Genomic DNA, 144,179 nt, shown 5'->3' with positions numbered 1-144,179 from the left:
TTCCAGTGTAATCTATAAATATCACATATGTACAATATAGAGACACCTGGGATAGATATAGAGGAGCTTTATGTTCCAGTGTAATCTATAAATATGTCACATGTACAATAAAGAGACACCTGGGATAGATATGGAGGAGCTTTATGTTCCAGTGTAATCTATAAATATGACACATGTACAATACAGACACCTGGGATAGATATGGAGGAGCTTTATGTTCCAGTGTAATCTATAAATATGTCATATGTACAATAAAGAGACACCTGGGACAGATATGGAGGAGCTTTATGTTCCAGTGTAATCTATAAATATGACACATGTACAATACAGATACCTGGGATAGATATGGAGGAGCTTTATGTTCCAGTGTAATCTATACATGTCACATGTACAATACAGAGACACCTGGGATAGATATGGAGGAACTTTATGTTCCAGTGTAATCTATAAATATGACATATGTACAATACAGACACCTGGGATAGATATCGAGGAGCTTTATGTTCCAGTGTAATCTATAAACATGACACATGTAGAATAAAGAGACACCTGGGATAGATATGGAGGATCTTTATGTTCCAGTGTAATCTATACATGTCACATATACAATAAAGAGACACCTGGGATAGATATGGTGGAGCTTTATGTTCCAGTGTAATCTATAAATATGACACAAGTAGATTAGAGAGACACCTGGGATAGATATGGAGGAGCTTTATGTTCCAGTGTAATCTTAAAATATGACACATGTACAATAAACAGACACCTGGGATAGATATGGAGGAGCTTTATGTTCCAGTGTAATCTATAAATATGACACATGTACAATAAAGAGACACCTAGGATAAATATGGAGGAGCTTTATGTTCCAGTGTAATCTATAAATATGTCACATGTACAATAAACAGACACCTGGGATAGATATGGAGGAGCTTTATGTTCCAGTGTAATCTATAAATATGACACATGTACAATAAAGAGAAGCCTGGGATAGATATGGAGGAGCATTATGTTCCAGTGTAATCTATAAATATGTCACATGTACAATACAGAGACACCTGGGATAGATATGGAGGAGCTTTATGTTCCAGTGTAATCTATAAATATGACACATGTACAATAAAGAGACACCTAGGATAGATATGGAGGAGCTTTATGTTCCAGTGTAATCTGTAAATATGTCACATGTACAATAAACAGACACCTGGGATAGATATGGAGGAGCTTTATGTTCCAGTGTAATCTGTAAATATGACACATGTACAATACAGTGACACCTGGGATAGATATGGAGGAGCTTTATGTTCCAGTGTAATCTATAAATATGACACATGTAGAATAGAGAGACACCTGGGATAGATATGGAGGAGCTTTATGTTCCAGTGTAATCTATAAATATGACACATGTACAATAAAGAGACACCTGGGATAGATATGGTGGAGCTTTATGATCCAGTGTAATCTATAAATATGACACATGTACAATAAAGAGACACCTGGGATAGATATGGAGGAGCTTTATGTTCCAGTGTAATCTATAAATATAACACATGTACAATAAAGAGACACCTGGGATAGATATGGAGGAGCTTTATGTTCCAGTGTAATCTATAAATATGACACATGTACAATAAAGAGACACCTGGGATAGATATGGAGGAGCTTTATGTTCCAGTGTAATCTATAAATATGACACATGTACAATACAGAGACACCTGGGATAGATATGGAGGAGCTTTATGTTCCAGTGTAATCTATAAATATAACACATGTACAATAAAGAGACACCTGGGATAGATATGGAGGAGCTTTATGTTCCAGTGTAATCTATAAATATGACACATGTACAATACAGGGACACCTGGGATAGATATGGAGGAGCTTTATGTTTCAGAGTAATCTATAAATATGACACATGAACAATAGAGACACCTGGGACAGATATGGAGGAGCTTTATGTTCCAGTGTAATCTATACATATGACACATGTACAATACAGAGACACCTGGGATAGATATGGAGGAGCTTTATGTTCCAGTGTAATCTATAAATATGACACATGTACAATAAAGAGACACCTGGGATAGATATGGAGGAGCATTATGTTCCAGTGTAATCTATAAATATGACACATGTACAATAAAGAGACACCTGGGATAGATATGGAGGAGCTTTATGTTCCAGTGTAATCTATAAATATGACACATGTACAATAAAGAGACACCTAGGATAGATATGGAGGAGCTTTATGTTCCAGTGTAATCTATAAATATGTCACATGTACAATAAACAGACACCTGGGATAGATATGGAGGAGCTTTATGTTCCAGTGTAATCTATAAATATGACACATGTACAATAAAGAGAAGCCTGGGATAGATATGGAGGAGCTTTATGTTCCAGTGTAATCTATAAATATGTCACATGTACAATACAGAGACACCTGGGATAGATATGGAGGAGCTTTATGTTCCAGTGTAATCTATAAATATGACACATGTACAATAAAGAGACACCTAGGATAGATATGGAGGAGCTTTATGTTCCAGTGTAATCTGTAAATATGTCACATGTACAATAAACAGACACCTGGGATAGATATGGAGGAGCTTTATGTTCCAGTGTAATCTGTAAATATGACACATGTACAATACAGAGACACCTGGGTTAGATATGGAGGAGCTTTATGTTCCAGTGTAATCTATAAATATGACACATGTACAATAAAGAGAAGCCTGGGATAGATATGGAGGAGCTTTATGTTCCAGTATAATCTATAAATATGTCACATGTACAATACAGAGACACCTGGGATAGATATGGAGGAGCTTTATGTTCCAGTGTAATCTATAAATATCACACATGTACAATAAAGAGACACCTGGGATATGGAGGAGCTTTATGTTCCAGTGTAATCTATAAATATGTCACATGTACAATACAGAGACACCTGGGATAGATAGAGGAGCTTTATGTTCCAGTGTAATTTATAAATATGACACATGTACAATAAAGAGACACCTGGGATGGATATGGAGGAGCTTTATGTTCCAGTGTAATCTATAAATATGACACATATACAATAAAGAGACACCTGGGATAGATATAGAGGAGCTTTATGTTCCAGTGTAATCTATAAACATGACACATGTACAATACAGAGACACCTGGGATAGATATGGAGGAGCTTTATGTTCCAGTGTAATCTATAAATATGACACATGTACAATAAAGAGACACCTGGGATAGATATGGAGGAGCTTTATGTTCCAGTGTAATCTATAAATATGACACATGTACAATAAAGAGACACCTGGGATAGATATGGAGGAGCTTTATGTTCCAGTGTAATCAATAAATATGACACATGTACAATAAAGAGACACCTGGGATAGATATGGAGGAGCTTTATGTTCCAGTGTAATCTATAAATATGACACATGTACAATAAAGAGACATCTGGGATAGATATGGAGGAGCTTTATGTTCCAGTGTAATCTATAAATATGTGATATGTACAATAGACACCTGGGATAGATATGGAGGAGCTTTATGTTCCAGTGTAATCTGTAAATATGTCACATGTACAATAAACAGACACCTGGGATAGATATGGAGGAGCTTTATGTTCCAGTGTAATCTATAAATATGACACATGTACAATAAAGAGAAGCCTGGGATAGATATGGACGAGCTTTATGTTCCAGTGTAATCTATAAATATGTCACATGTACAATACAGAGACACCTGGGATATATATGGAGGAGCTTTATGTACCAGTGTAATCTATAAATATGTCACATGTACAATACAGAGACACCTGGGATAGATATGGAGGAGCTTTATGTTCCAGTGTAATCTATAAATATCACACATGTACAATAAAGAGACACCTGGGATATGGAGGAGCTTTATGTTCCAGTGTAATCTATAAATATGTCACATGTACAATACAGAGACACCTGGGATAGATATGGAGGAGCTTCATGTTCCAGTGTAATCTATAAAAATGACACATGTACAATAAAGAGACACCTGGGATAGGTATGGAGGAGCTTTATGTTCCAGTGTAATCTATAAATATCACATATGTACAATATAGAGACACCTGGGATAGATATAGAGGAGCTTTATGTTCCAGTGTAATCTATAAATATGTCACATGTACAATAAAGAGACACCTGGGATAGATATGGAGGAGCTTTATGTTCCAGTGTAATCTATAAATATGACACATGTACAATACAGACACCTGGGATAGATATGGAGGAGCTTTATGTTCCAGTGTAATCTATAAATATGTCATATGTACAATAAAGAGACACCTGGGACAGATATGGAGGAGCTTTATGTTCGAGTGTAATCTATAAATATGACACATGTACAATACAGATACCTGGGATAGATATGGAGGAGCTTTATGTTCCAGTGTAATCTAATACATGTCACATGTACAATACAGAGACACCTGGGATAGATATGGAGGAGCTTTATGTTCCAGTGTAATCTATAAATATGACATATGTACAATACAGACACCTGGTATAGATATGGAGGAGCTTTATGTTCCAGTGTAATCTATAAATATGACACATGTACAATAAAGAGATACCTGGGATAGATATGGAGGATCTTTATGTTCCAGTGTAATCTATACATGTCACATATACAATAAAGAGACACCTGGGATAGATATGGTGGAGCTTTATGTTCCAGTGTAATCTATAAATATGACACAAGTAGATTAGAGAGACACCTGGGATAGATATGGAGGAGCTTTATGTTCCAGTGTAATCTATAAATATGACACATGTACAATAAACAGACACCTGGGATAGATATGGAGGAGCTTTATGTTCCAGTGTAATCTATAAATATGACACATGTACAATAAAGAGACACCTAGGATAGATATGGAGGAGCTTTATGTTCCAGTGTAATCTATAAATATGTCACATGTACAATAAACAGACACCTGGGATAGATATGGAGGAGCTTTATGTTCCAGTGTAATCTATAAATATGACACATGTACAATAAAGAGAAGCCTGGGATAGATATGGAGGAGCATTATGTTCCAGTGTAATCTATAAATATGTCACATGTACAATACAGAGACACCTGGGATAGATATGGAGGAGCTTTATGTTCCAGTGTAATCTATAAATATGACACATGTACAATAAAGAGACACCTAGGAAAGATATGGAGGAGCTTTATGTTCCAGTGTAATCTGTAAATATGTCACATGTTCAATAAACAGACACCTGGGATAGATATGGAGGAGCTTTATGTTCCAGTGTAATCTGTAAATATGACACATGTACAATACAGTGACACCTGGGATAGATATGGAGGAGCTTTATGTTCCAGTGTAATCTATAAATATGACACATGTAGAATAGAGAGACACCTGGGATAGATATGGAGGAGCTTTATGTTCCAGTGTAATCTATAAATATGACACATGTACAATAAAGAGACACCTGGGATAGATATGGTGGAGCTTTATGATCCAGTGTAATCTATAAATATGACACATGTACAATAAAGAGACACCTGGGATAGATATGGAGGAGCTTTATGTTCCAGTGTAATCTATAAATATAACACATGTACAATAAAGAGACACCTGGGATAGATATGGAGGAGCTTTATGTTCCAGTGTAATCTATAAATATGACACATGTACAATAAAGAGACACCTGGGATAGATATGGAGGAGCTTTATGTTCCAGTGTAATCTATAAATATGACACATGTACAATACAGAGACACCTGGGATAGATATGGAGGAGCTTTATGTTCCAGTGTAATCTATAAATATAACACATGTACAATAAAGAGACACCTGGGATAGATATGGAGGAGCTTTATGTTCCAGTGTAATCTATAAATATGACACATGTACAATACAGGGACACCTGGGATAGATATGGAGGAGCTTTATGTTTCAGAGTAATCTATAAATATGACACATGAACAATAGAGACACCTGGGACAGATATGGAGGAGCTTTATGTTCCAGTGTAATCTATACATATGACACATGTACAATACAGAGACACCTGGGATAGATATGGAGGAGCTTTATGTTCCAGTGTAATCTATAAATATGACACATGTACAATAAAGAGACACCTGGGATAGATATGGAGGAGCATTATGTTCCAGTGTAATCTATAAATATGACACATGTACAATAAAGAGACACCTGGGATAGATATGGAGGAGCTTTATGTTCCAGTGTAATCTATAAATATGACACATGTACAATAAAGAGTCACCTAGGATAGATATGGAGGAGCTTTATGTTCCAGTGTAATCTATAAATATGTCACATGTACAATAAACAGACACCTGGGATAGATATGGAGGAGCTTTATGTTCCAGTGTAATCTATAAATATGACACATGTACAAAAAAGAGAAGCCTGGGATAGATATGGAGGAGCTTTATGTTCCAGTGTAATCTATAAATATGTCACATGTACAATACAGAGACACCTGTGATAGATATGGAGGAGCTTTATGTTCCAGTGTAATCTATAAATATGACACATGTACAATAAAGAGACACCTAGGATAGATATGGAGGAGCTTTATGTTCCAGTGTAATCTGTAAATATGTCACATGTACAATAAACAGACACCTGGGATAGATATGGAAGAGCTTTATGTTCCAGTGTAATCTGTAAATATGACACATGTACAATACAGAGACACCTGGGATAGATATGGAGGAGCTTTATGTTCCAGTGTAATCTATAAATATGACACATGTACAATAAAGAGACACCTAGGATAGATATGGAGGAGCTTTATGTTCCAGTGTAATCTGTAAATATGTCACATGTACAATAAACAGACACCTGGGATAGATATGGAAGAGCTTTATGTTCCAGTGTAATCTGTAAATATGACACATGTACAATACAGAGACACCTGGGATAGATATGGAGGAGCTTTATGTTCCAGTGTAATCTATAAATATGACACATGTACAATAAAGAGAAGCCTGGGATAGATATGGAGGAGCTTTATGTTCCAGTGTAATCTATAAATATGTCACATGTACAATACAGAGACACCTGGGATAGATATGGAGGAGCTTTATGTTCCAGTGTAATCTATAAATATCACACATGTACAATAAAGAGACACCTGGGATATGGAGGAGCTTTATGTTCCAGTGTAATCTATAAATATGTCACATGTACAATACAGACACACCTGGGATAGATATAGAGGAGCTTTATGTTCCAGTGTAATTTATAAATATGACACATGTACAATAAAGAGACACCTGGGATGGATATGGAGGAGCTTTATGTTCCAGTGTAATCTATAAATATGACACATATACAATAAAGAGACACCTGGGATAGATATAGAGGAGCTTTATGTTCCAGTGTAATCTATAAACATGACACATGTACAATACAGAGACACCTGGGATAGATATGGAGGAGCTTTATGTTCCAGTGTAATCTATAAATATGACACATGTACAATAAAGAGACACCTGGGATAGATATGGAGGAGCTTTATGTTCCAGTGTAATCTATAAATATGACACATGTACAATAAAGAGACACCTGGGATAGATATGGAGGAGCTTTATGTTCCAGTGTAATCTATAAATATGACACATGTACAATAAAGAGACATCTGGGATAGATATGGAGGAGCTTTATGTTCCAGTGTAATCTATAAATATGTGATATGTACAATAGACACCTGGGATAGATATGGAGGAGCTTTATGTTCCAGTGTAATCTGTAAATATGTCACATGTACAATAAACAGACACCTGGGATAGATATGGAGGAGCTTTATGTTCCAGTGTAATCTATAAATATGACACATGTACAATAAAGAGAAGCCTGGGATAGATATGGACGAGCTTTATGTTCCAGTGTAATCTATAAATATGTCACATGTACAATACAGAGACACCTGGGATATATATGGAGGAGCTTTATGTACCAGTGTAATCTATAAATATGTCACATGTACAATACAGAGACACCTGGGATAGATATGGAGGAGCTTTATGTTTCAGTGTAATCTATAAATATCACACTTGTACAATAAAGAGACACCTGGGATATGGAGGAGCTTTATGTTCCAGTGTAATCTATAAATATGTCACATGTACAATACAGAGACACCTGGGATAGATATGGAGGAGCTTCATGTTCCAGTGTAATCTATAAAAATGACACATGTACAATAAAGAGACACCTGGGATAGGTATGGAGGAGCTTTATGTTCCAGTGTAATCTATAAATATCACATATGTACAATATAGAGACACCTGGGATAGATATAGAGGAGCTTTATGTTCCAGTGTAATCTATAAATATGACACATGTACAATAAAGAGACACCTGGCATAGATATGGAGGAGCTTTATGTTCCAGTGTAATCTATAAATATGACACATGTACAATACAGACACCTGGGATAGATATGGAGGAGCTTTATGTTCCAGTGTAATCTATAAATATGTCATATGTACAATAAAGAGACACCTGGGACAGATATGGAGGAGCTTTATGTTCCAGTGTAATCTATAAATATGACACATGTACAATACAGATACCTGGGATAGATATGGAGGATCTTTATGTTCCAGTGTAATCTATACATGTCACATGTACAATACAGAGACACCTGGGATAGATATGGAGGAGCTTTATGCTCCAGTGTAATCTATAAATATGACATATGTACAATACAGACACCTGGGATAGATATGGAGGAGCTTTATGTTCCAGTGTAATCTATAAATATGACACATGTACAATAAAGAGACACCTGGGATAGATATGGAGGATCTTTATGTTCCAGTGTAATCTATACATGTCACATATACAATAAAGAGACACCTGGGATAGATATGGTGGAGCTTTATGTTCCGGTGTAATCTATAAATATGACACAAGTAGAATAGAGAGACACCTGGGATAGATATGGAGGAGCTTTATGTTCCAGTGTAATCTATAAATATGACACAAGTAGAATAGAGAGACACCTGGGATAGATATGGAGGAGCTTTATGTTCCAGTGTAATCTATAAATATGACACATGTACAATAAACAGACACCTGGGATAGATATGGAGGAGCTTTATGTTCCAGTGTAATCTATAAATATGACACATGTACAATAAAGAGACACCTAGGATAGATATGGAGGAGCTTTATGTTCCAGTGTAATCTATAAATATGTCACATGTACAATAAACAGACACATGGGATAGATATGGAGGAGCTTTATGTTCAAGTGTAATCTATAAATATGACACATGTACAATAAAGAGAAGCCTGGGATAGATATGGAGGAGCATTATGTTCCAGTGTAATCTATAAATATGTCACATGTACAATACAGAGACACCTGGGATAGATATGGAGGAGCTTTATGTTCCAGTGTAATCTATAAATATGACACATGTACAATAAAGAGACACCTAGGATAGATATGGAGGAGCTTTATGTTCCAGTGTAATCTGTAAATATGTCACATGTACAATAAACAGACACCTGGGATAGATATGGAGGAGCTTTATGTTCCAGTGTAATCTGTAAATATGACACATGTACAATACAGAGACACCTGGGATAGATATGGAGGAGCTTTATGTTCCAGTGTAATCTATAAATATGACATGTACAATAAAGAGAAGCCTGGGATAGATATGGAGGAGCTTTATGTTCCAGTGTAATCTATAAATATGACACATGTACAATAAAGAGACACCTGGGATATGGAGGAGCTTTATGTTCCAGTGTAATCTATAAATATGTCACATGTACAATACAGAGACACCTGGGATAGATATGGAGGAGCTTCATGTTCCAGTGTAATCTATAAAAATGACACATGTACAATAAAGAGACACCTGGGATAGGTATGGAGGAGCTTTATGTTCCAGTGTAATCTATAAATATGACACATGTACAATAAAGAGACACCTAGGATAGATATGGAGGAGCTTTATGTTCCAGTGTAATCTATAAATATGTCACATGTACAATACAGTGACACCTGGGATAGATATGGAGGAGCTTTATGTTCCAGTGTAATCTATAAATATCACACATGTACAATAAAGAGACACCTGGGATATTTAGGAGCTTTATGTTCCAGTGTAATCTATAAATATGACACATGTACAATAAAGAGACACCTGGGATAGATATGGAGGAGCTTTATGTTCCAGTGTAATCTATAAATATGACACATGTACAATAAAGAGACACCTGGGATAGATATGGAGGATCTTTATGCTCCAGTGTAATCTATAAATATGACACATGTACAATAAAGTGACACCTGGGATAGATATGGAGGAGCTTTATGTTCCAGTGTAATCTATAAATATGACACATGTACAATACAGAGACACCTGGGATAGATATGGAGGAGCTTTATGTTCCAGAGTAATTTATAAATATGACACATGTAGAATAGAGAGACACCTGGGATAGATATGGAGGAGCTTTATGTTCCAGTGTAATCTATAAATATGACACATGTACAATAAAGAGACACCTGGGATAGATATGGAGGAGCTTTATGTTCCAGTGTAATCTATAAATATGACACATGTACAATACAGAGACACCTGGGATAGATATGGAGGAGCTTTATGTTCCAGTGTAATCTATAAATATGACACATGTACAATAAAGAGACACCCAGGATAGATATGGAGGAGCTTTATGTTCCAGTGTAATCTATAAATATGTCACATGTACAATAAACAGACACCTGGGATAGATATGGAGGAGCTTTATGTTCCAGTGTAATCTATAAATATGACAAATGTACAATAAAGAGAAGCCTGGGATAGATATGGAGGAGCTTTATGTTCCAGTTTAATCTATAAATATGTCACATGTACAATACAGAGACACCTGGGATAGATATGGAGGAGCTTTATGTTCCAGTGCAATCTATAAATATGACACATGTACAATAAAGAGACACCTAGGATAGATATGGAGGAGCTTTATGTTCCAGTGTAATCTGTAAATATGTCACATGTACAATAAACAGACACCTGGGATAGATATGGAGGAGCTTTATGTTCCAGTGTAATCTGTAAATATGACACATATACAATACAGAGACACCTGGGATAGATATGGAGGAGCTTTATGTTCCAGTGTAATCTATAAATATGACACATGTACAATAAAGAGAAGCCTGGGATAGATATGGAGGAGCTTTATGTTCCAGTGTAATCTATAAATATGTCACATGTACAATACAGAGACACCTGGGATAGATATGGAGGAGCTTAATGTACCAGTGTAATCTATAAATATGTCACATGTCCAATACAGAGACACCTGGGATAGATATGGAGGAGCTTTATGTTCCAGTGTAATCTATAAATATCACACATGTACAATAAAGAGACACCTGGGATATGGAGGAGCTTTATGTTCCAGTGTAATCTATAAATATGTCACATGTACAATAAACAGACACCTGGGATAGATATGGAGGAGCTTTATGTTCCAGTGTAATCTATAAATATGACACATGTACAATAAAGAGAAGCCTGGGATAGATATGGAGGAGCTTTATGTTCCAGTGTAATCTATAAATATGTCACATGTACAATACAGAGACACCTGGGATAGATATGGAGGAGCTTTATGTTCCAGTGTAATCTATAAATATGACACATGTACAATAAAGAGACACCTAGGATAGATATGGAGGAGCTTTATGTTCCAGTGTAATCTGTAAATATGTCACATGTACAATAAACAGACACCTGGGATAGATATGGAGGAGCTTTATGTTCCAGTGTAATCTGTAAATATGACACATGTACAATACAGAGACACCTGGGATAGATATGGAGGAGCTTTATGTTCCAGTGTAATCTATAAATATGACACATGTACAATAAAGAGAAGCCTGGGATAGATATGGAGGAGATTTATGTTCCAGTGTAATCTATAAATATGTCACATGTACAATACAGAGACACCTGGGAAAGATATGGAGGAGCTTAATGTACCAGTGTAATCTATAATTATGTCACATGTCCAATACAGAGACACCTGGGATAGATATGGAGGAGCTTTATGTTCCAGTGTAATCTATAAATATCACACATGTACAATAAAGAGACACCTGGGATATGGAGGAGCTTTATGTTCCAGTGTAATCTATAAATATGTCACATGTACAATACAGAGACACCTGGGATAGATATAGAGGAGCTTTATGTTCCAGTGTAATTTATAAATATGACACATGTACAATAAAGAGATACCTGGGATGGATATGGAGGAGCTTTATGTTCCAGTGTAATCTATAAATATGACACATATACAATAAAGAGACACCTGGGATAAATATAGAGGAGCTTTATGTTCCAGTGTAATCTATAAATATGACACATGTACAATACAGAGACACCTGGGATAGATATAGAGGAGCTTTATGTTCCAGTGTAATTTATAAATATGACACATGTACAATAAAGAGATACCTGGGATGGATATGGAGGAGCTTTATGTTCCAGTGTAATCTATAAATATGACACATATACAATAAAGAGACACCTGGGATAGATATAGAGGAGCTTTATGTTCCAGTGTAATCTATAAATATGACACATGTACAATAAAGAGACACCTGGGATAGATATGGAGGAGCTTTATGTTCCAGTGTAATCTATAAATATGACACATGTACAATAAAGAGACACCTGGGATAGATATGGAGGAGCTTTATGTTCCAGTGTAATCTATAAATATGACACATGTACAATAAAGAGACACCTGGGATAGATATGGAGGAGCTTTATGTTCCAGTGTAATCTATAAATATGACACATGTACAATAAAGAGACACCTGGGATAGATATGGAGGAGCTTTATGTTCCAGTGTAATCTATAAATATGACACATGTACAATAAAGAGACATCTGGGACAGATATGGAGGAGCTTTATGTTCCAGTGTAATCTATAAATGTGACACATGTACAATAGAGAGACACCTGGGATAGATATGGAGGAGCTTTATGTTCCAGTGTAATCTATAAATATGACACATGTACAATAAAGAGACACCTGGGATAGATATGGAGGAGCTTTATGTTCCAGTGTAATCTATAAATATGACACATGTACAATAATGAGACACCTGGGATAGATATGGAGGAGCTTTATGTTCCAGTGTAATCTATAAATATGACACATGTACAATACAGACACCTGGGATAGATATGGAGGAGCTTTATGTTCCAGTGTAATCTATAAATATGTCATATGTACAATAAAGAGACACCTGGGACAGATATGGAGGAGCGTTCCAGTGTAATCTATAAATATGACACATGTACAATACAGATACCTGGGATAGATATGGAGGAGCTTTATGTTCCACTGTAATCTATACATGTCACATGTACAATACAGAGACACCTGGGATAGATATAGAGGAGCTTTATGTTCCAGTGTAATCTATAAATATGACATATGTACAATACAGACACCTGGGATAGATATGGAGGAGCTTTATGTTCCAGTGTAATCTATAAATATGACACATGTACAATAAAGAGACACCTGGGATAGATATGGAGGATCTTTATGTTCCAGTGTAATCTATACATGTCACATATACAATAAAGAGACACCTGGGATAGATATGGTGGAGCTTTATGTTCCAGTGTAATCTATAAATATGACACAAGTAGAATAGAGAGACACCTGGGATAGATATGGAGGAGCTTTATGTTCCAGTGTAATCTATAAATATGACACATGTACAATAAACAGACACCTGGGATAGATATGGAGGAGCTTTATGTTCCAGTGTAATCTATAAATATGACACATGTACAATAAAGAGACACCTAGGATAGATATGGAGGAGCTTTATGTTCCAGTGTAATCTATAAATATGACACAAGTAGAATAGAGAGACACCTGGGATAGATATGGAGGAGCTTTATGTTCCAGTGTAATCTATAAATATGACACATGTACAATAAACAGACACCTGGGATAGATATGGAGGAGCTTTATGTTCCAGTGTAATCTATAAATATGTCACATGTACAATAAACAGACACATGGGATAGATATGGAGGAGCTTTATGTTCCAGTGTAATCTATAAATATGACACATGTACAATAAAGAGAAGCCTGGGATAGATATGGAGGAGCATTATGTTCCAGTGTAATCTATAAATATGTCACATGTACAATACAGAGACACCTGGGATAGATATGGAGGAGCTTTATGTTCCAGTGTAATCTATAAATATGACACATGTACAATAAAGAGACACCTAGGATAGATATGGAGGAGCTTTATGTTCCAGTGTAATCTGTAAATATGTCACATGTACAATAAACAGACACCTGGGATAGATATGGAGGAGCTTTATGTTCCAGTGTAATCTGTAAATATGACACATGTACAATACAGAGACACCTGGGATAGATATGGAGGAGCTTTATGTTCCAGTGTAATCTATAAATATGACATGTACAATAAAGAGAAGCCTGGGATAGATATGGAGGAGCTTTATGTTCCAGTGTAATCTATAAATATCACACATGTACAATAAAGAGACACCTGGGATATGGAGGAGCTTTATGTTCCAGTGTAATCTATAAATATGTCACATGTACAATACAGAGACACCTGGGATATGGAGGAGCTTCATGTTCCAGTGTAATCTATAAAAATGACACATGTACAATAAAGAGACACCTGGGATAGGTATGGAGGAGCTTTATGTTCCAGTGTAATCTATAAATATGACACATGTACAATAAAGAGACACCTAGGATAGATATGGAGGAGCTTTATGTTCCAGTGTAATCTATAAATATGTCACATGTACAATACAGTGACACCTGGGATAGATATGGAGGATCTTTATGCTCCAGTGTAATCTATAAATATCACAAATGTACAATAAAGAGACACCTGGGATATTTAGGAGCTTTATGTTCCAGTGTAATCTATAAATATGACACATGTACAATAAAGAGACACCTGGGATAGATATGGAGGAGCTTTATGTTCCAGTGTAATCTATAAATATGACACATGTACAATAAAGAGACACCTGGGATAGATATGGAGGATCTTTATGCTCCAGTGTAATCTATAAATATGACACATGTACAATAAAGTGACACCTGGGATAGATATGGAGGAGCTTTATGTTCCAGTGTAATCTATAAATATGACACATGTACAATACAGAGACACCTGGGATAGATATGGAGGAGCTTTATGTTCCAGTGTAATTTATAAATATGACACATGTAGAATAGAGAGACACCTGGGATAGATATGGAGGAGCTTTATGTTCCAGTGTAATCTATAAATATGACACATGTACAATAAAGAGACACCTGGGATAGATATGGAGGAGCTGTATGTTCCAGTGTAATCTATAAATATGACACATGTACAATACAGAGACACCTGGGATAGATATGGAGGAGCTTTATGTTCCAGTGTAATCTATAAATATGACACATGTACAATAAAGAGACACCTAGGATAGATATGGAGGAGCTTTATGTTCTAGTGTAATCTATAAATATGTCACATGTACAATAAACAGACACCTGGGATAGATATGGAGGAGCTTTATGTTCCAGTGTAATCTATAAATATGACACATGTACAATAAAGAGAAGCCTGGGATAGATATGGAGGAGCTTTATGTTCCAGCGTAATCTATAAATATGTCACATGTACAATACAGAGACACCTGGGATAGATATGGAGGAGCTTTATGTTCCAGTGTAATCTATAAATATGACACATGTACAATAAAGAGACACCTAGGATAGATATGGAGGAGCTTTATGTTCCAGTGTAATCTGTAAATATGTCACATGTACAATAAACAGACACCTGGGATAGATATGGAGGAGCTTTATGTTCCAGTGTAATCTGTAAATATGACACATGTACAATACAGAGACATCTGGGATAGATATGGAGGAGCTTTATGTTCCAGTGTAATCTATAAATATGACACATGTACAATAAAGAGAAGCCTGGGATAGATATGGAGGAGCTTTATGTTCCAGTGTAATCTATAAATATGTCACATGTACAATACAGAGACACCTGGGATAGATATGGAGGATCTTAATGTACCAGTGTAATCTATAAATATGTCACATGTCCAATACAGAGACACCTGGGATACATATGGAGGAGCTTTATGTTCCAGTGTAATCTATAAATATCACACATGTACAATAAAGAGACACCTGGGATATGGAGGAGCTTTATGTTCCAGTGTAATCTATAAATATGTCACATGTACAATAAACAGACACCTGGGATAGATATGGAGGAGCTTTATGTTCCAGTGTAATCTATAAATATGACACATGTACAATAAAGAGAAGCCTGGGATAGATATGGAGGAGCTTTATGTTCCAGTGTAATCTATAAATATGTCACATGTACAATACAGAGACACCTGGGATAGATATGGAGGAGCTTCATGTTCCAGTGTAATCTATAAAAATGACACATGTACAATAAAGAGACACCTGGGATAGGTATGGAGGAGCTTTATGTTCCAGTGTAATCTATAAATATGACACATGTACAATAAAGAGACACCTAGGATAGATATGGAGGAGCTTTATGTTCCAGTGTAATCTATAAATATGTCACATGTACAATACAGTGACACCTGGGATAGATATGGAGGAGCTTTATGTTCCAGTGTAATCTATAAATATCACACATGTACAATAAAGAGACACCTGGGATATTTAGGAGCTTTATGTTCCAGTGTAATCTATAAATATGACACATGTACAATAAAGAGACACCTGGGATAGATATGGAGGAGCTTTATGTTCCAGTGTAATCTATAAATATGACACATGTACAATAAAGAGACACCTGGGATAGATATGGAGGATCTTTATGCTCCAGTGTAATCTATAAATATGACACATGTACAATAAAGTGACACCTGGGATAGATATGGAGGAGCTTTATGTTCCAGTGTAATCTATAAATATGACACATGTACAATACAGAGACACCTGGGATAGATATGGAGGAGCTTTATGTTCCAGAGTAATTTATAAATATGACACATGTAGAATAGAGAGACACCTGGGATAGATATGGAGGAGCTTTATGTTCCAGTGTAATCTATAAATATGACACATGTACAATAAAGAGACACCTGGGATAGATATGGAGGAGCTTTATGTTCCAGTGTAATCTATAAATATGACACATGTACAATACAGACACCTGGGATAGATATGGAGGAGCTTTATGTTCCAGTGTAATCTATAAATATGACACATGTACAATAAAGAGACACCCAGGATAGATATGGAGGAGCTTTATGTTCCAGTGTAATCTATAAATATGTCACATGTACAATAAACAGACACCTGGGATAGATATGGAGGAGCTTTATGTTCCAGTGTAATCTATAAATATGACACATGTACAATAATGAGAAGCCTGGGATAGATATGGAGGAGCTTTATGTTCCAGTGTAATCTATAAATATGTCACATGTACAATACAGAGACACCTGGGATAGATATGGAGGAGCTTTATGTTCCAGTGTAATCTATAAATATGACACATGTACAATAAAGAGACACCTAGGATAGATATGGAGGAGCTTTATGTTCCAGTGTAATCTGTAAATATGTCACATGTACAATAAACAGACACCTGGGATAGATATGGAGGAGCTTTATGTTCCAGTGTAATCTGTAAATATGACACATATACAATACAGAGACACCTGGGATAGATATGCAGGAGCTTTATGTTCCAGTGTAATCTATAAATATGACACATGTACAATAAAGAGAAGCCTGGGATAGATATGGAGGAGCTTTATGTTCCAGTGTAATCTATAAATATGTCACATGTACAATACAGAGACACCTGGGATAGATATGGAGGAGCTTTATGTACCAGTGTAATCTATAAATATGTCACATGTCCAATACAGAGACACCTGGGATAGATATGGAGGAGCTTTATGTTCCAGTGTAATCTATAAATATCACACATGTACAATAAAGAGACACCTGGGATATGGAGGAGCTTTATGTTCCAGTATAATCTATAAATATGTCACATGTACAATAAACAGACACCTGGGATAGATATGGAGGAGCTTTATGTTCCAGTGTAATCTATAAATATGACACATGTACAATAAAGAGAAGCCTGGGATAGATATGGAGGAGCTTTATGTTCCAGTGTAATCTATAAATATGTCACATGTACAATACAGAGACACCTGGGATAGATATGGAGGAGCTTTATGTTCCAGTGTAATCTATAAATATGACACATGTACAATAAAGAGACACCTAGGATAGATATGGAGGAGCTTTATGTTCCAGTGTAATCTGTAAATATGTCACATGTACAATAAACAGACACCTGGGATAGATATGGAGGAGCTTTATGTTCCAGTGTAATCTGTAAATATGACACATGTACAATACAGAGACACCTGGGATAGATATGGAGGAGCTTTATGTTCCAGTGTAATCTATAAATATGACACATGTACAATAAAGAGAAGCCTGGGATAGATATGGAGGAGCTTTATGTTCCAGTGTAATCTATAAATATGTCACAGGTACAATACAGAGACACCTGGGAAAGATATGGAGGAGCTTAATGTACCAGTGTAATCTATAAATATGTCACATGTCCAATACAGAGACACCTGGGATAGATATGGAGGAGCTTTATGTTCCAGTGTAATCTATAAATATCACACATGTACAATAAAGAGACACCTGGGATATGGAGGAGCTTTATGTTCCAGTGTAATCTATAAATATGTCACATGTACAATACAGAGACACCTGGGATAGATATAGAGGAGCTTTATGTTCCAGTGTAATTTATAAATATGACACATGTACAATAAAGAGATACCTGGGATGGATATGGAGGAGCTTTATGTTCCAGTGTAATCTATAAATATGACACATATACAATAAAGAGACACCTGGGATAGATATAGAGGAGCTTTATGTTCCAGTGTAATCTATAAATATGACACATGTACAATACAGAGACACCTGGGATAGATATAGAGGAGCTTTATGTTCCAGTGTAATTTATAAATATGACACATGTACAATAAAGAGATACCTGGGATGGATATGGAGGAGCTTTATGTTCCAGTGTAATCTATAAATATGACACATATACAATAAAGAGACACCTGGGATAGATATAGAGGAGCTTTATGTTCCAGTGTAATCTATAAATATGACACATGTACAATAAAGAGACACCTGGGATAGATATGGAGGAGCTTTATGTTCCAGTGTAATCTATAAATATGACACATGTACAATAAAGAGACACCTGGGATAGATATGGAGGAGCTTTATGTTCCAGTGTAATCTATAAATATGACACATGTACAATAAAGAGACACCTGGGATAGATATGGAGGAGCTTTATGTTCCAGTGTAATCTATAAATATGACACATGTACAATAAAGAGACACCTGGGATAGATATGGAGGAGCTTTATGTTCCAGTGTAATCTATAAATATGACACATGTACAATAAAGAGACATCTGGGACAGATATGGAGGAGCTTTATGTTCCAGTGTAATCTATAAATGTGACACATGTACAATAGAGAGACACCTGGGATAGATATGGAGGAGCTTTATGTTCCAGTGTAATCTATAAATATGACACATGTACAATAAAGAGACACCTGGGATAGATATGGAGGAGCTTTATGTTCCAGTGTAATCTATAAATATGACACATGTACAATAGAGACACCTGGGATAGATATGGAGGAGCTTTATGTTCCAGTGTAATCTATAAATATGACACATGTACAATACAGACACCTGGGATAGATATGGAGGAGCTTTATGTTCCAGTGTAATCTATAAATATGTCATATGTACAATAAAGAGACACCTGGGACAGATATGGAGGAGCGTTCCAGTGTAATCTATAAATATGACACATGTACAATACAGATACCTGGGATAGATATGGAGGAGCTTTATGTTCCAGTGTAATCTATACATGTCACATGTACAATACAGAGACACCTGGGATAGATATAGAGGAGCTTTATGTTCCAGTGTAATCTATAAATATGACATATGTACAATACAGACACCTGGGATAGATATGGAGGAGCTTTATGTTCCAGTGTAATCTATAAATATGACACAGGTACAATAAAGAGACACCTGGGATAGATATGGAGGATCTTTATGTTCCAGTGTAATCTATACATGTCACATATACAATAAAGAGACACCTGGGATAGATATGGTGGAGCTTTATGTTCCAGTGTAATCTATAAATATGACACAAGTAGAATAGAGAGACACCTGGGATAGATATGGAGGAGCTTTATGTTCCAGTGTAATCTATAAATATGACACATGTACAATAAACAGACACCTGGGATAGATATGGAGGAGCTTTATGTTCCAGTGTAATCTATAAATATGACACATGTACAATAAAGAGACACCTAGGATAGATATGGAGGAGCTTTATGTTCCAGTGTAATCTATAAATATGACACAAGTAGAATAGAGAGACACCTGGGATAGATATGGAGGAGCTTTATGTTCCAGTGTAATCTATAAATATGACACATGTACAATAAACAGACACCTGGGATAGATATGGAGGAGCTTTATGTTCCAGTGTAATCTATAAATATGTCACATGTACAATAAACAGACACCTGGGATAGATATGGAGGAGCTTTATGTTCCAGTGTAATCTATAAATATGACACATGTACAATAAAGAGAAGCCTGGGATAGATATGGAGGAGCATTATGTTCCAGTGTAATCTATAAATATGTCACATGTACAATACAGAGACACCTGGGATAGATATGGAGGAGCTTTATGTTCCAGTGTAATCTATAAATATGACACATGTACAATAAAGAGACACCTAGGATAGATATGGAGGAGCTTTATGTTCCAGTGTAATCTGTAAATATGTCACATGTACAATAAACAGACACCTGGGATAGATATGGAGGAGCTTTATGTTCCAGTGTAATCTGTAAATATGACACATGTACAATACAGAGACACCTGGGATAGATATGGAGGAGCTTTATGTTCCAGTGTAATCTATAAATATGACATGTACAATAAAGAGAAGCCTGGGATAGATATGGAGGAGCTTTATGTTCCAGTGTAATCTATAAATATGACACATGTACAATAAAGAGACATCTGGGACAGATATGGAGGAGCTTTATGTTCCAGTGTAATCTATAAATGTGACACATGTACAATAGAGAGACACCTGGGATAGATATGGAGGAGCTTTATGTTCCAGTGTAATCTATAAATATGACACATGTACAATAAAGAGACACCTGGGATAGATATGGAGGAGCTTTATGTTCCAGTGTAATCTATAAATATGACACATGTACAATAAAGAGACACCTGGGATAGATATGGAGGAGCTTTATGTTCCAGTGTAATCTATAAATATGACACATGTACAATACAGACACCTGGGATAGATATGGAGGAGCTTTATGTTCCAGTGTAATCTATAAATATGTCATATGTACAATAAAGAGACACCTGGGACAGATATGGAGGAGCGTTCCAGTGTAATCTATAAATATGACACATGTACAATACAGATACCTGGGATAGATATGGAGGAGCTTTATGTTCCAGTGTAATCTATACATGTCACATGTACAATACAGAGACACCTGGGATAGATATAGAGGAGCTTTATGTTCCAGTGTAATCTATAAATATGACATATGTACAATACAGACACCTGGGATAGATATGGAGGAGCTTTATGTTCCAGTGTAATCTATAAATATGACACATGTACAATAAAGAGACACCTGGGATAGATATGGAGGATCTTTATGTTCCAGTGTAATCTATACATGTCACATATACAATAAAGAGACACCTGGGATAGATATGGTGGAGCTTTATGTTCCAGTGTAATCTATAAATATGACACAAGTAGAATAGAGAGACACCTGGGATAGATATGGAGGAGCTTTATGTTCCAGTGTAATCTATAAATATGACACATGTACAATAAACAGACACCTGGGATAGATATGGAGGAGCTTTATGTTCCAGTGTAATCTATAAATATGACACATGTACAATAAAGAGACACCTAGGATAGATATGGAGGAGCTTTATGTTCCAGTGTAATCTATAAATATGACACAAGTAGAATAGAGAGACACCTGGGATAGATATGGAGGAGCTTTATGTTCCAGTGTAATCTATAAATATGACACATGTACAATAAACAGACACCTGGGATAGATATGGAGGAGCTTTATGTTCCAGTGTAATCTATAAATATGTCACATGTACAATAAACAGACACCTGGGATAGATATGGAGGAGCTTTATGTTCCAGTGTAATTATAAATATGACACATGTACAATAAAGAGAAGCCTGGGATAGATATGGAGGAGCATTATGTTCCAGTGTAATCTATAAATATGTCACATGTACAATACAGAGACACCTGGGATAGATATGGAGGAGCTTTATGTTCCAGTGTAATCTATAAATATGACACATGTACAATAAAGAGACACCTAGGATAGATATGGAGGAGCTTTATGTTCCAGTGTAATCTGTAAATATGTCACATGTACAATAAACAGACACCTGGGATAGATATGGAGGAGCTTTATGTTCCAGTGTAATCTGTAAATATGACACATGTACAATACAGAGACACCTGGGATAGATATGGAGGAGCTTTATGTTCCAGTGTAATCTATAAATATGACATGTACAATAAAGAGAAGCCTGGGATAGATATGGAGGAGCTTTATGTTCCAGTGTAATCTATAAATATGACACATGTACAATAAAGAGACATCTGGGACAGATATGGAGGAGCTTTATGTTCCAGTGTAATCTATAAATGTGACACATGTACAATAGAGAGACACCTGGGATAGATATGGAGGAGCTTTATGTTCCAGTGTAATCTATAAATATGACACATGTACAATAAAGAGACACCTGGGATAGATATGGAGGAGCTTTATGTTCCAGTGTAATCTATAAATATGACACATGTACAATAAAGAGACACCTGGGATAGATATGGAGGAGCTTTATGTTCCAGTGTAATCTATAAATATGACACATGTACAATACAGACACCTGGGATAGATATGGAGGAGCTTTATGTTCCAGTGTAATCTATAAATATGTCATATGTACAATAAAGAGACACCTGGGACAGGTATGGAGGAGCGTTCCAGTGTAATCTATAAATATGACACATGTACAATACAGATACCTGGGATAGATATGGAGGAGCTTTATGTTCCAGTGTAATCTATACATGTCACATGTACAATACAGAGACACCTGGGATAGATATAGAGGAGCTTTATGTTCCAGTGTAATCTATAAATATGACATATGTACAATACAGACACCTGGGATAGATATGGAGGAGCTTTATGTTCCAGTGTAATCTATAAATATGACACATGTACAATAAAGAGACACCTGGGATAGATATGGAGGATCTTTATGTTCCAGTGTAATCTATACATGTCACATATACAATAAAGAGACACCTGGGATAGATATGGTGGAGCTTTATGTTCCAGTGTAATCTATAAATATGACACAAGTAGAATAGAGAGACACCTGGGATAGATATGGAGGAGCTTTATGTTCCAGTGTAATCTATAAATATGACACATGTACAATAAACAGACACCTGGGATAGATATGGAGGAGCTTTATGTTCCAGTGTAATCTATAAATATGACACATGTACAATAAAGAGACACCTAGGATAGATATGGAGGAGCTTTATGTTCCAGTGTAATCTATAAATATGACACAAGTAGAATAGAGAGACACCTGGGATAGATATGGAGGAGCTTTATGTTCCAGTGTAATCTATAAATATGACACATGTACAATAAACAGACACCTGGGATAGATATGGAGGAGCTTTATGTTCCAGTGTAATCTATAAATATGTCACATGTACAATAAACAGACACCTGGGATAGATATGGAGGAGCTTTATGTTCCAGTGTAATCTATAAATATGACACATGTACAATAAAGAGAAGCCTGGGATAGATATGGAGGAGCATTATGTTCCAGTGTAATCTATAAATATGTCACATGTACAATACAGAGACACCTGGGATAGATATGGAGGAGCTTTATGTTCCAGTGTAATCTATAAATATGACACATGTACAATAAAGAGACACCTAGGATAGATATGGAGGAGCTTTATGTTCCAGTGTAATCTGTAAATATGTCACATGTACAATAAACAGACACCTGGGATAGATATGGAGGAGCTTTATGTTCCAGTGTAATCTGTAAATATGACACATGTACAATACAGAGACACCTGGGATAGATATGGAGGAGCTTTATGTTCCAGTGTAATCTATAAATATGACATGTACAATAAAGAGAAGCCTGGGATAGATATGGAGGAGCTTTATGTTCCAGTGTAATCTATAAATATCACACATGTACAATAAAGAGACACCTGGGATATGGAGGAGCTTTATGTTCCAGTGTAATCTATAAATATGTCACATGTACAATACAGAGACACCTGGGATATGGAGGAGCTTCATGTTCCAGTGTAATCTATAAAAATGACACATGTACAATAAAGAGACACCTGGGATAGGTATGGAGGAGCTTTATGTTCCAGTGTAATCTATAAATATGACACATGTACAATAAAGAGACACCTAGGATAGATATGGAGGAGCTTTATGTTCCAGTGTAATCTATAAATATGTCACATGTACAATACAGTGACACCTGGGATAGATATGGAGGAGCTTTATGTTCCAGTGTAATCTATAAATATCACAAATGTACAATAAAGAGACACCTGGGATATTTAGGAGCTTTATGTTCCAGTGTAATCTATAAATATGACACATGTACAATAAAGAGACACCTGGGATAGATATGGAGGAGCTTTATGTTCCAGTGTAATCTATAAATATGACATATGTACAATAAAGAGACACCTGGGATAGATATGGAGGATCTTTATGCTCCAGTGTAATCTATAAATATGACACATGTACAATAAAGTGACACCTGGGATAGATATGGAGGAGCTTTATGTTCCAGTGTAATCTATAAATATGACACATGTACAATACAGAGACACCTGGGATAGATATGGAGGAGCTTTATGTTCCAGTGTAATTTATAAATATGACACATGTAGAATAGAGAGACACCTGGGATAGATATGGAGGAGCTTTATGTTCCAGTGTAATCTATAAATATGACACATGTACAATAAAGAGACACCTGGGATAGATATGGAGGAGCTTTATGTTCCAGTGTAATCTATAAATATGACACATGTACAATACAGAGACACCTGGGATAGATATGGAGGAGCTTTATGTTCTAGTGTAATCTATAAATATGACACATGTACAATAAAGAGACACCTAGGATAGATATGGAGGAGCTTTATGTTCCAGTGTAATCTATAAATATGTCACATGTACAATAAACAGACACCTGGGATAGATATGGAGGAGCTTTATGTTCCAGTGTAATCTATAAATATGACACATGTACAATAAAGAGAAGCCTGGGATAGATATGGAGGAGCTTTATGTTCCAGCGTAATCTATAAATATGTCACATGTACAATACAGAGACACCTGGGATAGATATGGAGGAGCTTTATGTTCCAGTGTAATCTATAAATATGACACATGTACAATAAAGAGACACCTAGGATAGATATGGAGGAGCTTTATGTTCCAGTGTAATCTGTAAATATGACACATGTACAATACAGAGACACCTGGGATAGATATGGAGGAGCTTTATGTTCCAGTGTAATCTATAAATATGACACATGTACAATAAAGAGAAGCCTGGGATAGATATGGAGGAGCTTTATGTTCCAGTGTAATCTATAAATATGTCACATGTACAATACAGAGACACCTGGGATAGATATGGAGGAGCTTAATGTACCAGTGTAATCTATAAATATGTCACATGTCCAATACAGAGACACCTGGGATACATATGGAGGAGCTTTATGTTCCAGTGTAATCTATAAATATCACACATGTACAATAAAGAGACACCTGGGATATGGAGGAGCTTTATGTTCCAGTGTAATCTATAAATATGTCACATGTACAATAAACAGACACCTGGGATAGATATGGAGGAGCTTTATGTTCCAGTGTAATCTATAAATATGACACATGTACAATAAAGAGAAGCCTGGGATAGATATGGAGGAGCTTTATGTTCCAGTGTAATCTATAAATATGTCACATGTACAATACAGAGACACCTGGGATAGATATGGAGGAGCTTTATGTTCCAGTGTAATCTATAAATATGACACATGTACAATAAAGAGACACCTAGGATAGATATGGAGGAGCTTTATGTTCCAGTGTAATCTGTAAATATGTCACATGTACAATAAACAGACACCTGGGATAGATATGGAGGAGCTTTATGTTCCAGTGTAATCTGTAAATATGATACATGTACAATACAGAGACACCTGGGATAGATATGGAGGAGCTTTATGTTCCAGTGTAATCTATAAATATGACACATGTACAATAAAGAGAAGCCTGGGATAGATATGGAGGAGCTTTATGTTCCAGTGTAATCTATAAATATGTCACATGTACAATACAGAGACACCTGGGATAGATATGGAGGAGCTTAATGTACCAGTGTAATCTATAAATATGTCACATGTCCAATACAGAGACACCTGGGATAGATATGGAGGAGCTTTATGTTTCAGTGTAATCTATAAATATCACACATGTACAATAAAGAGACACCTGGGATATGGAGGAGCTTTATGTTCCAGTGTAATCTATAAATATGTCACATGTACAATACAGAGACACCTGGGATAGATATGGAGGAGCTTTATGTTCCAGTGTAATCTATAAATATGACACATGTACAATAAAGAGACATCTGGGATAGATATGGAGGAGCTTTATGTTCCAGTGTAATCTATAAATGTGACACATGTACAATAGAGAGACACCTGGGATAGATATGGAGGAGCTTTATGTTCCAGTGTAATCTATAAATATGACACATGTACAATAAAGAGAAGCCTGGGATAGATATGGAGGAGCATTATGTTCCAGTGTAATCTATAAATATGTCACATGTACAATACAGAGACACCTGGGATAGATATGGAGGAGCTTTATGTTCCAGTGTAATCTATAAATATGACACATGTACAATAAAGAGACACCTAGGATAGATATGGAGGAGCTTTATGTTCCAGTGTAATCTGTAAATATGTCACATGTACAATAAACAGACACCTGGGATAGATATGGAGGAGCTTTATGTTCCAGTGTAATCTGTAAATATGACACATGTACAATACAGAGACACCTGGGATAGATATGGAGGAGCTTTATGTTCCAGTGTAATCTATAAATATGACATGTACAATAAAGAGAAGCCTGGGATAGATATGGAGGAGCTTTATGTTCCAGTGTAATCTATAAATATCACACATGTACAATAAAGAGACACCTGGGATATGGAGGAGCTTTATGTTCCAGTGTAATCTATAAATATGTCACATGTACAATACAGAGACACCTGGGATATGGAGGAGCTTCATGTTCCAGTGTAATCTATAAAAATGACACATGTACAATAAAGAGACACCTGGGATAGGTATGGAGGAGCTTTATGTTCCAGTGTAATCTATAAATATGACACATGTACAATAAAGAGACACCTAGGATAGATATGGAGGAGCTTTATGTTCCAGTGTAATCTATAAATATGTCACATGTACAATACAGTGACACCTGGGATAGATATGGAGGAGCTTTATGTTCCAGTGTAATCTATAAATATCACAAATGTACAATAAAGAGACACCTGGGATATTTAGGAGCTTTATGTTCCAGTGTAATCTATAAATATGACACATGTACAATAAAGAGACACCTGGGATAGATATGGAGGAGCTTTATGTTCCAGTGTAATCTATAAATATGACATATGTACAATAAAGAGACACCTGGGATAGATATGGAGGATCTTTATGCTCCAGTGTAATCTATAAATATGACACATGTACAATAAAGTGACACCTGGGATAGATATGGAGGAGCTTTATGTTCCAGTGTAATCTATAAATATGAGACATGTACAATAAAGAGACACCTGAGATAGATATGGAGGAGCTTTATGTTCCAGTGTAATCTATAAATATGACACATGTAAAATGTGTATATTCAAAGGGTTGAAAATTGCGTAACTTAGATTCAATATGAAACAATAAATACAGAATATTTCACATAACTCAATATATACAGATATAGTTCATATACGTACATATATTTACAAGTTACAAATATCCATATACTGATATATATCATACAGAGCACATATATACATTAGTCAGTATTAGAACCACCCGTCAGCCATGATGCTGCAGCAGGACTCAGCTATCATGGTCACTGTAAGCACGATATTACATAACTTGTTTTTCTCAATGTAGAGAGTATAAGGAATACAATAAGATCTTTCCTATTACGCAGTGTCTGAGCTATTTACCAAATATAGAGATACAGCCCACAGAGCAAGGATGTTAGCAGGACAAGTAGCCTCGTCCATAGTATTCCAAGGACAGGAGGGAGGATTCTAATACCAATGAGAATAAACTATGCCTCCATATTATTATAGATGTGTTATCAGATTATGCCAGAAGTCATCCAGTGCTTGCATGCCATAGAAGGTAACAATCATGTTAGAGGGCGTGATAATGTGTAATGGTTCTGTAAATTACATGACCAGTGTATAAAAGGTCTGTGATTTGTTCTCCTCGTTACTTGTGCACTAACCCTGAGAGATGCATTTATACTCTCAGTAAGATTATTTAATTAATTAATAAAGTAGTATATCTGTGCCGGATGAATTACTTGGTGAAGCAGCACCTGGGAGAATTCATACCTGAATCTAAAGGATTTTTAAACAGAAGTAACAAACCATCACCAATGTGGGTGCCAATATATATAAACACCAAAGACCATAATTTATAAGTGTATGATTCATGAATTAATGATGGTGTTAATGAGCGCGCAATAAAAATATAATATGCAATAAAAATTGATAAACACTAAATATCTAACAGATATCACTACAGAAAGCAACTGCGAGACAAACCAATGTCACTGTCACCCTGACACTGATACGTGTTACTAAACCAGAGTGTTACAAGGTCAAATTCAGTAAGAATCTTGTTTGTGCAATCGCACACAATCTCACCTTGTACAGAAATGGTGATAAGCTTCTGCTCACTGAACAATGTAAGCATGCAGCTGCACATGTAAGACAATGAATAGTCCCCCTAGTGCTGCGTCCTAGGTCTGTATGTCACCCAGCAGTGGTAGAATAAGCAGTAACATTATAACCACACACTAGTGCTGCACCCTAGGTCTATATGTCACCCAGCAGTGAAAGAATGATGGGCTGTAACACCACACACTAGTGCTGCAACCTAGGTCTATATGTCACCCAGCAGTGGTAGAACAATGAGCTGTAACACTCTATAACCACACTAATTACTAGGGTAACATTTCCCCCACTCAGAGCAGGGGCGGATCTAGACTTTTTTAGGGGGGGTGATTTAGTGATCTATCCTGACTCCTCCCCTTTCTGGTACCTACTCCTCTCCTTTACAGGTTTTTTTTTTTTAGTTTGTCAGTCACATTGATAATTCCAATTTCTATATGGGTGGGATGTACTAAGGGAAAAAATACAGACAAAACATCATTTAGACCACATTTCCATTTGTACCTAGCTCAGGAATGTATCCTTGGACCTGGTGGACTATGGGCTTCTCTTTACATTTGCATCCGTGAGAGATCCAATCAGATCCCTACCAGCACCCCCTGCAGAAGGACTCCAGGGTCATAAACCCAAAAGTCCCTCTACCGCAAAGGACAGAGAGCTGTCCTTTACGATTCTATTTGCATTTCTAGGTGCATACAGGCGTTAATGCCGGTATGTTCCCGTTAAGTGGCGGGATGTATCACATGTATACACTGTAGGTGAGATGTATCATGTGCATCTCTCCCCATATCGCATGCATACCAGCATTTGTTAACGCCGCATGCATGATTACTTATGTACAGGACAGCTCTGACGTTAAGAGCTGTCCCAATGCGAAGTTACGACTTTCAGGTTTCTTACAGACGGCCAGCACATTTGAGGAAAAGGAGAATCCTACTGCGGATTTCTGCTGAAAGAAGCCCATAGGCTTCTATAGGCAACGCCATCTATAGATGGTGTTGCCTAGCAGCCTATCGGGCACATGCGCCGGAAAGTTACATTTTCTGGAATTTTGTACATATGGGAAATGCAGTCAAAACTCCAAAAACTACACATTTTGGAGTTTTGACCACATTTTAGCATTAGTACATTCTGTCCTGTGAGTCTGACCATGTATAATGCAAGTGTGCTAAATGCATCTATACAAACTCACAGGCTACAGTAAGAACAATAACAGAGCTGCCTGGCACACTGCAGGGTACCCATCCCTTGGCATCTCTCCTCCAGAAATGTGCAGCCAGTTTCCCCTGCACAATGCCCGGGACACAGCACCAGACCCTGCTGAAAGTAGGAGCTGGAAGGTGCCAATAGCCATGTGCCAGCCAGGGCTGAGTGCCCAGATTTGCAGCCACTTACCTGGGTGAGAAGGGGCAGGGAGTACATGCTGCCTGGTGTGCACACTAGAGAGGATGTAGTGTGGCCAGGGAGGGGACAGGATCACAATAGGCTACTGCTGCTATTACATGTCCTACTCTGCAAACTGCAGCTCCGTGAGCTGAACTTTCAGCAGCCCCCTACCCCAGGATCTCTGCAAAAGCCCCCCAGCACTCGGTGCCTGGCTTGTGCAGGAGCTGTGTGCCCTTAGCCCAGTTATAGGCTGGGAGCTGGCTGCACAAAAAAATAACTCCAGATACTGTAGCCCTCCCCCACCACCTCCATTCTCAGCACACCGGCAGCCTGATCATGCAAAAAGACTGATGAACTGTCTGCAGATGAAAGGCTCCGGGTGTGTGTTCAGCTAAAGGGAGGAGTGGGACCTTAACCATTTCAGTGCAGGAGTGCAGCAGCATTGTTGAAACATAATCAAGGATGGACCCTGCTAGGGGGGGCGATCACCCTGATCGCCCTCCCCTGGATCCGCCACTGACTCATAGCATGTAACTGGTTTCTCACCTCTATGAATTCCCTGATGTGTAACAAGAGGTGGTTTCTGTATAAAACACTTCTCACACTAAGAACTAGGGATGGATATCAGAAACAAATAGTTACCAACCATCAATGTTCCTGATCCGTTTAAAGTACTCTTTTCCAATGAAAAGTAGGTTTTGCGACAGTTGCCAGCTATCTGCTGCTGTCTCCGATGCCCATCCATAGAGTGTCTGAATTAAGCCGAGGACACCCAAAAGTGGGTTCTGCAGCTTAGTTTCTATGACTATTGCAGCTGTTTTTTTCTATGCAAGGTTTAACCACCAATGGTTATGATGCGATAGCTAGTAGCTATCGTATTGCATGATTTGATGACAGAAGCTTGGCAATCAATCGACACCAAGCTCTGATGTCCATCCCTATTCAGAGCATGGAAATGGCCTCTCATTTGTATGACTTATCTGATGTCTAACAAGATTTGATTTCTTTATAAAATATTTCCCACATTCAGAGCATGGAAATGGTTTCTCACCTGTGTGACTTCTCTCATGTGTAACAAGAGCTGATTTTCTTGTAAAACATTTCCCACACTCCGAACACTGAAATGGTTTCTCACCTGTGTGACTTCTCACATGTGTAACAAGAGTTGATTTATGTGTAAAACATTTCCCACACTCAGAACATGGAAATGGTTTTTCACCTGTGTGAAATCTCTGATGTGTAACAAGATATGATTTCTGTGTAAAATATTTCCCACACTCAGAACATGGAAATGGTTTCTCACCTGTATGAATTCTCTCATGTTTTACAAGATCTGATTTCTGTGTAAAACATTTCCCACACTCAGAGCATGGAAATGGCTTCTCACCTGTGTGACTTTTCACATGTGTAACAAGAGCTGATTTCTTTGTAAAACAATTCCCACACTCAGAACATGGAAATGGTTTCTCACCTGTGTGACTTATCTGATGTGTAACAAGATGTGATTTCCTTTTAAAACATTTCCCACACTCAGAACACTGAAATGGTTTCTCACCTATATGAATTATCTTGTGTATAACAAGATCTGATTTCTGTGTAAAATTTTTCCCACACTCAGAGCATGGAAATGGTTTCTCACCTGTGTGACATCTCACATGTGTAACAAGAGCTGATTTATGTGTAAAACATTTCCCACACTCAGAACATGGAAATGGCCTCTCACCTGTGTGACTTCTCTGATGTATAACAAGCTCTGATTTCCTTTTAAAACATTTCCCACACTCAGAACACTGAAATGGTTTCTCACCTGTATGAATTCTCTTATGTGTAACAAGATCTGATTTCTGTGTAAAATATTTCCCACACTCAGAACATGGAAATGGTTTCTCACCTGTGTGACATCTCTGATGAATAACAAGATAAGATTTCTGTGTAAAATTTTTCCCACACTCAGAACATGGAAATGGTTTCTCACCTGTGTGACTTCTCACATGTGTAACAAGAGCTGATTTATGTGTAAAACATTTCCCACACTCAGAACATGGAAATGGCTTCTCACCTGTGTGACTTATCTGATGTCTAACAAGAGCTGATTTTGGTGTAAAACATGTCCCACACTCAGAAGTGACTGTATCACCGCTATGATCTGTACTATGTGCAGCAATATGTGAGTTACCAGAAGTACATTCCTCAAGAATAGAGGGATCAGATGATATATCTGCACTAAAAAGTGATGGATGTATATTTAGGGTTATGTAATTTTCTTCTGGAGATCCTTGTGTGAGGTTATCTTCTAATTTAAAATCTGGACACCAAACAAGATGTCCTTCCGAGGTCTTCCTTGTATTCGGTCCATCTGGTAGAAATAAAATAGTTATCCAAGTATCCCACAGCAAAGGCATAATTAATAAATATTAATCTCACCCCTATTCCCATAGGTTTGTGCTTAGTACAACATCATGAGGAACACTTTGGGCTTCTACCGTTCACACTCATAAACATAATATAGAAGAAACAAACCTTACTAAATAGAGCAGACCCCTAGCACTCTAGGTTCTTTTTACTAGCCCAGGAGCCGGCCAGCCCTAGATAATGCCCAAGGGAACTTTCACCCGGTTCCCAAGTTATAGGCTAAGGGTGAAAGGTCAATCCCTCACCTCAGTATTTAGGCCATACTTCTTTATGAGGCTGTCATTTCCTTTGACATAAGAAAAAAAAGGCAGACATAAATAAAAAATGTGTAAATACTAATTGATTAAGGATGTAATATATCCTATATATTAATTTAATAGAAAATTTGTATATTAAAGTATACGGAAAAAAATAGCTGGTAGCTCCAATGAGGAATAGTGATAGTTCCACAAAAAGTGAAAACAAAGCAAAAAAACTGCTGATAAAGATAAATATATATATTTATTTATTATTCCATAGTCCTAAATAAAGGAACAGGCGGCACTCCCATACAAAGTACAAAAAAGTGCTGAATTCAATATATCATGGTGACAATTTACAGATACATCAACGTTTCAAGGCTTGACGCCTTTTCGTCAGGATGCGTCACTACAAGTGCAAATAAAGGCCTTTATTTGCACTTGTAGTGACGCATCCTGACAAAAAGGCGTCAAGCCTTGAACAGCACACCAGTAACAGCACACCAGTCCAGGGTTTTCGTGCAAGCTAGCTTCAGTTAGTTTTTATTGTGCAGTATAAAGTGGAAAATATAAAAATAAATCCTAGCCCATCTGGCCACTAAACAGATTCCCTCTCTCAAAGTGGTAGGGCCTATTTCCCTCACCACAAACATAGGCATATGCACATTACTTACAAGTAGTACAGGAGCCAAACCCTGACACAGCTTATATGAGCCTCTCACAGCTGCAGGCACTAATTAGCCTGCTCTCAGGCTGAAGGCCGGAAAAGATGAACTGGCCTTGTGGATGGAGCCCTCCCTTCACTCTCACATCCACACCCACAGGACCCATTATCCATCTTTCCTTAAAGCCCCAAACTCTCATTAAGCATAAACAGACATTTCCTGAGGGTTTAAAATACATAGGGTCAGAAACCTTGGAGAAATATATTTGCCATTTAGTACTTTACTAGTGCTTCTGTTACTCTATATATACAGTATATATATTTTACAAGTCGTCCTGAGTGCTGCCATAGATGCTATATATTTATTCCTTTCCTGACTGGGAAAGGTAATTGGTGGGCACGGGGCGCAGTACCGGAGGCAAGCATGGGTGTGCCGGCATTACCGAGTATCATGCATATGGTAGGGCAGTGAGAAATCAAGAAGCACCCATGTTGTTTGCAAATGAATAATATCAATTTAATAATAATTTACAAAGGCAGAAAATATATATTAAAAAAATGATTCAAGACTATAAAAAAAACTTCTAGCTTATATAAGCCCCATGAAATACAATAAAAAGCATAGATGCTGGTCTCATTGCTTTATCTACATAGATAAAATTTGGAATTGGCAGAGGTATATAGATGATCTGTTTTTCGGCTGGAATGGGTCCCATGAAGAACTGTAGGAATTTCTCATTTACATGAACAGTAATTCTCTAAATCTGGAATTCACAACCACCGGTGGTATTTCTGGATCTTGAAATTTACATAAAAGAAAACAGTATCCAAACAAGACCCCATATCAAGAAAGTGAATGGAAACAATATGTTGGCATACAACAGTAATCATCATAGACAATGGGTAAATATTCCAGGAGGACAATTCCGACGTGTAAGACGAAACTGTACAGAAGACCATATCTTCATGTAACAAACCAGAGAAATTAAGAAAAAATTTATCCAAAAGGGCTACAAAGAAACAGCATTACAACAAATAGTAATTTTCTTCTATTTTTGAGATCTTGTCTAACTACAAATCAAAAACCAACAACAAACAGAAACACAATCCATTTTTATCACACAATACAATGGGAACCATAAAGAAATTGAGAAAATCCTGAATAACCATTGGATGTCTTATTATTGGATGAAGACCTGAAAAAAAATTCACCAACACAATCAAAAATCATGTACAGAAAGCAAGAAATTCAACACAAAGCTTCCTCCCCACACTACTTCTGCCAGGCTGTAAAAACCAAACATCAACCATGAAACCAGCTCAAATTTTCCATTCAAGTATCACAAAAAAAGAATTTAAAATCAAGAACTGTATGTCTTGTGACACTGAGGGAGAAATATACTTATTGGAATGCCCACGTGGCACCCAATATGTTGGCCAGACAAAAATAAAAACAAGAATATCCGAACATCTGTATAATATACAAAAAGGACTGAAAACCCACAGCCTTTCAGCACATTTTGCAGAACACCATAACAGAGCTCCAAAAGGGCAAAAATTTGTTGGTATGCAGAAAGATATACCCCACTGGAGAGAAGATCTGGTTAACTCTCAAGAAGAATGAAACAAAATGGATATACCAGTTACTAATGTCGGAGTCTAATGGTCTCAATATAGACATTGACCTCAAAGCCTTTTTAACATAATTTTAACACAATTGCAAACACGTTCACAACACATAACATTTTAACTTCAGTGATCTCTCATTCTCTTCTTTTATCGCCTATTTTGTATTTATCCTTTGATTTATATTTTATTTTGTCAAAATAAAGCACAGCAGTATATTGTTTTTAAATATGGCTTATAGGAACATGAGGTTGCTGCTATAACAGGGCACTTCAGGTTCCAGTCATTCCCAATTCTAAATAAAGTTTTTTATTCAAAGACCTAAAAAAATGACAGCAAATATCCTTGAAAAAGCATCCCAACGAATGTGAAATGCGCTGGTTTAACCGTGGACAGTGCGAGAGAATACTAGCTGGAGGAGGTGAGACCCTTGTGAAGAATATAACGGTATCTGACATCACAAAGTGCCGCGACTATACGACCGGGTCCCAGCCACATATCGGTAACTGCGGGGAAAAGAGGAATGCTGACCTCAGGTAGGGGGAGGTAGGGATAGGGATACCCTCAACCCCAACAGGGTGAAGAACCCTCTGAAAAGCGGACACTGGACCTCCTATCACCGCACCCATAAAGCCCTAAAAGGCTATAAACATTAACAATATACACATAGTGGCCATAATACCCACTTTTTAACCATATATACTGTTGATGCTGAATTTTGTGCTTATGTTTACCTAATTATTTTATTAACATACATTGACACTAGCGCTCAGTCCAGCCTTTGATGCTGTACACATAACCTAATCTATTTCCCTAACTGAGATGCTCATCTCCAGCGCAGCACGCCAATCCTTTTCTGTTCAAAAGAATGTTGCAGGTCAGTTTCACTAAACATCTCACCAAGGCAGAACAAGGCAGGTCCAGGCAAGAGGAAAGGAGAATCGGTGGTTAATGTCAGCCCCTGTGCTGACATTGGCCCTCATTCAGAGCCGTACGTTCTGAGCAGAGCGCACACTCTGAATGAGGGCCGTCCTCCATTAATATGGAGCGTCCTCCTGGAGGCTCATATAGCTGTGGGTCACCACCCACAGCCTGTACGAGCGTGCAGGTTGATGGCCGCGCTGGTCTTGACCATCGCCACTGCGAGCCGGAGCCTGCGGTTGAGTTTCTCAACCACAAGGCCCGGAGTGATTTTGGCTCTATCAGAGCCAAAATCACTCCCACTGACATCACTAGTGATGTCAGTGGGGCCGGCTTCTGACGGTAGGCGTTCCCTTGGGAACGCCCCCGTCAGGGAGGCACGCCCACCAAAGGGGGCGTGCTGTCAATCAACATCGACAGCACGCCCCCTTTGATCAGACACAACGAGCGAAGGAAAGTCCTTCGCTCGTCGCGTCTGGCGCATGCGCACGACGGAGCTCCCGCCGTCGTGCGCATGCGTAGTGCACAACATCGACCCACTTGCGAGCGGAAAGCCGCTTGCGAGTGGGTCTGAATCAGGCCCTTTATCCACCGGTTCCCTGGACTCTATGCACAAGTAATGTATGCCCTTGTGGTCTATTGGAGTCCCGGATGGACCTGTGTCCGCATCGGCGCCTCTGGTCTGTCTCCAGAGACCGGAGGCGAGACTGCCCGCCTTACCTGTCCCCTTGCGTCCCAGCTGCAGTCTGGGGACAGAGGAGCCACGCTAACCAGGTCCCGCTCGATGCCCCGCCGAGTCCCGGTGTGCAAGAGGGATGATGGAGCAGCAGCACAGACGTCCAGAAGACTGTCTAGTACTGCTTGCTATGTTAAGGGGCCTATCCATTACAAAACTTTTTGCATGATCCAATTAAAACCAGGAGGTTTTGGTCACAATGTACAGAAAGTTGTGTAATGGATAGCCAGGAAGGACCAGCGATGCGCGTGCACTCTGGGTCCTTGCCGACCCCGACTATCTACTGAACATGCCCGTCAACCTGATGACGATCGTCAGGTTCCGCATGTTCAGAGATAGGAGGTCAGTCTCTGCACTGAATGATGTTCAGTGAACACCGTTCAGTGCTGGCACTGCACCTCAGCGACCTGAAGGTCTGAACGCTAGTCGTTCAGTCTTTCAGGTCGCCTAGTGGATAGACCCCATTACAGTAAAGTAAAATAAAAAGAAGAGATATGGTAAGAACCTACCTTTGTTATCTCTCTCTCTATGAGGTCCTTAAGATCCACAGGGATACCTTGGGGTATCGTGATGGCAGAGGCATCTGGGCACCACATAGTTAATTTTTTCTTCCCAGGATGCACCTGGCTTCCCCTCTATACCCCGCCTCCCAGCCAGAAGCTCCTCAGTTTAGTAGTAAGCCAAAGGCCAGAGGAGGAGAAAATAAGAGAGAAAGAAGAAGTCTGGAACACTCAAGAATCACATTCTCACACCATATATCTTCTTTTCTACTTCAGGGTCCTTAGGGATCCACAGGGATGTCACAAAGCAATCACTTTAAGGGTGGGGACGTTCCTGTGCAAAAAGGAGAATCCACCGCCCAAAGGAAGTATCCTGAGAGGCGAAGGTATCAAAAGCATAATACCATACAAAAATATGGACAGAGGACCACGTGGCCGCCTTGCAAAGCTGAACAGCTGAGGCGCCGCGGGGAGCTACCCATGAAGGACCCACAGACCCTGTACAGTGAGCAGAAACAGAGGGCAGCACTGGAATGCCCTCCAGAGTGTAAGCCTCAGAGATCGCCATGCAAATCCACCTTGCCAAAGTTTGCTTATTGGCAGGCCAACCCTTCTTGTGGAAACCGTAGAGGACAAACAAAGAGCCCAACTTCTGAAGGGAACTGGTAGGGTCCACGTAAATCCATAGAACCCGTACCACATCCAATGAGGCCTCACCTGCTGAAAGGTCTGGTGACTTAAAGGCCAGTACTATAATATCCTAATTAATGTGGAAACTAGACACCACATTAGGAAGGAAACCAGGGCGAAGTTCTGCCCTGTCCCGGTGAAAAATTAGAAAAGGAGGGCGACAGAAGAGAACCCCCAAATCTGATACGCTTCTGGCCGAAGTAACAGCCAGAAGAAACACAGTCTTCACTGCAAGCCACTTGAAGTCCACTGAGCCCAGAGGTTCAAATGGAGGTCCTTGGAGAGCCCTAAGGACCACAGCCAAATTCCAAGGAGCTATTGGAGGGACAAAGGGAGGCTGAATGCGAAGGACACCCTGCCTAAAGGTGCGAAATTCAGGAAGCGGAGCAATCCTATGTAGAAACCACACTGACAGTGCAGAGACATGCACTTTTAAGGAGGCAAGGCAAAAACCCTGATCTAAGCCCGTCTATAGGAAAGCCAGAACCCTGGATATCCGAAACACCTGGGGATCGACCCCCTAAGGCGACACCATTTAAAGTAGGTATGCCACACCCTGTGGTAAAACCTGTAGAAGCCGGTTTCCAAGCTCTGAGCATGGTGTTAACCGCAGAGCTGGAAAAACCTTTCGACCTTAGGAGAAATGTCTCAAGAGCCAAGCCATCAAAGATAGACAACCCAGGTCCGGGTAAAAACAAGGATCCTGAGACAACAGGTCCAGATGTTGAGGTAACAGCAACAGAGTGTCGATGGAGAGACTCTGAAAATCTAAATACCAGTGCCCTGTGGGCCACACTGGAGCCAACAGCAGGATAGTGCCACATTCCAGCTTGAACTTTCGAAGTATTCGAGGAAGAAGGGACACCGGAGCATAGAGGTACACAAATTGGAAGGTCCACTTGACTGACAGAGCTTCTACAAGGAGAGCGTCTGGTCTGGACCCGTACACTGGCAGTTTGCAATAGTGTCGGAAGGCCATGAGGACTACCGTCTGGAAGGCCCCACCTTTCCACTAGGAGTAGAAACAACTCTGGAGAAGAGACCATTCCACAGGATGCATGTCGTGATGGCTGAGGAAGTCCGCTTCCCAATTGAGGACTCCGGGAATAAAAATTGACAGAGGTCGCAAATTAAACTGGGCATACTCCACCATGACAAAGGTCGATACCATGGATCCCAGTAGTTGCATTGCTGGGTGAATGAACACCTTGCTACCCTGGAGACATTTGCATATTTGCATCTGAAAAACAAAGATCTTGTCTGGTGTCAAAAAGATCCGTTGCTGTTGTGAATCCAAGAGGGCTCCCACGTGGAACATTCTCTGAGATGGAGTCAATGAGGACTTCTTCCAATTAATCAGCCACCCGTGCGACTGGAGCACCGAGATGGTAAGCTGCCGGTGGTGGAGAAGTACCTCTGGAGATACTGCCAGCAGCAAGAGATCATCCAGGTAAGGTAATAGGCGGATCCCTTGTAGTCTCAGATGGAATGCCATTACCACCATACTCTTGGTAAACACCCAAGGGGCCGTTGAGAGGCCAAAAGGTAAAGCCCGAAACTGGAATGTTGTTGCCATATACAGTACCAGTCAAAAGTTTGGACACACCTTCTCATTCAATGGTTTTTGTTTATTTAAATAATTTTCAACATAGTAGATTAATACTGAAGACATCAAAACTATGAAAGAACACATATGGAATTATATTGTAAATAAAAAAGTGTTAAACAAAATCAAAATATGTTTTATATTTTAGATTCCTCAAAGTAGCCCCCTTTTGCTTGTATGACAGCTTTGCACACTCTTGGCATACTCTCAATCAGCTTCATGAGGTAGTCTCCTGGAATGGTTTTCCAACAGTCTTGAAGGAGTTCTCAGAGGTGCTGAGCACTTGTTGGTGGCTTTTCCTTCACTCTGTGGTCCAACTCATCCTAAACCAGCTCAATTGGGTTTAGGTCGGGTGATTGTGGAGGCCAGGTCATCTGACGCAGCACTCCATCACTTTCCTTCTTGGTCAAGTAGCCCTTTCATAGCCTGGAGGTGTGTTTGGGGTCATTGTCTTGTTGAAAAACAAATGATGGTCCCAGTAAGCGCAAACCAGCATGGCGCTGCAGAATGCTGTGGTAGCCATGCTGGTTAAGTGTGCCTTGAATTTTGAATAAATCACCAACAGTGTCAGCAGCAAAGCACCCCCACACCATCACACCTCCTCCTGCCTTGCTTCACAGTGGGAACCACACATGCAGAAACCATCTGCTCACCTTCTCTGCGTCTCACAAAGACACGGCGGTTGGAACCAAAAATCGAAATTTTGGACTCATCAGACCAAAAGTACAGATTTCCACTGGTATAATGTCCATTCCTAGTGTTTCTTGGCCCAAACAATTCTCTTCTTCTTGTTGTTCATCCTCAGTAGTGACTTCTTCACAGCAATACAACCATGAAGGCCTGATTCACACAGTCTCCTCTGAACAGTTGATGTTGAGATTTATCTGCTACTCGAACTCTGTGAAGACTATGTGGTCTCTAATCTGAGGTGCTGTTAAGTAGCAGTTTCTGAGGCTAGTAACCCTAATGAACATCCTCTGCAGCAGAGGTAACTCTTGGTCTTCCTTTCTTGGGGCGGTCCTCATGAGAGCCAGTTTCATCATAGCGTTTGATAGTTTTTGCAATGGCACTTGAGGATACATTCAAAGTTCTTGAAATTTTCTGTATCGACTGACCTTCATGTCTTAAAGTAATGATGGACTGTCATTTCTCTTTACTGAGTTGAGTGGTTGGTGCCATAATATGGATTACAACAGTAGTCAAATAGTGGTGTCCACTGTGTACTAACCCTACCTCTGCACAACACAACTGATGGTCTCAAACACATTAAGAAGGCAAGTAATTCCACAGATTGACTCTTGACAAGGCACACCTGTTAATTCAAAAGCATTCCAGGAAACTACCTCATGAAGCTGACTGAGAGAATGCCAAGAGTGTGCAAAGCAGTCATCCAAGCAAAAGGTGGCTACTTTTAGGAATCTAAAATATAAAACATATTTTGATTTAACACTTTTTTGTTTACAACATAGTTCCATATGTGTTCTTTCATAGTTTTGATGTCATTAATCTACTACGTTAAAAATAATTTAAATAAACAAAAACCATTGAGTGAGAAGGTGTGTCCAAACTTTTGACTGGTACTGTAGCTAGTCTGAGAAACCGCTGGTGCGAAGATGCAATCGGGATATGCAGGTATGTATCCTGGACATCCAGGGATACCATAAATTCCCCAGTTCCATTGCCAGTATCATGGAGCGTAGGGTTTCCATCCTGAATCGAGGTACCCCGAAGACTTTGTTCAGGGACTTGAGATTGAGGATAGGTGCTATGAGCACCAGAAAGAGGTTTGAATAATATCCCTGTCACCTTTGCGACATTGGGACAGGTACAATGACTCCTGCTTGTAGCCAGGAATGTACTGCTTTCTGGGCCTGCAAGGCTTTGTCAGACTAGTCAGGTCCTCAGCATGTCGGGACGCCTTGCGCTCCAAGCCTGTCTCTTGGACTTGCCAGTCTGACTGACTCTTTTAAACCTTACCTTGGTCCCTAAAGGGCCGAAAGGACACAGTTTTTGACCCGGCAGGCATGGACGCAGAAAGCAGGCATGCCGTCTAACTGAACTTTACCATTATAAGGCAAACCCTCCTTAGAGTTTGCATCTGCTCTCCAGGAGCAGAGCTACAAAGTACGGCGAGCCGCAATTGCGGCCGCCGACCCCCTTGAAGATAGGAGAGTAACATCCAAATCAGCCTCATTAATATATGCGGCTGAATCACGAACATTGCCCACCAGAGTCACATGGTCGCTATTAGCGTCTGAAGACAGGGACTCCTCCAGGGAGTCTGCCAAGGACTCCATAGCTCTGGCTACCCAGCAGATAGCTATAGCCGACCTGGCCACCGCACCCGACAGGGAATATATGAACTTCAGGCAACTTTCCACCCTCCTACCTGTAGTGTCCTAAGGACGATATGGAAGGCATAGGCAAAGTCGCGCTCTTGACCAAGCACGTGACATGTGAATCCACCACAGATGGAGATTCCCATGTGGCAAAATACTCCCCAGCAAACGGATACGCGTGAGCCAGGCGTCTTTGCATCTGTAACGCTTTCCAGGAGTTTTCCATGCTACCTCCAAATGATCCACTAGTTGATCAGAAAAAGGAAAAATGGTAGCAGTAATTCTGCTTGGATATAGAAGCCGGAGGATCATCCTCCTCTATGGTCAAGACGGAGCGTACGGTCATGGGTCACATGGGTTGCAGCATATATAGCACAACCCGATCAGGTACTTTGAGTCTGATTGCAAATCCCAAGGGTCGGGAATCTGTGCATGCACCAGACCCATACTGCAAATGTGCTACAAATCAAGCTTTGCTCTTCCAAGATAATTAATAAGCGCCTTCTTACTCCATCTGCAGTTGTCATGCAATGTCCCAAAAAGACCAAGCCTCACATACATTACTATATGTGTGTGTCTATATGTATATACAGTGCATCCGGAAAGTATTCACAGCGCTTCACTTTTTCCACATTTTGTTATGTTACAGCCTTACTCCAAAATGGAATAAATTCATTTTTGTCTTCAAAATTCTACACACAATACCCCATAATGACAACGTGTAAAAAGTTTTTTGGGGATTTTTGTAAATGTAATAAAAAAAAAAACCTAAGAAATCACATGTACATAAGTATTCACAGCCTTTGCTCAATACTTTGTTGATGCACCTTTGGCAGCAATTACAGCCTCAAGTCTTTTTGAATATGATGCCACAAGCTTGGCACACCTATCTTTGGGCAGTTTCACCCATTCCTCTTTGCAGCACCTCTCAAGCTCCATCAGGTTAGATGGGAAGCGTTGGTGCACAGCCATTTTCAGATCTCTCCAGAGATGTTCAATTGGATTCAAGTCTGGGCTCTGGCTGGGCCACTCAAGGACATTCACAGAGTTGTCCTGAAGGCACTCCTTTCATATCTTAGCTGTGTGCTTAGGGTCGTTGTCCTGCTGAAAGATGAACCGTCGCCCCAGTCTGAGGTCTAGAGCGCTCTGGAGCAGATTTTCATCCAGGATGTCTCTGTACATTGCTGCATTCATCTTTCCCTCTATTCTGACTAGTCTCCCATTTCTTGCCGCTGAAAAATATCTCCACAGCATGATGCTGCCACCACCATGCTTCACTGTAGGGATGGTATTGGCCTGGTGATGAGCGGTGCCTGGTTTCCTCCAAACATAACGCCTGGCATTCACGCCAAAGAGTTCAATCTTTGTCTCATCAGAGAAATTTGTTTCTCATGGTCTGAGAGGCCTTCAGGTGCATTTTGGCAATCTCCAGGTGGGCTGCCATGTGCTTTTTACTAAGGAGTGGCTTCCGTCTGGTCACTCTACCATACAGGCCTGATTGGTGGATTGCTGCAGAGATGGTTGTCCTTCTGGAAGGTTCTCCTTTCTCCACAAAGGAATGCTATAGCTCTGACAGAGTGACCATCGCGTTCTTGGTCACCTCCCTGACTAGGGCCCTTCTCCCCCGATTGCTCAGTTTAGACGGCCGGCCAACTCTAGGAAGAGTCCTGGTGGTTCCGAACTTCTTCCATTTACAGATGATGGAGGTCACAGTGCTCATTGGGACCTTCAAAGCAGCAGATATTTTTCAGTACCCTTCCCCAGATTTGTGCCTCGAGACAATCCTGTCTCGGAGGTCTACAGACAATTCCTTGGACTTCATGCTTGGTTTGTGCTCTGACATGCACTGTCAAGTGTGAAACCTTATACAGACAGGTTTATGCCTTTCAAAATCATGTCCAATCAACTGAATTTACCACAGGTGGACTCCAAGTAAGCTGTTGGAACATCTCAAAAATGACCAGTGAAAACTGGATGCACCTCAGCTCAATTTTGAGCTTCATGGCAAAGGCTGTAAATACTTACGTACATGTGATTTCATAAGTTTTTTTTGGTAACTCTGCAAAAATCTCAAAAAAACTATTTACATGTTGTCATTATAGGGTATTGTAGAATTTTGAGGACAAAAATGAATTTATTACATTTTGGAGTAAGGCTGTAACATAACAAAATGTGGAAAAAGTGAAGCGCTGTGAATACTTTCCGGATGCACTGTATTTGTGCAATATTGTCCAGATAAAATCACCAGTACATCCAGAGCGAAATGTGCCATAACCACGTGGTCCCGTCCCTAAAATAAACATGTCATATGATCATCTCACAAGAATGGTGAAAATGTTCACTCTAGTGCACCCAAAATAACTGGAAAAACAAAAGATAAATCCAAACGTAATATGATTAAAATATATCATTCACTTATTTGAAAAATCTTTTCAAAAACATTGAACATAATAGACACCGACAAATGTCTCCATCAGTCTATAAAACGCGTTTCGTCCTAACCACCAGTGTGGTCCGTAGGACTTCCTCAGGGTTATATACAATAATAACAAGCCTAAGTTATTCTACACTGTGACCTTCAACTAAAAATAGAAACCAGTGTAAATACTATGTAATAAAATGTATATCTGGAGTCCTAAGACGTCCATCTCTAGAAGATGGCACCTCTATTAAGGTGGAGTCTTAGTACTCAGGGATATCCGTTTGCAGCCATTTTGACCTTATTGCTAGTTTTTTACACTAGTCTGTAATTTTAGATGATGGTCCCTCTAATATAGTGGAGGGTTGGTGCACATTTTGTAAGAGCATCACACAGACACATTACTGTTGACCCACTCTGCTACACAAGAATGCAATATAAAGTCATGTGTGTAGTATGATCTTAGGGAAAGGGGAATCGCCTCTTATTCTGCTTTACTATTGCAGTATTAGTATACACATATAAAGAATAAACTAGTTTGGTATTATTATTCAAGAGGATAATCTCACATGTGGTAGAACACAGGTATGGGCGCAGAGGGGTGGGACCGGGTACTAATTACCTAGACCCAGGCTTGCTGGTGTGGCCGGGCTCCCCTCCCTCTTACCTCACACCAGCCAAGCACACGTTGCAGCAGCCTCTTGTGCCTGTAGGGGGGGCAAGAGGGTGTGATCGCGCCTCCCCCTGGCTTTTCGCAGAGCTGAGGGGCTCACAGCGCACCACTACAAAATTAATATTTTTCCTTTTTTTTAAATTTAAAATCGTAAGGGGCATGGCTACACCTCAAGTGATTAGCCAATACCCCCCACCCTGGGATTTGGCGCAGCTCTTTATGGCCCTGAAAACAGGTAGGATCATGCTGACATCCCTTCTACTGATGTATGAGATACACCAGAGAGTGTGAGGAGGAGACTGGACAGATGTCTGGGTGGTAACACACAGTGACATGATGTGAGGAGGAGAGGAGTATAATAGGGGCTGATGGCTCCTGATGGATGAGATACACCAGAGAGTGTGGGGAGGAGACTGGTCAGATCTCGGCTGGTAACACACAGTGACATGATGTGAGGGGGAGAGCAGGAGTATAATAGGGGCTGATGGCTCCAGATGTATGAGATACACCAGAGTGTGGGGAGGAGACTGGTCAGATCTCTGGGCTGGTGACACACAGTGACATGATGTGAGGGGGAGAGCAGGAGTATAATAGGGGCTGATGGCTCCTGACTCCTCACTGTCCAGGTACTTTTCACTCTATAGTTGGTACTGGAAGAGGATGGTGCAGAAGAGATTGCTGTAGTGACTGAGCAAAGCGAATGTGACATTTTTCTGCAAAAATATAAGTGCTGATTACCTGTGTTGATATCTGTAGGGATTTCATCCTCCTTGAACTGCTGATCACCTCTTGCATACATCTCTTCTCCCTCTGTATGTTCTGCTTTATTATCATCACTCACATTTATCTCTTCTTCCTCCTCTGTATTTTCTGTCTTCATAACAGAAACATTTATCTCTTCTTCTCCCTCGGTAGCTTCTGTCTTAAAATAAGTCTCTTCTTGTTTATTTATATCTTCTGCCTTCATATCAGTCACATATGTCTCTTCTTCTCCCTCTATATCTTCTGGCTTCATATCAGTCACATACGTCTTTTCTTCTCCTTCTATATCTTCTGCTTTCATATCAGTCACATACGTCTCTTCTCCCTCTATATCTTCTGCCTTTATATCAGTCACATACGTCTTTTCTTCTCCCTCTATATCTTCTGCCTTTATATCAGTCACATACGTCTCTTCTTCTCCCTCTATATCTTCTGCCTTCATATCAGTCACATACGTATCTTCTTCTCCCTCTATATCTTCTGCCTTCATATCAGTCACATACGTCTCTTCTTCTCCCTCTGTATATTCTGCCTTCATATCAGTCACATACGTCTCTTCTTCTCCCTCTATATCTTCTGCCTTATTATTAGTCACATACGTCTCTTCTTCTCCCTCTATATCTTCTGCCTTCATATCAGTCACATACGTGTCTTCTTCTCCCTCTATATCTTCTGCCTTCATATCAGTCACATACGTGTCTTCTTCTCCCTCTATATCTTCTGCCTTCATATCAGTCACATACGTCTCTTCTTCTCCCTCTGTATCTTCTGCCTTCATATCAGTCACATTCGGCTCTTCTTCTCCCTCTAGATCTTTTGCCTTCATATAAGTCACATACATCTCTTCTTCTCCGTCTATATCTTCTGCCTTCATTTCTGTCACATACGTCTTTTCTTCTCTCTCTATATCTTCTGCCTTCATATCAGTCACATACGTCTCTTCTTCCCTCTCTATATCTTCTGCCTTAATATCAGTCAGATCTTCATTGTAAATTTCACAGAAAACAATAAAATAATACCTTAATAATGTCTGAGTACATTATTTGAGAATAAATAGTATAATATCAGCATGTTAAAATATCAATTAGATGCAGAATAATTAATAAATACAGGTCAATTAATGAAAAGTCACTTTGGTTTTTGTGGTCATTGGGAAGAACCTATATTACCTGATGCTCCTGTGGGGTCCTGTGATTCTCCTCTGTACAATCCTGTGAATGTAGAGGACATCTCTCTGGGATATTTCTGTTACTGGGTCAATCTGTAGGAGACACACAGTGACTGAGTACATTGTATATATGTGATTATCACATGATGTATGTCTATTTGGGCCTACACACCTGCTCTCCCCGCACATAAATTACATTCTCCTCTTACCCAGTGATGTGAGGGGCCAGTGATTCTCCATCATCACGTCCTTGTACAAACCCTTGTGTTCCTCTATATACTCCCCCTCCTGCATGGAGACATAGACAGTGACATACTGACACCTTATAGGAACCTGACACACACAATGATACAGTCATCACCCAGACACATCCCCTGGTGTTACTGTATAATGTTCCATTCCCAGCAATCACCTCTCCAGTCATCACCCAGACACATCCCCTGGTGTTACTGTATAATGTCCCATTCCCAGCAATCACCTCTCCAGTCATCACCCAGACACATCCCCTGGTGTTACTGTATAATGTCCCATTCCAAGCAATCACCTCTCCAGTCATCACCCAGACACATCCCCTGGTGTTACTGTATAATGTCCCCTTCCCAGCAGTCACCTCCCAGACACATCCCATGGTGTTACTGTATAATGTCTCATTCCCAGCAATCACCTCTCCAGTCATCACCCAGACACATCCCCTGGTGTTACTGTATAATGTCCCATTCCCAGCAGTCACCTCTCCAGTCATCACCCAGACACATCCCCTGGTGTTACTGTATAATGTCCCATTGCCAGCAGTCACCTCTCCAGTCATCACCAAGACACATCCCCTGGTGTTACTGTATAATGTCCCATTCCCAGCAGTCACCTCTCAGACACATCCCCTGGTGTTACTGTATAATGTTCCATTCCCAGCAGTCACCTCTCCAGTCATCCCCCAGACACATCCCCTGGTGTTACTGTATAATGTCCCATTCCCAGCAGTCACCTCTCCAGTCATCACCCAGACACATCTCCTGGTGTTACTGTATAATGTCCCATTCCCAGCAGTCACCTCTCCAGTCAGCAGCTGAATGATCTTTTTGGTGAGTTCCAGGATCTTCTGGTCATTGTATCGCTCATGTATTAGTGATTGAGGTGGAGGCACTGTGAAGGAGGCACAGCTGTGAAGGAAACACAAATGTCTTCTGACTACTGTGTAACCCTGTTTAATGAGAGACATCAATAAAATGTAAATTAGAAGTCTACTTTAGGAGATAATATGAAAATCGTGGACTGTATATAGCCAGGGTTATATATTTGTACCGTAGAGTCGTTTTGGAAGTTCATGTAAAAAAATTACGCCATCTGGAGCGGCGGTCCAGAACCGCATAATAATTTTTTTTTTAAAGTATGCTAGCAGTATACTACAGCGCACCATGAGCTGGGGGATCTCCTACCTGTTGCTCGCCAGCAGGACATCTTGTCTCTGACTACTGTGCTACTGACTGGGTCGGCAGCCATCTTGCAGAACCCGGCTGGCTGCACATGGTCCTGCCAACGGCCCCCCTCGCCAATACAATTTTACTGATTCAGGGCCATCCGCAGCCGCGCTATGCCTGCACATGGCTGACTGCGGGAGGAAGGCAGAGGATGCTTCCTGGCCGCTCTGTCACAATGCGAGCAGCTGCACCCAGACAGCAGTCTCTGTTTCCTCCCAGCAGTCAGCCATGTCCATGTCTGCAGCTGCACATAGTGTGTGGGCCAGTGGTGCCACCCGTCTGGGCCATCGGCTGGGGCTGTCTTTCTCTGCTCTGTCCCCCTCTTTCCCCATCCTCCTATTCTTTGTGCTGACTCCTTTCCGGGCCCCAGCACCCATGATCTGTCCCCCCTCCTCTTCAAGAACAAGGGGTCATCAGGGGCAATTGGGGTGACAAAGAGGAGTCATCAGGGAGAGAGCACTATCGGACTGACAAGGAGAGCTCACCTAGAGGAGATGATGGAGTCAGGAAGAGGGTACAGTATGGGGGAAGACATGGGACAAAAGCAGCGAACAGAGACCTTAGTTAGGAAAAGTGGAGGAAAGAGATTGAGGTCATTAGGAGTGGGGACGGGGTGGGGCAAATGGAGAGAGAAGTCAAAAGGGACACGGAGAAGGGGTAAAAAGGGCAGAGGAAAGGATAAGTCAGAATAGGAGATTATGTCATCAGGGACAGATGGGAGGAGACAGTGAGAGTTATAACAACACCGCCACAGCCCAAACTCTGTTTAAAAAGAAAAATGGTTTTATGCCCCAATTGATGCCCCACCCCTCTGTAGCTCCACCCACATTATTCACAGCTCCGCCCATCAATGCCTCTCCCCCTCCCAGGAGTTCCTGAACCTATTTTTCTAATATAGGATGAGTTTTATCATTCACGAGTGAAAGAACTCGCTGCGTAAGATAAATGATGATCCAGCCAATCAGCTCCCAACTGTCATTTTTCAAACAGATAACAGTAAGGAGCTGGTTGGTTGGAGTAACATTGTCATAGGAAACGAGTTTTTATCCCTCGTGTATTATAAAACTCATTTATAAATAAGGCCCATAGTACTTTATATAGCACTTACCTCTCCTATATGTGACCATTTATAATATTACCCCAAATGTACTAAGTAATACTACAAATTATATGCTCACTGATACAGCGTTCAAAATAGCATGGAGAGGAGCTCAGCCATCAAACATACATAGGGGTCAATCCAACGAGGTGCGAATTGCGAGTAGTGAGTTTGTTTCTTGAAACTCACAGACTTCTCATCGAAGCGAGCGCCCAAGAATTCTCCGATCCAATTAAAAATGGCTATTTGTGGTGCTCGCAGCGGAGGGGTATGATTTGACTGCCAAATGAGATTTGAGAGAAGTGCATGAAAAAGTGGGGAGACCATCCTGGACCCCGCAAAATGTATATAATTCTGTTAGAAGGACCATATAGTGGGCTGTTTGTGAGCATTAGGAAGGTACTGTAGGTTTTTAAATGGTGTCAAATGGCTGATTTTTATTTTTTAAATGCAAGAAAATGATAAAAAAAAAAAACTTTTTTGTTTAATCTCAAACGAATGAAACGAAAAATGCAAAAAAAAAGTAAGAAAAAAAATGTGATTTTGGGGTACTTTGAAGGCATCTTGAAAAATTGAAAAAATAATAAATTATTTTTCAATTAAAAAATTATTGTAATTAAATTTGGGGTGCCTAAAATAACGAAAAAGTTGATTTGGGGGTAATTTGAGGAATTTTTTTTTTTGTACCTCAAAAAATTACATGCAATTATTGGACTAATAATTAAGCTGACTGGAAACTTCCAATTGCTTAATTAGTCATTAGGGGGGGTCCAAGGGGTTCAGCAAAATATCCCAACAATTTAACCTTAAGATAAAGATTTTCCTTCCCATCTCTCACCCTCAGGGAGGTGCGAGTGGAAAGATGTGAATTCAGTCTGACTGATCAGTACGAGTTGCTAATTGAAGTGCAAAATGAATTTGCTATGCAAATTCGAAGAGAAAATAGCAACTCGCAATTTGCACCTAATTGGATTGACCCCCGTAGTGTTCATTCTAGCACCCTGCACCTGTCACAGCCCGTGCAGTTCCTCTTTCCTGCCTGGGGTGTCGCTCTCTGCTCTGGTGCCTCTAGCACACTCAGCTGATGCAACAAAGTGCTGAGATACAGACCAGAGTGTGCTAGAAGCACCAGAGCAAAGAGCATGCAGGTCTGACTGGAGATATCGCTGACAATGCATGGGAGAGCGCAGCATTAGTGACATTGAGGATGCACTAGACCAGGCCTGGCCAACCTCTGGCTCTCCAGCTGTTGTGAAACTACAAGTCCCAGCATGCCCTGCAACTGTTTTAGCATTTTCTAATAACAAAACTGTGGCAGGGCATGCTGGGACTTGTAGTTTCACAACAGCTGGAGAGCCGCAGGTTGCCCATGCCTGCAATGGACGATATGCCCGATATGTACCCGCCATTACACTGACCATTTGGACTATGACCATCACCAGCACCAGATGCAATGAGAAAGTGTCATTAGGCTACAGGGGCCCAATTGGCCCTCTCCCACCTCATCTGGTAATTCTGGGGGATGGGAATTGTGGAAATAGGTAATTTGTCAAAAAAACTCAACACCCAGCGCCGTAAAAACCAAACCACAAAGGAAATGTAATAAACCAACGCAAAGCGACCAAATACTAAAGTTACGCTGATGTTAAAATACAATAATTCAAAAGGCAGAACTAATTTACCATAGAACAGACTGAAATCATCACTCCCATAATGCAATGCATAGAAAAATGAATTAGCCAGTGTATGTATGTATCATTGACTATAGACCGGCACTCCTATATATTATCATGTACCCGGGTGCACATCCAAGGGATCCTCACAATACAATATACAGGCAGCACTCCAAAGGGATTTTTCAAGCAGACAATAAGCAATTACATATAGATATATATATAGATCTTTCAGCCAGTGCATTCATTTTGCCCAAAAGATCAGCTGTTATATAGACCTGCCTGTACCCTGAGGACGTCAGATTGCGGCAGGCGCTGCTATGAAGTAGGGGGATTCTCAGTACCCCGATCAGTCCTTATTGTTTTCGCCCATAAGACCCGTATGGTAGTGCTGCCATCCTCGCCATCAGTGCCAGTGCAGGGATTACGTACACTATGATGATAGCGGGCGCGTGCCAGTCGATGGTCGGCGCTGTTATACACCTCGCACACCGATTAACCCGTGAATTTCCCAGGTCTCAGTCCCTGACCCTAGTACAGAGCAGGGTCATGGGCCTGGGACATTCGTCCCGGGTCGTTTGCTGTCACACATAGTATAAACCTGGGTCGATGTACATTGACGTGAGGTAATCCGCATCCCAGGGTGCAGGATCCCGACGGTCCAAATACGGGCTCCAGAATCCCGACTGCCGGCATCCCGAAGGTAAGTATTAGGGGAAGGGTCAGGGTTAGGCACTAAGGGAGGAGGGGAGGTTGGTTCAGGCACCGGGGAGTTAGGGTTAGGGGGAGGGTTAGGCAGTAAGGGAGGAGGGGAGGTTAGGTTCAGGCACCAGGGAGGGAGGGTTAGGGGAAGGGTTAGGCAGTAAGGGAGGAGGGGAGGTTAGGTTCAGGCACCAGGGAGGGAGGGTTAGGGTCAGGCACCGGGGAGGGAGGGTTAGGCAGTAAGGGAGGAGGGGAGGTTAGGTTCAGGCACCGGGGAGTTTGGGTTAGGGGGAGGGTTAGGCAGTAAGGGAGGAGGGGAGGTTAGGTTCAGGCACCAGGGAGGGAGGGTTAGGGGAAGGGTTAGGCAGTAAGGGAGGAGGGGAGGTTAGGTTCAGGCACCGGGGAGGGAGGGTTAGGGGGAGGGTTAGACAGTAAGGGAGGAGGGGAGGTTAGGTTCAGGCACCGGGGAGGGAGGGTTAGGGGGAGGGTTAGACAGTAAGGGAGGAGGGGAGGTTAGGTTCAGGCACCAGGGAGGGAGGGTTAGGGGGAGGGTTAGGCAGTAAGGGAGGAGGGGAGGTTAGGTTCAGGCACCAGGGAGGGAGGGTTAGGCAGTAAGGGAGGAGGGGAGGTTAGGTTCAGGCACCGGGAAGGGAGGGTTAGGGGGAGGGTCAGGGTTAGGCACCAGGGAGGGAGGGTTAGGGTCAGGCACCGGAGAGGGAGGGTTAGGGGGAGGGTTAGGCAGTAAGGGAGGAGGGGAGGTTAGGTTCAGGTACCGGGAAGGGAGGGTTAGGGGGAGGGTCAGGGTTAGGCACCAGGGAGGGAGGGTTAGGGTCAGGCACCGGGGAGGGAGGGTTAGGCAGTAAGGGAGGAGGGGAGGTTAGGTTCAGGCACCAGGGAGGTAGGGTTAGGGGGAGGGTTAGGCAGTAAGGGAGGAGGGGAGGTTAGGTTCAGGCACCGGGGAGGGAGAGTTAGGGGGAGGGTCAGGGTTAGGCACCAGGGAGGGAGGGTCAGGGTTAGGCACCAGGGAGGGAGGGTTAGGGTCAGGCACCGGGGAGGGTCAGGGTTAGTCAGTAAGGGAGGGGAGGTTAGGGTCAGGCAGCGGGGAAGGAGGGAGGGTTAGGGGTTAGCGTTAGGGTATTTACCTAATGGTGGGGGCTTTGTGACTGCCGGTCATACCTGGGAAAACCAGTCCTAGAGCCAACTGGCCTGGTATCATGGTGGAGGAGGGGGGTTCCTGTATGGTTCCGGCAGCCCCCAGGGGCAATTCATGGTGCAGGGGGGAACCCCCATCTCTCCCCCTGATTTTGGGAGTACCAGAGCTAGTAACAAATAGGGGGGACCCCAACATTGGGGGGGAAATGGTATATATATGATGTATTACAGTAAGAGTGAGACAGACAGTATACAGTGTGTGTCCTATGTACAGGTCACACACAGCCCCCAGGTCACACACATATAACACATACGTACATGTATGACGGGGGCAGCAGCAGCTCAGGCCGTGTCTCCTCCTCCTCCTCATATTGTCCCGTCCGCGTTCTCCTCTCTCCTGCTCCACTGCGGCCTCCGTCACTTCCTGCCACTGGCCGCCGCCGCCATTACTCTTCCTGGCAGCTGCCAGTTCCTCCCCTACTTCCCGGTGTCTCCGCGCTGCCGGTGCCCCCATATTAGTGACGGATCCGGGGGGGGGGGGATTAGAGTTATCGCCCCCCGGTAACACAACTGCAAAAAGATTTTATTTTTCCCCATAAGGGGCGTGGCCACGTGTCAGGTGCTGGGGAGGGGGAGGAGCAGGGGGAGGGGCACATACGGGATACAGCGGTGGGCGGAGCAGCAGACCCCGACCCGGGAGCAGGAGGAGCAGTGTCCCGCTGCCAGAGGGCAGGTAAGCTGGAGGGGGCCGGGGAGCAGGTGGGTTGTTCAGGTTACTCAGGAGGCTGGAATGACAGGGGACAGAGGAGGCTGGAATGACAGGGGACAGAGGAGGCTGGAATGACAGGGGGACAGAGGAGGCTGGAATGACAGGGGGTGTAATGATAGGAGGCTGGAGGAGTCACAGGAGGCTGGAATGATGGTGGACTGGAGGGGACACAGGGCTGAAGGCTGGAATGAGGACTGGAGGCTGGAATGACAGGGCTGGAGGGAACACTGGGGGGCTGAAGGCTGGAATGAGGACTGGAAGCTGGAATGAGAGGGGGCTGGAGGGGATACAGGGGACTGGACGCTGGAATGACGGGGGGCTGGAAGGGACATGGGGCTGAAGGCTGGAATAACAGGGTGCTGGAGGGGACAGAGGTGGAAGAATGACGGGACTGGAGGGGACACAGGGCTGAAGGCTGGAATGAGGACTGGAAGGGGTATTGGAGGCTGGAATGACAGAGGGCTGGAGGGAACACGGGGGGGGCAGGAGGCTGGATGGGACACGGGGCACATTTCTGGTTAAGCTTCTGTTGTATGATGGTGACATTGGTTATATTCCTACACACAGGCATTTTCCGGACCATGTGATCTTCAATGTGCACAGTGACTACTGATTGAGGACACTGTCTGCCCACGGAGGATCAATTTCTTCAGAGGTTCCCCATTGCCGAGAAACCCCCATATAGGTAAGGTGAGATTTTTAGTACACACATAAACAGTATAGAATATTTTATTTTTTTTGTCCTTTTAAGTGGGGAACCAAAAGCAGTTTTCGCCCTGGGCTCTACTTGGTCTAGAACCGACCCTGATGTGATACACAAGGTCCCCCTCCTACAGATGGCTAAAACCATATTAATGAGGAGTCTGAGGACCCAGGCGAGTAACATACCTCTCTCCCAGGGGCCTCCATTGGTATCCATGATGGACGGATCACGGGCGCGGTGGCAAGCACATCCTTGACGCCACTGCACATGAAGAAAGGGGAGGGTACTTTGCTTGGAGGACCTCCCCCTCACATGGAACCACTTTTGCAAAGCTAATGAGAGAAGCTCCTCACCTTCTGAGCAAGAGCTTTCTCTAATGTCCACTGGCAAGGTCAGCAGCATCACTAAGTTCTGCTCTAAAACATTCTGCTGGTTCAGCTTACAATTCAGTTAAAGGGTAACTCGGAGAATAATCATATATCCGGATCTGTGACCCAGCATATATGTGTACAATTGTATTGGTGGATTTCATATGCTGAGCATAAAGGGCCTGATTTATATGTGACCCGTACAGCTACAATACAGATGCAGCAGGAGGCGTCTGTAGGAACTAGGCTCCTCCTACATTAAGTTACCATCCCAGTGCTGCGTCCATAGATGCTGCCTAGGATCACCGTCGCGATCATCAGTTGCAGTAGTCGCTGCCCCATCGTGACACGTAACAACGCCCCTCGTCACACATGGCCACGCCCAGTTTTCACAGCGTGTCTCCATACCCCCACTTCGAAATCCCCACCTCGACCACTGTGTGTTATAATATACCTTTATCCTGCGCTCACACAATGTCACAAATAGAGAGAATCCGATGGCTGCACCTTCACACCCGCCCCCCTGTTAGTGGGGTCACCATACAGACATACACATAGCAAAGGGAAAAGGGCGCTCAAAGTTGAATAATTGTCACAGGTTCTATAGAACATACAATAAATTGTACAGTGGCTTAATCTGTATAGAAAGTTTTTGTGACCAGTCTTTAGGAGGTATAGACGTACCAGGACTGATGGTAGCACTCACCTTTTCTTCTCCAGACATGGGTTTTCCAGATGCCCCAAACAATCTGAAAGGGGATTCATCAGAGAAAATAACGTTACCCCATTCCCCAGCAGTCCAATCACTGTACCTATTGCAGAATATCAGTCTGTCCCTGATGTTTTCCTGGAGATTATTGGCTTCTTTGCTGCTCTTCCTGACACCAGGCCATCCTCCAAAAGACTTTGTCCTGTGTCATGCCAACAGTAAAGCATGGCGGGAAGCCACCTGACAAAATCCCAACATCTAAATTTTGATTATCCGGGAGGGTTAGGTTAGGGTTCAGGGAGGGGGATAGGTTTAGGCGCCCCCGGGGGGACTTATGTTTAGGCACCACTCTGGGAGTTTTATGGTTAGGCACCACAAAGGGAGGTTTGGTGGGGGAGGAGAAGTGTAGGGTTTGCTAACTTACGTTCCCCGTCAGTATTTCACCTGGAAGTTTTTCAGCCACCAGGATTTCATACCCCACCGCGGTGATGACCTGCCGAGACGCAGTCCTGTTCCGCCAGGGCTGAGGACTCCCTGGGGATGACAGCATGGGGAGCCAGGCACTGAGTCCTTCGCTTCCACTAGGCGACCAGAGACTGCAGGCTGGAGTGATGCGGAAATGCTCCAGCGTCCCGGGGGTTAAACGCTGGCCAGGGCAGGCTGCCTTCCCTGTCTTAACAGCCGGTTCCTCCTCTCAGTTCAGCGCGCCTTTCCACTGCGGCCTGGCTACGCTGAGCTGCTCCCCTTCTTGGGCCACGCCACCTCTAAAGTCTCCGGTGGCCATTTTCTTGGATGGCAATGTGGCAGTTCTCTTTGCCCAGCATGTGCCCAGTCCCCCTGCATACCTCTCCCTTTTGGGTCAGTGTATGCAGCACTATTGCCTACCAGGCACTGAGTCTGTGTAGTTGATTATAGTGCCATGGTGCAGGTTAATTTCTGCATTGTATGTGACTTATGTTAGCGCTGTCTGTCTGAAACTATATATTATTTTTTTTTCACAAACTGTCATTTCTTAAATCCTTGCTCAAGCAGAAGTCATTGTACCTGTCCCGTTGCCTCAGAGGGGAACGGGTTGTTATACCAATCTTTCTGGTTCAAAATTCGACTGGATCCCACTGGCCTATAACTCCCTGAACAAATTCCTCAGGGTACCTCTGTTCAGGATGGAAACCCTACGCTCAGTTATATTGGCTATGGAACCTGGGGATTTTATGGTGTCACTGGATATTCAGGATGCATACCTGCATATTCCGATTGCTTCATCTCACCAGCGTTTTCTCAGGTTTGCTGTACTGCAACATTTCCAGTTTCGGGCTCTGCTGTTTGGCCTCTCTACTGCACCTCTGATGTTTACCAAAGTTATGGCAGTGATGGCAGCCCATCTGCGGCTGCAGGGAGTCCGCCTGTTACCATATATGGACGACTTTTTACTGTTTTTACAGCTTTTACTGTTGGCAGGGTCTCCAGAGGGACTTCACCACCACCACCTACAGCTGACTATATCTATGCACGGGTGGTATATCAATTGGAAGAGGTCCTCCCTGATCCCATCCCAAAGGATGCTGCATCTGGGAGCTCTGTTGGATTCACAACAGCAGCGGATCTTTCTGTCTACGGACAAGATCTCCACTTTGCTGATGCAAGTATGCAGATGCCTCCACAGTCGCCGAGTGTCCATCCACTCTGCAATGCAGTTACTCGATTCCATAGTGTCGACGTTCGACATGGTGAAATATTCCCTGTTTCCTTCCTGGCCTCTGCAGAAATTGATCCTCTCCAGGTGGGACGGATTACCCCATCGGATAAAGCAAACAATGGTGCTCTCTTCGGAGGTGCGTCTGTCTCTTGTTTGGTGGCTGCAGATGGGCCACCTCATCAGGGGGTGCCCCTTTTGGATGCCAGTCTCCAATTTTGGGGTGCAGTGACTGGTCCACACATTTCGGGGATGGTGTACAGCGGAAGAGGCCGCCCTGCCAATCAACATATTGGAACGTCGGGCGGTCTTCAGAGCCCTGCAACAAGCCATACTCTTACTTCACGGAAAGCCTGTGCAAGTTCAGTCAGACAACGCCACGACCGCGGCTTACATAAACCAACAAGGAGGGACTTGAAGTCAGGCAGCAATGACAGAGGTGTCACACATTCTGACATGGGCGGATGGCCATCTCCCAGTCATATCTGCAGTGTTCATCCCTGGAGTTCTCAATTGGGAAGCGGACTTCCTCAGCCGTCACAACGTGCATCCCGGGGAATGATCTCTTTACCAAAAAGTGTTTCAGCCCCTAGTGGATAAGTGGGGCCTTCCAGACATGGACCTCATGGCCTCTCGACAAAATCACAAACTGCCAATGTACGGGTCCAGGACAAGATACGCCAAGGCTCTCTTGGTAGATGCTCTGTCAGTCAAGTGGACCTTCCTGTTTGCGTACCTGTTCCCTCCAATCTCCCTTCTTCCTCGAGTTCTTTGGAAGTTCAAACAAGAAGGAGGCACTGTCCTCTTGGTGGCTCCAGTGTGGCCCAGACGTCACTGATACTCAGATCTTCCAAGTCTCTCCATCGACACTCCGTTGCTGTTGCCTCAACGTCTGGACCTGCTGTCTCATGGTCCTTGCCTTTGCCCGGACCTGGGTCATCTGTCTTTGATGGCGTGGCTGTTGAGACATCCCTCTGAAATTCCAAGGGTTTTTCCGGCTCTGTGTGTCATTCCAGAGGTTACGACCACCAAGTTTTTAGGATATCCAGAAATTTGGCTTTCCTGCAGGCGGGTTTGGTCCTTGGTCTCCCCCTTGCTTCACTGAAGGTGCAGTTCTGTGCTCTTTCAGTGTGGTTCCAGCGAAGGATTGCTCCTCTTCCTGATATCCGCACTTTCCTACAGGGGGTCCTTCACATCCAGCCTCCTTTTTGTCCCTCCTGTGGTGCCTTGGGATTTGGCTGTTGTCCTTCGGGCCCTCCATTTGAACCCCTGGACTCAGTGGATCTCAAATGGCTTACTGCTAAGACAGTTGTTTTTCTTCTGGCTATTGCTTCTGCCAGAAGAGTGTCAGATTTGGGGGCTATCTCTTGCCGTTCTCCATTTCTGTTTTTTCACCAGGACAGGGCAGTGCTTCGGACTGGCCCTGGTTTCCTTCCTAAGGTGGTCTGTAGTTTCCACATTAATGAGGAAATTATTGTGCTGGCCTTTAATTCCCCAGACCTCTCGACAGGTGAGGCCTCATTGGATGTGGACCGTACGAGTTCCCTTCGGAAGTCAGACTCCTTGTTTGTACTCTATGGATTCCACAAGAAGGGATGGCCAGCCAATAAGCAAACTTTGGCTAGGTGGATTTGCATGATGATCTCTAAGGCTTACACTTCTGAGGGCCTTCCTGTTCTGCCCTCTGTTACTGCTCATTCTACTCTGTCTGTGGGCAGCTCACCATGACACCTCGGCTGTTCAGCTTTGTAAGGCGGCTACGTGGTCTTCTGTCCAGACCTTTCTGAGGTATTATGCATCTGATACCTTTGCCTCTCAGGATGCTTCCTTTGGGCGGCAGATTCTCCTCTCTGCACAGGAGTGTCCCCACCCTTAATGGAACTGCTTTTTGACATCCCTAAGGTTTTCCTGTGGAGCCTATGGACCCTGAAGTAGAAAAGGAGAGAATATGGTAAGAACTTACCTTTATCTCTCTTTCTACGAAGTCCATAGGGTCCACAGGGCACCCACCCTGATGCACCTGTGCCTCAGATGGGCTTCGCTCTGGTCACCGGTTTCTGGTTTCTTTCTTATGAGAATGTGATTCTTGGGTGTTCCAGACTTTCTTCTCTCTCTATTATCCTCCGGCATTTAGCTTGCTACGAAACTGAGATGCCTCGCTAGAGGGACTCACCAGGGGTGTCCTCTATCTCCTGCCCTATTTGTGCTTGCTATTGAGCATCTGGCGTGTCTGTTACGTACTGCTCCTGGTATTCGTGGCTTTAGAGCTGGAGTATTGAGCGATGTCATAGCCTTATACGCAGATGATATGCTCTTATTTTTGGAGGATGCCAAGGTTTCTTTGGCTATGATGCTGGAATAGTCAATACGTTTGGTGGTTTTTCAGGGTTACTCATTAATTGGGACAAATCTAATATAATTCCTATTTCTGGTTGTCTCACTATAACTAATGAATCCTCTTGCCCACTTCAGTGGAGTCTGCGTTTTAAGTGTTTGGAAGTCTGGATTCATCCTCAATCTACAGACTTTCTCACAATAGACCCAATTACTTTAAATTTTAAATTGAGGGTTTATATGTGGAAGAGATTGCCACTTACCATTATGGGACGCATCAATCTTTAAAATGTCAATTCAGTCCAAATATTATTTATCACCGCATTCTCCAGTTTATATCCCTACAAAAGTTTTTTTTTCAAGTATTGAGAGTATTTTATCTTCATGTATTTGGGGTGACAAACCCACGCGAGTGGCCATTAAAACTTTGTTGCATCCAAGGCTTCGGGTGGTTTAGGCCTCCCTAATTTATGTTTGTATTCTATGGCCTCTCAATTGGTCCAATTATTCAGTTGGGTTTCTAGTGCTGGGGACCATACGTTACTTGGTTTTCTAGCCGAGTGGATGGGGTCCTCTATCTATCCTTTGCAATTTCTTCTTTCTGGTGTCTGTGTCTCTGGTCTTCCTCCGTTACACCGCCAGGCCCTTTTGTTATGGCGTTATGCACATACTTTATTTGATTGGAAAAATTTCGATGAGGATTCCCCTTTATGGGTTAATAAATAATATCCTGAACTGTCTAAACTTTCATATGATAACATTTGGAGATTGGGAGGGGTCTCTTCCTTGGGTCAATTATATGTAGAGGGTGTTTTTATATCCTGTTTACAGCTTCAGTCTGAGTTCGGTTTCCCTAGCACGGCCTTTTATAGAAACTTACAATTGAGACATGCAGTCCATGCTCAACTTGGTAGTTTGCCCCCAATGTTATCCCCTTCCCTAATTAAATCACTAGTAACTTGTTTGGGCTCAAGGGGTCAAATCTCCACTGTGTATGCTAACCTTAAATTAATACTAATTTTATGACAGATTTGTTAAATCCTCTTAAGCTGAAATGGGAAGTTGATCTGGATTCATTGAACAATGGATGCAAATTTAAGTTTATTACTCAGTGTGTTGGGTACCAGCAGGTTTTTTTGTTTTACATGGAGTATATCATACCACACTCTCCTTACGGCAGTCTGTTTGAGGACTAATTGCCCAAAATGTGGTGCACTGTATTCTGGTTTTTGGCATTTGATGTGGGATTGTCCAGCAGTATTTCCTTTTTGGTCTAAGGTTTGGGATAATATGAAATCAACAGCTTCCTCTCTCACTTCGTTAGACCCTAGGTTATGTCTGTTCAGCCTTGACTTAGAGGAAACACACTCCCTAATGCTATACCGATACACTTTGTCTTACTATCCTGGTGAAGGTCATTTGTAGCTAGAACCTGGTTTGCAGCAGATCCCCTTGATATTTTTTAAAAGGAGAGCTCTGGTCTGATGTTGCCAATCACGAAAGATATTAATTAAAAGTTGTAACTCTATGCTGAAATGAGATAGATGGTGTCTTTCCAGACAGGGGAAAGGAACCGTTAATTTGTCAGCTCCTTAATGTAATTAGTTTGTTCAGTTAATTTTCCTAAAATGTTTTCATTCCATGTTTTCAGTCCTAAGTGCAATTTTTCGTATTTTGTTATACCAGTAGTCGATACCATTTATATTTGTATGTTTTATAATTATTTTGCCTTTATTTCCAGAGCAATTTAATTGTGTGATTTTGTTTATGCTATCCATGTCGAACTGGAGTGTGTTTAGCTTTGTCCAGCTTTTGTATTATGATTTTTGTGCTGTTTTACTTTGATTACATTTTTTGTTCTGTCTGTAGATTGTTTGTTTCTTTTAAAATATCTATAGTAATAATACAGGGGCATGACTGGGGAGGTGAGGGGATCTGGGAGAGTCACAGTGATATCACTTATATCTATAGTAATAATACAGGGACATGACTGGGGAGGTGAGGGGATCTGGGAGTGTCACAGTGACATCACTTATATCTATAGTAATAATACAGGGACATGACTGGGGAGGTGAGGGGATCTGGGAGTGTCACAGTGACATCACTTATATCTAGAGTAATAATACAGGGTCATGACTGGAGAGGTGACTGCTGGGAATGGGGCATGACAGAGCCACTAGGGGATATGTTTTTGCATGATGACTGTATCATTGTATGTGTGAGGTTCCTATAAGGTGTCAGGATGTCACTGTCTATGTCTCCATGCAGGAGGGGGAGTATATAGAGGAACATAGGGGTCTGTGCAAGGACGTGATGATGGAGAATCACCGGCCCCTCACATCACTGGGTAAGAGGAGACTGTCATTTATTGTACCGGGGAGAGCAGGTATGGGGGCCCCCTATATACACACATCACCTGATAATCACATATATACAATGTACTCAGTCACTATGTGTCTCCTACAGATGGACCCAGTAACAGAAATACCCCAGAGAGATGTCCCCATCCTCTTTATTCAAAGGATTGTATAGAGGAGAATCACAGGATCCCACAGGAGCATCAGGTAGTTGAGTCTCACCAATATACCACAGTGTCCTTATATGATCTATAGGAAGCTGTGTGTGTCTTTTTAACCAGAATTATTCTAATTAATGTGATTTAATGAAATCGAACATTTTTAAACTGTTATTTTATTGTTTTGTGTGTTACTAAGGGTGAAAGTCTGGCTAATATAAAGGTAGAAGATATAGCGGGAGAAGAAGAGATGTATGTGACTGATATAAAGGTAGAAGATACAGACGGAGAACAAGAGACGTATGTGACTGATATGAAGGCAGCAGATATAGAGGGAGAAGACACGTATATGAAGGATGATCAGCAGTGTAAGGTGGAGGAAATCCCTACAGATATCAGCACAGGTGAGTAATAAACACTTACTCAGAAAAGAGTCATATATTCTTCTTGCTAAGTCACTACAACAGTACAAAGTAAAAAGGGAAATGTGTTTGCCCAGTGGCGGAGTCAGGAGCCATCAGCCCCTATTATACTCCTGCTCTCCCCCTCACATCATGTCACTCTGTGTTACCAGCCCAGAGATCTGACCAGTCTCCTCCCCATACTCTCTGGTGTATCTCATACATCAGGAGCCATCAGCCCCTATTATACTCCTGCTCTCCTCCTCACATCATGTAACTGTGTGTTACCAGCCCAGAGATCTGACCAGTCTCCTTCCCACACTCTCTGGTGTATCTCATACATCAGGAGCCATCAGCCCCTATTATACTCCTGCTCTCCCCCTCACATCATGTCACTGTGTGTTACCAGCCCAGAGATCTGACCAGTCTCCTCCCCACACTCTCTGGTGTATCTCATACATCAGGAGCCATCAGCCCCTATTATACTCCTGCTCTCCTCCTCACATCATGTCACTGTGTGTTACCAGCCCAGAGATCTGACCAGTCTCCTCCCCACACTCTCTGGTGTATCTCATACATCAGGAGCCATCATTCCCTATTATACTCCTGCTCTCCTCCTCACATCATGTCACTGTGTGTTACCAGCCCAGAGATCTGACCAGTCTCCTCCCCACACTCTCTGGTGTATCTCATACATCAGGAGCCATCAGCCCCTATTATACTCCTGCTCTCCCCCTCACATCATGTCACTGTGTGTTACCAGCCCAGAGATCTGACCAGTCTCCTCCCCACACTCTCTGGTGTATCTCATACATCAGGAGCCATCAGCCCCTATTATACTCCTGCTCTCCCCCTCACATCATATCACTGTGTTACCAGCCCAAAGGTCTGATCAGTCTCCTCCTCACACTTTCTCAAACATTGTGTGTTAGGTAAAATAACATTTACACAAAGAGTTGGTGTGAATCACAGCCATACACTCAACAGTGAAACATTGAAACAGTGAGCAGATAATAGTAATAAGAAGTGACTAACAGTCAGTATATGAATGTAAACAATGAGAGATAACGGACATACAGTATAGATAAATCTGCTGTATACAAACCCAAATAGAAGCAGATAAAAAAGAAGAGTGTAGACAGTAACTTCTATAAGGGAAGACAGTCATGCGAGTGAACTAACATTCCCGCTAGGCTGTTTTAGCGGGGCGCGGTGCCCTGCTTTCCTTCTGGAGGGCAAAAAGCGCCCTGCCCTCACAGCCTGCGGGTGCCGTCTTCACCCGCGGGTCACATTGTCCCGCGGGTGGGGAAATGTGTGGTGACCTGGTTACCGCCGGAAAATAGACGCCAGACGCATGCACCTGGCATCTATTCTCCGTCTTGGAAGCGCTTGGAGGCTGCCTGGCGTGTCCGTAAGTGCGGGCACGCCCCCAAGTGTGATGAAAAGGGGACGCGTCTTATAGACACGCCCCCTTTTCATTGGCCATGCCCCCTTTTTGGGCGCAGCTGCCGCCGGAGCTAGAGTGAACACTATGAACTATAAGCTAGAAATGAAACAAAGGGAACCGAGGAGACCATATTGCTTTCACAATCCAGGAGAATGGGAAAATGTGATCTAATTGGCAGTAACCGTCCCATAGGGTATGTTAGAGCGAGTCACATACTCTGAGTCTATAGTCTATGGGAAACGTATGTGCGTAACTCTCCCTCGTATCAGAGGACCGCTCTTCCTTATCTAATGTGCTTCCAAGGCAGTCCATGATAACCATGTGGAAGTTTCTCTAAAAATACAGTTGGGGTCGGATGGTCTGCGTTAATTAAACTCTGCAATATGGCCTTCCCTGCGGCAGCACTAATAATTACATGTTATATGGCCTTCCCTGCGGCAGCACTAATAATTACATGTTATACGGCCTTCCCTGCGGAAGCACTAATAATTACATGTAATACGGCCTTCCCTGCGGCAGCACTAATAATTACATGTAATACGGCCGTCCCTGCGGCAGCACTAATAATTACATGTAATACGGCCGTCCCTGCGGCAGCACTAATAATTACATGTAATACGGCCTTCCCTGCGGCAGCACTAATAATTACATGTTATACGGCCTTCCCTGCGGCAGCACTAATAATTACATGTAATACGGCCTTCCCTGCGGCAGCACTAATAATTACATGTAATACGGCCTTCCCTGCGGCAGCACTAATAATTACATGTAATATGGCCTTCCCTGCGGCAGCACTAATAATTACATGTAATACGGCCTTCCCTGCGGCAGCACTAATAATTACATGTAATACGGCCGTCCCTGCGGCAGCACTAATAATTACATGTAATATGGCCTTCCCTGCGGTAGCACTAATAATTACATGTTATATGGCCTTCCCTGCGGAAGCACTAATAATTACATGTAATACGGCCTTCCCTGCGGCAGCACTAATAATTACATGTAATACGGCCGTCCCTGCGGAAGCACTAATAATTGCATGTAATACGGCCTTCCCTGCGGAAGCACTAATAATTACATGTAATACGGCCGTCCCTGCGGAAGCACTAATAATTACATGTAATACGGCCTTCCCTGCGGAAGCACTAATAATTACATGTAATACGGCCTTCCCTGCGGCAGCACTAATAATTACATATAATACGGCCTTCTCCTGCGGCAGCACTAATAATTACATGTAATATGGCCTTCCCTGCGGCAGCACTAATAATTACATGTAATACGGCCTTCCCTGCGGCAGCACTAATAATTACATGTAATATGGCCTTCTCCTGCGGCAGCACTAATAATTACATGTAATATGGCCTTCCCTGCGGCAGCACTAATACATGTAATATGGCCTTCTCCTGCGGCAGCACTAATAATTATAAGTAGGTTATTTTACAACCTCTAGTTTCTCTCTGACAACTAGGTAAAATGCAGAAGATCGCCCATATCACTGGTTAGTGGTAAATAGTTGACTCGGTTTTCCAAAGCAACTTTCCTAATCTGTTGCCAAAAGCAGCAAAGGAAGGGTAAGCTCCAAAGGAATGAAGGCGATTGGCTGGTGGGGGTCTTAGGGCGAGAAGAGGAATGGGAAGATGACATACCAGCTAATAACATGTCTATGGGGTGTAAAAAAGGCTTTGTGACAGATGTTGGGAAACGTTTCCTGATACTGAGCATTGGATAGTTCCTTACGCGATAAGAGGAATGAGAGGATGACATACCAGCTAATAACATGTCTATGGGGTGTAAAGTAGGCTTCGTGACAGATGTTGGGAAACGTTTCCTGATACTGAGCCGCGGATAGTTCCTTACGCGATATATTGGGAGCACTGACTAGAGTGTTGTAGGAAAGAAATGGGATGACTTTGTAGCCAGAGATTCCTACCAGATTGAGTCTGATCATTGATCCATAACCGTTCTCATGTAGGAGTGATCTACATATATAGCATGATGGGGATCGGAGAGGATAGATGCCAACGGCCCAACGCGTTCTGCTAATCTTGGACTGAGGACCACACAAATGAGGCACTGACGTAATGCTGTGCTTGGAAGAGTGCAAGGGGGGGAAGTGATGTAAAGTAGGAAGCTTCTGTATTGTCTGTGCTAATGTCAGTGGTCGCTTTGTTTATATGCCAAGCAGCCGATTGTCTCAGGATGGGGTGACCTCAATCTGGTAAATGGGAAATCCTGTGCACCACACCGACACTCGGGATTACCCAAGAATGGCACAAACCCAGATCTGTGACTATGCCACATTATGTACCACAATTACGTGTGGACTGCGATAAGGGATTCTCATGTATCTGCTGTGGAATTTCAGGATCATGTTGATAGAGGTAATGAAGAAAACGACAGTCAGTCAGGAAATACCACTCAAGGGATGTATTTGTGTAGGAATGATGACCATGAAGCCAGTCCCATAAATACCTCAGTATGGCAGCATGGTTGTAATGTGGCAGGTGTGGAAAGTTGATGCCTCCATTAGATTTAGATTGTTGATTTGCCAAACGAGTTTCCTAAACGGAAGTGAGCAGAAGCGGCAGGGACTGTAAAAAAATCCATAAACCGAGGAGATGTCACAATTCTGACCAAACTAGCCCTACCCAGGTAAGATGAAAGAAGATTCCCTGAAATGCCAGAGCTCATTTTGGTAAGTCGATATAACCCCCAGGGGGCGCGTAGGTAGATGATTACCCAGTTAGGTGATTGGGTTCTTCTTCCAAATCGGAGGAGGTTGCTCCAACATGATTTCTTTATATAGGGTGCAGGAAAGGGCCCGTGGATGTAGTCATGTTGGCTGCAAAGTCTGAAACATCACCGAACTCCTGCAATTTATTCAGCATAATCCTGAGATTCTTTAGGATTGGTAATATACAGTAAGACGTTGTAGGCAAAATCTGACGGTTTGATTTCAGCATTGTCCACAGAGATAACTTTGAATGGAAACCAAGATTGTTAACTGCAGAAAAGTTGGTCTATTGAAAGATTAAAGAAGAGGGGCAATAAAGGGCACCCCTGACGTGTATCTCTGTGCATTAGTATAGGGTCCCTTTAACCAACAAAGAAGTGATGAGCTGTGAGTAAAAATAACACATTAGATAGATAGAGGGGTCAGATTCAGGTCTCTCTAAACCCGTAAATAGTTGGGGCCAAGTGGCACAATGACAAACTTTGTGTTGTCTACAGTAGCTTCCCCCCAACACCTCTCCTTTCAGCAGTTATCACTGCTGCAATAACTGGCTTACCTGAATTCCCTACTAAGGGGCTGAAAGCTCTGTGGTCCCGGGTAGGAATCGGAGGTGAGGGGCCTGGATATATGTTCTCATCCACAAACAGCGGATGTTAACGAGACCAGATCAAGGTTACGGAATCTAACCTGCTGGGAGGTATTCAACAGTGACCCCTCCATGCGGTATATGGGTTTCAGTTGCACCAGGCAAGCAGGTCGCAGTCCCCTGGTCAGGAAACTGCTGCGAGTGGGAGTGGAGAAAGATACACCACTATGTCCCACAGGTAGAATAATCTCCATACTGAGTATAGAGTGGGTACAAGGGTGTTAATTCCTGGAGTGATACTTTGAGAAGTTGGAGAGAAGATCCACTGAGAGAGAGAATGTGTTGTTGACAATGGAGAATAGGTTGTACTGCTGACACTGGTGTAGAATGAGGATGCACTGCATACACAGTGTACGAATCCAGACACACCGGAGAGTGGCTCAGTATTTGTACACAGTAATTCATACTGAGTACACAGCATGAGAATCCAGACACACCGGAGAGTGGCTCAGTGTTTGTACAATAATGTGTACTGAGTACACAACATGAGAATACAGACACACCGGAGAGTGGCTCAGTATTTGTACAGTAGTGAATACTGAGTACACAGCATGAGAATCCAGACACACCAGAGAGTGGCTCAGTATTTGTACAGTAATGTGTACTGAGTACACAGCATGAGAATCCAGACACACCGGAGAGTGGTTCAGTATTTGTACAGTAATGCGTACTGAGTACACAGCATAGAGTGGTTCAGTATTTGTACAGTAATGCGTACTGAGTACACCGCATGAGAATCCAGACACACCGGAGAGTGGCTCAGTATTTGTACAGTACTGCGTACTGAGTACACAGCATGAGAATCCAGACACACCGGAGAGTGGTTCAGTATTTGTACAGTAATATTTAATGAGTACACAGCATGAGAATCCAGACACACCGGAGACTGGTTCAGTGTTTGTACAGTAATATTTACTGAGTACACAGCATGAGAATCCAGACACACCGGAGACTGGTTCAGTGTTTGTACAGTAATGCGTACTGAGTAAACAGCATGAGAATCCAGACACACCGGAGAGTGGTTCAGTGTTTGTACAGTAATGCATACTGAGTACACAGCATGAGAATACAGACACACCGGAGAGTGGTTCAGTATTTATACAGTAATGCTTACTGAGTACACAGCATGAGAATCCAGACACACCGGAGAGTGGCTCAGTATTTGTACAGTAATGCGTACTGAGTACACAGCATGAGAATCCAGACACACCGGAGAGTGGTTCAGTATTTGTACAGTAATGCGTACTGAGTACACAGCATGAGAATCCAGACACACCGGAGAGTGGTTCAGTATTTGTACAGTAATGCGTACTGAGTACACAGCATGAGAATCCAGACACACCGGAGAGTGGTTCAGTATTTGTACAGTAATGCGTACTGAGTACACAGCATGAGAATCCAGACACACCGGAGAGTGGTTCAGTGTTTGTACAGTAATGCGTACTGAGTACACAGCATGAGAATCCAGACACACCGGAGAGTGGCTCAGTATTTGTACAGTATTGTGTACTGAGTACACAGCATGAGAATCCAGACACACCGGAGAGTGGTTCAGTATTTGTACAGTAGTGCGTACTGAGTACCCAGCATGAGAATCCAGACACACCGTAGAGTGGTTCAGTGTTTGTACAGTAATGTGTACTGAGTACACAGCATGAGAATCCAGACACACCGGAGAGTGGTTCAGTATTTGTACAGTAATGCGTACTGAGTACACAGCATGAGAATCCAGACACACCGGAGAGTGATTCAGTGTTTGTACAGTAATATTTTCTGAGTACACAGCATGAGTACACAGCATGAGAATCCAGACACACCGGAGAGTGGTTCAGTATTTGTACAGTAATGCGTACTGAGTACACAGCATGAGAATCCAGACACACCGGAGAGTGGTTCAGTATTTGTACAGTAATGCGTACTGAGTACACAGCATGAGAATCCAGACACACCGGAGAGTGGTTCAGTATTTGTACAGTAATGCGTATTGAGTACACAGAATGAGAATACAGACACACCGGAGAGTGGCTCAGTATTTGTACAGTAATGTTTACGGAGTACACAGCATGAGAATCCAGACACAATGGAGAGTGGTTCAGTATTTGTACAGTAATGTGTACTGAGTACACAGCATGAGAATCCAGACACACCGGAGAGTGGCTCAGTATTTGTACAGTAATGCATACTGAGTACACAGCATGAGAATCCAGACACACCGGAGAGTGGTTCAGTATTTGTACAGTAATGTGTAGTGAGTACACCGCATGAGAATCCAGACACACCGGAGAGTGGCTCAGTATTTATACAGTAATGTGTACTGAGTACACAGCATGAGAATACAGACACACCGGAGAGTGGCTCAGTATTTATACAGTAATGTGTAATGAGTACACAGCATGAGAATCCAGACACACCGGAGAGTGGCTCAGTATTTGTACACAGTAATTGCATACTGAGTACACAGCATGAGAATCCAGACACACCGGAGAGTGGCTCAGTGTTTGTACAGTAATGCGTACTGAGTACACAGCATGAGAATCCAGACACACCGGAGAGTGGCTCAGTATTTGTACAGTAATGCGTACTGAGTACACAGCATGAGAATCCAGACACACCGGAGAGTGGTTCAGTATTTGTACAGTAATGCGTACTGAGTACACAGCATGAGAATCCAGACACACCGGAGAGTGGTTCAGTATTTGTACAGTAATGCGTATTGAGTACACAGAATGAGAATACAGACACACCGGAGAGTGGCTCAGTATTTGTACAGTAATGTTTACGGAGTACACAGCATGAGAATCCAGACACAATGGAGAGTGGTTCAGTATTTGTACAGTAATGTGTACTGAGTACACAGCATGAGAATCCAGACACACCGGAGAGTGGCTCAGTATTTGTACAGTAATGCATACTGAGTACACAGCATGAGAATCCAGACACACCGGAGAGTGGTTCAGTATTTGTACAGTAATGTGTAGTGAGTACACCGCATGAGAATCCAGACACACCGGAGAGTGGCTCAGTATTTATACAGTAATGTGTACTGAGTACACAGCATGAGAATACAGACACACCGGAGAGTGGCTCAGTATTTATACAGTAATGTGTAATGAGTACACAGCATGAGAATACAGACACACCGGAGAGTGGCTCAGTATTTGTACACAGTAATTGCATACTGAGTACACAGCATGAGAATCCAGACACACCGGAGAGTGGCTCAGTGTTTGTACAGTAATGCGTACTGAGTACACAGCATGAGAATCCAGACACACCGGAGAGTGGCTCAGTATTTGTACAGTAATGCGTACTGAGTACACAGCATGAGAATACAGACACACCGGAGAGTGGTTCAGTATTTGTACAGTAATGTGTACTGAGTACACAGCATGAGAATCCAGACACACAGGAGAGTGGTTCAGTATTTGTACAGTAATGCATACTGAGTACACAGCATGAGAATCCAGACACATCGGAGAGTGGCTCAGTATTTGTACAGTAATGCGTACTGAGTACACAGCATGAGAATCCAGACACACCGGAGAGTGGTTCAGTATTTGTACAGTAATGCGTACTGAGTACACAGCATGAAAATCCCGACACACCGGAGAGTGGCTCAGTATTTGTACAGTAATGTGTACTGAGTACACAGCATGAGAATCCAGACACACCGGAGAGTGGTTCAGTATTTGTACAGTAATGTGTACTGAGTACACAGCATGAGAATCCAGACACACCGGAGAGTGGTTCAGTATTTGTACAGTAATGCATACTGAGTACACAGCATGAGAATCCAGACACACCGGAGAGTGGTTCAGTGTTTGTACAGTAATGCGTACTGAGTACACAGCATGAGAATCCAGACACACAGGAGAGTGGTTCAGTATTTGTACAGTAGTGTGTACTGAGTACACAGCATGAGAATACAGACACACCGGAGAGTGGTTCAGTATTTGTACAGTAATATTTACTGAGTACACAGCATGAGAATACAGACACACCGGAGAATGGCTCAGTATTTGTACACAGTAATGCATACTGAGTACACAGCATGAGAATACAGACACACCGGAGAGTGGTTCAGCATTTGTACAGTAATGTGTACTGAGTACACAGCATGAGAATCCAGACACACCGGAGAGTGGTTCAGTATTTGTACAGTAATGCATACTGAGTACACAGCATGAGAATCCAGACACACCGGAGAGTGGTTCAGTGTTTGTACAGTAATGCGTACTGAGTACACAGCATTAGAATCCAGACACACAGGAGAGTGGTTCAGTATTTGTACAGTAGTGTGTACTGAGTACACAGCATGAGAATACAGACACACCGGAGAGTGGTTCAGTATTTGTACACAGTAATGCGTACTGATTACACAGAATGAGAATCCAGACACACCGGAGAGTGGTTCAGTATTTGTACAGTAATGCGTACTGAGTACACAGCATGAGAATCCACACAGGAGAGTGGTTCAGTGTTTGTACAGTAATGCATACTGAGTACACAGCATGAGAATCCAGATACACCGGAGAGTGGTTCAGTATTTGTACAGTAATGTGTACTGAGTACACAGCATGAGAATCCAGACACACTAGAGAGTGGTTCAGTATTTGTACAGTAATATTTACTGAGTACACAGAATGAGAATCCAGACACTGGAGAGTGGTTCAGTATTTGTACACAGTAATGTTTACTGAGTACACAGCATGAGATTCCAGACAAACCGGAGAGTGGTTCAGTATTTGTACAGTAGTGCGTACTGAGAATACAGACACACCGGAGAGTGGTTCAGTATTTGTACAGTAATGTGTACTGAGTACACAGAATGAGAATCCAGACACTGGAGAGTGGTTCAGTATTTGTACAGTAATGCGTACTGAGTACACAGCATGAGAATCCACACACACCGGAGAGTGGTTCAGTATTTCTACACAGTAATGCGTACTGAGGGCCTGATTCAGAGTTGGGCATAGTGAGATATCTCTCTCAACTGTGAACCTGAACAAACCATATTGCAGTGCAAGGGGTGTAAATGCATACATTTTTTTTACATGTTGGGTAAATACTGGCTGATTTTGCATGTAGCCCACAGATACTGCACTGCTTTATTATTACACTACAGTTTAGATGTCAGTTTGGAAACACTCCTCCCAAATCTAAATCTCTCTGCACATTTTAAATCTGCCTCACCTGCAGTGCAGCATGGTTTCACCAAGATGATCAGTTGAGAGAGATCTCTCTCTATTCCCAAGTCTGAATCAGGCCCTGAGTACACAGCATGAGAATCCAGACACACTGGAGAATATAATCGATATGTTAGGAATAATTTGAGAGCAAGTATGGGAACCTGGAATGGAATGACAAGCATAAACAACTTCCTTATGTCCAGAGCCCAGTTATATACCCTAAGGTAGCAGCTCATAGGAGGACAGCGTCTGTTGACCAAAACAATGCTACCATTGGTTGAAGGAACAGTCAAGTGAGAAGGAGCATCATGTCAGCGTCCATGACTGCAACCTCAGAAACCCTGACACTGATACGCACATGGAAGTCCAAAGGCACCGAAGGCAAAATCCCCAGATCGTCACCCCCCACCGCACTTGACGTCTGACCGCACGAGAAGTCAAGCGAAGCTGTTGCTGCGGTAATGGCCGATCCTAGGCCGAACCCTGACAAGCTGTATGTACAGCTGTCACAAAATGTCAGCCATGAACGAGACCCATTTGGTGTGAAGACAACAAGTCTGTTAGTATAGTGCGCAGTCTATTAGCTGTTATTTTGGAGAGATGTTTGACGTCCATATTGAGGAGAGATATGGGTTGATAGAAGTCAACTAGAAGGGGATCTTTGTCAGGTTTAGGAATAAGTATCGCGTAGGCAATCGTGAAGGATGAGTAAGGTGGATTGTATTGGAGAATTCTGTAGTAAGGTTATAACAATGTTGGCGTCAAGTGTGGTTGTAAAAGTTTAAAATATACCCCGGTAAACCGACACATCCTGGAGATTTATGTGGTTGTAGACAGGCAGTAACTGCCAGTTCCGACTCAGTAATGTCGGCTGATAGAGCATCTCTTTGAGTCTGAGTGTAGGCATATTTTCCTCTGTTCGAATTCTATATGGCAGAGGCCTGTCCATCGATGTAGATTGATAAAGTTCAGTATAGAATTCATGGAAATGGGAAAAGGTTTGGACATGGGTTTCGCCTGTAGCAGGATCCCTGATAGCTGTAATAAAGGAGCCTTTCCTCTACGGTCTAAACATCATTGACAGCAATTTCCCACATTTGTTCCTCCACCTTAGTGTAATCAATACATGTCTGTGCCTGCGCTGTAAGGCACCTCTCTAGAAGCCATTTACACTGTATAGGATCCCAGAGTGGAATCTGATAATACAGCAATGAAACTCCAAAGCTCCATCAGATCTCAGGGAAATTTACTGTTCAGAGTATTCTATTCTCAGCTTAGACACATAATTAAAAACATGATCCCTCATGACCCCCTCCGATGTCTCCAAGGAAAAGACCGTTACCCTAATGCTTCAGGTTGTCATCTAAATTAATGCCCAGGAAACCGCCAAAAATTTCTAACAGCCCTCAGACTTTGACAGATAATCTGGGAAATGCCAAAGGCGGTCAGTCGTCATGAAAGAAGCATGCCATAAGCTAAGCCTAATCGAGGCATGATCAGAAACTATAATGTCACCAATACCCACCGATCGCACCTGAGAATCCGAGTGGCCACTAAAAAGTAATCTCTGCAAGTCAGGGAGTGATGAGCTCTGGAAAGGGGGTAAATGATCTATCTGTCAAGTTGAGTAACCCCCACAGATCACTTAATTGAAAAATAGTTATAAGACCATAAATATGGTACCACGAGGGAGCTTTTAGGCGTGAAGCAGGAGAGGACTTGTCAATATTAGGTTCGTCCACTGTATTAAAATCGCCAGCTAGTATTAGAGTATGTAATGTTCGGAGAGCTAAAAATTGGGACAATTTAGAAAATAAAATCACTAGGAGAAATATTAGGAGCATATGTTCACCAAAGTACATTTACTACTTTCCATCTCCACAACCACACAATGGCCCATGGGATCAGAAACCCAATCCAGTATCATATAGCGTAATCATGATGAAAGACTAACTGCAATTTGTACCTATAAGAGGCTGATAACATTCCCCAATCCAGAATCATATAGCGTAAATCATGATGAAAGACTAGCGGCTCCATGTGATTTGTGCCTATAAGAGGCTGATAAACATTCCCCAATGCAGTATCCTATAGCGTAATCATGATGAAAGACTATAGCCACTCCATGTGATTTGTGCCTATAAGAGGCTGATAAATATTCCCCAATCCAGAATCATATAGTGTAAATCATGATGAAAGACTATACCTGCTCCATGTGATTTGTGCCTATAAGAGGCTGATAAACATTCCCCAATGCAGTATCCTATAGCGTAATCATGATGAAAGACTATAGCCACTCCATGTGATTTGTACCTAGAAGAGGCTGATACAGCATGAGAATCCAGCAGACCGGGAGGTGGGAGCCATCTACAAATATACCAAAGCTGGGCGGTTTGTGACTGTACTTTCAAACATCTTCAGTTTATCTATTTGATGGTAATTCTAGAACTTTTAATCATAGATTTTATTTAAAAATATAAACTTGTCATAGAAGAAATTCATATTACCATGTATTTTATTTCCAGCACATGGATGTAACAGCAGGAATGTCTCAGAGGAATCTCCCATGCTATCTCCAAATTGTGAAATAGAAGGCAGTGACATCGCACGAGATTCTTCATGTGACAGCCCCATTATACACCCAGCACATCACCGTGCAGATGTGTCATCTAATCCCTCTACTCATAAGGACTGTTCTCCTGATAACTCTGATATTGGAAATTATAGTACAGCATTGAGAGCAGATAAAATATCCCACTGTTCTATAAATGACAAATATTTTAAACACAAATCACAGCTTGTTGTACATCAGAGAAGTCACACAGGTGAGAGGCCATTTCCTTGTTCTGAGTGTGGGAAATGTTATACATGCAAATCAGCTCTTGTTAAACATGAGAGAACTCACACAGGTGAGAAACCATTTCCATGTTCTGAGTGTGGGAAATATTTTGCACACAAATCACTGCTTGTTAGACATGCGAGAAGTCACAAAGATGAGAAACAATTTCCATGCTCAGAGTGTGAGAAATGTTTTACTTGCAAATCAATGCTTGTTAGACATCAGAGAAGTCACACAGGTGAGAGACCATTTCCATGTTCTGAGTGTGGGAAATGTTTTACAGAGAAATCAATTCTTGTTAGACATAAGAGAAGTCACACAGGTGAAAGGCCATTTCCATGTTCTGAGTGTGGGAAATGTTTTTCCGAGAAATCAGCTCTTCTTTCACATCAGAGAAGTCACACAGGTGAGAAACCATTTCCATGCTCAGAGTGTGAGAAATGTTTTACTTGGAAATCACAGCTTCTTACACATCAGAAAAGTCACACAAGTGAGAGACCATTTCCAAGTTCTGAGTGTGGAAAATGGTTTACACAGAAAGCAGATCTTGTTACGCATCAGAGAGGTCACATAGTTGAGAAATCATTTCCATGCTCTGAGTGTGGGAAATGTTTTACTTGGAAATCATCTCTTGTTACACATCAGAGAAGTCACACAGGTGAGAAACCATTTCCATGCTCAGAGTGTGAGAAATGTTTTACTTGCAAATCACAGCTTGTTAGACATCAAAAAAGTCATACAGGTGAGAAACCATTTCCATGTTCTGAGTGTGGGAAATGTTTTACAGAGAAATCAACTCTTGTTAGACATGAGAGAAGTCACTCAGGTGAGAAGCCATTTCCATGTTCTGAGTGTGGGAAATGTTTTATACATGAATCACACCTCGTTAAACATCAGATAACTCACACATGTGAGAAACTATTTCCATGCTCAGAGTGTGGGAAATGTTATACTATCAAATCACTGCTTGTTAGACATCATAAAAGTCACACAGGTGAGAAACCATTTCCATGCTCAGAGTGTGAGAAATGTTTTACTTGCAAATCACAGCTTATTAGACATCAGAAAAGTCACACAGGTGAGAGACCATTTCCATGTTCTGAGTGTGGGAAATGTTTTACATACAAATCACAGCTTGTTATACATGAGAGAAGTCACACAGGTGAGAAGCCATTTCCATGCTCAGAGTGTGAGAAATGTTTTACTTGGAAATCACAGCTTCTTATACATCAGAAAAGTCACACAGATGAGAGACCATTTCCATGTTCTGAGTGTGGAAAATGGTTTACACAGAAAGCAGATCTTGTTACGCATCAGAGAGGTCACACAGGTGAGAAACCATTTCCATGCTCAGAGTGTGAGAAATGTTTTACTTGCAAATCACAGCTTATTAGACATCAGAAAAGTCACACAGGTGAGAGACCATTTCCATGTTCTGAGTGTGGGAAATGTTTTACAGAGAAATCAAAGCTTGTTAGACATGAGAGAAGTCACACCGGTGAGAAGCCATTTCCATGCTCAGAGTGTGAGAAATGTTTTACACAGAAATCTCATCTTGTTATGCATCAGAGACATCACACAGGTGAGAAACCATTTCCCTGCTCTGAGTGTGGGAAATGTTGTAGAAACAAAACACATCTTGTTACACATAAGAAAAGTCACAAGGAAAAAGTAATGTTCATGAACTTATAAATCTGAAATGTTTGTAACAATATTCTAAATTTTCCAAAGGTGAGAAATGTTCTGTACAGAAATTAATGTTGTATAGATAAATCACATCTTGTTAGACATGAGAAAAGTCAAACAGGTGAGATATGTTCTAATGTGGACTATTAAAATTAAAAAGTCTAATTTTGTTGACCACCCAGCATACATAAAATACAATAACAGTTATATTACCTGAGATTCATCAAAAATGGATTGTCTTTAGTTTAGGCCACATGGTGTTTATGCACTAAGGGGCTAATTTACAAGTGGACACAATTTTTTTCTCATACATAAAACTTGCTAGCAAGAAAATGTATATATCCATTCGTAGAATCACTTTTTGGGATGCAGGACCAGTAGCTACACCTGATGTACATGTACTGTATAAGAGCATTGGGTGTCTATGCAATGCAGAAAAAGCATTACACTATTATTAGCAACATTATATTATATACAAATAGGGTAATGCAGTGAGATGCACAAGTGCAGATATCTTATTGGTAAAAGAGAAAGTCGCATTAACCAGAATATTAAAAAGAAAGAACATAAAGTACAGATTTTCATGTTTAGGTGTCGTCTTTTCTGTGGCAGCTGGCATGGAGATAACATGTAATGGGATAGACTTCATATAATATACCTGAGGCGCTAATGTTTTCAATGCTAACAACTGGATAGTCCATTCTGAAGGGCCTATTCATCAAACGATAAGTGGGCCGGTAACAATGCGGAATCGCTAGTTTCCACATATTTTAGTTACCGGGCCATTCATCAATAGGGGTCCAATAGGATCCCCCCTCTTCCCCCAGTATTCAGCAAACTCCGAAAACTGAATAGGGTATCAGCATAAGTGTCCATGTCTGAGTGACAGTTATGTGACTGTGCCCTTATTGTACACGGTCCTCACCCCTCTCACCTCTCCTGGTGTAAGGAGTCACAGTCATCACATGTATCTGCACCTGCACTACATACACCTCCTAAATGGTGTATCTGCACAAGTGTCCATGTCTTGATTCACAGTTATGTGATTGTGCACTTATTGTACACGGTCCTCACCCCTCTCACCTCTCCTGGTGTAAGGAGTCACAGTCATCATCACATGTATCAGCACCCACACTACATACACCTCCTAAATGGTGTATCAGCACAAGTATCCATGTCTGAGTCACAGTTATGTGACTGTGCCCTTATTGTACACGGTCCTCACCCCTCTCACCTCTCCTGGTGTAAGGAGTCACAGTCATCATCACATGTATCAGCACCTGCACTACATACACCTAAATGGTGTATCAGCAGAAGTGTCCATGTCTGAGTCACAGTTATGTGACTGTGCCCTTATTGTACATGGTCCTCACCCCTCTCACCTCTCCTGGTGTAAGGAGTCACAGTCATCATCACATGTATCAGCACCCGCACTACATACACCTCCTAAATGGTGTATCAGCACAAGTGTCCATGTCTGAGTCATAGTTATGTGATTGTGCCCTTATTGTACATGGTCCTCACCCCTCTCACCTCTCCTGGTGTAAGATGTCACAGTCATCATCACATGTATCAGCACCCGCACTACATACACCTCCTAAATGGTGTATCAGTACCAGTGTCCATGTCTGAGTCACAGTTATGTGACTGTGCCCTTATTGTACATGGTCCTCACCCCTCTCACCTCTCTGGTGTAAGGAGTCACAGTCATCATCACATGTATCAGTACCTGCACTACATACACCTCCTAAATGGTGTATCAGCACAAGTGTCCATGTCTGACTCACAGTTATGTGACTGTGCCCTTATTGTACACGGTCCTCACCCCTCTCACCTCTCCTGGTGTAAGGTGTCATAGTCCTCATCACATGTATCATCACCCGCACTACATACACCTAAATGGTGTATCAGCACAAGTGTCCATGTCTGAGTCACAGTTATGTGACTGTGCCCTTATTGTACACAGTCCTCACCCCTCTCACCTCTCCTGGTGTAAGGAGTCACAGTCATCATCACATGTATCATCACCTGCACTACATACACCTCCTAAATGGTGTATCAGCACAAGTGTCCATGTCTGAGTCACAGTTATGTGACTGTGCCCTTATTGTACACAGTCCTCACCCCTCTCACCTCTCCTGGTGTAAGGAGTCACAGTCATCATCACATGTATCATCACCTGCACTACATACACCTCCTAAATGGTGTATGAGCACAAGTGTCCATGTCTGAGTCATAGTTATGTGATTGTGCCCTTATTGTACATGGTCCTCACCCCTCTCACCTCTCCTGGTGTAAGGAGTCACAGTCATCATCACATGTATCAGCACCCGCACTACATACACCTCCTAAATGGTGTATCAACAGAAGTGTCCATATCTGAGTCACAGTTATGTGACTGTGCCCTTATTGTACATGGTCCTCACCCCTCTCACCTCTCCTTGTGTAAGGAGTCACAGTCATCATCACATGTATCAGCACCTGCACTACATACACCTCCTAAATGGTGTATCAGCACAAGTGTCCATGTCTGAGTCACAATTATGTGACTGTTCCCTTATTGTACATGTTCCTCACCCCTCTCACCTCTCCTGGTGTAAGGAGTCACAGTCATCATCACATGTATCAGCACCTGCACTACATACACCTCCTAAATGGTGTATCAGCACAAGTGTCCATCTCTGAGTTACAGTTATGTGACTGTGCCCTTATTGTACACGGTCCTCACCCCTCTCACCTCTCCTGGTGTAAGGTGTCGCAGTCATCATCACATGTATCAGCACCCGCACTACATCCACCTCCTAAATGGTGTATCAGCACAAGTGTCCATGTCTGAGTCACAGTTATGTGACTGTGCCCTTATTGTACACGGTCCTCACCCCTCTCACCTCTCCTGGTGTAAGGAGTCACAGTCATCATCACATTTATCAGCACCTGCACTATATAAACCTCCTAAATGGTGTATCAGCACAAGTGTCCATGTCTGAGTCACAGTTATGTGACTGTGCCCTTATTGTACATGGTCCTCACCCCTCTCACCTCTCCTGGTGTAAGGTGTCACAGTCATCATCACATGTATCAGCACCCGCACTACATACACCTCCTAAATGGTGCATCAGCACAAGTGTCCATGTCTGAGTCACAATTATGTGACTGTGCCCTTATTGTACATGGTCCTCACCCCTCTCACCTCTCCTGGTGTAAGGAGTCACCATCACATGTATCAGCACCCGCACTACATCCACCTCCTAAATGGTGTATCAGCACAAGTGTCCATGTCTGAGTCACAGTTATGTGACTGTGGCCTTATTGTGCACAGTCCTCACCCCTCTCACCTCTCCTGGTGTAAGGAGTCACAGTCATCATCACATGTATCATCACCTACATTACATACACCTCCTAAATGGTGTATCAGCACAAGTGTCCATGTCTGAGTCATAGTTATGTTACTGTGCCCTTATTGTACATGGTCCTCACCCCTCTCACCTCTCCTGGTGTAAGTTGTCATAGTCCTCATCACATGTATCATCACCCACACTGCATACACCTAAATGGTGTATCAGCACAAGTCTCCATGTCTGAGTCACAGTTATGTGACTGTGCCCTTATTCTACACAGTCCTCACCCCTCTCACCTCTCCTGGTGTAAGGAGTCACAGTCATCATCACATGTATCATCACCTGCACTACATACACCTCCTAAATGGTGTATCAGCACAAGTGTCCATGTCTGAGTCACAGTTATGTGACTGTGCCCTTATTGTACATGGTCTTCACCCCTCTCACCTCTCCTGGTGTAATCAGTCACAGCCAACATCACATTTATCAGCACCTGCACTACATACACCTCCTAAATAGTGTAGCAGCACAAGTGTCCATGTCTGAGTCACAGTTATGTGACTGTGCCCTTATTGTACATGGTCCTCACCCCTCTCACCTCTCCTGGTGTAAGGAGTCACAGTCATCATCACATGTATCAGTACCTGCACTACATACACCTCCTAAATGGTGTATCTGCACAAGTGTCCATGTCTGAGTCACTGTTATGTGACTGTGCTCTTATTGTACATGGTCTTCACCCCTCTCACCTCTCCTGGTGTAATCAGTCACAGCCAACATCACATTTATCAGCACCTGCACTACATACACCTCCTAAATAGTGTAGCAGCACAAGTGTCCATGTCTGAGTCACAGTTATGTGACTGTACCCTTATTGTACATGGTCCTCACCCCTCTCACCTCTCCTGGTGTAAGGAGTCACAGTCATCATCACATATATCAGCACCTGCACTACATACACCTCCTAAATGGTGTATCTGCACAAGTGTCCATGTCTGAGTCACTGTTATGTGACTGTGCCCTTATTGTACATGGTCCTCACCCCTCTCACCTCTCCTGGTGTAAGGAGTCACAGTCATCATCACATATATCAGCACCTGCACTACATACACCTCCTAAATGGTGTATCAGCACAAGTGTCCATTTCTGAGTCACAGTTATGTGACTGTGCCCTTATTGTACATGGTCCTCACCCCTCTCACCTCCCCTGGTGTAAGGAGTCACAGACATCACATGTATCAGCACCTGCACTACATACACCTCCTAAATGGTGTATGAGCAGAAGTATCCATGTCTGAGTCATAGTTATGTGACTGTGCCCTTATTGTACATGGTCCTCACCCCTCTCACCTCTCCTGGTGTAAGGTGTCACAGTCATCATCACATGTATCAGCACCCGCACTACATACACCTCCTAAATGGTGCATCAGCACAAGTGTCCATGTCTGAGTCACAATTATGTGACTGTGCCCTTATTGTACATGGTCCTCACCCCTCTCACCTCTCCTGGTGTAAGGAGTCACCATCACATGTATCAGCACCCGCACTACATCCACCTCCTAAATGGTGTATCAGCACAAGTGTCCATGTCTGAGTCACAGTTATGTGACTGTGCCCTTATTGTGCACAGTCCTCACCCCTCTCACCTCTCCTGGTGTAAGGAGTCACAGTCATCATCACTTGTATCATCACCTACATTACATACACCTCCTAAATGGTGTATCAGCACAAGTGTCCATGTCTGAGTCATAGTTATGTGACTGTGCCCTTATTGTACATGGTCCTCACCCCTCTCACCTCTCCTGGTGTAAGGAGTCACAGTCATCATCACATATATCAGCACCTGCACTACATACACCTCCTAAATGGTGTATCTGCACAAGTGTCCATGTCTGAGTCACTGTTATGTGACTGTGCCCTTATTGTACATGGTCCTCACCCCTCTCACCTCTCCTGGTGTAAGGAGTCACAGTCATCATCACATATATCAGCACCTGCACTACATCCACCTCCTAAATGGTGTATCAGCACAAGTGTCCATGTCTGAGTCACAGTTATGTGACTGTGCCCTTATTGTGCACAGTCCTCACCCCTCTCACCTCTCCTGGTGTAAGGAGTCACAGTCATCATCACATGTATCATCACCTACATTACATACACCTCCTAAATGGTGTATCAGCACAAGTATCCATGTCTGAGTCATAGTTATGTTACTGTGCCCTTATTGTACATGGTCCTCACCCCTCTCACCTCTCCTGGTGTAAGGAGTCACAGTCATCATCACATGTATCAGCACCCGCACTACATACACCTCCTAAATGGTGTATCAGCCCAAGTGTCCATGTCTGAGTCATAGTTATGTGATTGTGCCCTTATTGTACATGGTCCTCACCCCTCTCACCTCTCCTGGTGTAAGGAGTCACAGTCATCATGACATGTATCAGCACCCACACTACATACACCTCCTAAATAGTGTAGCAGCACAAGTGTCCATGTCTGAGTCACAGTTATGTGACTGTGCCCTTATTGTACATGGTCCTCACCCCTCTCACCTCTCCTGGTGTAAGGAGTCACAGTCATCATCACATATATCAGCACCTGCACTACATACACCTCCTAAATGGTGTATCAGCACAAGTGTCCATTTCTGAGTCACAGTTATGTGACTGTGCCCTTATTGTACCTGGTCCTCACCCCTCTCACCTCTCCTGGTGTAAGGAGTCACAGTCATCATCACATATATCAGCACCTGCACTACATACACCTCCTAAATGGTGTATCAGCACAAGTGTCCATTTCTGAGTTACAGTTATGTGACTGTGCCCTTATTGTACATGGTCCTCACCCCTCTCACCTCTCCTGGTGTAAGGTGTCACAGTCATCATCACATGTATCATCACCCGCACTATATACACCTCCTAAATGGTGTATCAGCACAAGTGTCCATTTCTGAGTCACAGTTATGTGACTGTGCCCTTATTGTACACGGTCCTCACCCCTCTCACCTCCCCTGGTGTAAGGAGTCACAGTCATCACATGTATCAGCACCTGCACTACATACACCTCCTAAATGGTGTATGAGCACAAGTGTCCATGTCTGAGTCACAGTTATGTGACTGTGCCCTTATTGTACATGGTCCTCACCCCTCTCACCTCTCCTGGTGTAATCAGTCACAGTCATCATCACATGTATCAGCACCCGCACTACATACACCTCCTAAATGGTGTATCAGCACAAGTGTCCATTTCTGAGTCACAGTTATGTGACTGTGCCCTTATTGTACACGGTCCTCACCCCTCTCACCTCTCCTGGTGTAAGGTGTCACTGTCATCATCACATGTATCATCACCCGCACTATATACACCTCCTAAATGGTGTATCAGCACAAGTGTCCATGTCTGAGTCACAGTTATGTGACTGTGCCCTTATTGTACATCGTCCTCACCCCTCTCCTGGTGTATGGAGTCACAGTCATCATCACATGTACCATCACCCGCACTACATACACCTCCTAAATGGTGTATCAGCACAAGTGTCCATGTCTGAGTCACAGTTATGTGACTGTTCCCTTATTGTATATGGTCCTCACCCCTCCTGGTGACAACTATCCACTTCTCTGTGACATTTATTCTCACCAATGTCTACATTCACTTCTCCTGAGACTGCGGTATCACCTGTACCAGACTCTAGATATAGCTCTCAGTGACAACTATCCACTTCTCTGTGACATCTATTCTCACCAATGTCTACATTCACTTCTCCTGAGACTGCGGTATCACCTGTACCAGACTCTAGATATAGCTCTCAGTGACAACTATCCACTTCTCTGTGACATCTATTCTCACCAATGTCTACATTCACTTCTCCTGAGACTGCGGTATCACCTGTACCAGGCTTTAGTCATAGCTCTCAGTGACAACTATCCACTTCTCTGTGACATCTATTCTCACCAATGTCTACATTCACTTCCCCTGAGACTGCGGTATCACCTGTACCAAACTCTAGATATAGCTCTGTGACAACTATCCACTTCTCTGTGACAGCTATTCCCACCAATGTCTACATTCACTTCCCCTGAGACTGCGGTATCACCTGTACCAGACTCTAGATATAGCTCTGTGACAGCTATTCCCACCAATGTCTACATTCACTTCTCCTGAGACTGCGGTATCACCTGTACCAGACTCTAGATATAGCTCTGTGACAACTATCCACTTCTCTGTGACAGCTATTCCCACCAATGTCTACATTCACTTCTCCTGAGACTGCGGTGTCACCTGTACCAGACTCTAGATATAGCTCTGTGACATCTATCCACTTCTCTGTGACAGCTATTCCCACCAATGTCTACATTCACTTCCCATGAGACTGCGGTGTCACTTGTACCAGACTATATAAATAGCTCTCAGTGACAACTATCCACTTCTCTGTGACATCTATTCTCACCAATGTCTACATTCACTTCCCCTGAGACTGCGGTATCACCTGTACCAGACTCTAGATATAGCTCTGTGACAACTATCCACTTCTCTGTGACATCTATTCTCACCAATGTCTACATTCACTTCCCCTGAGACTGCGGTGTCACTTGTACCAGACTATATAAATAGCTCTCAGTGACAACTATCCACTTCTCTGTGATAGCTATTCCCACCAATGTCTACATTCACTTCCCCTGAGACTGCGGTATCACCTGTACCAGACTCTAGATATAGCTCTGTGACAACTATCCACTTCTCTGTGACATCTATTCTCACCAATGTCTACATTCACTTCCCCTGAGACTGCGGTGTCACTTGTACCAGACTCTAGACATAGCTCTCAGTGACAACTATCCACTTCTCTGTGACATCTATTCTCACCAATGTCTACATTCACTTCTCCTGAGACTGCAGTATCACCTGTACCAGACTATATAAATAGCTCTCAGTGAGGTGGATCCAGCTACTGATCTGACTCCATGTAGACTTAGATGCCACTGTAGCAATCTAAATGCACAACACACCTACAAAAACTCAGACGTAAAGTAGATCATCAGTATAATACAATACACTTTAATGTCATTAACAAAACAACAACACTGAAGTGTCAATGAAATGTGAATTATTAACACTCCACTATATTATTATATTATAACAAACAAGTAAAACATTTCCATAGTACTGAAGTCGGTGGTGTCTTTTGACAGACACAATCACATCCCGGCTCCAGCAAAATGCACCAACCAGCAGCACAATGGAAAATACGCTGCTGGTAATTATGTGTCCACAAGTGTTCGTGTCTAACGCCGCTGTACACTAGCGCGCCATCTTGGCGTAAATCTCGTACTCCAAGTGACTTCCTCACATGTAAGATTATCTATCACTCTTATCCTAATGCTCAGACACTGTCAGGCAAACATATTCCCAATCTCTCATCTCTGCTCAAGCCTCTAACCCAAGTGACTATTTAGTACATATAACTTCTTACCCCTCCCTCACCCAACCCACCAGCTACTATCTGTGCACAAGATCTGGCTTGTGAGTGACTCTACATACCGTGTGCTGGATGAGCTTGTGGCATTGCAGGCGGTGAGTGTACATACCATGTGCTGGATGAGCTTGTGGCATTACAGGCGGTGAGTGACTGTACATACCGTGTGCTGGATGAGCTTGTGGCATTGTAGGCGGTGAGTGACTACATACCGTGTGCTGGATGAGCTTGTGGAGCTGCAGGCAGACTTACACACTGTGCTGTGACTTGCCCACATTAGGGGAGGGTGTGGGGAAGCCCGATACCCATCAGCCTGCTAGTGAGATAAATCCTCCTGCTTCTATTCATCCCTGTATCTGGTTAGCTGCCTGATGGATTACCCCCATGTGATACATTTTATTTTCTCTGCTGGATTACAGATCACCCGGGAGGGAGGGAAGTGACTGTACAGCCGGAGTATCAGTCAGCTAGGATGCTCTGTGTCTCCTATGGCCCTGTTACCTATGCTGCCTGATGGATTACCCCCATGTGATACATTGTATCTTCTCTGCTGGATTACAGGTCACCCGGGAGGGAGGAAAGTGACTGTACAGCCGGAGTCTCAGTCAGCTAGAACGCTCTGTGTCTCCTATGGCCCTGTTACCTTTGCTGCCTGATTGGTTACCCCCGTGTAATACATTGTATCTTCTCTGCTGGATTACAGGTCACCCGGGAGGGAGGAAAGTGACTGTACAGCCGGAGTCTCAGTCAGCTAGAACGCTCTGTGTCTCCTATGGCCCTGTTACCTATGCTGCCTGATGGATTACCCCCGTGTGATACATTGTATCTTCTCTGCTGGATTACAGATCACCTGGGAGGAAAGTGGCTGTACAGCCGGAGTCTCAGTCAGCATTGCCATGTGGAATTACATATGCCACATTTAATGTTTCCTGTCTGCCATGTACACTTTATTTTATTATGTTGTTGTACTTTAAAAAAAAAGTGCAATAAAAATGACTCAATTAAAAAAATAAAGATTCTCTATGAAACATCTGTGTTGGGATCACCAATGAATGTGAAATAAATAGACATAAGAGTACAGAGAATAAAACGCTGATCAATATTGAGGGATTTGGAATAAATAATTTTTTATCACAATATATAACTATATACAACAAGTGAGAAAGACACGTATATATACACATAAATATGAGCAATTAATGGTAGGGACGTACAGCTCAGAATTTCCTTATTACACGATTCATTCTATAGTCACATTTCTAATTGTCTATCTTTTATTATCTCACTGACTGTATATAATCTATCCATGTTACAGCTAACAATAAGTTATATATTATACATGTGCACCAATGACAGACATCCTCATCTAGTTCTTCCTTGGTGTTAGCAGAACAAGGCAGTGACCCTCCTGATGAGTAGAGGAGACCATTGGGAGCATTGGTGTAACTGAAGGGGGGGGAAATCAAGCAGGGCACATGCACTGGGTACCAGGGCAGGCCCAGGAGAGGGGGTGCCACCGGCCAGGGCATTGTACCCGCACCACCTGCCCCCACCATTACATCCTGACTTTAATGAGAAGACAAGTATGCCTGCTGGGTTGCCTGTAGAGGGCGCTGCAGCGGAAGCTTGCTACTTGGCCCAGACAGTCTTCTTCCCATTCTCTATCCTGACCTGAGAGTTGCCCCCTGCGCCGGTGAAGAGTGATTCTTCCTTCCCTGGGGCTCTCTACGCTTAAGTCACTGCAGGTATATATTGGGGAGCTAAGCTGCAGTGGTAAGGGGGTGGGAGGCTACCGCTCACCGCAAGTGTGTATAGAGGGGGGCGGAGAGGACCAAGCTGCTGCATGGGGGGAACCTCTGCTGACCGCAGGTGTTAGTATATTCATGTGTGGTGCCAGGGAGGGAGGGGGGGCTGGCTGCATGTGTTTATGTAGGCTCTCAGTGTGTATATATGTGAGTGTGTGTATGAGTCAGTGTGTATATGTGTCAGTGTGTGTGTCTGTGTGCTGAGAGAAGGTGGGGGGAGATTGTGTGGCTGAGAGCCTCAGGGGAAGTTACACAGGGGGAATGAGTCTGGTTGAACCACTGTTGTATGATGAACTTAATATTCCTACACAAACAGGCATCATCCGAACGTGTGATAACTGACAGAAGACGCCATCGTCTCAGGGAGGATAGATTTCTTTAGAGGTTCCAGGTTGTGAGAAACCACCATATAGGTAAGGTGTATATGGAATGGAATGTTCTCAGAGTGACAGAAATGGCTGGCGTGTGATATTGGCACGTCCTTTCCGGTATGTGACCACTTTCATTTTTTTTTATGTATTTTACTACAGGGTGGTAGTGCCAATCTTAAACTTGCCCTGGGCTCTGAAGGCCCTAGTTACGCCTCTGATTGGGAGATGCTGAGAGAGGTTACAGAGAGTAGATTGGAGGCATGAGGTGATTGGGGACTGTCAGTAGTGATACTGATATCACCCATGATGATGGTGGAGATGTCTGAGGATAGGAAGTGAGGGAACCAGGCAGAAATATGTTTCAGAGATTGTTGGGGTGGGCGACAGACAGCAACACGCAGAGAGAAAGGGGTGACAGTCCTGACAGAATGTACAAATGATGTAATGTGAGTGAAGGTAGCAGCACAGACGGTGTAAGGGTTAGCATTACTGCCTCACAGCACTGAGGTCATGGGTTCGTTTCCCATCACAGCCCTACCTGTGTGGAGTTTGTATATTCTCCCTGTGCTTGCGTGGGTTTCCTCCGAGTACTCCGGTTTCCTCCCACACCAAAAATATACTGGTAGGTTCATTGGCTCCCAACAAAAATTAACCCTAGTGTATATGTGCGTGTGCATGTGACAGCGAATGTTGGCCCTGATTCAGAGCCGGACGCTCTAACAGAGCGCTCGCTCTGAATCAGGGCCGTCCCTCTGAAATTAAGAGCGGCCTCTTGGCCGCTCGCATATCGGTGACCACCCACAGCTATAGCGAGCGGCCAAAATGATGGTCGCGATGGTCAAGACCATCGCGACCATTGGGCTTGCAACGAGACCCTTGCGGTAGGGTCTCATGTGCCGCAAGCCCTGGAGTGCTTTTGGTTCTATCAGAGCCAAAAGCACTCCCATGGGAACGCCTCCGTCTGGCCAGCCACAACCCCGGCACACCCACCAAAGGGGGCGTGCTGTCACTCACCATCGACAGCACACCCCCTTTGGTGCGAGACCCATAACGACGGTTTGGCCGTCGTTATTCGGGTCTCGCGCATGCGCACGACGGAGCCGCCTCCGTCGTGCATGCGCACTAGGGCAACATCAACCCGCTTGCGAGCGCTCAACGCTCGCGAGCGGGTCTGAATTAGGCCCATAGAGTGTAAGCTCCACTGGGGCAGGGACTGATATGAATGGCCAAATATTCTCTGTAAAGCGCTGCGGAATATGTGTGCGCTATATAAATAACTGGTAATAAATAAAAATAAGGTACCTGTGGGAGAACTGTGGATGTGATAGATTGGGACAGTAATATTCCAACCCCATTTCCTTTACTATTACCAGCCCTGGAGGTGTGTGTGACGTGTAGGTGACAATGCTGCAGGGGAGGGAGTGTCTGATTGTGTGAGCCATGTTTCTGTTATCGCCAGAAGGTTGAGGTTATTTGAGGTAAAAGTCATGGATGGATGTAAATATGTTGCAGACAGAGCAGCATTCCATAAGGCACATTATAGTGACTGGGAGGGTGATGGGAGAAACATGATGTTTGTGGTTAGCTGAATTTATATTATGTTATGAGTGGGGCCTGGATTTGAAGATATGTCACCAGCTAATAGAAGTAGGAGAGATAATTATAGTTGTAAGACGTGTATGAAAGATTTTTATGGTGACAGGTCAAGGATGTTTGTCAGTGTATATAGCTCATATGTGTATATAAGAGGGGAGTAGAGTAATGAGGAGGCAATGTGTACAGAGGGGTGATATACAGGGAGAGTGACGGATGTAATAGCCTTAGAGAAGATACCATGGGTGATATAGGAAAAAGTTCATGTGTGTATATAAGAGGGGAGTAGAGTAATGAGGAGGCAATGTGTACAGAGGGGTGACATACAGGGAGAGTGACGGATGTAATAGCCTTAGAGAAGATACCATGGGTGATATAGGAAAAAGTTCATGTGTGTATATAAGAGGGGAGTAGAGTAATGAGGAGGCAATGTGTACAGAGGGGTGACATACAGGGAGAGTGACGGATGTAATAGCCTTAGAGAAGATACCATGGAGTGATATAGGAAAAGCTCATGTGTGTATATAAGAGGGGAGTAGAGTAATGAGGAGGCAATGTGTACAGAGGGGTGACATACAGGGAGAGTGACAGATGTAATAGCCTTAGAGAAGATACCATGGAGTGATATAGGAAAAGCTCATGTGTGTATATAAGAGGGGAGTAGAGTAATGAGGAGGCAATGTGTACAGAGGGGTGAGATACAGGGAGAGTGACAGATGTAATAGCCTTAGAGAAGATACCAAGGAGTGATATAGGAAAAAGCTCATGTGTGTATATAAGAGGGGAGTAGAGTAATGAGGAGGCAATGTGTACAGAGGGGTGACATACAGGGAGAGTGACGGATGTAATAGCCTTAGAGAAGATACCATGGAGTGATATAGGAAAAGCTCATGTGTGTATATAAGAGGGGAGTAGAGTAATGAGGAGGCAATGTGTACAGAGGGGTGATATACAGGGAGAGTGATGGGTGTAATAGCCTTAGAGAAGATACCATGGAGTGATATAGGAAAAAGCTCATGTGTGTATATAAGAGGGGAGTAGGGTAATGAGGAGGCAATGTGTACAGAGGGGTGATATACAGGGAGAGTGACGGATGTAATAGCCTTAGAGAAGATACCATGGGTGATATAGGAAAAAGCTCATGTGTGTATATAAGAGGGGAGTAGAGTAATGAGGTGGCAATGTGTACAGAGGGGTGATATACAGGGAGAGTGACGGATGTAATAGCCTTAGAGAAGATACCATGGAGTGATATAGGAAAAAGCTCATATGTGTATATAAGAGGGGAGTAGAGTAATGAGGAGGCAATGTGTACAGAGGGGTGACATACAGGGAGAGTGATGGATGTAATAGCCTTAGAGAAGATACCATGGAGTGATATAGGAAAAAGCTCATGTGTGTATATAAGAGGGGAGTAGAGTAATGAGGAGGCAATGTGTACAGAGGGGTGACATACAGGGAGAGTGACGGATGTAATAGCCTTAGAGAAGATACCATGGAGTGATATAGGAAAAGCTCATGTGTGTATATAAGAGGGGAGTAGAGTAATGAGGAGGCAATGTGTACAGAGGGGTGAAATACAGGGAGAGTGACAGATGTAATAGCCTTAGAGAAGATACCAAGGAGTGATATAGGAAAAAGCTCATGTGTGTATATAAGAGGGGAGTAGAGTAATGAGGAGGCAATGTGTACAGAGGGGTGACATACAGGGAGAGTGACGGATGTAATAGCCTTAGAGAAGATACCATGGAGTGATATAGGAAAAGCTCATGTGTGTATATAAGAGGGGAGTAGAGTAATGAGGAGGCAATGTGTACAGAGGGGTGATATACAGGGAGAGTGATGGGTGTAATAGCCTTAGAGAAGATACCATGGAGTGATATAGGAAAAAGCTCATGTGTGTATATAAGAGGGGAGTAGGGTAATGAGGAGGCAATGTGTACAGAGGGGTGATAAACAGGGAGAGTGACGGATGTAATAGCCTTAGAGAAGATACCATGGGTGATATAGGAAAAAGCTCATGTGTGTATATAAGAGGGGAGTAGAGTAATGAGGTGGCAATGTGTACAGAGGGGTGATATACAGGGAGAGTGACGGATGTAATAGCCTTAGAGAAGATACCATGGAGTGATATAGGAAAAAGCTCATGTGTGTATATAAGAGGGGAGTAGAGTAATGAGGAGGCAATGTGTACAGAGGGGTGACATACAGGGAGAGTGATGGATGTAATAGCCTTAGAGAAGATACCATGGAGTGATATAGGAAAAAGCTCATGTGTGTATATAAGAGGGGAGTAGAGTAATGAGGAGGCAATGTGTACAGAGGGGTGACATACAGGGAGAGTGACGGATGTAATAGCCTTAGAGAAGATACCATGGAGTGATATAGGAAAAGCTCATGTGTGTATATAAGAGGGGAGTAGAGTAATGAGGAGGCAATGTGTACAGAGGGGTGAGATACAGGGAGAGTGACAGATGTAATAGCCTTAGAGAAGATACCAAGGAGTGATATAGGAAAAAGCTCATGTGTGTATATAAGAGGGGAGTAGAGTAATGAGGAGGCAATGTGTACAGAGGGGTGACATACAGGGAGAGTGACGGATGTAATAGCCTTAGAGAAGATACCATGGAGTGATATAGGAAAAGCTCATGTGTGTATATAAGAGGGGAGTAGAGTAATGAGGAGGCAATGTGTACAGAGGGGTGACATACAGGGAGAGTGACGGATGTAATAGCCTTAGAGAAGATACCATGGAGTGATATAGGAAAAGCTCATGTGTGTATATAAGAGGGGAGTAGAGTAATGAGGAGGCAATGTGTACAGAGGGGTGATATACAGGGAGAGTGATGGGTGTAATAGCCTTAGAGAAGATACCATGGAGTGATATAGGAAAAAGCTCATGTGTGTATATAAGAGGGGAGTAGGGTAATGAGGAGGCAATGTGTACAGAGGGGTGATATACAGGGAGAGTGACGGATGTAATAGCCTTAGAGAAGATACCATGGGTGATATAGGAAAAAGCTCATGTGTGTATATAAGAGGGGAGTAGAGTAATGAGGAGGCAATGTGTACAGAGGGGTGATATACAGGGAGAGTGACGGATGTAATAGCCTTAGAGAAGATACCATGGGTGATATAGGAAAAAGCTCATGTGTGTATATAAGAGGGGAGTAGAGTAATGAGGTGGCAATGTGTACAGAGGGGTGATATACAGGGAGAGTGACGGATGTAATAGCCTTAGAGAAGATACCATGGAGTGATATAGGAAAAAGCTCATGTGTGTATATAAGAGGGGAGTAGAGTAATGAGGAGACAATGTGTACAGAGGGGTGACATACAGGGAGAGTGACAGATGTAATAGCCTTAGAGAAGATACAATGGAGTGATATAGGAAAAAGCTCATGTGTGTATATAAGAGGGGAGTAGAGTAATGAGGAGGCAATGTGTACAGAGGGGTGACATACAGGGAGAGTGACGGATGTAATAGCCTTAGAGAAGATACCATGGAGTGATATAGGAAAAGCTCATGTGTGTATATAAGAGGGGAGTAGAGTAATGAGGAGGCAATGTGTACAGAGGGGTGAGATACAGGGAGAGTGACAGATGTAATAGCCTTAGAGAAGATACCAAGGAGTGATATAGGAAAAAGCTCATGTGTGTATATAAGAGGGGAGTAGAGTAATGAGGAGGCAATGTGTACAGAGGGGTGACATACAGGGAGAGTGACGGATGTAATAGCCTTAGAGAAGATACCATGGAGTGATATAGGAAAAGCTCATGTGTGTATATAAGAGGGGAGTAGAGTAATGAGGAGGCAATGTGTACAGAGGGGTGATATACAGGGAGAGTGATGGGTGTAATAGCCTTAGAGAAGATACCATGGAGTGATATAGGAAAAAGCTCATGTGTGTATATAAGAGGGGAGTAGGGTAATGAGGAGGCAATGTGTACAGAGGGGTGATATACAGGGAGAGTGACGGATGTAATAGCCTTAGAGAAGATACCATGGGTGATATAGGAAAAAGCTCATGTGTGTATATAAGAGGGGAGTAGAGTAATGAGGTGGCAATGTGTACAGAGGGGTGATATACAGGGAGAGTGACGGATGTAATAGCCTTAGAGAAGATACCATGGAGTGATATAGGAAAAAGCTCATGTGTGTATATAAGAGGGGAGTAGAGTAATGAGGAGACAATGTGTACAGAGGGGTGACATACAGGGAGAGTGACAGATGTAATAGCCTTAGAGAAGATACAATGGAGTGATATAGGAAAAAGCTCATGTGTGTATATAAGAGGGGAGTAGAGTAATGAGGAGGCAATGTGTACAGAGGGGTGAGATACAGGGAGAGTGACGGATGTAATAGCCTTAGAGAAGATACCATGGGTGATATAGGAAAAAGCTCATGTGTGTATATAAGAGGGGAGTAGGGTAATGAGGAGGCAATGTGTACAGAGGGGTGAGATACAGGGACAGTGATGGATGTAATAGCCTTAGAGAAGATACCATGGGTGATATAGGAAAAAGCTCATGTGTGTATATAAGAGGGGAGTAGGGTAATGAGGAGGCAATGTGTACAGAGGGGTGAGATACAGGGACAGTGATGGATGTAATAGCCTTAGAGAAGATACCATGGGTGATATAGGAAAAAGCTCATGTGTGTATATAAGAGGGGAGTAGAGTAATGAGGTGGCAATGTGTACAGAGGGGTGATATACAGGGAGAGTGACGGATGTAATAGCCTTAGAGAAGATACCATGGAGTGATATAGGAAAAAGCTCATGTGTGTATATAAGAGGGGAGTAGGGTAATGAGGAGGCAATGTGTACAGAGGGGTGATATACAGGGAGAGTGACGGATGTAATAGCCTTAGAGAAGATACCATGGAGTGATATAGGAAAAAGCTCATGTGTGTATATAAGAGGGGAGTAGAGTAATGAGGTGGCAATGTGTACAGAGGGGTGATATACAGGGAGAGTGACGGATGTAATAGCCTTAGAGAAGATACCATGGAGTGATATAGGAAAAAGCTCATGTGTGTATATAAGAGGGGAGTAGAGTAATGAGGAGACAATGTGTACAGAGGGGTGACATACAGGGAGAGTGATGGATGTAATAGCCTTAGAGAAGATACCATGGGTGATATAGGAAAAAGCTCATGTGTGTATACAAGAGGGGAGTAGAGTAATGAGGAGGCAATGTGTACAGAGGGGGTGACATACAGGGAGAGTGATGGATGTAATAGCCTTAGAGAAGATACCATGGAGTGATATAGGAAAAAGCTCATGTGTGTATATAAGAGGGGAGTAGAGTAATGAGGAGGCAATGTGTACAGAGGGGTGACATACAGGGAGAGTGACGGATGTAATAGCCTTAGAGAAGATACCATGGAGTGATATAGGAAAAGCTCATGTGTGTATATAAGAGGGGAGTAGAGTAATGAGGAGGCAATGTGTACAGAGGGGTGAGATACAGGGAGAGTGACAGATGTAATAGCCTTAGAGAAGATACCAAGGAGTGATATAGGAAAAAGCTCATGTGTGTATATAAGAGGGGAGTAGAGTAATGAGGAGGCAATGTGTACAGAGGGGTGACATACAGGGAGAGTGACGGATGTAATAGCCTTAGAGAAGATACCATGGAGTGATATAGGAAAAGCTCATGTGTGTATATAAGAGGGGAGTAGAGTAATGAGGAGGCAATGTGTACAGAGGGGTGATATACAGGGAGAGTGATGGGTGTAATAGCCTTAGAGAAGATACCATGGAGTGATATAGGAAAAAGCTCATGTGTGTATATAAGAGGGGAGTAGGGTAATGAGGAGGCAATGTGTACAGAGGGGTGATATACAGGGAGAGTGACGGATGTAATAGCCTTAGAGAAGATACCATGGGTGATATAGGAAAAAGCTCATGTGTGTATATAAGAGGGGAGTAGAGTAATGAGGTGGCAATGTGTACAGAGGGGTGATATACAGGGAGAGTGACGGATGTAATAGCCTTAGAGAAAATACCATGGAGTGATATAGGAAAAAGCTCATGTGTGTATATAAGAGGGGAGTAGAGTAATGAGGAGACAATGTGTACAGAGGGGTGACATACAGGGAGAGTGACAGATGTAATAGCCTTAGAGAAGATACAATGGAGTGATATAGGAAAAAGCTCATGTGTGTATATAAGAGGGGAGTAGAGTAATGAGGAGGCAATGTGTACAGAGGGGTGAGATACAGGGAGAGTGACGGATGTAATAGCCTTAGAGAAGATACCATGGGTGATATAGGAAAAAGCTCATGTGTGTATATAAGAGGGGAGTAGGGTAATGAGGAGGCAATGTGTACAGAGGGGTGATATACAGGGAGAGTGACGGATGTAATAGCCTTAGAGAAGATACCATGGGTGATATAGGAAAAAGCTCATGTGTGTATATAAGAGGGGAGTAGGGTAATGAGGAGGCAATGTGTACAGAGGGGTGAGATACAGGGACAGTGATGGATGTAATAGCCTTAGAGAAGATACCATGGGTGATATAGGAAAAAGCTCATGTGTGTATATAAGAGGGGAGTAGAGTAATGAGGTGGCAATGTGTACAGAGGGGTGATATACAGGGAGAGTGACGGATGTAATAGCCTTAGAGAAGATACCATGGGTGATATAGGAAAAAGCTCATGTGTGTATATAAGAGGGGAGTAGGGTAATGAGGAGGCAATGTGTACAGAGGGGTGATATACAGGGAGAGTGACGGATGTAATAGCCTTAGAGAAGATACCATGGAGTGATATAGGAAAAAGCTCATGTGTGTATATAAGAGGGGAGTACAGTAATGAGGTGGCAATGTGTACAGAGGGGTGACATACAGGGAGAGTGACGGATGTAATAGCCTTAGAGAAGATACCATGGAGTGATATAGGAAAAAGCTCATGTGTGTATATAAGAGGGGAGTAGAGTAATGAGGTGGCAATGTGTACAGAGGGGTGATATACAGGGAGAGTGACGGATGTAATAGCCTTAGAGAAGATACCATGGAGTGATATAGGAAAAAGCTCATGTGTGTATATAAGAGGGGAGTAGAGTAATGAGGAGACAATGTGTACAGAGGGGTGACATACAGGGAGAGTGACAGATGTAATAGCCTTAGAGAAGATACCATGGAGTGATATAGGAAAAAGCTCATGTGTGTATATAATAGGGGAGTATAGTAATGAGGAGGCAATGTGTACAGAGGGGTGAGATACAGGGAGAGTGACGGATGTAATAGCCTTAGAGAAGATACCATGGAGTGATATAGGAAAAAGCTCATGTGTGTATATAAGAGGGGAGTAGAGTAATGAGGTGGCAATGTGTACAGAGGGGTGATATACAGGGAGAGTGACGGATGTAATAGCCTTAGAGAAGATACCATGGAGTGATATAGGAAAAAGCTCATGTGTGTATATAAGAGGGGAGTATAGTAATGAGGAGGCAATGTGTACAGAGGGGTGAGATACAGGGAGAGTGACGGATGTAATAGCCTTAGAGAAGATACCATGGAGTGATATAGGAAAAAGCCCATGTGTGTATATAAGAGGGGAGTAGAGTAATGAGGTGGCAATGTGTACAGAGGGGTGATATACAGGGAGAGTGACGGATGTAATAGCCTTAGAGAAGATACCATGGGTGATATAGGAAAAAGCTCATGTGTGTATATAAGAGGGGAGTAGGGTAATGAGGAGGCAATGTGTACAGAGGGGTGATATACAGGGAGAGTGACGGATGTAATAGCCTTAGAGAAGATACCATGGAGTGATATAGGAAAAAGCTCATGTGTGTATATAAGAGGGGAGTAGAGTAATGAGGTGGCAATGTGTACAGAGGGGTGATATACAGGGAGAGTGACGGATGTAATAGCCTTAGAGAAGATACCATGGGTGATATAGGAAAAAGCTCATGTGTGTATATAAGAGGGGAGTAGGGTAATGAGGAGGCAATGTGTACAGAGGGGTGATATACAGGGAGAGTGACGGATGTAATAGCCTTAGAGAAGATACCATGGAGTGATATAGGAAAAAGCTCATGTGTGTATATAAGAGGGGAGTAGAGTAATGAGGAGGCAATGTGTACAGAGGGGTGACATACAGGGAGAGTGACAGATGTAATAGCCTTAGAGAAGATACAATGGGTGATATAGGAAAAAGCTCATGTGTGTATATGAGGGGAGTAGGGTAATGAGGAGGCAATGTGTACAGAGGGGTGACATACAGGGAGAGTGACGGATGTAATAGCCTTAGAGAAGATACCATGGGGTGATATAGGAAAAAGCTCATGTGTGTATATAAGAGGAGAGTAGAGTAATGAGGAGGCAATGTGTACAGAGGGGTGACATACAGGGAGAGTGACGGATGTAATAGCCTTAGAGAAGATACCATGGGTGATATAGGAAAAAGCTCATGTGTGTATATAAGAGGGGAGTAGGGTAATGAGGAGGCAATGTGTACAGAGGGGTGACATACAGGGAGAGTGACGGATGTAATAGCCTTAGAGAAGATACCATGGGTGATATAGGAAAAAGCTCATGTGTGTATATAAGAGGGGAGTAGAGTAATGAGGAGGCAATGTGTACAGAGGGGTGACATACAGGGAGAGTGACGGATGTAATAGCCTTAGAGAAGATACCATGGGGTGATATAGGAAAAAGCTCATGTGTGTATATAAGAGGAGAGTAGAGTAATGAGGAGGCAATGTGTACAGAGGGGTGAGATACAGGGAGAGTGACGGATGTAATAGCCTTAGAGAAGATACCATGGAGTGATATAGGAAAAGCTCATGTGTGTATATAAGAGGGGAGTAGAGTAATGAGGAGACAATGTGTACAGAGGGGTGACATACAGGGAGAGTGACAGATGTAATAGCCTTAGAGAAGATACCATGGAGTGATATAGGAAAAGCTCATGTGTGTATATAAGAGGGGAGTAGAGTAATGGGGAGGCAATGTGTACAGAGGGGTGACATACAGGGAGAGTGATGGATGTAATAGCCTTAGAGAAGATACCATGGAGTGATATAGGAAAAGCTCATGTGTGTATATAAGAGGGGAGTAGAGTAATGGGGAGGCAATGTGTACAGAGGGGTGACATACAGGGAGAGTGACGGATGTAATAGCCTTAGAGAAGATACCATGGAGTGATATAAAAAAAAAAAAAAAAATTTTTTAACAAATGTTGATTTTGGATTAAAAGGTGAAATTTGTAGGACAGGACATAAACAAATGTCAGGTTTGAATATGAAATTAAACAAAAGAGAGAGAACCAAGGGTTGTTATCTCATGGGCGCACAAGAGTAGATATATTAAAATATAACTTTTATTATATTTAATTTAAAAATTATCCCATATTAGGGACTTGAGCAGTGAAATATAAGGTTAAAGTGATAAAAAAACAACCACCAATAAGTGAAAAGAAATAAATGATATGAAAAAATAATAATAAAAAGCAAGGTCCACTATATGATTTCTGCTAATGCTAAATACTGCCTTAAGAGTATATCCTTAACTGGAATATATGAGGATCCAATAGGTACCTTATCATAAGCCTAATTGGCTGGGGTTATCCACTATGGTCTTAGTATTAAATATTTAAATGTGGTTCCTAGCACCAATTGCCTCCAATCAATATAGGAATGGTTTATCTATTAATAATTTCTGTCCGCACAGACCACAATCATAATATTCTTCTATGATGGAGAGAATATAATTGATTAAATTAATTTAAGAGTATGTATTTGCTCCAAATGTAACTACAAGGCAATACTTATTTTAATTTAAGTAGCTGAATATTAGTATTGTCTACTTCATACACTCAGAATATACCCCACATATTAGAGCGACAATTGCATTTATAGAGCAGCACATCCAATTTTACTGTTCTCTATTAGTGATAATCAATTCAAGGCTGCTAATCATAAATCGCAACTGTGTGTCACTAATGATACCTAATATGTGCCAGTTTTATTAAAATACCAGGTCGTAACAGATTGTAACAAATTGTAACAATAAATCAACAGCTAGTCAGATAATGACGCTGTTGCCCAGTATCAGCGCTTTACTTGTTATTGTCCAAGTGGTTCATGCAATAGGATATAGAACTAGTTGTCCATATAATGTGAGATCCGCTTAATAAAAATTCTCATTATTAAGGCATAAACTGTGTGATAATTTGTCTCTCAATAGCTGACACAGCGTTTAATGATTTGTCATAATAGATGAATTATATAGTATACATTGTTTTCATTTAGTTACATCATTCTCTAATCATCCGCTAGATCAACTGGTGCATAGTCCCATTATTAGGGCATAAACTATATGATGATTTATTCTTCAATAGCCAACACAGCTTTTAATGATTTGTCATAATACATGGGTTATATGCTATACATTGTTTTCATTTAGTTACATCATTCTCTAGCCGTCCGCTAGATCAACTGGTGCATAGTACCACAATATAATATGTCTTTAGGCAGTAATATATATTAATCTCAAATGAGGATATATTATAGTGGACCCGCTGAAACGCCGACGCGCGCGTTTCACTGCATAAGCAGCTTTGTCAAGCATTTAGACCATCGGCATCCACGACTTCATACCCTCAAACCACAATAAATTAGCCAAAAGATTTTAAGCATTTGAATTGCTTAAAGTATTGTGTTTTATGTCTATCAGCTCGTTTTTTTTATGTATTATTTGATGTGTAACAAGATTTGATTTCTGTGTAAAACATTTCCCACACTCAGAGCATGGAAATGGTTTCTCACCTGTGTGATTTCTCTGATGTCTTACATATAAATCAAATCTTGTAAAACATTTCCCACAGTCAGAGCAAGGAAATGGTTTCTCACTTATGTGTCGTCTCTGATGTCTAAGTAGACTTGATTTTCTTGTACAACATATTCCACACTCAGAGCATGGAAATGGTTTCTCACCTGTGTGACTTCTCTGATGTATAACAAGAACTGATTTTCTGGTAAAACATTTCCCACACTCAGAGCATGGAAATGGTCTCTCACCTGTGTGATTTCTCTGATGTATAACAAGAACTGATTTTCTGGTAAAACATTTCCCACACTCAGAGCATGGAAATGGTTTCTCACCTGTGTGATTTCTCTGATGTCTTACAAGATTTGATTTATGTGTAAAACATTTCCCATAGTCAGAGCAAAGAAATTGTTTCTCACTTGTGTTACATCTCTGATGTCTAAGTAGACTTGATTTTCTTGTAAAACATTTTCCACACTCAGAGCATGGAAATGGTTTCTCACCTGTGTGACATATTTGATGTCTAACAAGATATCTTTTGTCTCTGAAACATTTCCCACAATCAGAGCATGGAAACGGTTTCTCACCTGTGTGACGTCTCAGATGTATAACAACAGATGATTTATAGACGAAACATTTCCCACACTCGGGGCATGAAAATGGTTTCTCACCTGTGTGACATCTCTGATGTATAACAAGATGTGATTTATGTTTAAAACATTTCCCACACTCAGAGCATGGAAATGGTTTCTCACCTGTGTGACATCTCTGATGTGTAACAAGATCTGATTTGTGTGTAAAACATTTCCCACACTTAGAACACGGAAACGGTTTCTCACCTGTGTGACTTCTCTGATGTGTGACAAGAGCTGATTTATAGATGAAACATTTTTCACACTCAGAGCATGTATGGTGCTTTGCACTGGTCTTAGTTGGTTGGTCATTAATGACTTTTGTGTTCTGTTGGGGATCTATGGAACAGGAACACATTTTATCTACTGCATGAGCTATAATAGGTGTACCACTATCTGAGGTATCAGGATAACATTCCCCATAATCAGAGGGATCAGATGACACATGTGCACTGTGAGGTGCTGGATGTATAATTGTGGTGTTAGGGTTTTGTCCTAGAGAATCTCGGGTGTTGTTGTGACCTTCTATGTCACCATCTGTAGATAAGATGAGATGTCCCTCTGAGATCTTCCTTCTGTTACATCCATCTGCTGGGAATAAATTAAATATATGAAAAAAGTATTGTTTCTCTGTAACATGGATAGTTTTCCAATAGAGACTACGGTGACAGGTCCCCAAATTAGTAACAAATGGGGAAGTTCCGTTGTGTCATGGTACAATGTATAGCGGTCACATATTATGCTATGTTATAGCTATCACAGGGGTTACATGTTTATTCTAATACAAAACATAAAGACAATTGTTGTCGGCATTGGAGTCACCACTACAAACCTGGGTACATCTAGCAATCCAAGCACAAGGACTTCAGCAAAACATTTAAGCTTACAGCCCAGTATCAAGGTTCCTGCAAGTATCTATATTGTATATACATCAAACACCATTAGACTTCTGGTAACATGTGCTCACCTCCCAGATCCAGAGGCTAACGCCTAAACAAGCATAGGCTAGTGAGCCACACACAAAACAGCCTCATATCGGCATGATTGACAGCATTCAGGACTTTAGGCACAATTTTCAAACAAAAGAAAACAGGCCAGTCCTGGATGTTACCCATACGTTACATGGCACCAGACGAGTGGCAATAGGTTTTTGTTTCACACTTAGCTTCTGTAGCTGAGAGACAAGAAAGATGTAACTACAAGTTAGTGGTGTATGAAGGATCATTCATAGAGTAACTAGCAGAATATTAGGAACTCCTGATGCCGGATTACAAGCTTAAATGTTTTGACCAAAATATGAACAAATCCCTATACTGTCCTTTCAGTGTTCGCAAATACGCGCTATAGAACGTATTTTACCCGCTACTGAGCAATGGGGACTCACTTTTTAAAAGTAGCCGGGTCCCCAGGGACGTGCTGTGGCCAATCCCTGACAGGCGGCTGCAGCGCAGCGCGTCCCCCTGAGAAAGACACAATACTGTCTGTTATTGGCTGCTGCTGTGGAAAGCCATGCTAGGATCAAGTGTCTGATCTGATCCCAGCATCGGCACAGCATCCGTGCCGGGCGCTGGGATAGTGTGTTTGTTCCCAGCGCCGGGTAAGCCACAATGGCAGGTACCTGGTGAAGGGGCCGCCTGGTCCCTTCCACCAACGTCAGTGGTAAAGTGGCGGCGGGAGAAGCTTGGCTCCAGGCGCAAGCTAAGCTGAGCTCGCTGCCCAGAAGCGGCGGTTGTTTGGCACTGGCCACAAGCCAAACACGGCTCGCGGTCCAGCAGCCAATCGGAGGCAGATGCGACGAGCCAATCGCGGCGTCTTGAATCAGACGCCGCTGAGAGGGAAAGTTCAGTCCGGTGGTGGAGGGGAGGAGTGAAGACCTTCCGAAGACAAGAGAAGAGCGGCGCGGCAACAGTTCCGGCGGCCACGCAAGAGGCCAGAAGACGGCGTGATCAAGGAGGAAGAAAGGAAGAGGCGGTGCCGCTGGCCAGGATGGGCCAACGGCAGAAGACTGAAGCTGAGGACCGAAGCCTCTTCCACCTTTACGGGTAGGCGGCCTTCGGCCACCGTTATTTACCCCCTTCCCTAGACCACCAGGGTTGTCGGGCACTAGGCCCGTGGAATAATTTCAGGCAATAGGCCTGTGGGTATATAGGTGGGCACAAGGCCTGGGCTACATAGGGGTCATTAGGCCCAATTGAAGGTGTGAGTGACCTGGGCATTAGGCCCAGGTCACCAAAGGGTAAATAGGTAGGCCAATACTGGGGGCAATGCATAGGGGGGATTACTACTGAGGGCAATGCACAGGGGGACTACTAGGGGCAATGCATAGGGGGACTACTAGGGGTAATGCATACGGGGATTACTACTAGGGATAAAGCATAGGGGGATTACTACTAGGGGTAATGTATTAGGGTATTGCTACTGGGGGCAATGCATAAGGGGACTACTAGGGATAATGCATGAGGGTATTACTACTGGGGCAATGCATAGGGGGATTAATACTGGGGACAATGCATAGGTGGACTACTAGGGATAATGCATGGGGGTATTACTACTGGGGCAATACATAGGGGGATTACTACTGGGGGCAATGCATAGGGGGACTACTAGGGGTAATGCGTAGGGGGATTACTACTAGGGGCAATGCATAGGGGGATTACTACTAAGGATAAAGCATAGGGGGATTATTACTAGGGGTAATGCATAGGGGGATTCCTACTTGGGGCAATGCATAGGGGGTCTACTGGGGGCAATGCATAGGGGGTCTACTACTACTGGCAATGCATAGGGAGTCAATTACTAGTGGCAATGCATGGGGGGGACTACTACTGGGGCAATGCATAGTGGGACTAAAGGGCATTAATGTGTGGCATAATGTGTAAAGGCCAGGCATGGCTGTGTGGCATAATATGTAAGGTCTATTACTGCATGGCATAATGTGTAAAGACGGGGCATTAATGTGCGGCATAATGTTTAAAAATCGGGCATTAATGTGCGGCATAATGTGTAAAGGCCGGGCATGGCTGTGTGGCATCATTTGTAAGGGGTTAGGGGAGGTCTGAGAGGCATATGGGGAGCTCTAAAGCATAAATTATGATGGGACCCAGAAATGGTCAGGTAGGACCCCATTTTTTTTTTAAAGTGGAGGGTCCCTGGGACCCACATATTTTGTCAACACCGCGATCACTGCCTTTGCTGGATACACAGATTGTGAGTGGAGGTGACAAGCCCCAAAGTGTCAGATGTTCCTCCAGGTGATTGTAGAATTATTTTGGGCTTACTTTAACAATCCTAGGGACTGTCAGCAACCGCCTGTTACTAACTCCTCCCAATGCCTCCTGGGTGGTGCTGGCTAATTGCCACTGATCTCTCACTGTGGACCAGTCGGCACATGGTAGCTGGCAGAGGGACTGAGCTTGGAGACACTGGGCTCAAACCAGAACAGCTGGGAGTAGTGTTTGGTGCTTCTCTGGTAGTCACAGGATACGAGCAGATGCAGGTGTCTAAGGCAATTGGATATTTGTTGCTCATAGGATTTGACAGTTACTCCAAAGCATACAAGGTGTTACACAGGTTCTCTCCTCTCAGATAGTCAGAGCGTATACACCTTACAGAGCTACATCAGTTCTTTACATGCAGAAAATGTATGGAAATGGGAGATGGAAAACCGGTGACCAGCCACACAGCCCATACGAAGCCAGGTGCGTCAGGGCGGGCGCCCTGTGGACCCTAAGGACTTCGTAGAAACAGAGATAACAAAGGTAAGTTCTTACCATATCTCTTGTTTTCTACTTCAGTCTCAAAGCAGTTCAACCAAGGGTGGGGACGCTCCTGTGCTGAGAGGAGAATCCGTCGCCAAAAAGGAAGCATTCTGAGAGGCAAAGGAAACCAATGCCTAGAACCTTAAAAAGGCGTGGTCACCTAGTAAGGCAAAACAGCCGAGGCGCCACAGCGGGCCGCCCTCGAGGGTTACATGGCCCGAGAAAACAAGCCTCAACAGAAAGGCCTACCCATGGGTAGGCCCCTGAGGAAGACATACAAGGCCATCGAGCCAACATTTGGTTATAGGCCGGCCATCCTTTCCTGTGAAAACCAGAAATCGCAGACCACCAATAAGGGGTCCGATTTCCGTAAGGACCTTGAACGGATCACATAAATCCCAAGAGGCCGGACCACAGTCAATGAGGCCACACCAGCCGAGAGGACTGGGGACTGAATGGCCGTACCATAAGTTCCAGAATATGGTACCTAAAAACCACTTTAAAAAGAAACACAGGGCGAGAGCAACTCACACCCTGACATGATGCCCTCCAGAAGAGGGAACCACATGAGAACGCTCCCAATTCAGACACTCTCCTGGTTGATATAAACACCCTAAGAGAAAGAGAGAGCCTAAGCAATAGACCATGTAATGGCTATCACAACCAGCGGTTCCATTGACTGTCCCCGGAGGGAACGAAGAACCACTACTAACTCCCAAGGAGTCCCTAGGGAGGACAAAAGGTGGCATAATCCAGAAAACACTCCAAAGGATGAACTGGATACCAGAGTGGAGCAATTCCATATCTTAACCCTACTGACAGTGTAGGGATCCGCACTGTCAGGAAGGCCAGGCCGAGGGAGAAACCCAAGCCAGCCGGAAGGAATGCCAGAATATCTGGAAATCCTGGACACCGGAGGATTGTATCAACAGGTACAATACCATAAGAATTATGGCTGCCACAGTTTGTTTGTAGGTCCCAGCAAAAGCTGATCTATGTGCTCTAATCATTCCAACGATGACAAAGCCAGGGAAGCCGTAAGACCACTGTAGGGACGCAGTCAAAGACAAACGACCCAGGTCCTAGGCAAAACCAAGGACCCTGAGACAACAGGTCCGGGCAGTGAAGCATCAGGAATGGAGTATCGATGGAGAGACTCCGAAAATCCAAGTACCCCTGACATCTGGGGCAATCAGGAGCCACCAGCAGGAAAGCGTCTCCGTCTTGATTGAAACACTTCCCTCGAGGGAGAAGGAAGACCGGAGAACACAGGTACGCAAAGTGGAAGGACCACTTCACCGACAAAGAGTCACTGAAAGTTGCTTCAGAATCCCGAGAGCTGGACTGTAACACCATAGTGTGATAAAGTCAGAAGGCCATGAGGGCCACCTCAGGGGCCCCCCCTGCTCACCAGGAGATGAAACCTCTCTTGGGGAAGAGACTAGTCCCCGGGATGCACGTCGTGACGACTGAGGACTCCCGCTTCCCAATGGAGAGCTCCTGAAATGAACGCTGCCAAGATGGTCGGGAGGAGACCCTCGGACTATGTCCGAATGTGTGACATACCTGTCATTGCCACCCAACCAACAGTGTTGCTAAAAAGGAAGCCACTGTCCTGAACCTGTCGGACTGAACCTTTTCAAGTTCACCGGGAAACAAGAGTTATGCCAGAGTGAAGGCCCAAGACAGGCTAAAGGTCCAACAAGTTAATTGACAGGGTAGAATCGACAAAGACGTCCAACTGCACTGAAATGGATGCGAACCAGACACTGTCCATAGCAAAGAATACCCTGGACGAGATGGCCATAGCCACCCGGAAAGGGACCGACTTGCCTCCGGAGAGAGCACATCGTTCGAACAGTGATCTGACAGAAAAAACTCGTTCCATCTGGAGATAAGCCAATTATGGAAAGGCCTGGAATGGAACTGAGCCCATTCCACCCTTCAAAAGGCAGACACTGAATATTTGATCATGCATCCCAGAGTGTAAAGACATATGTCGACTGCGTAGACATCCATGGACTCCTAATGGAAGAGTGGAGACTCCGTCTTACGCCAGAAGAATTCTCAGATTCTGAGAATCCAGCAGGGCTCCTAGATGAAGAATACCCAGAGAGGGAGGACTTATTCCCCGTTGATTAAACGTCTGCACCCTGAAGAAGCCACGGTCATCCTGACCTGGCAGTAAAGTACCCCGGTGATCCTGCTAAGAGCAGGAGACCGTCCAGGTACAGGAGCATTGGGATATACTGAACAGGAGAACTGTCAGAAAATCCAAAACGCTGGTAAACCACTGTGGGGCTGAGGACAGTCCCAAGAGGCAGAGCCTGAAAAATTGTAAGTGTTGCTGTTATATAGCAAACCTCAGTCCATGCTGAGGAAAGGTCTCTGTAAGTACCCGTAAGCAGGCGTCCTGTATATCCAGTGACACCATAAAGTCCCCAGGTTCCAAACATAGTATGATGGAGCATAGGGATTGCCTCCTGAGCCCAGGTAGCTTTAGGAACTGGTTCAGGGAATTGAGACAGAGAATAGGCCAAAGAGAACCATTCAGCCACCACACCAGAAAGAAAGCAGAACAACCAGTCCCTGGCTGAGAAAGTGGGGATGGCCTAATCAGCTCCGCTGACCGCAACAACTGTATAGCTTTCTGGATTAGTAAGGCCCTGTTCGGGTCTGAATAAGGGCCCGCGTACCATCACATGTAAAGAGGCCGCCTGAGCAAAGAGAGGGCGTATCCTCCTACCCACGTAGCCGCGGCAACCTGACACTAGTACCAGGCTAACTGAGAAAATCGCTATCTCCCAGTGGGAGGCCTGTCACGTCAGGCTGAAGATATATCCGTAGGTTCAGAAGCAGGATCGGCTGGCAGTCCAGGCCTGCTCGGGACTGGATATGTCGGCCCTTGTAGAGGCCGACAGTCTACGAAGAAACAGACCTTTACGGCTGACCCAGAGGACACAAAGACTTAACAGACTTAGTCTGAGGCCTTGTAGTGGGCATAGCTGAAGGCGGTAAACTGGTCGTTAGTAATACTGCCAATGTTACTACAATCTTGTCAAGGTCAGGACCAAACAAGATCTACCCTATAGATGGTATCTGCACCTCTGCATTCCCAGAGCGTAGCCATAGGGTATTACGGAGGATACAGTCGCAACCGGAACTCTGAAAGTTAGGAGACTGGTATCCAATATAGGCATTTCCACCTATGACAACTGCATATATTACGTGAGCGACCAAATACATTTGAACCCCAGACGTTTTGGAGGGGAAAAAACATTACAAATGCATCAGCTCAGTATGCAATAGTATTAACCAACCATGCTATAGCCATGGTAGGATGGGTAACAACCCCTGAAAGCGAGTAGACTGATTTCAGGTAGAGTTACCACCTATGGATCCGAAGAATCCGACCACGCCGGAATGGGAGGCGTAGTAACATCTGTAATGAGACGAGTAACACGCCCATCCACCCCAGGAGGGTCTCGTGATGACCCTCAGGGAATTTGGGACAGGAGGCCAAACGCTGTTGTAATACCTCGTATCTGGCAACAGCCAGAGTCCCGCCATGCGATCCACCCGCTAGTCAGCAACAGGGAACCCGAAGGCACGTAAGACGGAGGGTGTATGATACAGGTGCAGATCAACATTCACTCTAACCAGAATGGACCTGCTACCAGCCCTAAAGCAGGGATAATAAAACCTGAAATAGGCTTCCCCCCGTGTAAGAGGGAAAGAGCCAAAAACAGTATCCAGTACACGGCAGAGCCAACTGGGAAGTAACCACAGGGCGCCAACCACGCCAATTTGCGTTTCATAGAAAACGACATCCACCCAGGGTGGCTGTGGTAATCCCTGCAAGGGGAATGACAGACTATTGTGGCACCAGGGGGAATTCATATACTTGGAAAAATCCCTGCAGGGAGCGGTAGTCTGTGTCACAGGGGAAGAGTGCAAGAAACTGCGAGATACCCTGAGATGAAGAGGGCAGTATGGTGAAGTAACCCCCAGGTGAGGTACAACAATGGGGCCCACCCGGCTATCCGCAATTGAGAGGATCCCAAGAAAACAAACTGCCCAAGGGGGTCGTGTAAGGGGCTCGGCACCAGATGGCGCCGCATACAGAACCCTTTATGAGTCAAATCCTCCGCACTAACACCTGCAGCACATGACTTGCAGGATAGTAAAACTGGCTGCAGTATAACGCTCTATCTCCTGGTCAGACATATCTGACCAATCTTGGCGGAAATATCAAGCAGCAATATACTGGTCCTGACTGATGCCAAAATTAGCTGCAGGGACCCATTTTCAGCGTATGCAACACACAGTTCCATCGAAAATATGGCAAAGTGCAGCACGCAACAGTATGTGACAAACCTCACAAATATTAACAAGTATATAAATGTGAGGCCTCAGAACCACCCTAAATACAGCTGTATTAGGGCAGATAAAGAAAAGGGATAGATATATATTGACAGGTGAGATAATAAAGTACAGACAGTCAGCACTAGCATAAGTCACATACCATGCAGATATATACATATATATACATAAACATGTCATATAATATACTGCACTATGTCACTGCATTCAACTGCCCAGATTCAGTGTCTGGGAAGGCTACAGCGCTGTGTACACTGACCTGATGGTGAGGTACGCAGGGGGACTGGACTCACTGCCATCTCCAGAGCTCTGCTGCTGCACATAGAAAATGACCGCCTGGAGACCGCAGAAGAAGCGTAGCCCGCGGAGGAAGCAGCTCAGCGACGCCAGACTATAATACTGAAAGGCGAGCTGAGCTGAGGGGAGGAGCCGCTGTAACAAGGAAGGCTTGCTCCCCTGGCCGGCTATTAACCCCAGGGAAGCCGGCTCCCTGCGCCGATCGTTAAGTCCCTGGTGGTCTAGTGGACACACGGGGTATGGGGGGCCCGCCGCCACTGCCGGCACCTCCGGTCTGTCCCCAGAGACCGGAGGCACAGGACTGCATTTGAAATGCGCGGATCACCGCAAGCGGTGATCCGCGACCTTACCTGCTCCCCGTGGATTCGGCAGCAGTCCTGGGCGCCCACAGAGTCCGGCTAGTACAGACTCTGGGGTCCCGCTGAGATCCCCAGATCTGTACTGGCGTCTCAGCGCCAGCGGGGCGACGGAGCGGCAGGTTAGACGTCCTATGGACAGTCCGACGCTGCCGCTCTGAAGAGTCCAAAGTTGGAAAAAACTTTGTCCCTAAAAAATAAAAATAAAATAAGCTTAGGGGCTGCTAATCAGCTCCCCCTGCACTAAAGGTGACCCGACTCCGGCCGGGCACCAACTTACACTGAGGTGCCTCTGGCTTGGGGGTGGGGTTATAGGGAGAGTGGACCCAAGTGCATCCTGGGAGCTAAAAGCTTTAACTGCGTGGTGCCCGGATTTGGTTCCCAACCTATATCCCAAGGTCAACCCTGTGGACCCCCTATGGACCCTGAAATAGATAGGGGCTGATGGCTCCTGATGTATGAGATACACCAGAGAGTGTGGGGAGGAGACTGGTCAGATCTCTGGGCTGGTAACACACAGTGACATAATGTGAGGAGGAGAGCAGTATAATAGGGGCTGATGGCTCCTGACTCCACCACTGGACAGATACATTTCCCTCATTAGTTTGTACTGTTGTAGTGATTGAGTAAGTGTTTATTACTCACCTGTGCTGATATCTGTAGGGATTTCCTCCTCCTTACACTGCTGATCACCCCTCACATACGTCTCTTCTTCTCCCTCTATATCTTCTGCCTTCATATCAGTCACATACGTTTCTTCTTCTCCCTCTATATCTTCTGTCTTCATATCAGTCACATACGTCTCTTCTTCTACCTCTATATCTTCTGCCTTTATATTAGCCAGACTTTCACCCTAAGAAACCCACAAATCAATAAAATAACAATTTAGAAATGTCATATTTCATTAAATCACACTAATTAGAAGAATTCTGGTTAATAAGACACACACAGCTTCCTACAGATCCTATAAAGACACTTTGGTATATTGGTGAGACCCTAAATCCCACCTACCTGATGCTCCTGTGGGGTCCTGTGATTCTCCTCTGTACAATCCTGTGAATAAAGAGGACGGGGACATCTCTCTGGAGTATTTCTGTTACTGGGTCCATCTGTAGGAAACACACAGTGACTGAGGGCCTGATTCAGAGTGAGAAGGAGCATGTAACTGTGAACCAGGACAAACCATGTTGCAATGCAAGGGGTGCAAATACATACATTATTTTGCATTTAGGGTAAATACTGGCTGCTTTTGCATGTAGCCCACATATACTGCACAGCTTTATTTTTACACTGCAATTTAGAAGTCAGTTTGGACACCTCCCTCCCAACTCTAAATCTCTCTGCTCATTATACATCTGCCCCACCTGCAGTGCAGCATGGTTTCACCAAGATTGTCAGTTACGTGCTAATTCTCACTCTATTCCCAAAGCTGAATCAGGCCCTGAGTACATTGTATATATGTGATTATCAGGTGATGGGTGTATATAGGAGGCCCCCATACCTGCTCTCCCCTGTACAATAAATTACAGTCTCGTCTTACCCAGTGATGTGAGGGGCCGGTGATTCTCCATTATCACGTCCTTGTACAGACCCCTGTCATCCTCTATATACTCCTCCTCCTGCATGGAGACATAGACAGTGACATCCTGACACCTTATAGGAACCTGACACACAATGATACAGTCATCACCCAGACACATCCCCTGGTGTTACTGTACAATGTCCCATTCCCAGCAGTCACTTCTACAGTCATCACCCAGACACATTCCCTGGTGTTACTGTATAATGTCCCATTCCCAGCAGTCACCTCTCCAGTCATCACCCAGACACATCCCATGGTGTCACTTTATAATGTCCCATTCCCAGCAGTCACCTCTCCAGTCATCACCCAGACACAGCCCCTGGTGTTACTGTATAACGTGCCATTCCCAGCAGTCACCTCTCCAGACATCACCCAGACACATCCCCTGGTGTTACTGTATAATGTCCCATTCCCAGCAGTCACCTCTCCAGTCATCACCCAGATACATCCCCTGGTGTTACTGTATAATGTCCCATTCCCAGCAGTCACCTCTCCAGTCATCACCCAGACACATCCCCCGGTGTTACTGTATAATGTCCCATTCCCAGCAGTCAACTCTCCAGTCATCACCCAGACACATCCCCTGGTGTTACTGTATAATGTCCCATTCCCAACAGTCACCTCTCCAGTCATCACCCAGACACATCCCCTGGTGTCTGTATAATGTTCCATTCCCAGCAGTCAACTCTCCAGTCATCACCCAGACACATCCCCTGGTGTTACAGTATAATGTCCCATTCCCAGCAGTCACCTCTCCAGTCATCACCCAGACACATCCCCTGGTGTTACAGTATAATGTCCCATTCCCAGCAGTCACCACCCAGACACATCCCCTGGTGTTACTGTATAATGTCCCATTCCCAGCAGTCACCTCTCCAGTCACCACCCAGACACATCCCCTGGTGTTACTGTATAATGTCCCATTCCCAGGAGTCACCTCTCCAGTCATCACCCAGACACATCCCCTGGTGTCACTGTATAATGTCCCATTCCCAGCAATCACCACCCAGAAACATCCCCTGGTGTTACTGTATAATGTCCCATTCCCAGCAGTCACCTCTCCAGTCATCACCCAGACACATCCCCTGGTGTCACTGTATAATGTCCCATTCCCAGCAATCACCTCTCCAGTCAGCAGGTGAATGTTATTGTTGATGAGTTCCAGCATCTTCTGGTCATTGTGTCTCTCATGTATCAGTGAGTGAGGTGGAGGCACCGTGATGGGGCTCTGGGTCCTGCTCAGTCCTCCTGTCACATGGGGACGGCTGCTGGGAGTCTCATGCTCACCGGATGTCTTCTTCACTATTGTGTAATCCTGTGTATTGGGGGAGACATCAATGAGGAGGTCAATTAAACTCCACCTAAATGGGGCTGTTTATTTAGATGATCACTTTGCATAATATACAAAAAGACTATTTCACTAAAGCAAATATTATAGCAATCTCCTATATACAGAAAAATGTAGAGTATATAGTATCTCCTGCAGCTCCAACATCTTTGTGTCAGTGACAGAAAGAAAACAACATATAATTCCCAACTCCAGTGAGGACTGTGGGACTGATACTAATATCTGAGACCAGCTCCCTGCTGCTTGTTTAATAATATAGATATAAGTGATGTCACTGTGACACTCCCAGATCCCCTCACCTCCCCAGTCATGTCCCTGTATTATTACTATAGATATAAGTGATGTCACTGTGACACTCCCAGATCCTCCTCACCTCCCCAGTCATGTCCCTGTATTATTACTATAGATATAAGTGATGTCACTGTGACACTTCCAGATACCCTCACCTCCCCAGTCATGTCCCTGTATTATTACTATAGATATAAGTGATGTCACTGTGACACTCCCAGATCCCCACACCTCCCCAGTCATGTCCCTGTATTATCAATATAGATATAAGTGATGTCACTGTGACACTCCCAGATCCCCTCACCTCCCCAGTCATGTCCCTGTATTATTAATATAGATATAAGTGATGTCACTGTGACACTCCCAGATCCCCTCACCTCCCCAGTCATGTCCCTGTATTATTACTATAGATATAAGTGATGTCACTGTGACACTTCCAGGTCCCCTCACCTCCCCAGTCATGTCCCTGTATTATTACTATAGATATAAGTGATGTCACTGTGACACTCCCAGATCCAGTCACCTCCCCAGTCATGTCCCTGTATTATTACTATAGATATAAGTGATGTCAATGTGATACTCCCAGACCCTCTCACCTCCACAGTCATGTCCCTGTATTATTACTATAGATGTAAGTGATGTCACTGTGATACTACTCCAGATCCCCTCACCTCCCCAGTCATGTCCCGGTATTATTACTATAGATATAAGTGATGTCACTGTGACACTCCCAGATCCCCTCACCTCCCCAGTCATGTCCCTGTATTATTACTATAGATATGTGATGTCACTGTGACACTCCCAGATCCCCTCACCTCCCCAGTCATGTCCCTGTATTATTACTATAGATATAAGTGATGTCACTGTGACACTCCCAGACCCTCTCACCTCCCCAGTCATGTCCCTGTATTATTACTATAGATATAAGTGATGTCACTGTGACACTCCCAGATTCTCTCACCTCCCCAGTCATGTCCCTGTATTATTACTATAGATATAAGTGATGTCACTGTGACACTCCCAGATTCTCTCACCTCCCCAGTCATGTCCCTGTATTATTACTATAGATATAAGTGATGTCACTGTGACACTCCCAGATTCTCTCACCTCCCCAGTCATGTCCCTGTATTATTACTATAGATATGTGATGTCACTGTGACACTCCCAGATCCCTTCACCTCCCCAGTCATGTCCCTGTATTATTACTATAGATATAAGTGATGTCACTGTGACACTCCCAGATCCTCTCACCTCTCCAGTCATGTCCCTGTATTATGACTATAGATATAAGTGATGTCACTGTGACACTCCCAGATCCTCTCACCTCCCCAATCATGTCCCTGTATTATGACTATAGATATAAGTGATGTCACTGTGACACTCCCAGATCCTCTCACCTCCCCACTCATGTCCCTGTATTATTACTATAGATATAAGTGATGTCACTGTGACACCCCCAGACCCTCTCACCTCCCCAGTCAGCAGGTAGATGATCTCCAGGGTGAGATGTAAGATCCTCTCAGTCCTGTGACTTTCATCCATGTCCATTTTCAGTGAATCAGTGAGAATATAGAACGTGTGATGTGTAATAAAGACTCTGGTTCCTCACAGCAGGATTATCTAGGAATAAATAGAATACACATCACAGAGAACACATGTAAGACAGTCAGACATGTAACACTGAGTGACCAGTAAGTCTCCCCTTTCCCCCCAGCCATAGAGCCCTGGTCAGTGTCTGTCAGAGGTTCCTGTGACCCAGCCCCATAAGGCTCCTCAGAGGCCGTCACACAATGCTGTACTGTATAAGGTTACACCAATGCTCCTCTCCTGGCCGGGGGTCTTATTCCTCCCAGACACATATTTGGTGAAATTTGCTCCACGTGTATCTTGTACAAACACATGAATTAGGGATGTTGGGATTTTTTACTTTTGTTTTACATTTATTCCAGAAACGGAGAGAGTCTGTGACTATACTGAGGTCATACAGGTAACAGGGGTGTGAGGGGAGAGTACACAGGAGAGCAGAAGGGGTGCAGATATGGGGAGAGGGGAAGTAACGTAGGAATACAGAGCGCACAACAGGGGATGTAACAGCTGTACAGATGTGTCAGTAACACAGGGGAGGGGAAGGGAACAGAAGAGGTTAGTAACACAGGGATAGGACAGCAGGCAGCCCAGGGGACACACAAAGGGTTACACAATACAGAATCCCATCAGTCACTCTGCACAAATGATGAAATGACAAATGACCGCACCTCAGATGTATGTTACATGTGTGACCAGCCTGCCGGCCGTGTGTGTGCAGCGTAGGGTGGGGTGAGACATGTCCTGGGGGATAATCAGTGACACTCTGAGGATCTGGGGACTGTCACAGCCACTGGCTGTCTCTGAGAGAGTCTCTATTGCTCAGGATAACAAGACGCCCTGACAGACAGTCTCAGCTCAGGGAGTGCAGCCCTTTATTACATGGCCTGTCTGTGTCCTTCTCACACATCCTTCCCCAGCTCCTGTTATGTATCATCTGGTATACACAGTACATACGTGTTATACCTATTATGTGTTATTCCCTGACCACTCATTACTGTTATTATTACTCTGCAGCTGCTGCTATAACAGGACACCACAGCCTGCTCCCCCTGTATAGGACACCACAGGCTGCTCCCCCTGTATAGTACATCACAGGCCACTCCTCCTGTTCAATAGGACACCACAGGCCACTCCCCCTCTATAGTAGGACACCACAGGCTGCTCCCCCTGTATAGTAGGACACTACAGGTCACTCCCCTATATATAAGGACACCACAGGCCGCTCTCCCTGTATAGTAGGACACCAAAGGCTGCTCCTCCTGTATAGCAGGACACACTGCAGGCTGCTCTAGCTGTATAATAGGACACCGCAGTCCGCTCCACCTGTAAAGTAGGACACCGTAGGCCACTCCCAGTGTATAGTAGGACACCACAGGCCACTCGACCAGTATAGTAGGGCAACACAGGCCACTTCCCTGTAAAGTAGGACACCACAGGCTACTCGACCAGTATAGTAGGGCAACACAGGCCACTTCCCTGTAAAGTAGGACACCACAGGCCACTCCCCCTGTATAGTAGAGTGCAACAGGCTGATCCCCCTGTATAGGAAGGCACCACAGGTTGCTCCCCCTGTAGGGTAGGACAATACATGTTGCTCCCCCTGTATAGTAGAGTGCAACAGGCAGCTTCCCCTGTATAGTAGGATACCACTGGATGCTCCCCCTGTATAGTAGGACACTACAGACTGCTCCCCCTGTATAAGACACCACAGTAGGACTCAATAGGCCGCTCTTCTTGTATAGTAGGACACAATAGGCAGCTCTTCCTGGGTAGTAGGACATCACAGTCCGCTCCCCCTGTAAAGTGTTGGACAAAACATGCCGATCCTCCTGTGCAGTAGGACAATGCAGGCTGCTACCACTGTATAGGACACCACAGGCCACTCCCCCTGTAAAGTAGGACACCACCGGCAGCTCCACCTATATAGTGTAGGACACCACAGGCCACTCCCTCTGTACAGTAAAATACCATTACCTTCTGCCGTTTGACACAGCAAGGTTGCATTTTTCGCGCTTGAATTAAAAAACTCTTCCGTCAAATCCTTTCTCCCTTATATAATAATACTACCACATATAAGTGTGTGGTGAGATCTGTTTTTCCACGCTGAAGTATCACTAAACAGTTCCCACAGCTCTTTATATTATTACAACATATCAGTCTGTGGTAACATCTGATTTAATCCCCATTATATATCACTGTAGTCCCTTATCCTTTAAATATTAATAATACAGCATTCTGACTAGGTTGTTTTAGTGGGCCAATTTCAAAGGGCAGAATGCACCCTGCCCCTTTGGCGGCGCCCTGTTGGCAAACCGCTAAAACATCATGCCGGGTGGTGACCCCACCTGTGGACTGCAGTGCACCTCGGGTGGGAAAAATTGCGGTGCAGCGCTCAACGCTGGTGAATATTCACAGAGAAAGGAGAGCTTGGGGGCAGCCTAGCTGGGCAAATCCCCAAGAGTGATGAACAGGCCGCATCATGCCCCCTTTGCAGGCGAGCGCTTGAGTGACATACCCCTTGCCGGACCTAGAATGAACACTAATAATACCACATATCAGTGAGTGCTGGAAGCAGTTATTCCCCCTCATATATCACTATACAGTCCCATTCCCCCTATATAATAATAATACCACATATCAGTGTGTGCTGGGAGCTGTGTTATTCCCCCTCATATATCACTATACAGTCCCCTCCCCCCTATATAATAATAATACCACATATCAGTGTGTGCTGGGAGTTGTGTTATTCCCCCTCATATATCACTATACAGTCCCCTCTCTCCTATATAATAATAATAATACCACATTTCAGTGTGTGCTGGGAGCTGTGTTATTCCCCCTCATATATCACTATACAGTCCCATTCCCCCATATATACTAATAATACTACATATCAGTGTGTGCTGGGAGCTGTGTTATTCCCTCTCATATATCACTGTACAGTCCCCTCTCTCCTATATAATAATAATACCACATATCAGTGTGTGCTGGGAGCTGTGGTATTCCCCCCCATATATCACTGTACAGTCCCCTCTCCCCTAAATAATACAATATTTCAGCGTGTGCTGGGAGCTGTGTTATTTCCCCTCATATTTCACTGTACGGTCCCCTCCCCTATATAATAATAATAATAATACCACATATCAGTGTGTGCTGGGAGCTATGTTATTCCTCCTCATATATCACTGTACAGTCCCCTCTCCCCTATATAATAATAATACCACATATCAGTGTGTGCTGGGAGATGTGTTATTCCCCTCATATATCACTGTACGGTCCCCTCTCCCCTATATAATAATAATAATAATACCACATATCAGTGTGTGCTGGGAGCTGTGTTATTCCCCCTCATATATCACTGTACAGTCCCCTCCCCCTATATAATAATACCACATATCAGTGTGTGCTGGGAGCTGTGTTATTCCTCCTCATATATCACTGTACAGTCCCCTCTCCCCTATATAATAATAATACCACATATCAGTGTGTGCTGGGAGATGTGTTATTCCCCTCATATATCACTGTACGGTCCCCTCTCCCCTATATAATAATAATAATAATACCACATATCAGTGTGTGCTGGGAGCTGTGTTATTCCCCCTCATATATCACTGTACAGTCCCCTCCCCCTATATAATAATACCACATATCAGTGTGTGCTGGGAGCTGTGTTATTCTCTCTCATATATCACTGTACAGTCCCCTCTCCCCTATATAATAATAATAATAATACCACTTATCAGTGTGTGCTGGGAGCTGTGTTATCCCCCCTCATATATCACTGTACAGTCCCCTCTCCCCTATATAATAATAATACCACATATCAGTGTGTGCTGGGAGATGTGTTATTCCCCTCATATATCACTGTACGGTCCCCTCTCCCCTATATAATAATAATAATAATACCACATATCAGTGTGTGCTGGGAGCTGTGTTATCCCCCCTCATATATCACTGTACAGTCCCCTCTCCCCTATATAATAATAATACCACATATCAGTGTGTGCTGGGAGCTGTGTTATCCCCCCTCATATATCACTGTACAGTCCCCTCTCCCCTATATAATAATAATAATAATAATATAATATATACAGGACACGTTACCTGGCTCCGGCTGTCAGGAATATCTATGACAAAATGGCAGCGAAAGCCCCTGTGGCCCCGCCCCCTCTGCTCTGTGACTGGGAGACTATAAGAATATGGCAGCCGGTCACCGCACATGAGGACACCATTAGACTATACAGGTGTTACTCTAGTGATGGAGATGGGAGCGGTAGGAGCAGGTGGCTTCTAGTTACAGGACGTCCTTCCTACTATATGCCGCCTGATTGGCTTCTCGCTGCTGCCAATCACCGCCCTGAAGGGAATGAGAGGGCGGTCACTATGATAAGAGGGGCGGGGCAGACAGTAGCCATAGCTACAGGGAGATGAGAGGGGCGTTTCTTCCAGAATCGCAACTTACGTTACTGGATACAGTGTCAGTAGGAGGAGGAGGCAGAGAGCGGCCATTGTTGTGTCTGGCAGCAGGTAATGGTGTTTATTTGTGTTATATAGGGGGAGCAGACTCCAATGTTATATATGACAGGTGATGCACTGCAGACTGTTGTTATTATAATACAGCTTTGGCGCTGCATTATCTTTATACAGGTAGGTTAGATTTCAGTGTTACATATATTACAGGTGGAGCAGACTCCAGTGTTACATATATAACTTAAGCAGACCTATGTGCTGCATTACCATCATACAGGTGGATCAGCTTCCAGTGTTTCATATACTACAGGTGGAGCAGACTCTTTTGTTACTTATCAAATACAGGTGGATCAGACATCAGTGTTGGTATAATACAGGTGGAGCAGACCCTGGTGTTACTATAATACAGCTGGAGCAGTCGCTGCTCGGTGGGTAACAGACTATTGAGATAGGGAGGTGTCCGGTGCACTCAGACCCCCCATACAGAACGTAGCAGCTGTAGGTGGCAGTCAGTACCCTTAGTAGGTGATTATTAGTGTTACATATAATACAGGTAGAGCAGACCTTGGTGTTACATATAATACAGGTGGAGCAGACCCTGGTGTTACATATAATACAGGTGGAGCAGTCACTGCTCGGTGGGTAACAGACTATAGAGAAAGGGAGGTGACCGGAGCACTCAGACCCCCCATACAGAACGTAGCAGCTGTAGCTGGTGGTCAGTACCCTCAGTAGGTGGTTATTAGTGTTACATATAATACAGGTGGAGCAGACCCTGGTGTTACATATAATATAGCTGGAGCACTCACTGCTCGGTGGGTGACAGACTATAGAGAAAGGGAGGTGTCCGGCACACTCAGACCCCCCATACAGAACGTATCAGCTGTACCCTCAGTAGGTGGTTATTAGTGTGGAAGTGACAGAATACACAGAGAGACACCATAGTGTACACCGGGTGATGTATAAGATGCACAGACGTCCTCTGTAATAGGCCCTGCTGACTCCTCACCTGTCTGAGACTTTCTTAGCTTTCTTTTCATTCCTCTAATTATTACCAACCTGTATGGAGCTCCCTCTGCTCCCAGCACTTTCTCTCTTACCATCATGTGTGTAAGGACCAGCGCCAGTCCTCAGGGATTCATGACAGTGCATGTTTTCCAGGTCTCCTTCCAGAATCACCAGTGAGATCATAAGTACCACCTATGGATCGTTTAGATTGTGTTAGTCAGTGATGCAGGCACCTCTGCTTCTGCAAGAAGATATGGAAAACATGCCCTTTTAAGAACCTTTCGGGGCTGGAGCTGGGAAACACTGTTCTAGATTCTCAGTTTGTAAGTGATTATCCTCCAAGAAATGCTTCAGCCTCTCCCCTGTGCTACATAAATATGGCCTGGAGAATTGTCACACATGGAACGTACATCCTACAGTGGTAGGCTTACTGTGGATTCCAGCATGATAGGGCATGCTGGGACTTATGGTCCCACTCCAGGTGCGGAGTCACAGACCATAAAACACTGCTGACACTCAGTAATTATTACAGATGAGGGAGCAGAGAAAATAAGATGGGTGATTGTACACAAGTCGCCCAGATATTAGGAGACAGAGGAATAGGGCAGTAGTGGGGGAGAGAGGCTGGCTGGGAGATGTGGTGCGCTATCGGGGGCATATAATGGGGGAGGGGGAGCAGAGAAGTAGGGAGAGATGATGGGGGCAGAGACTTTATCCCAGGTTACTGGGGAGAATGACCTGAGGGTGGAATGAGGAGGAAAAGGTGGGTGGGCTGTGAGGGATCTGGCCTGGGGAAATATCTTGTCATATGGTGTTGTGTACTTGTGTATTTTATACTGTGTGTAGTAATCACTGGTTATCAGGTGTGTGACCTGTGTATAGTGATCAGTGTGTATCAGGTGTGTGACCTGTGTATAGTGATCAGTGTGTATCAGGTGTGTGACCTGTGTATAGTGATCAGAGTGTATCAGGTGTGTGACCTGTGTATAGTGATCAGTGTGTATCAGGTGTGTGACCTGTGTATAGTGATCAGTGTGTATCAGGTGTGTGACCTGTGTATAGTGATCAGTGTGTATCAGGTGTGTGACCTGTGTATAGTGATCAGTGTGTATCAGGTGTGTGACCTGTGTATAGTGATCAGTGTGTATCAGGTGTGTGACCTGTGTATAGTGATCAGTGTGTATCAGGTGTGTGACCTGTGTATAGTGATCAGTGTGTATCAGGTGTGTGACCTGTGTATAGTGATCAGTGTGTATCAGGTGTGTGACCTGTGTATAGTGATCAGTGTGTATCAGGTGTGTGACCTGTGTATAGTGATCAGTGTGTATCAGGTGTGTGACCTGTGTATAGTGATCAGTGTGTATCAGGTGTGTGACCTGTGTATAGTGATCAGTGTGTATCAGGTGTGTGACCTGTGTATAGTGATCAGTGTGTATCAGGTGTGTGACCTGTGTATAGTGATCAGTGTGTATCAGGTGTGTGACCTGTGTATAGTGATCAGTGTGTATCAGGTGTGTGACCTGTGTATAGTGATCAGTGTGTATCAGGTGTGTGACCTGTGTATAGTGATCAGTGTGTATCAGGTGTGTGACCTGTGTATAGTGATCAGTGTGTATCAGGTGTGTGACCTGTGTATAGTGATCAGTGTGTATCAGGTGTGTGACCTGTGTATAGTGATCAGTGTGTATCAGGTGTGTGACCTGTGTATAGTGATCAGTGTGTATCAGGTGTGTGACCTGTGTATAGTGATCAGTGTGTATCAGGTGTGTGACCTGTGTATAGTGATCAGTGTGTATCAGGTGTGTGACCTGTGTATAGTGATCAGTGTGTATCAGGTGTGTGACCTGTGTATAGTGATCAGTGTGTATCAGGTGTGTGAAATGGCTCAGGGAAGAGGAGGACTTAACAGGTATATATTACAAATACCCTGTGATATTTATTATAATATATTGATTACTCAGAGATACATGTAATCTGTGATGATTATTATATTTATTACTAGACACAAGAAGAACCAGAGAGTCTTTACTAGAAGTCATGTGAGGGTGAGACGCGTCCTGTATAAATCACTGAGGATGGACACAGACAGGACTCACATGACTGAGAGGATACTAAATCTAACCCTGGAGATCATCTACCTGCTGACTGGGGAGGTGAGAGGACCTGGGAGTGTCACAGTGACATCACTTATATCTATAGTAATAATACAGGGACATGACTGGGGAGGTGAGGGGATCTGGGAGTGTCACAGTGACATCACTTATATACATAGTAATAATACAGGGACATGGCTGGGGAGGTGAGAGGATCTGGGAGTGTCACAGTGACATCACTTATATCTATAGTAATAATACAGGGACATGACTGGGGAGGTGAGGGGATCTGGGAGTGTCACAGTGACATCACTTATATCTATAGTAATAATACAGGGACATGACTGGGGAGATGAGGGGGTCTGGGAGTGTCACAGTGACATCACTTATATCTATAGTAATAATACAGGGACATGACTGGGGAGGTGAGGGGATCTGGGAGTGTCACAGTGACATCACTTATATCTATAGTAATAATACAGGGACATGACTGGGGAGGTGAGGGAATCTGGGAGTGTCACAGTGACATCACTTATATCTATAGTAATAATACAGGGACATGACTGGGGAGGTGAGAGGATCTGGGAGTGTCACAGTGACATCACTTATATACATAGTAATAATACAGGGACATGACGGGAGGTGAGAGGGTCTGGGAGTGTCACAGTGACATCACCTATATCTATAGTAATAATACAGGGACATGACTGGGGAGGTGAGGGGATCTGGGAGTGTCACAGTGACATCACTTATATCTATAGTAATAATACAGGGACATGACGGGAGGTGAGAGGCTCTGGGAGTGTCACAGTGACATCACTTATATACATAGTAATAATACAGGGACATGACTGGGGAGGTGAGAGGATCTGGGAGTGTCACAGTGACATCACTTATATCTATAGTAATAATACAGGGACATGACTGGGGAGGTGAGGGGATCTGGGAGTGTCACAGTGACATCACTTATACCTATAGTAATAATACAGGGACATGACTGGGGAGGTGAGGGGACCTGAGAGTGTCACAGTGACATCACTTATATCTATAGTAATAATACAGGGACATGACTGGGGAGGTGAGAGGATCTGGGGGTGTCACACTGACATCACTTATATCTATAGTAATAACACAGGGACATGACTGGGGAGGTGAGAGGATCTGGGGGTGTCACAGTGACATCACTTATATCTATAGTAATAATACAGGGACATGACTGGGGAGGTGAGGGGGTCTGGGAGTGTCACAGTGACATCACTTATATCTATAGTAATAATACAGGGACATGACTGGGGAGGTGAGGGGATCTGGGAGTGTCACAGTGACATCACTTATACCTATAGTAATAATACAGGGACATGACTGGGGAGGTGAGGGGACCTGAGAGTGTCACAGTGACATCACTTATATCTATAGTAATAATACAGGGACATGACTGGGGAGGTGAGAGGATCTGGGGGTGTCACACTGACATCACTTATATCTATAGTAATAACACAGGGACATGACTGGGGAGGTGAGAGGATCTGGGGGTGTCACAGTGACATCACTTATATATCTATAGTAATAATACAGGGACATGACTGGGGAGGTGAGAGGATCTGGGGGTGTCACACTGACATCACTTATATCTATAGTAATAATACAGGGACATGACTGGGGAGGTGAGGGGATCTGGGAGTGTCACAGTGACATCACTTATATCTATAGTAATAATACAGGGACATGACTGGGGAGGTGAGGGGATCTGGGAGTGTCACAGTGACATCACTTATATCTATAGTAATAATACAGGGACATGACTGGGGAGGTGAGAGGATCTGGGAGTGTCACAGTGACATCACTTATATCTATAGTAATAATACAGGGACATGACTGGGGAGGTGAGAGGATCTGGGAGTGTCACAGTGACATCACTTATATCTACATTAATAATACAGGGACATGACTGGGGAGGTGAGAGGATCTGGGAGTGTCACAGTGACATCACTTATATCTATAGTAATAATACAGGGACATGACTGGGGAGGTGAGGGGATCTGGGAGTGTCACAGTGACATCACTTATATCTATAGTAATAATACAGGGACATGACTGGGGAGGTGAGGGGATCTGGGAGTGTCACAGTGACATCACTTATATCTATAGTAATAATACAGGGACATGACTGGGGAGGTTAGGGGATCTGGGAGTGTCACAGTGACATCACTTATATCTATAGTAATAATACAGGGACATGACTGGGGAGGTGAGAGAATCTGGGAGTGTCACAGTGACATCACTTATATCTATAGTAATAATACAGGGACATGACGGGAGGTGAGGGGATCTGGGGGTGTCACAGTGACATCACTTATATCTATAGTAATAATACAGAGACATGACTGGGGAGGTGAGGGGATCTGGGAGTGTCACAGTGACATCACTTATATCTATAGTAATAATACAGGGACATGACGGGAGGTGAGGGGATCTGGGGGTGTCACAGTGACATCACTTATATCTATAGTAATAATACAGGGACATGACTGGGGAGGTGAGGGGATCTGGGAGTGTCACAGTGACATCACTTATATCTATAGTAATAATACAGGGACATGACTGGGGTGGTAAGGTATCCTGGGATGGTCTTTCCCCTCCAATTATTTTCTCTGTAATGCACTCAGGCAGACACATTTAGGATATCATGTGAGTACATGTGAATTTTATTTTTGGACATTAGCTTCTGTGAGATCCTTTATAGTAACAATTGTATTACAGGCTTAGCCTACCTCTGCCACAGTTTCTGCCATGTGTAGTGGGCGGCTGGTCTGAATCCTCTTATTGATCTTACACTACAGTATCCTCTCGCTGTTTGCACTACTCTGTACAAAGCATATGAGTCATCTATGGGAGTCGGCCATAGACAGAGGACACAGGGCCTTATTGGCATGTGCAGATTTACACAATTTTAACAATTAACCAATAAAAATTATAACACCAACATTTTTCATTTTACCTCCTAATTGATGTCTCCCCCAATACACAGGATTACACCGCAGTGAAGAGGACAACAAGAGAGTGTGAGACACCCAGCCACCGTCCCCGTATGTCAGGAGGACTCAGCAGGACCCAGAGCCCCATCACTGTGCCTCCTCCTCACTTACTGATACATGAGAGACACAATGACCAGAAGATCCTGGATCTCACCAACAAGATCATTCAGCTGCTGACTGGAGAGGTGACTGCTGGGAATGGGACATTATACAGTAACACCAGGAGATGTGTCTGGGTGATGACTGGAGAGGTCACTGCTGGGAAGGGGACATTATACAGTAACACCAGGGGATGTGTATGGGTGATGACTGGAGAGGTGACTGCTGGGAATGGGACATTATACAGTAACACCAGGGGATGTATCTGGGTGATGACTGGGGAGGTGACTGCTGGGAATGGGACGTTATACAGTAACACCAGGGGATGTGTCCTGGTGATGACTGGAGAGGTGACTGCTGGGAATGGGACATTATACAGTAACACCAGGGGATGTGTCTGGGTGATGACTGGAGAGGTGGCTGCTGGGAATGGGACATTATACAGTAACACCAGGGGATGTGTCTGGGTGATGACTGGAGAGGTGACTGCTGGGAATGGGACATTATACAGTAACACCAGGGGATGTGTCTGGGTGATGACTGGAGAGGTGGCTGCTGGGAATGGGACATTATACAGTAACACCAGGGGATGTGTCTGGGTGATGACTGGGGAGGTGACTGCTGGGAATGGGACATTATACAGTAACACCAGGGGATGTGTCTGGGTGATGACTGGAGAGGTGACTGCTGGGAATGGGATATTATACAGTAACACCAGGGGATGTGTATGGGTGATGACTGGAGAGGTGATTGCTGGGAATGGGACATTATACAGTAACACCAGGGGAAGTGTCTGGGTGATGACTGTAACATTGTGTATGTCAGGTTCCTATAAGGTGTCGGGATGTCACTGTCTATGTCTCCATGCAGGAGGGGGAGATGTATTACACAGGGCTGTGGGGTCGGTGTTACTAATAGGAGTCTGACTTGAAGGTTTGGCTTCCCGACCCCACAGCCCTGATATCAAAGCTCCTAAAGAGTGGAGAGTTTCTCAGAGCAACCAATCAGCTGTGAGCTAGCATTTATCATATACATTCTATAAAATAAAAGGTGGATGTTGATTGGTTGCTATGGGCAACTTCTCTACTCGTTCACTCTTAAGAGGCTATGATAAATCTCCCCAAGGTCTCTTAGAAGCCTGGGGTCTGATTTAGACCTGTACACAAACCCGATGGTGGGTGGACGGCGCATGTACTGCGATATCACTGCCACCCCGGATTACAGTGCCCTGGACACCTTCGCCTGATTGACAGGCTGCATCCATTTGTGGGTGGGGGCGGTGGACGTGTGGTCTTCTGTCCACACATTCATCAGGTTTTAAGCTTTTGATATGTTTGCCTCTCAGGATGCTTCCTTTGGGCGGTGGATTCTCCTTTCTGCTCAAGAGCGTCCTCACCCTTAGGGAAAACTGCTTTACTGCCCATGGTATCCCTGTTTATCCTCATGGAGCCTGAAGAAGAAAATAAGAGTTATGATAGACTTACCTTAGTTAACTCTTTGTCTTCGAGGGTCTACAGGGCACCCACCCTGACACACCTTGCTTCAATGGGTACATTTTTCTCAGGGTCACTGATTACCTCATCTTTGTGACAGTGTATCTGGTGTATAAGTTTGTGCCCCTTCCATACGTTGCACAGAAGTAATGACACAGGGATACAGGAAATGTGCACATAAGGTACCAGGGGTGGTAATAAGCCCCTATACTGGAGCAGAGGTAACTTTTTGGACAAAGGAAGCACAGCCCTCAGTGACAGAACTTAGCAGAGGCAGCTGGATGACCTCACTAGTCATTACCACTGGGATATATTATCCTCTGCTGATTCTCAGTGTGCGACACGTTCTCCACACAGCCATGTAATAAATGTATTATTATACTCACTGATAATTACATTTCATCATAGAGACCCCATGTCAGCCTTTACAATGGGATAACATCCCTCCCCCTATAGTTTAGATAGGACATTTTCTAGGGACAGCCCACCTGCTGGTATATATCCTCACTCCCCCCTTCCTCTGTGTCTTTCCAGTGTCTCCGTATAATTGGTTCCTGGAAAACACTACAAGGGGAGGATATTCTGAAGGCTGCCATGGGGTCTCTATGAAGAAATGGAATTATCGGTGAGTGTAATTTGCTACTTTCTTCTCTGATCCCCCCATGGCAGACATCACAATGGGAAATACCAAAGCAGAATAAGGGTCAGGTCAGTAACGCCAACAAGATACTTTATCATGCCAACTTATTCAGCAAGTGCCCTGTGCAGAACATGACCCCCAAAGTGGGCGGTAGAAATATTAAGGGGTCTATGTACTAAGACTTCGAGAGAAAGAGGTAAAGTGGATGAAGATAAAGTACCAACCAATCAGCTCCTAAATGCCATTTTTCAAACAGCCTGTAAAGTGACAGGAGCTGATTGGTTGGAACTTTATCTCTCTATAAGGCTTAGTACAAAGACTCATAAGAGCATAATGTTTAGAGAACATATGAATTGAAGACCATGTGGCTGCTTCACACATATCCCTCACTGAAGCTTGAGTTTCCTTACCCATGAAGTAGCCATTGCTCTAGTTGAGTGTGCCTTCATCACAACTGGAACCTTCCGACCGTCATTTTTGTACAGGAATATGATCAGCTCTCTAATCCATCTGGAAATGGTTTTGTGGGAGCATAACCTTTTATAATTCCACCTGGAATAACCAACAAGTGTTTGAATTTTCTAATATCTTTCATTGTTTCTCTGACAAGGTCCAACGTTTGTCATTTTTCCTCCTTTTCATTCTGAGGCTCAGGATAAAATGAGGGTAATATGATCCCTTGATTTCAATTGAAAGATGTTACCACCTTAGGTAGAAAGGCTGGGTTTGTTCTCAATACCACCTTATCGGGCAGAACATTTAAGTAAATCAAGAATAATTATTCTCAGTGCTTGTTCCATGCCTAAGCTCAATTACCACCACACCTGCTGCAGAATCATTAAGAGGTAATTGCCCACCTCATACAAACACTAGACTTATACAAATATAATTCTGCGCTGGTATGATTGGTGTATTCATAACAAAATATTTATTCAATAATACATAAAATCAAGTAAGGTTGTTTTGCCCACAAAGGTTGCAACTCACTGAGAAGAAATACAATTTTCCAAGTCAGAAATTTTAATGGAACATCCTGTAAAGGTTGGAATGGATGCATCATTAGGGAATTTAAAGCCAAGTTCAAGTCCCAATGAGCTACAAAAGATTTGATGGTTGGACGGATTCTTTTAATAGCCTGGCAGAATCTTTTAATGAAATCTTCTTCTGACAGCCTTCTATCCAATAGGACACTCAATGCTGCTTGATAGGTGAAATTGTCTGACTTTTTGAAAACCTCTCATGTAGGAATTGCAAGACTTGCAGAGTTATTGGCTTGGTAACCTCCTCAGCAGACCCTTTCCAGGTAATAAATCTCTTCCAGACTTTATCATTTCTTCCCTGCTTGCAGCAGGACTTGGATTACGTGGTCGGTTAGGCCTTTATCCTTCAACTGGTTCCGCCTAATCTCCATGCCTTCAGAGTTTTTGTGGGTATGGGTGGTTAACTGGCCCCTGATGTAGAAGATCTGGCCTCACTGGCAGAGTCCACAGCTCCTGTACTGCCAAGAACATGGCAGTTGCAAACCACACTCTCCTTGGCCAGAAAGAAAGAATCGCCACTACCTCCACCTGGTCTTCTCATCTGTTTTAAAACTCAAGCTATTATTGGGAATGGCGGGAAGATATAACCCAGTTGGAACTTCCATTGTATTGAGAGAGCATCCACTGCTTTTGTCTCAGGAAGATAATATTTGGAAAATGAGTTTTCTACCTTCCTGTTGAGATGTGTTGCCATCAAGTCCACATCAGGCTGGCCAAATTTGTTTACAATAATTCGGAACACGTCGCCATTCATCTCCCGCTCTCCTGGAAGAAGAACTTTCCTGCTGAGGAATTCTGCCAATACATTCTGTTTCCCAGGCACATGCATTGCTGTTAGAGATTTCAGATTCTTTTCTGCCAATCTCATAATTTTTGCTGTGTCCTGCATTAATAAAATACTTCTTGTTTATGATTCAGATGCCCCATAACAGTTAGGGTTAGGCACTAAGGGGGGAGGGTTAGGTTTAGGATGCGGGGAGGGGGAGGTTAGGTTTAGGCACTGGGGAGGGAGGGTTAGGGTAGGGGTTAGTGTTACTATACTTACATATGGGTGTCAGGATTCTCACTGTTGAACTTCCACTGTCGGTATTCTGACCAGCGGCATCTTGACCGGCAGGAACTCATGGCCTATAACTTTTAGCCTCAATTGTTGTCTGGAGGATGTAGGCAAAGAAAATCTATTCCTTCTATCTTGCGGCAGCCTGACTGATTTTTCAAAAGATGATCTCTGTGTCATAGCATCAAGTTCAGCGCTAAATAGTAAGGTACCTTCAAACGGTAATGTTGCCAGCCTATTCGTGGAATGGGCATCTGCCACCCAAGCTCGTATTCATAAAGCTCTCCTTTCTGGTACACACCAGACACTAGAGACCTTGCTGAGAAAGATGTCACATCCAGAGATGCTTCACATAGGAATTCTATGGCCTTTTGCATAATCTACAAATGTCTCATTATATAAGGCTTAGAAATCTTCTCCTCTAGATCCATATGCATATTAGAACTCCGCAGCCTAAGGGACCTAGCTACTGAGGCTGTCGCCACTCCAGATTTTAAAGACGCCACAGAAGAAATGTGCAATCTTCTAAGAGAATTTTCCATTCTTCTGTCCATAGAACCACAAAATGTTGCACCATCTTCCCAGGGTATCGTAGTTCTAGAAGTTAATTCTGCCACAGCTGCATCTACCTTAGTCACTACACACCAATTAAGGAACTGATCACCCCTAAAGGGATACATATGCTCTATCCAGGACAATTTTTCTTGTCTCCTATCCAAATTCTGCCACTCCTTAGAAATTCACTCTTTCATTACTCTATGCACAGAAAATCATTGACCTTTTTCTATCCTATCCTCAAATAACGGATCGTGTTCCCCTGAAGGAACCACAGCTGCTTTATAATTCATGGTTTTCTAGATATTTTTTTTAGCATACTTTCAACCAGGTCAACATTAAACATTCTAGCTTATTCCCTTATCTCACCGGATTATTCACTGGAAATGTCACATAATTCATCTTCCAAAGGCTCCTCTGAGGAAACTGCACCATCATAATTTAGGGGGATGTAGTCAATTTACCTCCGATCAGGATGCCGGCAGTCAAAATCCCAGTGCTGGAATCCCGACATCAGTTGAGATGCCGACGCCTGGAATCCTGACAGCCAGCAGCCCGATCGTAAGTATAGCGGGCCGGGTAGTTGTTTGCAGCGGGGGAAGGTTATGTTTAGGCACCACGGGGAGGCTAGGGTTAGGCTGTGAAGAGGGGGGCTTAGGGTTATGCACCCCCAGGGGGAGTTAAGGTTAGGCACAAAGGGGGGAGGGTTAGGCACTAACCGGAAGAATTAGAGTTTGGGGTAGGGAGGGTTAGGATGCAGGAAGGAGGGTTAGGGTGTGAATGGGCTGGGTTGATACTTATCTGGCCCCTTTCGGGATTCTGAGCATCTGAATGCCGCTGTCGTTCTCCCATACCTATCCCTAATTTAGGATAGTTTGAGATCTAGACCTTTTTTTTCATAATTCTTTGATCATTCAAAATACAATTTAGTACATAAGAAAAAAACGGGTCAGAGAGACCCAATACAGACCAAATTTTATAAACAATACTAAACAAAGAAAAGAAAAATAAAAGCTACTCAAAATACTTGGTAGAAAAGAGAGGGGTAAACAGAGGGTAAGAGAGGAGGAAGTAGGGGGGGAGGGGGGAAGAGGAGACGACACATCTTCCAAAGAACCAATACATATCAAATATCTTCTGGACGGTAATCATCAGTCGTTGCCCATGGGTCGCTGTACAGAGTGTGTGGAAGAAAAAGGGGGACTATACTCAGCAGTCAGCCAAGGAGTCCAAACTTGAGAAAAAACATGCCCTCGATCATGGAGGTAATAAGTTATCTCCTCCATGGTCGCAACATGCCAAATCTGATAAGAGAGGAGTGGTGGGGAGGTCTTTTTCCAATTTAGAGCGATAAGGGATTTTGCTGCTGCGAGGATGTGTGCAGCCAATTTTTTTGAAAATTTGCCAATATTCGGGGGTGAATAGAACAATAAAAATATCCAAGGATCTTTTTGAAATTGGAGCTTCCAGAAGAGAATTTAGTAGTCCATGAACCGAGTCCCAGAAGGGGACAATAATTGGACAGGTCCACCAGATATGGATCATAGGGCCTGATTCAGACCCACTCGCGAGCGGCTGTCCGCTCGCAAGTGGGTCGATGTTATGGACTGAGCATGCGCACGACGGAGGGAGCTCCGTCGTGCGCATGCGCCAGACGCGACGAGCGAAGGAAAGTCCTTCGCTCGTTGTGTCCGATCAAAGGGGGCGTGCTGTCAATGTTGATTGACAGCACGCCCCCTTTGGTGGGCGTGCCGGGGGCGTGCCTCCCTGACGGGGGCGTTCCCACGGGAACGCCTCCCGTCAGAAGCCGGCCCACTGACATCACTAGTGATGTCAGTGGGAGTGATTTTGGCTCTGATAGAGCCAAAATCACTCCGGAGCTTGCGGTTGAAAACCTCAACCGCAGGCTCCGGCTCGCAAATTCGATGGTCGCGATGGTCTCGACGATCGCGACCATCACAATGCACGCTCGTATAGCCTGTGGGTGGTGACCCACAGCTATACGAGCGTCCAGGAGGACGCTCCATGAAAATGGAGCCCGGCCCTCATTCAGAGCGTGCGCTCTGCTCAGAGCGTACGGCTCTGAATGAGGGCCATAGTGCCCCTGCAGCCACAGTCCCGCCAACAATCGGGTGAAGAAGATAGAAACATTCTATGAAGTCTTTCAGGAGTATAATACCACCTATAATAAATTTTATATGCAGTCTCCTTGATTTTGGTTGCAATAGAACTTTGGCTATCCCAGTCTCATGTCGCCCCAAGCCTCATCATTCGGAGGAGATCCAAGATCTGAGATCTAGACCTTTTCACACTCTGCATCCCCAAAAGCTCTTCTCTGGACACACAAGTTTTCTTCATCCATTCCATTGACTCCTGAAGCTGCTTAGACTGATTAGCAATAGAAACTGGATTGTCCTCACAATCCCCACACAAAGTTTTATCCAGAGTCCCAGGAAAAATCGTATCACAGACAGCACATGTTAAGGATAAATGCTTCTCCTTAGCCCCTTTTTCCTAGGTCCTAAAGTTACTGCAGACACACTGAATATAACAATAAAACCTGTCACTACCTAAAAATAACAGAGTAAAACCAAGCTCTTTAGAAAAGGACTTACCACTTTTGGGCATTATAAGGCTTATGGGGAAAGGTTCTTTATCCATTTCTTAGCAGAGGTTCAATCCAGTAAGCAGCTCAGTAGCAATTCACAGCCACAACTCAGTTACTATGTTTGCTCTGTGGTAGCCGGCGTCATCTATAAAGAGGCAGAGTTCCCTTGGTTAGCTGCTGCACATGCGCGACCTGACCCGCTCGGCATGCTGGGACACGTGACCCGCTGTGCACTGTGGGTCTTCCACGATCCCTGAAGTAGCAGGGAACTGCTCTGTTCATACACCCGATGGCCCGGCTCTACAGCAGCCACATGGGTAAGTCAAATGGCCGCTTGGATAGAAAGTTCCAGCCCCTCCAGCGGCAGTATGGGCAGGAATCTGAAAAGGCCACGCTCCCAACACCGTGGCCATTGTCCAGGGTGACTGTTGGTACAGTCCCGGCAGCACACTTTTTGGGCAGGATTCTGTAAAGGCCACACTCCCAGGTGCTGTATTCTCTCCCTCGAGGTGCCACCCCGCACAGTCACGGAAAACACGCATATGCTGGCTAAAAAAGGGAGGTAACCCCTGACAGAAAAAAATAAACTTTCCTACACAATCTCCACTCACTACGAGACAGAAGAAAAGACACAGAGGGAAGAAGAGGAGTGAGGCTATATACCAGCAGGTGGGTGGTCCCTAGAAAACATCCTGTCTAAACTATAGGAGATGGAATGTTATCCCATTGTAACGGTTGTCACGGGGGATCGTAGAAAAAAAATTATTAGTATGCAGCATATGTTGCTTTATATGTTTCTTTGTAGTCCTCGCTATTGTATAGCCTTTGTACGTCCTATGGTCAGGGCTGCCAAGGAGGACTAAAGGCGAAAATAGTGATTTATGTACCTGATAATTCCTATTTCTCCCAGCACTCCATGGCGGCCCAGTGTTCCCACCTATCTTGGTTCATATTATATATTTCTAGCTTGGGAAGTTTTTCAAAGACACAGGGCCTGATTCAGACGCGCTCGCAAGCGCTATGCGCTCGCGAGCGGGTCAATGTTTGGTCACTGCGCATGCGCACACCGGAGCTGGCTCCGACGTGCGCATGTGCGAGACCCGGATAGCAACAGGCGCTCTGTCACTACAGGTCTCGCACCAAAGCGGGGCAGCTGTCGATTTTGATTGACAGCTTGCCCCATTTTGGAGGCGGGCAGGGGGGGTGGCTGGCCAAACGGAGGCGTTCCCGAAGGAACGCCTGCCATTTGGGGGCGGCCCCACTGACATCACGAGTGATGTCAGTGGGTGAGCTTCCGGCTCTAATAGAGCCGAAAGCGCACTGGGGCTTGCGGGAACGAGACCCTACCACAAGAGTCTAGTCGCTAGCCGCGATGGTCGAGACCATCACCTGGCCGCTCGCAATAGCTGTGGGTGGTCACCCACAGCTAAGCGACCGACCAGGAGACCGCACAAAAAAAAAAAAGAAAAACGCCAGCTCTGAATCAGGCGCACAGTGTGTCAAATAACCTGGGTGTAAACTTAACCAGTGAGGTTAAGGGGCGGATTTCAGTGGCAATAGCGGGCAGACATACACCAGCTGGGACCTGTATACTATCTGCAGGAGGAGCAGAACAGGGTAGTCACACACCAGCTGGGATCTGTACACTGTATCAGCAGGAAGAGCAGAAGCGGGTAGTCACACACCAGCTGGGACCTGTACACTATGTGCAGGAGGAGCAGGAGCCGGTAGTCGCACACTAGCTGGGATCTGTACACTGTATCAGCAGGAAGAGCAGAAGCGGGTAGTCACACACCAGCTTGGATCTGTACACTGTATCAGCAGGAAGAGCAGAAGCGGGTAGTCACACACCAGCTGGGATTTGTGCACTGTATCAGCAGGAAGAACAGAAGCGGGTAGTCACACACCAGTTGGGATCTGTACACTGTATCAGCAGGAAGAGCAGAAGTGAGTAGTCACACACCAGCTGGGATCTGTGCACTGTATCAGCAGGAAGAGCAAAAGCGAGTAGTTACACACCAGCTGGGATCTATACACTGTATCAGCAGGAGGAGCAAACGCGAGTAGTCACACACCAGCTGGGATCTGTACACTGTATCAGCAGGAAGAGCAGAAGCGGGTAGTCACACACCAGCTTGGATCTGTACACTGTATCAGCAGGAAGAGCAGAAGGGGGTAGTCACACACCAGCTGGGATCTGTACACTGTATCAGCAGGAGGAGCAAAAGCGAGTAGTTACACACCAGCTTGGATCTGTACACTGTATCGGCAGGAAGAGCAGAAGCGGGTAGTCGCACACCAGCTGGGATCTGTACACTGTATCAGCAGGAAGAGCAGAAGCGGGTAGTCACACACCAGCTTGGATCTGTACACTGTATCAGCAGGAAGAGCAGAAGCGGGTAGTCACACACCAGCTGGGATCTGTGCACTGTATCAGCAGGAGGAGCAAAAGCGAGTAGTCACACACCAGCTGGGATCTGTACACTGTATCAGCAGGAGGAACAGAAGCGGGTAGTCACACACCAGTTGGGATCTGTACACTGTATCAGCAGGAAGAGCAGAAATGAGTAGTCACACACCAGCTGGGATCTGTGCACTGTATCAGCAGGAAGAGCAAAAGCGAGTAGTTACACACCAGCTGGGATCTATACACTGTATCAGCAGGAGGAGCAAACGCGAGTAGTCACACACCAGCTGGGATCTGTACACTGTATCAGCAGGAAGAGCAGACGCGGGTAGTCACATACCAGCTGGGATCTGTACACTGTATCAGCAGGAAGAGCAGAAGCGGGTAGTCGCACGCCAGCTGGGATCTGTACACTGTATCAGCAGGAGGAGCAAACGCGAGTAGTCGCACACCAGCTGGGATCTGTACACTGTATCAGCAGGAAGAGCAGACGTGGGTAGTCACACACCAGCTGGGATCTGTACACTGTATCAGCAGGAAGAGCAGAAGCGGGTAGTCACACACCAGCTGGGATCTGTACACTGTATCAGCAGGAAGAGCAGAAGCGGGTAGTCGCACGCCAGCTGGGATCTGTACACTGTATCAGCAGGAAGAGCAAAAGCGGGTAGTCACGCACCAGCTGGGATCTGTACACTGTATCCGCAGGAAGAGCAGAAGAGGGTAGTCACACACCAGCTGGGATCTGTACACTGTATCAGCAGGAAGAGCAGAAGCGGGTAGTCACACACCAGCTGGGATCTGTACACAGTGCAGAAACACCAGGACTTATGGATGTTTTCCAGTTAATATAAAGTGACCATGCTTCTGTCTCCACACTCTGGCCCTCATTCAGAGGCGGTCGGAGGATGCAAGCGGTCGCTCAGAAACTGGGCGACCGCTTGCATCCTGACCGGCCGCCTCTGTTTCAGTCGTTAGGCTGTGGGTTTACACCCACAGCTCTAATGACCGCTAGGGTGATGGTCGCGATGGTCAGCGACCATCGGGGCTTACGACGAGACCCTAGGGTAGGGTCTCACTTGTCGTAAGCCCTGGAGAGCTTCTGGCTCTGTCAGAGCCGGAAGCTCTCCACTGACATCACTAGTGATGTCAGTGGGGCCTCCCCCAAACGGCAGGCGTTCCCATGGGAACGCCTCCGTTTGGGCTGCCACCCCCCCAGCCCACCTTCCAAACGGGGCAAGCTGTCAATCAACATCGAAAGCTCGCCCCCTTTGGAAAGAGACCCACTACGACCGGCGCTGTCGGTCGTAGCGGGTCTCACGCATGCGCACGAAGGAGCCGGCTCCCTCGTGCGCATGCGCACTGGACAAACATCGAGGCGGCCGTGCGGTCGTAGACCGTACGGCCGCCTCTGAATGAAGCCCACTGTACCTCATAGTATCCAGTGTCCCTCAGAGGACTGAGATAGAAGGATACATAATGTAAGTATAGAAATCCAATATTTTATTTTCTGACCTGTGTGCATCTAATACACTAATATTCTTAATGGAACATACATTTTTAATGTGTTATTATTTTATGGGTCATTTAGAGTGAAGATCTGACTGATATCAAAGTAGAAGATGTAGAGGGAGAAGAAAAGACGTATGTGACTGATATGAAGACAGAAGATATAGAGGGAGAAGAAGAGACGTATGTGACTGATATGAAGGCAGAAGATATAGAGGGAGAAGAAGAGATGTATGTGACTGATATCAAAGTAGAAGATATTGAGGGAGAAGAAAAGACGTATATGACTGATATAAAGGCAGAAAATATAGAGGGAGAAGAAGAGACGTATGTGAGAAGTGATCAGCAGTGTAAGAAGGAGGAAATCCCTACAGATATCAGCACAGGTGAGTAATAAACACTTATTACAGAATAGTCACATTCTCTGCACCATGATATAGTGTTCAGTTAGATTTTAACCATCTTATTATATGTGTGGAGTTTGTGTGTTCTACCCGTTTTGAGTGGATTTCCTTTCAAATCCCCCAAAAATACTGGTATGTTAATTGACTTCTCACACAATGCACCTGTGTGTTCGGGTATTTAGATAGTAAGCTCCAATGTGTGTGGCACATGTTAATAACTACATATCTTGCATATAGCACTAAGATTGGCTTATTATAAGTAAACATGAATAATAATTCAGTCACTACAATCTCTTATTCTACACCCTCCTCTGCCCCTATTATAATCCTGCTTTCCTCCCTTACATCATGTCACTGTGTGTTACCAGACCAGAGATCTGACCAGTCTCCTCCCCACACTCTCTGGTGTATGTCATACATCAGGAGCCATCAGCCTCTATTATACTCCTGCTCTCCCCCTCACATCATGTCACTGTGTTACCTGCCCAGAGATCTGACCAGTGTCCTCCCCACACTCTCTGGTGTATCTCATACATCAGGAGCCATCAGCCCCTATTATACTCTTGCTCTCCCCCTCACATCATGTCACTGTGTGTTACCAGCCCAGAGATCTGACCAGTCTCCTCCCCACACTCTCTGGTGTATGTCATACATCAGGAGCCATCAGCACCTATTATATTCCTGCTCTCCCCCTCACATCATGTCACTGTGTGTTACCAGCCCAGAGATCTGACCAGTCTCCTCCCCACACTCTCTGGTGTATCTCATACATCAGGAGCCATCAGTACCTATTATACTCCTGCTCTCCCCCTCACATCATGTCACTATGTGTTACTAGCCCAGAGATCTGACCAGTCTCCTCCCCACACTCTCTGGTGTATCTCATACATCAGGAGCCATCAGCCCCTATTATACTCCTGCTCTCCTCCTCACATCATGTCACTGTGTGTTACCAGCCCAGATATCTGACCAGTCTCCTCTCTCTGGTGTATCTTGTATATCAGTACATGGGATGTCACTATAATGATTAAATCACTGGCTAAGGTAATGAGACCCCATGATCCTTCTCATGCACAGCTACATGTAATAGCCATTATCTTACTTGAGTAATATGTGACTGATTTTCAATGTGCTGCATACTACACATCACAATGCACACGTCACATGAACTCCACCTTCTCACACACACACAGAGCTATAACCACACACCCGTCATTGCACAATGGCTTCCTCCAGTCTCTCTGCTTAGATGCTCTGTACTGTTGCGCTTTTTCTGCCGACCTGTCTCTGAATCCTGCTCTGTCCTTCTGTTTTGCTCTTTCTGCTGTTGCCCGTCTGTGCCCTGCGCCTTTCTAGTACCCTGTCCCTCTGCCTCCCCCGCTTTACACCTGTGCCATTCCCCTACCCTGTTCTGCTGCCTCCCCTGCTCTGTGCCCTGCGCCATTCCGTTACCCTGTCCTGCTGCCTCCTCCACTCTGTGCCCTGTGCTATTCCCCTACCCTGTTCTGCTGCCTCCCCCACTCTGTGCCCTGCGCCATTCCGCTACCCTGTCCTGCTGCCTCCCCTCTCTGTGCCCTGTACCATTCCCCTACCCTGTGCTGCTGCCCCCCGCTCTGTGCCGCCATCATTCTGTGTTGCTCTGTCCTATCGCTCTCCTTCCCTCTCAGCGGTTATATACAGTGACTCATTACCCTAATTTAGTAACATGACTCTGGTGGGGCTACTCTCCCTGAGGATGACCAGAGGACCATATAGAGGCTGATTTTACTACATATATATCCTGGGGAACTTTGTGTAGTGACGCATTTGGTGATTAGCCCACATGTTTCCCGTGTGTATGTGTGAGGACGGTATAGATGGATATTGTGGCTAATGAGGCTTCCTGCTCTGTGATGAAGGCTAGGGAACGTTACCCAGCAAAGTCTGCATTCGGGGTGAGATTTCCATTGGTGATGTACCATCTTCATATCTATGTGGAGTTTGTATGTTTTTCCTTCAAACCCTCCAAAAATCATAGTGGTAGGTTGCTTGGCTTCTGACACAAAATTATCTTAGTGTGGGTACATGTGTATCCATGTGGTAGGGATTCTAGATTTTAAACTCCACTGGGGCAGGGACTGATGTGAACGGACAAATATTCTTTGTAAAGTGCTGGTAATGTGTGTGAGCTGTATAAAGATCTCATAATACATTTATTGTATTCCCAGCAGATGGACGCACAAGCAGGAATGACTTGGAGGGAGATCTCATCTTGTCTACAGATATTAAGATAGAAGATAACATCACACAGGAATCTCCAGGAGACAAATCAGTTATACTTAATAAACATCCAGTACCTTACAGTGCAGATATATCATCTGATCCCTCTAATCATGAGGACTGTTCTCCTGATACCTCAGCTTTTGTTACACATAGTGCAGCTCATACACCTGCTACAGTGTTTGCCTGTTCTGAGTGTGGGAAATGTTTTACATGTAAATTGTTTCTTCTTACACATGAGAGACGTCACACAGGTGAGAGGCCATTTCCATGTCCTGAGTGTGGGAAATGTTTTACACGGAAATCACATCTTGTTAGACATGAAAGACATCACACAGGTGAGAGGCCATTTCCATGTCCTGAGTGTGGGAAACGTTTTACACGGAAATCACATCTTTTTACACATCAGAGATGTCACACAGGTGAGAAGCAATTTCCATGTTCTGAATGTGGCAAATGTTTTACACGGAAATCAGTTCTTGTTGAACATCAGAGAAGTCACACAGGTGAGAAACCATTTCCATGCTCTGAGTGTGGGAAATGTTTTACACAGAAATCACATCTTGTTACACATAAGAGACATCACACAAATGAGAAGCAATTTCCATGCTCTGAGTGTGGGAAATATTTTACACGGAAATCATATCTTGTTAGACATGAGAGAATTCACACAGGTGAGAAACCATTTCCATGTTCTGAATGTGGGAAATATTTTACACGGAAATCAGGTCTTGTTATACATCAGAGATGTCACACAGGTGAGAAGCCATTTCCATGTTCTGAATGTGGGAAATGTTTTACACAGAAATCAGATCTTGTTACACATCAGAGAAGTCACACAGGTGAGAAACCATTTCCATGCTCTGAGTGTGGAAAATGTTTTACACAAAAATCGCATCTTGTTAGACATCACCTATCACATAGGAGAAAAGCATTTTTCTGAGCTGATACAAAACAGCGTTGTAGCAACACTCCAGCCACACAGTAACAGTTTAAGTTATCCATCCGCAGATAATTGGGATGTGTGTCAATATAAAAAGAGGAGGGCTATACAGTGCTAGAGAAAACTAAACAATGATACATAATTAATATAGGGCTTGATAAAGATGCAATAAAAATTTATAGTATTTAATAGTAACACCCCTAGGGGCAGTGACAGATTTCACTGTGTCATCAGTAGGTGATCTGGATGTGCTAACTGAATTCGCTTCACTAAGATGGTTTCAACTAATCAAACTCATCACTATCACCTGATATCTCTGTGGTCTTCTAGACTAGATAGACAAGAGTCACCGGGTCCTACCGACCCCCAAGATATGTTATAATCCTCTGTGTGACTTCACTTATGTGATTTTATACCTTTTTGTTTATATGTGTATGTATGTATATTATTTATTTATTATCAGTTACTTATATAGCGCGCACACATATTCTGGAATGCTTTGAATATTTGGCCATTCACATCAGTGGATATTACACTATATTCCCTACCATTTGCTCACACACTAGAGTTCATTTTGTTTGGAGACAATTTACCTACCAGTATATTTTTGGAACTTTGGGAGGAACCCGGAGTACCCGGAGAAGACCACGCTATCACAGGGAGAATATACAACCTCCACACAGTTAGGGCCATATTAAGAATTGAAGCCATGACCTCAGTGCTGTGAGGCAGTAATGCTAACCATTACACCATCTGTGTATGTATATATTATATATCAGTATGATTCCATATTCGAATATACCAAGATATCTTACGGGAGGTTCTCATTATGCCTAAATCTAAGCTATCCATATTCTACATAATTACAGATGAAGGTTTCAATACGGACGTAGGATGAATAATAATTGAATAACTTGGTTATACTGTATATTTAATAGATCACTAAAGATTAAGGAGGGAATTCAATTAGCCGCTTTTTGCTCCATAGGAAAAATCCACAAAAAGTTTTCAGCACCTCCTGAGTAGGTGATAAAAAGTGCACAACTCCTATTTTAGGCCAAAAATGTCAGGACTTGGTTTAGAACCACTGGGACACCCTCCTGTATGACTAATTAGGAAAAAAGAATGTTATAATTAGCTTAATTTGGCCAATATTGACATGTTGGAAAAAGTGGGTTTAAAGTAGTGGGACAGGTTTTTTGGGGGGGCTGTATGGATGGGACAGGTGTTTTTTAGTTTGCAGATAGGCGTTACAAGTGTATTTTTAATGTTTTTTAAAAGTTGCCTATAAGAACCCAAAAATATACTTATATGCATTTTTATGCCCCCCCCCCTAAGAAAGCAGTACATTTATTTTGCAGGAAAAAAAACTTACTGTCATTATTTAACTGTTTTAGAAACGTGCCTATAACAGTCATTCACCCTTTATAAGAACCCCAAATGCTTCTATTAGGGCCACTAATACACTTTTATATTATTATCCTACATCACTTTGCCTTTTTGGGGTACAGGCAGATTTACCTATTTTTTTCTTATAATTATCCTAGCAAAATACATGAAAGATGATCACGTGTGTGCGGCTTTGTGACTTTTGTAATAGATCTGTGCGAATAATGGGGCGAGCATAGCAGAAAGACGAAATGATCGCACAAACGTCATGAAGTGTGCGATAACTTAACACCCGTTAAGTTAAAGCAATATCGTGAGTAATTGAATTCACCCCTAAGTCTCCGATAGGGACCTAGGATGAATATTAATTTGCTATATGTATATAATATACTGTGGTGAGAGGGGTTGTCTCTCATCTTAATTGCCCACATTCTGGTATGATCAACTCCCTCCAAGGGAGAGGAAAACAAGATTAGCACATTCTGCACCTACAAAAGAAGTTTGGAATTCCAGGTTTTCTGGGCTGCACAGCTCAAACTGGTAATATAGAATTCCGGGTTTTCCTGGTCTCCCAGAGCCACTAGGAAGTCAGCAGCATAGGAAGGGTTTAAAACTCTCACACACCTATTGCTCATTGCTCCTGATGATGGATAAGCTAGCCAGGCGATAGACAGGGGGTGGTGGTTAGCATTAAGTTGCCAGGATCTGGAAGGTCAAAGGGGTATGCTGGGAGAGCATGCCCAAATTGTGGCTGCAAGCCACTGCTGACTGATTAGCACAAGGAGTGCTGAGACTTTTATGTTTGTTTTTGTTATGTGCCTGTATGTGCCCAGGCCTAGCCTCATGTATGCTAAGCTGCAGTGTCTGCTACCATTAAAATGACATTGCTTTACCAAGTACCTGCCTGTTTGGAGTCCTCATTTCAATCCCCGTTGTACAATATTATACTGTAATATATATATATATATATATATATATATATAAATCAGTTCAAGGTCTGGCACTCCAATTTGCTTTCAATGCTACTGCAGGTGCCCTCACAAATACTGAGATAATAACCATAAAGGTGCGGCACTCCAGGCATAAACTAGAAATGATCACAGCTACGGAGATACTTTCTCAACATTTCAATATATTTATCATATTGTCATCAGGATAAATAAGTAACACAACAACATACCTTATATACCTTATCAACCAAGTGTAATGGTGGCTTCCAGGCTGGGATCACATTCCCGCCCCAGCAGCGTGCTCATTGTAGACCTCATCAACAAAGAACACTACAATGATACAGAAGTGTTTACCCATCACCATGGTTACAAAGTTAAAGGAACAGCAAAATCAAGTAACATAGCTATACAAAAATATACATTGTAGCAGAGATGAGGCTTATAGTCACCATACAATGTAATATCATAAAACATATGTCCTATAGTTTAATGGTTACGTCGCTTCACAAAAATACACTTTGTAATTTTATTGGAAACATGAATATGGGATACTATCATTCAGTCCTTTAGGGTGATGTATCCATCTCGCCTCTATAATAACTTAAGAGGGCGATTCCCACCTCTTAACGATGGAAACTCAATCATTCAATATCTGAGACTTCTTAGCGCATGTTTAAATTCCTGGAAGTGGCGAGCAACAGTTTGCTCCCACCACTTGTAAGTGCGGCACGAATAGCCGCTCTATGTTGTTCCATGCGTTCTTTACATTTTTGTTCAGTTTTACTGATATAGTTCAGCCCACATGGATAAATTATTCGATAAACTACAAAAGTTGAATCACAATTAAAGTAATGTCATATTTTAAACATTTTACCTGTATGGGGGTGTGCAAATGTATCCCCAGTTAATACTGGCAC

At 43.5% G+C, this 144,179-nt stretch overlaps 5 protein-coding genes and 1 pseudogene across 9 annotated transcripts; 2 read left to right on the top strand and 4 right to left on the bottom strand.

Annotated features, from left to right (window-relative positions):
* Positions 1-28,163: 28,163 nt before the first annotated feature.
* LOC148450972 (uncharacterized) lies at positions 28,164-47,105 on the bottom strand. The gene is made up of 2 exons (XM_088462429.1): positions 46,385-47,105; positions 28,164-33,177 (listed from the first exon to the last, which is right to left on the bottom strand). Exons 1-2 carry the CDS (start codon positions 47,088-47,090, stop codon positions 31,760-31,762), a joined length of 2,124 nt encoding a protein of 707 aa, XP_088318555.1. The 5' UTR covers positions 47,091-47,105; the 3' UTR covers positions 28,164-31,759.
* Positions 47,106-47,383: 278 nt separating this feature from the next.
* On the bottom strand, positions 47,384-56,241 carry LOC148450971 (uncharacterized). Its single transcript, XM_088462425.1, has 6 exons — positions 56,224-56,241; positions 55,503-55,587; positions 53,996-54,101; positions 48,493-48,733; positions 47,989-48,438; positions 47,384-47,389 (listed from the first exon to the last, which is right to left on the bottom strand). Exons 1-6 carry the CDS (start codon positions 56,239-56,241, stop codon positions 47,384-47,386), a joined length of 906 nt encoding a protein of 301 aa, XP_088318551.1.
* LOC148450970 (uncharacterized) lies at positions 54,342-78,308 on the top strand. 4 transcript variants are annotated; one of them, XM_088462430.1, is made up of 6 exons: positions 54,342-54,410; positions 55,014-55,131; positions 62,522-62,600; positions 62,720-62,817; positions 62,968-63,172; positions 75,714-78,308. In XM_088462430.1, the coding sequence occupies exons 3-6, from the start codon at positions 62,567-62,569 to the stop codon at positions 77,717-77,719; spliced, it is 2,343 nt and encodes a 780-aa protein (XP_088318556.1). In that variant the 5' UTR covers positions 54,342-54,410; positions 55,014-55,131; positions 62,522-62,566; the 3' UTR covers positions 77,720-78,308. The 4 variants fall into 4 exon arrangements, with proteins under 4 accessions (XP_088318556.1, XP_088318557.1, XP_088318558.1 ...); XM_088462431.1 differs by having other exon boundaries at positions 55,014-55,136; XM_088462432.1 differs by lacking the exon at positions 62,522-62,600.
* Positions 78,309-100,478: 22,170 nt separating this feature from the next.
* Positions 100,479-119,472, bottom strand: LOC148450969 (uncharacterized). 2 transcript variants are annotated; one of them, XM_088462437.1, is made up of 7 exons: positions 119,411-119,472; positions 115,190-115,339; positions 113,207-113,398; positions 112,042-112,120; positions 111,513-111,610; positions 111,147-111,354; positions 100,479-102,298 (listed from the first exon to the last, which is right to left on the bottom strand). In XM_088462437.1, the coding sequence occupies exons 2-7, from the start codon at positions 115,265-115,267 to the stop codon at positions 100,938-100,940; spliced, it is 2,016 nt and encodes a 671-aa protein (XP_088318563.1). In that variant the 5' UTR covers positions 115,268-115,339; positions 119,411-119,472; the 3' UTR covers positions 100,479-100,937. The 2 variants fall into 2 exon arrangements, with proteins under 2 accessions (XP_088318563.1, XP_088318564.1); XM_088462438.1 differs by having other exon boundaries at positions 100,479-102,295.
* Positions 119,473-119,769: 297 nt separating this feature from the next.
* LOC148450967 (uncharacterized) lies at positions 119,770-143,208 on the top strand. Its single transcript, XM_088462428.1, has 5 exons — positions 119,770-119,833; positions 122,787-122,937; positions 125,906-126,097; positions 137,400-137,703; positions 139,932-143,208. The coding sequence occupies exons 2-5, from the start codon at positions 122,860-122,862 to the stop codon at positions 140,921-140,923; spliced, it is 1,566 nt and encodes a 521-aa protein (XP_088318554.1). The 5' UTR covers positions 119,770-119,833; positions 122,787-122,859; the 3' UTR covers positions 140,924-143,208.
* Positions 130,248-133,457, bottom strand: LOC148450968 (lamina-associated polypeptide 2-like; annotated as a pseudogene).
* Positions 143,209-144,179: the final 971 nt, after the last annotated feature.

This window comes from Taudactylus pleione, unplaced genomic scaffold, assembly GCF_031769625.1.
Source record: "Taudactylus pleione unplaced genomic scaffold, aTauple2 ptg001238l, whole genome shotgun sequence".
NCBI classification, from domain to species: Eukaryota; Metazoa; Chordata; class Amphibia; order Anura; family Myobatrachidae; genus Taudactylus; species Taudactylus pleione.
Note: the sequence above shows the minus strand (reverse complement) of the source record. Positions and strands in the feature narration are given on the sequence as shown.

Coding starts and splice junctions, on each gene's coding strand:
- LOC148450972 (XM_088462429.1), bottom strand. CDS start 47,090: ATGAAGGCAGAAGATATAGAGGGAGAAGAAGACACGTATGTGACTGAT. Junction 33,178..46,384: donor CCCTACAGATATCAACACAG/GTAATCAGCACT, acceptor TATTTCTACCAG/ATGGACCGAATACAAGGAAG.
- LOC148450971 (XM_088462425.1), bottom strand. Junction 48,734..53,995: donor CTGCTGCCCCCGTCATACAT/GTACGTATGTGT, acceptor TTTCCTTCACAG/CTGTGCCTCCTTCACAGTGC. Junction 48,439..48,492: donor TCTGGGGGATGACTGGAGAG/GTGACTGCTGGG, acceptor TGTGTCTGAGAG/GTGACTGCTGGGAATGGGAC.
- LOC148450970 (XM_088462430.1), top strand. CDS start 62,567: ATGATGGAGAATCACCGGCCCCTCACATCACTGG. Junction 62,601..62,719: donor CCGGCCCCTCACATCACTGG/GTAAGAGGAGAC, acceptor TGTCTCCTACAG/ATGGACCCAGTAACAGAAAT. Junction 63,173..75,713: donor CCCTACAGATATCAGCACAG/GTGAGTAATAAA, acceptor TTTTATTTCCAG/CACATGGATGTAACAGCAGG.
- LOC148450969 (XM_088462437.1), bottom strand. CDS start 115,267: ATGGACATGGATGAAAGTCACAGGACTGAGAGGATCTTACATCTCACC. Junction 113,399..115,189: donor TCTACCTGCTGACTGGGGAG/GTGAGAGGGTCT, acceptor CCCAATACACAG/GATTACACAATAGTGAAGAA. Junction 111,611..112,041: donor CCGGCCCCTCACATCACTGG/GTAAGACGAGAC, acceptor TGTTTCCTACAG/ATGGACCCAGTAACAGAAAT.
- LOC148450967 (XM_088462428.1), top strand. CDS start 122,860: ATGGACACAGACAGGACTCACATGACTGAGAGGATACTAAATCTAACC. Junction 126,098..137,399: donor TTCAGCTGCTGACTGGAGAG/GTGACTGCTGGG, acceptor TGGGTCATTTAG/AGTGAAGATCTGACTGATAT. Junction 137,704..139,931: donor CCCTACAGATATCAGCACAG/GTGAGTAATAAA, acceptor TATTCCCAGCAG/ATGGACGCACAAGCAGGAAT.